The following is a 144,179-nucleotide window of genomic DNA, read 5'->3' on the forward strand; positions in this document are numbered from 1 at the left end:
TCCTTGTTTCTACCAAGGCTATGTAGGGGCTCCTTGTTTCTACCAAGGCTATGTAGGGGCTCCTTGTTTCTACCAAGGCTATGTAGGGGCTCCTTGTTTCTACCAAGGCTATGTAGGGGCTCCTTGTTTCTACCAAGGCTATGTAGGGGCTCCTTGTTTCTACCAAGGCTATGTAGGGGCTCCTTGTTTCTACCAAGGCTATGTAGGGGATCCCTTGTTTCTACCAAGGCTACGTGGGGGCTCCTTGTTTCTACCAAGGCTATGTGGGGGCTCCTTGTTTCTACCAAGGCTATGTGGGGGCTCCTTGTTTCTACCAAGGCTACTTGGGGGGGTACTCTGTCAAACATACGGCCATCAAAGGAGAACCAGAACGTTCACTCTCTCCTCACTGACAGACACACACTGTCAAACACTGTACACTACTATTAATAACGTTGAAAAGTTTAATTTAACTGTACACACTACTGGGTTTAAGATTCCACCATTACTGAATGAGCCCACTAGAGGGGGCCAGATAATTTAACCTTGCAGCTTGATTGGTTCATTTCAGACCGGGGACCTTAATGCCACAATCCTTAATTCGTTTTTCAGCTAAATGGTAGCCCCGTCACACGGTTTGCTATAAAGCTAAAGGATGGTGCAGGAGAATTGTTACCACTCTTCAATCATAGATGGAGAAACTGTATAGTAAAGTAACACATGGTTTGATTACATACACTGAGTGTACAAAATAGTAGGAACACCTGCTCTTTCCATGACATATACTGACCAGGTGAAAGCTATTATCCCTTATTGATGTTAAATCCACTTCAATCAGTGTAGATGAAGGGTAGGAGAGAGGCTAAAGAATAATTTTTAAGCCTTGAGCAAATTGAGACATGGATTGTGTGTGTGTGCCATGGAGGGTGAATGGGAAAGACATAATATTTAAGTGCCTTTGAACAGGGTATGGTAGTAGGTGCACCGGTTTGTGTCAAGAACTGCAACACTACAGGGTTTTTCACACTCAACAGTTTCCCATGAGTATCAAGACATCCAGCCAACTTGAAAACTGTGGGAAACATTGGATTCAACATGGGCCAGCATCCCTGTGGAAAGCTTTCGACACCTTGTAGAGTCCATGCCCCGACGAATTGAGGCGGTTCTGAGGGAAAAATGGGGGGTGCAACTCAATATTAGGGAGGTGTTCTTAATGTTTTGTACCTGTATGTTGAAGCTATCTATACATAGTTTGATTACGAAGACGTTGTTTACTAATACTGGTGTGAAACATCTTTATTCTATAGTTTTGGTTATGATGTACTGTAGATAAGACAGTAGCATTAAGCTAATGAAGCATTGTAGAAGTGATTTTCCTCAAGAATCAATACATCATTATTTTTACATGACAAAAAATAGCTGTTAATATCACAGATTGTACCTTCAAGGGTCGATGTCTGATATACAGTGGCTGAATGAGGGTTATTCTGTCAGATTTAGATTTCTTCATATAAACCAATCGTGGAGTTTGCAATCCTTTTAGCTAGCCTTTAGGCAGCATAAGCAACATGTTGTCAGTACATGCATCATACATGATGGACTAGATAAGTGCATGTACATGTAACTGACAAAATAAAGGAAACACTTGAGTAAATTAGGGATACAAAGTATATTGAAAGCAGATGCTTCCACACAAGTGTGGTTCCTAAACATCCCATCATGCTTAGGATCATGCATAAAAATGCTGGGCAGGCCATTATTTTGGCCATTATTTTAGCTACCATGGCTTTTCCCACATAGGATGGCAATACCCCCATCCACAGTGGTCATTTAATGGTTTGATGAGCATGAAAAATATGTAAACCAAATGCTATGGCTGTCTGCCACCAGATTTCAAACCATTTGAACACTAATGGGATATTCTGGAGCGGCACCTGATACGCCGTTTGCCACCACCATCAACAAAACACCAAATAATGGAATTTCTCATGGAAGAATGGTGTCACATCCCTCCAATAGAGTTCCAGACACTTGTACAATCTATGCCAAGGTGCATTGAAGCTGTTCTGGCTTGTGGTGGCCCAATGCCCTATTAAGACAATTTATGTTGGTGTTTCCTTTAATTTGGCAGTTACCTGCATGCAATGGTAGAATTCCCTCCTCTCAAGAACTTAACATGTTAATGGTATTACTACGTTATGATATCAAAGGTCTTGCGTTGGACAATTTGCATAATTTAATTGAGATTTTTGTCAGAACCACCCCTTAGCTTTCAGGCTTATTAAATCTGTGACTGGGTGTCTTTGCATCAGTAATGAGGTAGCCACACACACAAACACACACACACGCACTTTCAAATATACAGGGCTTCAAACATCTGAGACTGCCCATCTCCTTCTCTAACTATCAGCTCTGATTCAGCCAGATAGAGGGCTTTGTTTGATTTCACAGAAGTGTGATTGACTTGGAGTTACATTGTGTTGTTTAAGTGTTCCCTTTATTTTTTTGAGCAGTGTATATTCGGCATGCAACACATTTCCCAATGTACTAATTTGGTACATACACTACCATTCAAAAGTTTGGGGTCACTTAGAAATGTCCTTGTTTTTGAAAGAAAAGCAAAAAAAAGGCCAGTTTTATTGCTTCTTTAATCAGAACAACAGTTTTCAGCTGTGCTAACATCATTGCAAAGGGGTTTTCTAATGATCAATTAGCCTTTTAAAATGATAAACTTGGATTAGCTAACACAACGTGCCATTGGAACACAGGAGTGATGGTTGCTGATAATGGGCCTCTGTACGCCTATGTAGATATTCCATTAAAAATCAGCCGTTTCCAGCTACAATAGTCATTTACAACATTAACAATGTCTACACTGTATTTCTGATCAATTTGATATTATTGTAATGGACAAAAAACATCCTTTTCTTTCAAAAACAAGGACATTTCTAAGTGACCCCAAACTTTTGAACGGTAGTGTATATCATAACAGCTTTTCAGATGAATAATCCAATTATCTGTCTCCATCTCCCAAACATAATTACAAATAAGATTGGTGTACTTAGAAGTTATCTGGAGGTCAAAACCACATGCAGCCAATAGGTTTTTACCAATGGCCATTTTTTTATAAAACTCAGCTAGCTACAAGACAACTGGAGAAATCTAATTCCAGCTACAGAGTCAGGTCACGCCTCACTCTCTCCAGTCCCGTATGTGTAACACATCTCAGAGTAGGAAAGTGCTGAGCGCTGAGAAAATGTATTCCTACTTTTATGGGTAAGAATAAAAGTTATGCCTAAAACTTCTTAAGACCTTTAGTCCTTTCAATAAACCATAAGGAAGACCTTATTAAGAGCTGTCCTAACCTGTTTGAAGCTGCCTGGTGCAAGCAGATGGCTTTCGTGAATCTGCCTGGGCCATGCCATAGATTGGATAATGATTTGGAAATGATCAAGTTGTATCAACCAATCACATCGCCTGTCTGTGTAACAGAGGTGGTTGTGAGCCAAAATACAAATTAGCCTTCTCTGCAAGATAATGGACAGTATTCTTCTTCTTGTTTTTCTTCTTCTTTAGTGAACCAGGCTTGTTTGATGATTGACCTTGCTTGAGACCTGAAGACTTGCATTAGCTAACCAAACTAATATTTAGGCTTTAGCTCAGCCGGCTAACATAGTCTTATGGTATAAAGGAGACCAGGGTTAGACACCCGGTGCGTCACACTGGCAGTATAAACTCTCATCAAGCCAATGGTGACTCATCTGAACGGAGGGAGTTGACACTTGATTTAGGATTTGTCAGTCTCATTCAAGCTCATTTTGACATCACTCGCCACCTTTGAACTTTCTGCTACAAATTTGGCTCCTGCTTTGCACCAGTCTCTACAGTTCACCTGTTCTCCATGAGAACTTCTTTTGAGGCCATCAAAACTCCACCAACTCTGTCATATCGAGCACGAGTCTTCAATGGTTGAAGACCAAGCACTCCCACCACGTTGTGGAGCCCCAAATACAGATTGTTCTTTCTGACCGAGATATTTTCCGCACTTCAAGCACAGATGCACAGATGCACAGAGCTTCTTGTGCCATGTGGGCCACACACAGCGATGGGTATTGATGGAGTAGCTGTACCATTCAATTGCCTCAGGTCATCACTCAATAGAGGTCTGGTTATGCTGCAGGCGGTCTCTCTGTGTATTGGCTAACAGCCCCTATTGCTAGAGTGAGCACAGAGGGATATGTGCTAATCATGTTAATGGTAACTAAAACCCAAAGGACAGCCTGGTAATTGGTTGGTTGGCAACATCAGTTTTCTAGATTTCACATGGTCTGAACAAACCTTGAGTTATCACACACACTGGGGACCTAAGGAGCATACACGACTGTACATGTGAGAAGTGATATTTTGATTTAGGCTACTATAGCACATATCATTGATAGATAATTATTGCTGGTGCATTTTTACCAGCCGCCCCACAGGAAATGAAAGCTGAGGGTAGACAGAAAATGCTTTCAACAAACTGCAGTACAACATCATCATCTGTCTGAACCTATAGCTAGTCTCCAGTCTTCCGGTACCCAAAGCACCATCTGATACGTCCATTCATATTGTCCACAAACTTCAATCCAGTTGGCAGCATGGGTTGAAAGATTTGAATGAGAATGCCAACTTGGCATTGTGCCAAATGTGTGCCCACAGTGAGTCCTCTGCTTGTGCTAATGTACGAGATGCCAGGAATACCCTAAATCATTGTATAACTCTGTGTTGTTACTTTTGTTGCACTGCTTTGCTTTATCTTGGCCAGGTCGCAGTTGTAAATGAGAACTTGTTCTCAACTGGCCTACCTGGTTAAATAAAGTTGATATAAAATAAAATAAAAATCCTCTCTGCCAGGGAGGACAGGATGTCGATCTTCCTATTCCTGCCATGCAACTCCCTGGATTCCTCCGGTGCCCCGTTGAGTTCTTTGTCCTCATCAGAAGACACAACATAGAGGTTGATCTGGGAGTTGGAGCTCTCCAACTGATTACCTGGCATTGGTATATCAATGGGGCATGCGGTTGCATATTAATTCAAACCCAGTACATTGATTTGAATCCCCGACATCTTTTAGCAGTGATACCATCTGCACTATGCTGCAAAACTGGAAAAGTTGATGTTTCCCAATGTGGTGAGCAGAGCTGTCCAGGGTTCTGAAATAGTCAAATGTGGTGAACAGAGCTGTACATGGTGCTGAAATGGGCCAATCTGACATTTATTGGGGCTGTACCCGGATCTGAACAGACCGGCACTGTCATTTAACCCAATAATTTCACACATCCCTGTCATGTTCAGTTTTACAGTGCCATATAAAGACTTTTCTTTCACCCTTAATTGTTTAATATACACTGGGTGTACATAACATTAGAAACACCTGCTCTTTCCATGACATAGACTGACCAGGTGAATCCAGGTGAAAGCTATGATCCCTTATTGATGTCACTTGTTAAATCCACTTCAATCAGTGTAGATGAAGGGGAGGAGACTAGTTAAAGAAGGATTTTTAGGCCTTGAGACAATTGAGACATGGATTGTGTAGGTGTGCCGTTCAGAGGGTGAATGGGCAAGACAAAAGATTTAAGTGCCTTTGAACGGGGTATGGTAGTAGGTGCCAGGCACACCGGTTTGAGTCAAGAACTGCAACGCTGCTGGGTTTTTCACGCTCAACAGTTTCTGTGTGTTTCTAATGTTTTGTACAGTCAATGTATACCGTTGGTGTAAAGTTATGGTCTGATATTCACATAAAAACCTCTCCTATACACACACAAGCACACATACACACACATACACACACACTTGAGATCATTGTGAGTACAGGTTGGGGCTGGTTGAGAGAGAGATACAAAAGTGGCCAGTAATTGGGTCTTACATCTAGTGTTTACTTTGTGCATATTTCATGTACAGTATGCCAAATGGTTAATTCATGTAACGTACCTTGGGGGATATATGGTGTCACCTCATTTTTAGGAATTCTGTATTCACAACTGCATGGACATTTTGATGTGTTGTAGCACATCTTGGCCATTATACAGTATGTAGCTAGCAATAGCCTAATAGGTTTAAATGCATTCATACTTTCATAAGCAATTCAAACCACTCTAGAAGTTATTCAAGCAGATAAGATCGCTGTAAGAGTGCTGCACTAGTATTCACTCAGCTGGCTCTGTGGTTTATTATCCAAATAAAGCAATAATGGAAAGCAAGCAAACATCTTTCAGTTCCAAGGTTTCGGTGATTTCCTCAAGGCAAGCACTTCCTCTCTTATGTAGTCTAGTGGTGGTGGTGGCAGTGGTAATTATGAAGACAGTTCTTGATGAGCTTTCATTTGACGGGAATGGGCGGGCCACTACAACATCCCTTTCAGTTCACTTATGCAAACTAGCCCACTGTTGTACACCGGCCCGGGGAAATAGCCAACGGTAGGCTTCCTGCGGAGAACGCAAGCGTGCGTCCGGCTCCATTCCTAAACCCAAACGGACGTGCTGACTTCGAAGCTTTGCCGCAAAAAAGGAGACAGCAGAAAGAGTGTGCAGAAAGAGTGACTACTGGCCATATGTCAACGAAGGGCAGAAAGTATCACGAGAGAGTATCGTTCTCCGAAGAGGAGGATGAACAGTGTTGGAAAGAGGAAAACGGCTGTGTGGATGTACATTACCTAAAACCCGTCCAAACAATTCGGGATTCGTCTGGATATTATGCATATAATATGTGAGTAGACAAACCTATTATCGGCGCCACTTAGGCTGTAGAACTCATTGGAGGCTAAATAAAGTGGGCAGGTGAATTTAGATATGCTACTGAATATTTGTGTGGTTTAAAAACTTTCCATAAAACTGTTGATATTGAATGAATCATTATTTTAACACACATTCTACTTTAAATGGACTGTTTTCTTTCTGCCTTTGGTCCGATTAATAATCCTAATTTCTCATGTATTTTTTGAAAATTAAGTTTATTCATATATGTTGCACTGATATGTCATATAAAGTCATCCAATACGAAGCCTTCAACTGGTAGCCTAGTGCAATGATGTTGTTTTGGGCCATACCAAAATTAGAATTTTATTCATATAAAATGTAGCTGCATCTTTGGACATTGGCAGTGTTTGTGACAATACTTGCGCCACCTTGTGGATAATTCAGTCAGTGGTCATAGAGAGAGAGTACAGAAAAGAGACCATGATGCTGCTGTTCAGCATGGATAATGCATAAACCAACAGGTAGCCTACATGTCTCCTACTTTTTGTATCATGTTGAGACTCACTCAGCGATGTAAAAATGCTGAAACAGCAGACATTCTAATTAATCTCATGTTCATATGCAGGCTACTACATAACTCGCATGATTCAGGTTGTATTATGTGCCTTTCCTGTTTTCAAATCCCATTTACTTAAGAATACCCATTTACTTAATCCATTCCACACACACAGATCACATTTGAGAAGGTACAATGAATCTGAGACAGCATGATTTCTTAGGCCTCATCTATCTATTGTCAACATTGATGATATCAATGTTTCGCTCATTTGCAGGCATCGCTCATTTGCAGGCACTAGCTCTCTACTCTATTTTGTTATGGCCATACATCAGAGATGATCATCTAGACAGGATGTCAATCTAATACACTCTGCTGTGTGTATAAATCCACTCCAGTCTTCAGAGGTTCTCCATATGGTACCCATTAATTAACATGTTATCATGTGTCACACATGGTGACATAAAGTGGGCTAATATGGGTGATTGCTCTGCTTTATACTATCTTATCCTGGTGATACTTGCTTTGGGCTAATACAATAAATGTAGCACAGGGCTTATGGTAAGTAGTGCAGTGTTTAACATCATCCTAACTATGGAACAACATTGTCAGACGAAGCTGAGATGTATATTTAACATTTGAAAAGTCAGTCGAAATACTTTAAAATTAACCTGTCAAACAGTAGGCAGTCCCACATCCCTGCTGTGTTGGGTAAAGTAATAGCTCAGGTCTTGTGTGATGCCATTTTAATATTTACTTAGATATTCCTTAGGTGTATGTTGAGTTTGTGAATATGAGAAAAGTGGATATCTTGCATTTAAAATACCAATGCCATTTTATGCCTTGCCAATGGTATGCCTTGCCAACATGTGATTTTCTCCCTAGGTGTAGAGACCCTGGACTGGTCCCAGATTTGTGTGTGCTCTTTCCAACTCCATTGCTCATTGTCAAAGCAAACATGTTTGTATGATAATGAGTGACAATGAATGTGCATGATAGCACAAACAGACTGGCACTCAGGCTATGGAGACTCCATAGAATTCGAATGAGTAGAATAGATATATATTTCTTCAGTCCATGGGATCGTTTTAGTGGTCCACCCATTATGGCAACTCAGTAGTGCCTTGCATGTGTAGAATAGTTGGAGAGGCACAGTATTTTCAGCAAAAGATTCCAACTGACAGAGCATAAGAAAGTCTTGTTCCACCTTGACCACCCAGGAAGTAAAGGTCATGAATTCCTCCAGGCAGTGAAATTCATCCTCTGATTCGTCCTATTGCCCTTCTAAGAGCTACCTTTATCGTATGTTCTTTAAGAAAGACAAAAACAAAACCTGAAGACCATGTCCTACTGCAAATGTTTTTACACATTGGATTGGGGTTCTAATTACGGTGCAACGCAACTGTATTGTCAAACCAAATTGTTTTGGTAGTTTGTTCCAGTGCCCTTTCCTGACAAAATTGTCAAAATTCTGACCTGTCATACTCTTTCTTTTGAAGGCATGTCAGACAAGCTACAGCATCAGTGATTTGCTAATGAATGTAATTAACAGACGTGAGCGAAATGAGTTCCTTGAGTCCTGATCATGTGACCGAATGTCACTCGAAGTCCAATTGCAGATTATCACAATATCCTCTGCACTGTTAATTGTTATTATGACACTTGTACCTGTTTTACCTGTACCAACATCCTCTGGAGTGGCATGGAAATAGTGTATGGCAGGCATACAATAGTAATCAGTACAATCATAAAGCCCTGCAATAGACTTTTGTCCTGTCCAGGGGGTGTACATGTCTTCTACATTAAGCTGCCTCACGCTACAGAATCAGGAGACAGGCTCCTGCTCTATGGACCATTCTGGCTTGGACAACAGTACTTCATAGTAATTGAAGCTTTTGTATTGTATAATTATCAGGGGCTGAAGCTGTGACTCAATGGCTTTTTTCGGGTCCAGGCACTTTCTAAGGCAGTGTGTTCGGCTCTGCCCAGTCAGTGTCTTCACCGGCTGTGGCCAAATCCCTAACTTGACAAAAGTAACATGGTGTATGATGCTCTTCCTCTTTCCTGTAAGTGTACGGCTCGGGTTCAAATGTACTAGATCGCTTGTTCTGTTTAAGCTGCTGTACCAGCAGGAGCCAGGACATTTTCATGTTGTTGGATGGTGCTTTCTCTTGCTGTCCTGGATCAGTTGAAATGGCCCGCCATCCTGTCGTCTTGGCAGTATCAGAAGCGGAATGGGTAGAATCCTGACTTTTACCTTTTGACTGTGTGACTGCCCGCTCTGGCAGTTTGCTTCTGATTTGATGGTCAACAACTGTTCACCTGGAGTGCAGCCTGTAACCGAGTGTGGGGGAACTCCAGAAAGTCATGAAAAATGTCTGCAGCCACAGTTAGGGCTAAGGTGGAGGAGGAGGATGATGTATGATGGTGGATGAGGATGATGTATGGTGGTGGATGAGGAGGAGGATGATGTATGGTGGTGGATGAGGATGATGCATGGTGGTGGATGAGGAGGAGGATGATGTATGGTGGTGGATGAGGAGGAGGATGATGTATGGTGGTGGATGAGGAGGAGGATGCATGGTAGTGGATGAGGAGGATGATGTGTGGTGGTGAATGAAAAGGATGATGTATGATGGTGGATGAGTGAGGCTCAGCTATGGTACATAATGGTGTTTCTATTAATATAAGTGGGAATTTTGTATTTTTTGTGGTTTTATTAATCAGATAGGACAGTGAAGGGGAAAAGGGAGACATAGAGGCTCCCTTAATCGACATCCACGTCTTCGGCGCCCGGGGAACAGTGGGTTAACTGCCTTGCTCAGGGGCAGAACGACAGATTTTTACCTTGTCAGCTCGGGGAAGGGCAAGAAGGATAAATATTGCTGAGGAGGAGTATGCATAGCTTATAAAGATCAATGCCTGTATTCACTACGCATCTCAGAGTATGAGTGCTGTATCTAGGATGAAGTCCTCCCTGTCCATCCATATCATCTTATTCATTAAGATCTAAATGGCAACACTGATCCTACAGTAGATCAGCACACCTACTCTGAGACTCTTTGTGTGTACAGGCCCATCTATAGTATAGAATAGTTATGAGAAGGAGAAGAGGTATTTGTATTATCCCCACAGTGCTGTTCCTAACAGCTTAGGTTACTCACAGTCACAGCCCACAGATGTGGTTGTTTTGTATAGGCTGTCATTAACCTGCTGAATGGGAACGTGTTGCCCTGGGATGAGTGGGCGGAGAGTTTGGGAGGAAGAGGCTTTGGTTGGACAGAGTTAAAAGTATCATCCATCATTAGACCAAGGTTCCAATTCCACATTGGGAGAGTCTATTGATTCAACCAGGATAAAAGGGGTTCCTGTCCGTTCATGGTTGTTTTGTGTGGCCTCTCTAATCTAGCATGTGTATCTGAGAAGATAAAGTGCGTAGGTTCCAGCACATTTGATTGTAACGTTGTCTAGTCGATACTTTCTATGGAGACGGTGGCATGTTTTGAAGTAGTGAATCGGATAAGAGGTTCAGTGTCTAGCTTCTTTCCTTTCTGAGGACATTAAACATTGAGCAGTTCTCAGTAACTAGCTAAATGAGGAGTGAACAGTATTGACTGGTGCTCAGGGGCTATTGATAATTAGAAATTTTATTTAAGGCCCATTGCAGTCCAAATTCAGTTTTAATGGAACTATTACAGTAAGGTACTTAATTATTACCCAGAAAGGATTTGATATTGAATAACAATGGCTGAATTGGGCTTTTTAAGCATTATTTTTTCCAGTTTGGGCTTGAAATTCATTTTGGAAACTATATTTTGTGCAGCTAACCAGGCAGGCCAGGAGTCTTTGTGTTGAGAAAATGGATTTCATTTAGATAGCATCTGACTGGCTTCTCGCTAGCTTGTGATGAATAGAGCTGGTCAGTACTTCCCCAGACCCATACTACAGCTTGGAGTAGGATAAAGGGGAATGTGTTTGCTTGCATTATAGCACTACCATCAGACCAAACTGGCATATACCTCTTGGTTGAGCTACTGTCTGCCTTACCCCTTGCATGCCTGCCAAATTTCGGGTCAAGGGTTGTGAACATGTGTCTACAATTGCACCACCATTATTGCTAATGGGCCAATAACCACCATTAGGACCCAATATGGACCCTATTTGCATAGGACTTTTGGACATACACCCTCAAGTCAATTTTTGCTGCCACTTTGCCTCTGCCTCAAATGGATACACTGGGAATGCATTCCACACTATTATGTCCTGTCTATTACTAGATTATTCTCCTCCTCTATTTTGTTAACCTAAAGTCTGGTGTGCTACATGAATACAGTACATTGCTAGGGTAATGTCTATAAGAATGAGCCATAAGGGGAATATCTATAAGATTTAGCCATAAGGGGAATATCTATAAGAATGAGCCATAAGGGGAATATCTATAAGATTTAGCCATAAGGGTAATGTCTATAAGAGTTAGCCATAAGGGTAATGTCTATAATAGTTAGCCATAAGGGGAATGTCTATAATAATTAGCCATAGGGCTAATGTTTATAAGAGTTAGCCATACGGGTAATGTTTATAAGCATTAGCCATAAGGGTAATGCTTATAAGAGTTAGCCATGAGGGTAATTAAGTATAAAATTTTAACACAATTCACCTTAATGTTGTATTCTCCGGAAATGTATTCAAATTTAAGAGATGTCCCTTTGGAGTAAAGAACTTTATTATAATATTTGAATGCGTAAGTAAGCCTTGTCCTAGTCTTCTGCCCTATGGGCCGTTCTGACTCCTGTTTCTCCTGTTTCTGTAGCGTGAGGCAGCTTGATGTACAAGACAAATAGGGGTGCCTATATTTGTCCTGTTTCACTGCATGTACAAGTGGGTAATCTGTACAAGTGTGAGGTGTGAAATGAAAATGTGTTTTTTGCATATCCCACTTCCCAGGAGACACCCGTGGAGAGTTGGGTCACAGCCAGGTGATCAGACATTATTGACGGTGACTCGGAGCAATTAGGGTTAAGTGCCTTGCTCAAGGGCAGAAGTGACAGATTCTTCTGGGATTCAAACTAGCAACCTTCTGGTTACTGACCCAACACTCTAACCGCTAGGCTACCTGCCGCCCAAGTACAACCCCTGGATACGCTGCTTGTCTATCGCAGGGCATTATTTGAATGCATGATTCTCCAATATTCTGCAATGTGGAAGAAATCTAATGTCAGAGTGGAAATCTAACCCTATTCTTACTCTAATTAAGATGCTAAGTTAGCCTATTAACCCAATCAATTTCTGGCAGCGTTGTTCTATCGAGGCAAAGGGGAAATAGTCATTTTAATTCTAGGTGATCCCCTGGGTGTCTGAAACATTTGGCTATATATGGAGGATGCAGTGTCCCCTCAAGCCTGCCAGCAAGTCATTGGGGTAGCAAGTCCTAAGGGTCTTCAGCTGTTCATGCCTGTAAAATGAATTTCCTGCTCAAGGGCAAATCTCAAGGACCATTATGGGAGGAGAAATGTTGCTCCGAGTGACGTCCCTAAGTGATGTTATTTAATTAACCCGTTTTATTTTATTTTTGGAATAGAAAAGTTAACCAAGGAATACATTTTTGTTCACAGTACATTCTCATTGGTAGCCTATTTCATAAGCTGAGTCCATTTTTCTCTTTAATTTATTCAAATAAAAATGTTTCTCCTTTGATGAATTTTCCTTGCCTGGCATTACTCATCAAACAAATATGAACAAATGAGCTTGTGTGGTTTGATATGGGAAGCGAGGCATTGCACTGATTGCTTTTTCAGGCTATTGACAAAGGTCACCAATGCAGGGTTAACCGAATTCCCATCACTTGTTTCTCTCTATTGATTTACGCTTTGTTTGCTCATGTATTGTACAGTATGCTGGCACTTCATTTGTTTTTTCTCTAACTTAATTTGATACTGGTTTGATTATAACGGATAGTCACCCAAATTACAAATTAACTTCCTTTCATGGATAATTATCAAGCCGGACAAGCTCCTGCGTGTCAGCAAACCCACAGTTTGACTTTATTTACTTACCCACAGCAAAACAATGGGTGTTGAGGGACTAAACGTGGCATACTGCAAAGTAGCATGCCCCCCCCCCCCCCCCCCCCCCTTACCCTCAGAAAAGCCTCAATTCGTCGGGGCATGGACTCTACTAGGTGTCGAAAGCGTTCCACAGGGATGCTGGCCCATGTTGACTCCAATGCTTCCCACAGTTGTATCAATTTGGCTGGATATCCTTTGGGTGGTGGACCATTCTTGATACACACGGGAAACTGTTGAGCGTGAAAAACCCAGCAGCTGTGCAGTTCTTGACACAAACCGGTGCGCCTGACACCTACCATACCCCGTTCAAAGGCACAAAAATATTTTGTTTTGCCTATTTAACCCTCTGAATCGCACACACACAATCCATGTCTCAATTGTTTCAAGGCTTAAAAATCCTTATTTAACCTGTCTCCTCCCCTTCATCTATACTGATTGAAGTGTATTTAACAAGTGTCAGCAATAAGGAATCATAGCTTTCACCTGGATTCACCTGGTCAGTCTATTGTTTGTATTTCCTTCTACTTCCTTCCTTAGAACATTCATAACAGACCACTGAATAATGCAGGTATATGTCATATCTCATTGCATGTTAATCAACTTTACGATTACAGACTTTACTTTAAGGTGACGCACTAACTTTAAGGTGACATACTTTACCTTAATTAAGGTGACACACTAACTTTAAGGTGACATACTTTACCTTAATTAAGGTGACACACTAACTTTAAGGTGACATACTTTACCTTAATTAAGGTGACACACTAACTTTAAGGTGACATACTTTACCTTAATTAAGGTGAAACACTAACTTTAAGGTGACATACTTTACCTTAATTAAGGTGAAACACTAACTTTAAGGTGACATACTTTACCTTAATTAAGGTGAAACACTAACTTTAAGGTGACATACTTTACCTTAATTAAGGTGAAACACTAACTTTAAGGTGACATACTTTACCTTAATTAAGGTGACACACTAACTTTAAGGTGACATACTTTACCTTAATTAAGGTGAAACACTAACTTTAAGGTGACATACTTTACCTTAATTAAGGTGACACACTAACTTTAAGGTGACATACTTTACCTTCAGGTGACACACTTCTTCAAGGAAAATAAAATAAAAGTGTAACAGGTCTCTTGTGGAGACCACGCTCAAATAAGATGCCCTGCTTGAGGAGGATTCTGATGAAGATGAAATAGTTTATACAATGTTTGACATTTCCTTTCTGTGTTTAGAGGGGAAATGGTGGAAATGAGTTTCAGTATTATTCCTTCAGTAGAGGTATGGAGAGGGGGAGATAGGGAGCCTACCTTGTGTGCCAAACTGACTAGCATTACCCCATCTGTCAACCAAGGACAGTGGAATGACAGTGCTCTTATCTATAGAGAAGTAGTAATAGCAGCTGTAATTGACTTGAAATTGGGTTTGATGTTTTTAATCAAAACTGGACTTGAGTTGAATTGGTCGGCTATAAAGGGAGAGGGAATGGAACCGAATTGAATCAGTGGAATTGTCTATTAATTTAATTTGATAAATGTGTATTTTCATATCAATCATTATTTGGTCAGTTGAGGTGGGCTGGTTAAATAATAAATGTCAAGTTCATTCCAATTTTATGGACCAACTACTATTACTCAATTACCAATTGTTGTCAAATACTTCCCAAATACCCTGGGTATTATTAATCCACTATCAAAAACAAGTATTCCAACATGTGCTTTATGACTATGGCTCTCATCTCTGGCAGGAGCAGTTGCTTGGTTTGAAACCTGGCACAGAAACCCCTGATATGTTAGTGCAACCTGTAGTTGTATCACCCAGGCATCTGTTGTGTTTCATTAAAATGCTATTAACGCCAGAAGGATTTCTTCCACAGTCTGTGGGGCACTCTGTCACTGCACTTTTCACTGAGACTGCTGGGGTGGCTTGGTGCTGGGCTCTAATGAATACACTGCTGCCACTCTCCACTCTGTTGTGAACGTAGGGATGGCATGGGGTGGTGGGATGACGTGGCTATGGGTCAAGGAACAACAAATGGTGCAGACACCAAACATGATGCCCTAGATAAGCCCTTATGCCAGAACGCAACATAATTCAAAATGCAAGCATGCTTTGCAATCTCTGCTCTTATAGCACTAGTCTCTTTGAATGGTGAAGGGTGGTTTTGTAGACTTTGTAAAACAGGCCTACAACGGAAGTTGAGTCCATTTATAGTTGACTGGTTTTGACTGGTAGAGTAGGTCATCTTTATTATCCTGGATGGGTAATGTTCTTTATAGCTGGTAGTCAATACAACTTGGTGGTCAGTATGTTTGCAAAAGTCAGAGCTCTTCACAGAGGAAGTAACCATGATGTCGTTTTCTCCATCTCTGCAAGGAAAGCGGCGGCGGAACTTGAGCTCCCCGCCCACCGGCGGATGACAGCGGCGCGGGAGAAGGGTCGTCGACCGCAGATGCGCGGGCCGGCCTTCATGTTCAACGACCGCACCACCAGCATGACCGCCGAGGAAGAGCGCTTTCTGGACGCGGCAGAGTATGGCAACATCCCTGTGGTCCGCAAGATGCTGGAGGACTCTACCACGCTCAATGTCAACTGCGTGGACTACATGGGCCAGAACGCATTGCAGCTGGCGGTGGGCAACGAGCACCTGGAGGTGACGGAACTGCTCCTGCGGAGGGATAACCTGGCACGCATCGGTGACGCCCTGCTCCTGGCTATCTCAAAAGGCTACGTCAGGATAGTGGAAACCATCTTGGCCCATCCATCCTTCCAGGCTAGCGAGCGACTGACACGGAGTCCGTGCGAGCTGCAGGACGACGACTTCTACTCGTACGATGAGGATGGCACGCGCTTCTCGCCCGACATCACCCCCATCATTCTGTCTGCGCACTGCCAGAAGTACGAGGTGGTGCACATGCTGCTGCTGAAGGGCGCGCGCATCGAGCGGCCGCACGACTACTTCTGCAAGTGTGTAGAATGTGCCGAGAAACAGGCCAAAGACGCTTTCAGCCACTCACGCTCACGCATCAATGCCTACCGGGGCCTGGCCAGCCCGGCTTACCTGTCACTGTCTAGCGAGGACCCAGTGCTCACCGCGTTGGAGCTCAGCAACGAACTGACCAAGTTGGCCAACATCGAGAAGGAGTTCAAGGTAGGACACTACTGCACTCAGGGTTGCAAACTTTCTGAAACTTTCCCAAATGCGTAGGTTTTTCAGAAATCTATTTCTGAATTCTTAGGGTTTACAGAAATCCTAGGAATTTGGGGAAATTTCACAGAATTTTGCTAACCTTCTCCTACTCAGAAGCTAACTGCTTGCTGACTGTTGTTTTTTCTGCATTTAGTTTGAAGGTGTAACCATGTTTGTTTTTCTTTATTTAGCTTGAAGGCTTAATCATGTTTGTCTTTCTTTATTTAGCTTGAAGCTGTAATCCTCTTTGTTTTTCTGCATTTAGTTTGAAGGTGTAATATTTGATCGTTTTGAATGCTTTGGAATTCTGACATGGAATAGTACTAACTAAATTGAGGATTGTTATCAGGAAAAGTCGTATACAATAGCGATGTGTTGATTCTGCTTAATTAACAACTCCATTAATTTCAGCCTCATGTTTTTATTTAAAACCGATGTTGTGTAATGTAATGAATCTTCAACCTGTATGTGTGTTATGCTGATGTCGCCACCAGGATAAAAAGAGCCATAAAAAAGAGACCACGCAGCACAATTGCTTCTCCCTGGTAAATATGTTTAACTACATAAATTCATTGAGATTGATTAAAAAGTGCCTAGCCTCACACTGGCTAATTACTTGCTGTTACTTCAAGGGTAATCTGTCTTTTAGCATATCTGGCTGACTGTCAGATTGTGCATTATTATATTTTTTTATTTAACCAGGCAAGTCAGTTAAGAACAAATTCTTATTTACATAAGTGACCTACCCCGGTCAAACCTGGACGACGCTGGGCCAATTGTGCACCGCCCTATGGGACTCCCAATCACAGCCGGCTGTGATACAGCCTGGATTCAAACCAGGGATTGTAGTGACAGCTCTTGCACTGAGATGCAGTGCCTTAGACCGCTGCGCCACTTGGGACTACAGTTGCAGTTTAGCCACAGCCTACAGATAAACATTGTGACAGATGTGAATTCCAGAGCTGTTAATGGGAGAGAGGGAAACCAGTGGTGTTTCAAAAAACAAACCTGCCCTCTCCTTTAAGAATAGATTTTTGAATTATTTGTCTCATTTGAATTGATTGTAAAAATGAGTTCACTGAACTATATTGCCACAAAAGCTTGTTATTAAGTTACCCACATTTACTAGAGTGTTTCATGCTGTTAAACATATTAGACACATTAACAACCATTTCGAGCTTGGTATGATGCAACAAGCTACACTGAATGTGTTTGTAAATGAACATTTTAGAAGAGGACGCTTGTTTGACCCTGTCTCATAAATCAAAACTTTCCCCTATTGGGATTTTCAGGTTTGTCTGATACAACATTTAACGCAGAAGAAACTGAAAAGCTATTTCTGTAGAGAACACATCACATAGCTCTCGATATGGGCCCTCATACAGGGCTTATTGTGTTTTGTCCTTATACCTGTTTTCTTCAATCTGTTCTCTGAGTTGTCCTTTTGCCTCCCTCTGAGAGATGCAGTGAGATGATAGAAGTATATCGGAACATGTTCTAGTGAATGAAAGGCAGTAAATTGCTCACACGGTGCAATGCTTCACTTGAGAGTTGGATCACAATGTTCAGTTATGAGTGACTGAAAATGTAGGGTTTGGGCTTGTCAAACACAGTATTTAAATGTATCTTTGAACAGATGGTTTATGACAATCCATCACAATTAGAAAAAATAAAGCACTAGACATGAACAAATTGACAGATGCATGCTGAGCAAAGTCTAGTTGTTCCTTGGAAATTAAATCCAGACTAAATACTCTCAGTGTAAGGACAAACAGCACATTTAAAAGCAAAAGATAAGCCTTTAGCTTAATGCGTCTTTAATTGTGTTCTTAGAGCAAGGTTTAAACAACAATGTGAGTAAAAGTGGTGACTGGAGTTATTCAATATGTAAGTATGACCATAGGTAAAAGGGACAGGCTACAGCTTGGCAGTGTGCTATAAGGACAAAGTCAGCTGTACCAAGAGAAGTTTCAGACTACTGTTTCATCATGAGACTGCATGCATTTCAAATGCATTGTCAATATGTATAACTGTTTATGTATCATTTGTGTAAAAGTATCATTTGTGTCCCCTAATTTGCAAAACTGCTTCTTCTTGATATTTGAATTATACCAATGAAACATGCATGGACCCTTCCTCCCTTGTAGACAAAGTATATATTACATTAATGTTGGCTTTCTTTCCAACAAGTAGAGTGATCTAAGCTAGGGATGGTTGACCAGAAGTTCAATTAACAGCTTAAATATGATACCAAGTAATACTGAGGCCAGTATCGTCAATATCGACTGTATACTTTCTATAAATAGGGAGAAAATGATATTAAATACTTTTATAATACTGTGCTGAATACAGTCAATCTTGTCACCTGGCAAGCACGGTCATTTTATCAAAACACTGAGATGTCTTTTCGCAAAGGACTAGACTAGTATTATGTAGGCCTATTTAAGGAATGCTGAAATTACCAATATAACTGCTTCCACGAGAATAAAATTGCGGATGCACTCAGATAACAATTCCATTACCTTACCTCCTCCTATAGTGACAGTAATCCTGTGAAAATAGGGCTTGGGTTAAAATACATTTCACATTGTAGCATTAACACCACATTTCTATGAACGTTTTATTTTTTGGAGATTCATTTCCGAGCTATTGTAATCCTTATTATTCATTGTATTATCCTGCGCAGTATTAAGATGTAAATGTATTTCCGATGTTTTACTTAATAATACAATTGTATGTCATGTGGATATACAACCCTTTCTTGAGTTCAGCTAATGTCGAGATCATTACACACAGATATCCCCATTGGGTCACCACTAGTGGATCCATTACTTATTCAGAAATGCTAAAAGTGTTTTCAGAGAAACATAAGTATTTTGTTTCACTATTACTGTATATCTTCTATAACATAATGTTTGCTGAAAAAATATCACTAAGTTTATATTCTGTTCGTGTCACGTTACCTTTGTAATTGAGATTTAAGCCAACGAGTTTGCCTTTCCCTGTCTCCAGTAGCTGACTTGACTCTAACCTGTTTTTCTCTCTGTCCAGAATGACTATCGCAAGCTGTCTATGCAGTGTAAGGACTTTGTAGTGGGAGTGCTGGACCTCTGTCGGGACACAGAGGAAGTGGAAGCCATTTTGAATGGAGATGTTACTGCTGAGAAGGAGTCGGGGCAGGGCCTTCGCTCTCTCCTGAGCAGGGTCAAACTGGCCATCAAGTACGAGGTGAAAAAGGTAAGTAGCTAACAGTTTCCTTTATCTATCCTCAGGCCTAGACCTGTAGTTGACTTCTCAATACTTCAACAGGCATTAACTCTTCCCATGTAAAATCTCTCTGACTGGTGATCTCTTATTGGTTGAATGCTGAACATATCCAGGGTGTCCTGTAGAAGTGAAGCTAACAAAAACTATCCACTTGGTTGGACTCACATCACACCTTATTTTCTAGCTGCAAAACAGCACTGCAACGCTCTCTTATCTCTCGATCTTGTAAGTTATTTCTAGAATTTAGAATATACTGTAGTTCATTCAAAATGATTCCCAGGACACGCCACTTTACATCAAAGTGCCTCCATTGCTACTTGCCTGTGTACCAGACCTGCATCCATACCTCTTCTACCCGTCTTCACTGGCCCTGCCTACAGTATTCACCTGCGATCACCCCTTCCAACTCAACAGGGCTTCTTTTGTGACACTATCTACAGTATCCGTCCATTTAGCATCAACATTTTGGCACTACACCTTTTGCAACAGTCAGACATTTTCATTGATACAATGCTGCTTGCTTTAGTTTTTTTGCCAGAACGACTTTATGTTGTAGTGGAAACCACTGTGCTGTACCTCAAAGTTCAACTGTAAACATAACCTTCCTGTTCAGAGTGTCTACAAGTAACACAGCAATATGTCAACCAAGTCAAAATCAACGTATTGAATGTATATGATTATAGTTACAAGTAAATCCAGTGTCACATGTATGGTATGTGCCAGTTAGCCAGCCAGCCAGTCACATGTATGTTATGTGCCAACCAGCCAGCCAGCCAAGCCAGTCACATGTATGTTACGTGCCAGTCAGCCAGCCAGCCAATCACGTGTAGGTTATATGCCAGCCAGCTGAGCCAGTCACATGTATGTTATGTGCCAGCCAGCCAGTCAGTTAGTCAGTCAGCTTTTTAGCGCAGCAAAATTACCCTGAATTGGAGGCAGCCAGCAAACTTCTTAGTACAGTATTATTAATCATAGGACTGGGTGAGCTTTGCCTACTCTGTGGGATTTCCTGCGCTCAAGGTCGTCCGGTGATGTGATGTTAATCAAGCTGACAGTTAAATGGCATGGATAAAAGTGCTGCACTCCCTGCATAAAGGGGCCATCATACACTGCAATTTTAAAAGATTAGATTTTGACAATAACTAATACCTCACTAAGGCCTTCTTCTTGCCATAATGTGTGAGGTTCATTGAGGTATAAATGCATGATGGAATTGAAACCGACATTAACGTGATTGATTAATTAGCAGCCGTGGCCACAATGGTAAAGGGTGTTGTCTCCTCTTCCACGGTAAAGGATGTTGTCTCCTCCTCCACCATGGTAAAGGATGTTGTCTCCTCCTCCACCATGGTGAAGGATGTTGTCTCCTCTTCCACCATGGTAAAGGATGTTGTCTCCTCCACCTTGATAAAGGATGTTGTCTCCTCCACCATGTTAAAGGACGTTGTCTCCTCCTCCACCATGGTAAAGGACGTTGTCTCCTCCTCCACCATGGTAAAGGACGTTGTCTCCTCCTCCACCATGGTAAAGGACGTTGTCTCCTCCTCCACCATGGTAAAGGATGGTCTCCTCCTCCACCATGGTAAAGGATGGTCTCCTCCTCCACCATGGTAAAGGACGTTGTCTCCTCCTCCACCATGGTAAAGGACGTTGTCTCCTCCTCCACCATGGTAAAGGACGTTGTCTCCTCCTCCACCATGGTAAAGGACGTTGTCTCCTCCTCCACCATGGTTAAGGATGGTCTCCTCCTCCACCATGGTTAAGGATGGTCTCCTCCTCCACCATGGTTAAGGATGGTTTCCTCCTCCACCATGGTAAAGGACGTTGTCTCCTCCTCCACCATGGTAAAGGACGTTGTCTCCTCCTCCACCATGATAAAGGATGGTCTCCTCCTCCACCATGGTAAAGGACGTTGTCTCCTCCTCCACCATGGTAAAGGACGTTGTCTCCTCCTCCACCATGGTAAAGGACGTTGTCTCCTCCTCCACCATGGTAAAGGACGTTGTCTCCTCCTCCACCATGGTAAAGGATGGTCTCCTCCTCCACCATGGTAAAGGATGTTGTCTCCTCCACCTTGATAAAGGATGTTGTCTCCTCCACCATGTTAAAGGACGTTGTCTCCTCCTCCACCATGGTAAAGGACGTTGTCTCCTCCTCCACCATGGTAAAGGACGTTGTCTCCTCCTCCACCATGGTAAAGGACGTTGTCTCCTCCTCCACCATGGTAAAGGATGGTCTCCTCCTCCACCATGGTAAAGGATGGTCTCCTCCTCCACCATGGTAAAGGACGTTGTCTCCTCCTCCACCATGGTAAAGGACGTTGTCTCCTCCTCCACCATGGTAAAGGACGTTGTCTCCTCCTCCACCATGGTAAAGGACGTTGTCTCCTCCTCCACCATGGTTAAGGATGGTCTCCTCCTCCACCATGGTTAAGGATGGTCTCCTCCTCCACCATGGTTAAGGATGGTTTCCTCCTCCACCATGGTAAAGGACGTTGTCTCCTCCTCCACCATGGTAAAGGACGTTGTCTCCTCCTCCACCATGATAAAGGATGGTCTCCTCCTCCACCATGGTAAAGGACGTTGTCTCCTCCTCCACCATGGTAAAGGACGTTGTCTCCTCCTCCACCATGGTAAAGGACGTTGTCTCCTCCTCCACCATGGTAAAGGATGGTCTCCTCCTCCACCATGGTAAAGGACGTTGTCTCCTCCTCCACCACCATGGTAAAGGATGGTCTCCTCCTCCACCACCATGGTAAAGGATGGTCTCCTCCTCCACCACCATGGTAAAGGATGGTCTCCTCCACCATGGTAAAGGACGTTGTCTCCTCCTCCACCATGGTAAAGGACGTTGTCTCCTCCTCCACCATGGTAAAGGATGGTCTCCTCCTCCACCTAGGGCCATATGGTTCAAGTGTCTCAGAGTAAGAGTGCTGATCTAGGATCAGGCCCCCCTGTCCATGTGTCTACTCCTGCTCCTCCCCTCCGACATTGACGTTGCCGGAGTACTAACCACCGGTCCTGTGATTCATCATTACGCGCACCTGCAGATCATTATGATTCACACCTGGACTCCATTACCTTCATCATTACCTCCCCTTTATCTGTCCCTCCCTTACGTTCATTCCTCAGTCGGTATCATTCCTGTGTTCATGCTATATCGACACTGTTACGCTGTCTCGTTTCATGTTTGTTGATTTATTAAACGTTGCACCTGCTTCTCGACTCACAGCGTCATCGTTACACCATGTAATCTTATTCAAAACTGACCGTGAATCAGCACTCCTACTCTGAAAGGCTTGGTACTTAAGGGCCCTGGCCAAGAAAGCACCATTTATTAAAGACTTGCTCCAGAACTTTGGCGACTACAAAGTATTTTTAAACCTCACACTTTGAGCTGGATGTGTCAATGTGTAGTTCATACATGCATAATATATGAGCAGAATTAATGTCTTCCCTAAATTAGCCACAAAATCCCTAGTTTGAAAGTGACTATTTTTCTGGAAGCTGTGCTAAGCCATTTTCCCTACATTTTCCCCCACGTGGGCCAGCCCCGTAGCAATTTGAGTTCTAGCCAATGAGCTTCAGCCCTTGCCATTTGAGTGACAGCTAGCAAGATGCACACACAGCGGAGCGAGTGAGCGCAATCACATGGTGCACATATCTGCACATACTCTACATGACCAAAAGTATGTAGACACCTGCTCGTCGAACATCTCATTCCAAAATCATGGGCATTACTATGGAGGTGGTCCCCCCTTTGCTGCTAGAACAGCCTCCACTCTTCTGGGAAGGCTTTCCACTAGATGTTGGAACATTGCTGTGGGGACTTGCATCTATTCAGCCACCAGCATTAGCGAGGTCGAGCACTGATGTTGGGTGATTAGGCCTGGCTCACAGTCGGCGTTCCAATTCATCCCAATTCATCCCAAAGGTGTTCGATGGGGTCGAGGTCAGGGCTCTCTGCAGGCCAGTCAAGTTCTTCCACACCGATCTCAACAAACCATTTCTGTATGGACCTCGCTTTGTGCAAGGGTCATTGTCATGCTGAAACAGGAAAGGGCCTTTCCCAACTGTTGCCACAAAGTTGGAAGCACAGAATCGTCTAAAATGTCATTCTATGCTGGAGCGTTAATATTTCTCTTTACTGGAACTAAGGGGCCTATCCCGAACCATGAAAAACAGCCCCAGACCATTAACTTTACAGTTAACTTAACTTTAACATTAACTTTACAGGCACTATGCATTGGGGCAGGTAGGGTTTTCCCGGGATCCGCCAAACCCAGATTCGTCCGTTGGACTGCTAGTTGGTGAAGCATGATTCATCACTCTAGAGAATGCGTTTCCACTGCTCTAGAGTCCAATGGTGGTGAGCTTTACACCACTCTAGCCGATCCTTGGCATTGCGCATGTTGGTCCTAGACTTGTGTGCAGCTGCTCGGCAATGGAAACCCATTTCATGAAGCTCCCGACGCACACTTTTTGTGTTGACGTTGCTTCCAGAGGCAGTTTGGAACTTGGTAGTGAGTGTTTCAACTGAGGACAGAGGATTTTTATGGGGCACACACATCAGCAGTCGACGGGTCCCATTCTGTGAGTTTGTGTGGCCTACAACTTCGCGACTGAGCCGTTGTTGCTCCTAGACGTTTCCACTTAACAATAACAGCACTTACAGTTGACCAGGGCAGCTCTAGCAGTGCATACATTTGATGAACTGACTTGTTGGAATGGTGGCAACCTATGACGGTGCCACATTGAAAGTTATTGAGCTCTCCAGTAAGGCCATTCTACTGCCAATGTTTGTCTGGATATTGGATGGCTGTGTGCTCGATTTTATACACATGGCAGCAACGGGTGTGGCTGAAATAGCCGAATCCACTAATTTGAAGGGGTGTCTACATACTTTGTGTACATGGTGTATGTGACATAGTATGCTACTTTAAGAACTACTGGCTAAAAAGCATACAAAAGTACCAGAGAATCTCTTTAAGCAACCAGGTGGAATTCTTAACACCACATCAGAATGATAAGGAGGCATTTGAGGTAGTGCCAAATCCCATAAGCAGTGTAGTGCATTTACAGTGTATCTCAGCCTCAGGCTGCCACTTGAGAAATATATTTGCAAGCAACATCCTCTCTCCCTATTGTCAATGGATCCAGCCTGAGGGAGTGCTTTGCTATTTCGCAAGCCCCCAAATTACATTTTCCTAATCTGCAGCAGAGATGCAAACTGGAGCTGGCGCTCTTCACACTCTAAGGGGTAACACATGGAGGGGAATCCTGATTGTGTGCGCCGCGTTTCCCCTCAGGAACATTGAGTCATCTGGATCCAGCTCCCCAGAATGTGACTTAGCTGTGCCATGACCACAGATAGAATGCCATGCTTGACCTCCCAGGATGTGACCTAGCTGTGCCATGACCATAGGTAGAATACCATGATTGACCTCCCCGGGATATGACCTAGCTGTGCCAGGATCACAGATAGAATGCCATGATTGACATCCCCAAGATGTGACCTAGCTGTGCCATGAACACAGATAGAATGCCCTGATTGACTGAACACATAAAGATCTATTTTGTCCAGCAAAATGTTGTTGCAGACTACAGATGATGTATTACAAATCTCTGTGACAGATGCCTTTGCACCGCCACTGTGATTTTGGGCTTAATCAAATGAAATTGTATTTGTATTTGTCACATATTTGTCACACCGAATACAACAGTTTTACAGCAATCTTTTGTGTCAGTGTATTGTGTGTGAGTGAGTGTATATACAGTCTTGTGAGTGTGCATAGTCAGTGTAACATAGTGTCAATGCAGATAGTCCGGGTAACCATTTATTTAACTATTTAGCTGTCTTATGGCTTAGAGGTAGAAGCTATCCCTGAGCCTGTTGGTCCGAGAGCCGATGCCGTACCGTTTGCTGGACAGTAGCAAAGTGAACAGTCTATTGCTTGGGTGGTTGAAGTCTTTGGCAATTCTTTGGGCCTTCCTCTGACGCCTGATATAGAGGTCCTGGATGGCAGGGAGCTCGGCCCTAGTGATGTTCTGGGCCGTCCGCACCCCCCTCTGTAGCGCTTTGCGGTTGAGGGCAGTGCAATTTGCCATAGCAAGCAGTGATGCAGCCAGTAGAGATGCTCTCGAAGGCGCTGCTGTAGAACTTTTTGAGGGTCCGAGGGGCCATGACAAATTTTTCAGCCTCTTGGGAGGGAAGGGACGCTGCTTTCTTCACGACTGTGTGGGTGTGTGTGGACCATGTTAAGTCCTTAGTGATGTAGACGCAAATGAACTTGAAGCTCTCGACCCGCTCCACAACAACCCTGTCGATGTGGATGGGGGCTTGCTCTCCTCTCTTTCTCCTATAGTCCACAATCACCTCCTTACTGATGTTAAGGTGAAGCTGTTTTTTGACTAGTCAGTCTATTTATTTACCAAATGACCATTTGCTCCTTTTGTTAAAAGCCCATAAGCGGAAATTCACTGTTTTGCAACTTAAAGACGATGCACAGAGCTTACCCATGAGGGTGCACAACAATTGAAGTCAATAAGTTATTGTTTTAGTCAAAGTATGATCAGTGGTGTATAGTATTTACAGTGCCTTCGGGAAGTATTAAGAACGTTGACTTTTTCCACATTTTGTTACAGCCTTATTCTAAAATGGATTAAAAAAATAAAAATCCTGAGCAGTCTACACACAATACCCCATAATGACAAAGCAAAACACGTTTTTAGAGATTTTTGCAGATTTATTGAAAATAAAAACAGAAATGTACATAAGTATTCATACCTTTTGCTATGAGAGTCGAAATTGAGCTCAGGTGCATCCTGTTTCCATTGATCATACTTGATGTTTCTACAACTTAATTGGAGTCCACCTGTGGTAAATTCAATTGATTGGACAAGATTTGGAAAAGCACAAACCTGTCTATATAAGGTCCCACAATTGACAGTGCATGTCAGAGCAAAAACCAAGCCATGATGTTGAAGGAATTGTCCGTAAAGCTCCGAGACAGGATTGCGTCGAGGCACAGATCTGGGGAAAGTTACCAAAACATTTCTGCAGCATTGAAGGTCCCCAAGAACACAGTGGCCTCCATCATTCTTAACTTGAAGAAGTTTGGAAACACCTAGACTCTTCCTAGAACTGGCCGCCCGGACAATCGGGGGAGAAGGGTCTTGGTCAGGGAGGTGGGCGTATCTGTAATTTACTTTTACTCCACTACATTCCTATAGAAAATAATGTTATTTTTACTCCATTCATTTTCCCTGACACCCAAAAGGACTCGGAACATTTCAAATGCTTAGCAGGATAATTTTTTTGGTCCAATTCACACACTTTTCAAGAGAACATCCCTGGTCATCTCTACTAACTCTGATCTGGCGGACTCACTAAACACAAATGCTTTGTTTGTAAATTGTGTCAGAGTGTTGCAGTGTGCCCTGGCTATCCGTAAATTTAAATAACAAGAAAATCTTGCCATCTAGTCAGCGTAATATAATGAATTGTAACATATGCACTTCAAGTCAGGAAGCAGGTGCAGAAGGTGAGTTTAATAAACATGAACAAGGCAGATAAACAAAACAAGAGAAATATACTGAACGTGAACAAAACCAATACTGCCTGATAACTGAGGCTACTGAGGGCTAAATAAAGGGAGCGTAATCAAGGTGATAATAAAGTCCAGGTGTGCGTAATGATGTGGAGCAGGTGTGCGTAATGATGGTGCCTGGACCGGTGGTTAGTAGACCGCCGACACCGAGCGCCGGAGAGAGGGAGCGGGAGTGGGAGTAGGCGTGACAGTCCCCCCCACCAACGCAAAGGCTCCAGCCGCAGGACGATGCTGGCCAGGAGTACGGCCCCGAGGGCGAGTAGAGGGCCGGTCCGGATGGCGGAGATGGAAATCCCGGACGATGTTGGGGTCCAGGATGTTGGGGTCCAGGACACAACAGCGCCCTTTGGACCTACAGCTTCTAGCAAGGCAGGCGGAGCGGGAGGTTCCTGGTGGAGAACCAAACGCGATCACCATGATGGAACACTGGAGCCTCACTTCGGTGATGGTCCACCTGCTCCTTCTGGCGGCTGACGGCATGCTTTAGCCTCACGTGGGCAGTGTTCCAAACTTCCTCTGCGGAACCACTCATCCACCACAGGGGCTTCGGTCTGGCTCAGGGTCCATGAGGCCAGGGCCGGCTGATATCCCAGGACGCACTAGAAGGGAGTCTACCCAGTGGAGGAGTGACAAAGTGAGTTCTGGGCGTTCCCAGCCCAGGGAAGGAACCAGGCCCACTCCCCCTGCCGGTCCTGGCAGTGACTCCTAAGGAACCTCCCCTTCCTCTGGTTGGTCCTCTCCACCTACCCGTTGGACTGAGGCTGGTACCTGGATGTGAGGCTGGCCACGGCACCCATCTTCTCCAAGAAAGTTCTTCATAACCGCGACGTGAATTGGGGGCCACGGTCAGAGACGATGTCCTCTGGAAGGCCATAGTGCCTGAAGACCTGCTGGAAGAGTGCCTCAGCAACCTGGAGGGTGGGTAGGGAGACCAGAGAGAGGGATAAAATGGTAGGATTTAGAGAATCTGTCCACAGCAACCATAATAGTGGTGAAACCATCAGACGGAGGGAGATCAGTCAAAAAATCTATGGACAGATGGGACCAAAGCCGCTGAGGCATGGGAAGGTGTTTCCCTGCTGGAGCGTGTCCCGGGGATATTTGGTTTGGGCACATACGAAGCAGGAGTTGACAAAGCGGGTGACATCCTGCGCAAAGGTGGACCATCAGTACTTTGCAGAGATAATGGTGCAGGTGTTACCTGGGTGTCCAGCGGTGAGGGATGTGTGCACCCAGGTCAACAGTCGGTCTCTTACCCCTGTGGGGACATAGATGTGCTCAAGAGGGTAGGTAGCAGGAGAGGGTTCCCTCTCCAGAGCCTGGCGGATATCCACATATACGTCCCAAAACACGGGCCAATGACACGGCTGAAGCTGGTGCCCCTCCTGGCCGCAATCTGGACACAGCCCCAGCTGTCTCCGGAGACGCTGCTCTGCCACGGAGAGGTGTGTGGCAACTACCTCCATCGGTTCAGGATCTGCCTCAAAACGAACAAAGGAGGAGGGCGAGGAGAGTGAGGTGCCGGCGCTCCCGAAGAAGGTTGTCCAGATGGATGGCCATCGCGATGAGCATGTCTAAGGAAAGGTTGTTGTCCCGGCACGCCAAATGCATCTGGACCTCCTCGCGCAGTCATCTACTGAATAGGGTGCAGTGGACCGGCAACGTCGAGCGCCAGAGAGAGGGAGTGGGAGTAGGCGTGACAGGAATGTGAAATGATATATACTTTTATACTTTTACTTTTGATACTTAAGTATATTTTAGCAATTACATTTACTTTTGATACCTCAGTATATTTAAAACCTAATATTTTTTTTACATTTACTCAAGTAGAATTTTACTGGTGACTTTCACTTTTACTTCAGTCATTTTCAATTAAGGTATTTTTATTTTTAATGAAGTATGACAATTGGGTACTTTTTCCACCACTGAGTATGATATATTTGGGCTTGAAGTGGGGACTTTTTTCCTGTGGCAATGATATGACGGCTAATACTTTTCAGTCTACGTTTCTTTCCAGTTTTATTTTAACGTTACCACCCACCAGCATGGCATTGTTAATTAATCAGAAACACCTGCAAAGTCCTTCCTCTTTGCGAGTCTCAACTGAACCAAACAGCTTTTCGCCGTAGCCAACACTTGGCCGCCTGAGCCGTGGAACAAATTAAAATAGAGGGTGCAAACGTATGTTTTTTTCACCTGTACTTTTTTTTACAGAAATTGAACATGGATCATTTATACATTCAACCTACTTTTTTTAGCTAGTCTGTATTAAAATAAATAAATAATATATATATAAATATATACATTTCATAAATGGTATGATTGCACTTTGCATCCATGCTCCCCCGTCGCCCCAACATGAATGCTTCACTACATGCTTCATTGCTTTGATTGGTGCAGCCAGCGTCTATCCTATATTATAAACTGGATAGTTTGAGCCCTGAATGCTGATTGGCTGACAGACGTGGTATATCCGACCATGTACCACGGGTTTGACAAAACATTTATTTTTACTGCTCTAATTACGTTGATAACCAGTTTATAAAATATCAATAAGGCACGAGGGGGTGTGGTATATGGCCAATATACCACAGCTAGGAGGTGTTCTTCGCACAACGCAACGCGGAGTCCCTGGATACAGCCCTTAGCCATGGTATATTGGTTGTATATTGGCCATATACCACAAACCCCGAGGTGCCTTATTGATATTTTATAAACTGGTTATCAACGTAATTAGAGCAGTAAAAATAAATGTTTTGTCAAACCCGTGGTACATGGTCGGATATACCACGTCTATCAGCTTAAATGAACAGGCACCTGCAAAATAACATTCAAGGAACTTCTTTATCTATTTTGCTGTTCTGTTGTAACATTTGTATTGGTGTTTTGTGTCTGATGCACTCAGGGTGTTGTTACATGTCATTTGCGACATGCATCATGAGCAAAGTAATTGTAGCTTATCATTTCACTTCCCCTGTGAGAACCATGAGCACGGCTGACTTGGCTTTGCTGTACCGCAGCTGAAGCCTGCCAGTTTCACCATGTCCATTATAATGTAGAAAAACACATGTCTCTTATGGAAGATGCCAAAACTTTCGAGATAACAATAGATGGTGAAGTCAAAGATACTGGTTTCAGTCTGTGGTGAAGTCAAAGACACTGGTTTCCGTCTGTGGTGAAGTCAAAGATACTGGTTTCCATCTGTGGTGAAGTCAAAGATTTCCATCTGTGGTGAAGTTTTCCCTATTATGCTAATGACAACTCCAGTAGAACCAGCTTAGCCAGCTGGCTAATCCTTTGAATACAGTGTAGTTTGAAAAAAGACAGCAACAACAGATAACGTTAGCTAGCTAGATAAGGTTAATAAGATGGCTAGCTAAGGTTAGCATGCTACCTAGCTACACTAACAGCTGTCAATTGCCTATTTGTTGATGTTTCTCGATCACTCGAGGTGGAAGTCATTACAACATTATTTCCCTCCCCCAATTCGTGAATATGTATGTGTAGCCTGCATCTTTCTTCGGAGGTGGAACCTAAACAAAAATGACATCGAAATAGGGGCGGCATTGCCCTCTGGTGGGCGCATTTAAAATCAAATGATGTGTATAAACCCTGGTTTGCTTATGCTATGTAATGGCCAGTGATAGGCTTTGAAGCCACCGGTCAGCCATATTGGTACTCCTCAGAACGCGCAGTCCTCCATAGGAATTAATGGAATTCTACAGTCTTTCAATATAATCTTTCAAGGACAAAATTGTATGTATTACAGTAACATTATTACTCTCTAAATATATATATTTTTTAAGGAATATAAGGAAAACAAATGTAGACATTAATAAATGCATTTCTATACCGTCCAAAATATTTTTTTTACACTGGAGTAGGAGTACCAAGATGGCTGCGCGGTGGCTTCAAAACAAATAGTTATCTAGGGTTAATGCATATAATTGGTTAAAGTGGAGAGACCAGTGCCAATTTTTTTTAATTGCAACTTTTCCAAATAGTTCAGATAGTTGAATATAAATGGCTAACTAAAGTCAATATATCTTCCGGCTCTGTGTGCACTTGCTATGTTAATGATGCTGAGTGTTTGGTGTCATCACTGTGACTTGCGGTTTTATGGTTGTTGTTGTCAGGCTTGGGTAGGTTACTTTCTAATTGTAATCCATAACGTAACTTTTGGATTACCCAAACTCAGTAACGTAATCTGATTAAATTCAGTTACTTTTAGATTACTTTCCCCTTAAGAGGCATTAGAAGAAGACAAAATTGTATGTTACCAATTGAAAGACATCTATTGCAGGTTAAATCAATGTTACAATTTACATAACTGGCCATATATGGATGTTCCATTTTACTTTATGGGTTGGTTATGTAGGCTTCTTCTAACCTATCGCTTTCTACTACATATAATAATACGGTTAAATTATGTCTTTACATAAATATATATAATTTATAAGTCCAAAAATGGATGTAGCAACTACAGATAGCCCCTTTAAGTCTATCAGAAGTGTGCGAGTTTGAGCATGTGTCAGTTAGATGTTGCAGGAGCGCATTTTTCACTGGCTGTCCACTGGTTTCAGAAACAATGTTTGATAGGCAGCTTAAACTTCTTGAATTCAACCATTATTGGGTTCAAATACACATTAAGATCTGTGAACAGCCATCCACAACAACCACAATCCGTAAGGCGCAAATAGCTAAGTGAGAGAGCAGCAGTGTATTTCACATCAATGCGCGATGGTAGATACCAATAATAAGTGATATCCGTATCGCTGTAGACACTGCTGTCATCGTAAACCTTAGCGTTTATTCAAGTTGGATAATCTTTGGATGCTGACAGCAGTCGCACCATTGGAAGACATAGTTTGGACTGGAACCTACAAAAGCCTATTCCTGCTCTTTTCACACGATCCATCAAACACATTTGGTGTGTCATCATACTGGTCTCTGACTTGTGGTCAGACTCGCTCAGGTGGAACCACCTTAAACTTGCGCCTTTTTTCAATGCTTATTTGAATGTCATTGAGAAAAGAGACGTGTTAAACATCCTTTCTGTATTTAAAAGTAATCCTCGAAGTAATCATCTAGTTTTTCAAAAGTATCTGTAATCTGATTACAATATTTTTGCTGGTAACGTAACGGATTACATTTACTGTTTTTTTTGGTAATCCCTTACATGTAACTGATTACACGTAATCTATTACTCCCCAACCTGTAACGGCTTTCTTCCTGGGATGAAGGAGAGGACCAAAATGCAGCGCAGTTAGTGTTCAACATGTTTAATTTAACGAACTGTGAACACTTACAACAATACAAAACAACAAACGTGAAAACTGAGACAGTCCTATCTGGTGCAGAACACAAACACAGAGACAGGAAACAACCACCCACAATCCCCAACACAAAACAAGCCACCTATATATGATTCTCAATCAGGGACAACGATTGACAGCTGCCTCTGATTGAGAACCATATTAGGCTGAACACAGAAACAGACAAACTAGACACACAACATTGAATGCCCACCCCAACTCACGCCCTGACCATACTAAACAAATACAAAAACAAGGGAAAACAGGTCAGGAACGTGACAGAACCCCCCCCCCTCAAGGTGCGAACTCCGGGCGCACCCCTAAAACTCAAGGGGAGGGTCTGGGTGGGCATCTGTCCGCGGTGGCGGCTCCGGCGCAGGACGAGGACACCACCATTGTCTTTGTCCCCCTCCTTAGCGTCCTTTGAGTGGCGACCCTCGCCCCCGACCCTGGTCTAGGAACCTTCCCAAAGGTCCCTCCTAAATAGAGGAGATAACTCAGGACAGAGAGGTAGCTCAGGACAGAGAGGTAGCTCAGGACAGAGAGGTAGCTCAGGACAGAGAGGTAGCTCAGGACAGAGAGGTAGCTCAGGACAGAGAGGTAGCTCAGGACAGAGAGGTAGCTCAGGACAGAGAGGTAGCTCAGGACAGAGAGGTAGCTCCGGACAGAGGGGCAGCTCCGGACAGAGGGGCAGCTCCGGACAGAGGGGCAGCTCCGGACAGAGGGGCAGCTCCGGACAGAGGGGCAGCTCTGGACTGAGGGGCAGCTCTGGACTGAGGGGCAGCTCATGACTGGAAGGCAGCTCATGACTGGAAGGCAGCTCATGACTGGAAGGCAGCTCATGACTGGAAGGCAGCTCATGACTGGAGGGCAGCTCATGACTGGAGGGCAGCTCATGACTGGAGGGCAGCTCATGACTGGCTGGCGGCTCCGGCGGCTCCTGACTGGCTGGCGGCTCCGGCGGCTCCTGACTGGCTGGCGGCTCCGGCGGCTCCTGACTGGCTGGCGGCTCCGGCGGCTCCTGACTGGCTGGCGGCTCCGGCGGCTCCTGACTGGCTGGCGGCTCCGGCGGCTCCTGACTGGCTGGCGGCTCCGGCGGCTCCTGACTGGCTGGCGGCTCCTGACTGACGAACGGCTCTGACGGCTCCTGACTGACGAACGGCTCTGACGGCTCGGGGCAGACGGGCGGCTCAGATGGCGCTGGGCAGACGGATGGCTCAGATGGCGCTGGGCAGACGGATGGCTCAGATGGCGCTGGGCAGACGGATGGCTCAGATGGCGCTGGGCAGACGGATGGCTCAGATGGCGCTGGGCAGACGGCCGACTCTGACCTGCTGAGGCGCACAGTAGGCCTGGTGCGTGGTGCCGGAACTGGTGGTACCGGACTGGAGACACGCACCTCAAGGCTAGTGCGGGGAGCAGGAACAGGGCACACTGGAATCTCGAGGCGCACTATTGGCCTGGTGCGTGGTACCGGAACTGGTGGTACCAGGCTGAGGGCACGCACCTCAGGGCGAGTGCGGGGAGAAGGAACAGTGCGTACAGGACTCTGGAGACGCACAGGAGGCTTGGTGCGTGGTGCCGGAACTGGAGGTACTGGGCTGGAGACACGCACCGCAGGGAGAGTGCGTAGAGGAGGAACTGGGCTCTGGAGACGCACTGGAAACCTGGTGCGTAGTGTAGGCACTGGTGGTACTGGACAGACCGGACCGTGAAGGCGCACTGGAGGTCTTGAGAGCAGGGCTGGCACCATCCGCCCTGGCTGGATATTCACCCTAGCCCGGCAGATGTGGGGAGCTGAGATGTTGCGCACCGGGCTAAGCACACGCACCGGGGACACCGTGCGCTCCACCGCATAACACGGTGTCTGCCCGGTACGACGCCCTCTCTCTCCACTGGAAGCACGGCTGGGAGAGCTGTAGCGCCAAGCTGGCAGAGGACGTGCAGGGCTAGGGAGGCGCACAGGAGGCCTGATGCGTGAGGCTGGCACAGTCTTAACCAGACGGCTAGGACACACCTCAGGACGAGTATGGAGAGCTGTTCCCGGTGACATCAACTCCCCGACACGTTCAGTCGGGCGGATGTCGTGCCTCATGCACCAAACCAGCACCTCCCTCATAACTCTCTCCTCCAATTTCCCCATTAACTCCTTCACTGTCTCTGCGTCGCTCACCTCCAATTCCGCCCTGACCGGCTCCTTACGGTAAGCAGGGGGAGTTGGCTCAGGTCTGACTCCTGACTCTGCCACACTCCCCGTGTGCCTCCCCCCAATACATTTTTGGGGCTGCCTCTCGGGCCTCCAGCCGCTTTGCCGTGCTAGCGCCTCATAATAGCGCCTCTCCGCCTTCGCTGCCTCCAGCTCTTCTTTGGGGCGGCGATATTCCCCTGGCTCTGCCCAGGGTCCTTTGCCGTCTAAACCGTCCTCCCATGTCCATTCCTCCAAATAGTGCAGCCTCTCCTGCTGCTGCTGCTGCTGCTGCAGCCTCTCCTGCTGCTGCTGCTTGGTCCGGGTTTGGTGGGTGGTTCTGTAACGGCTTTCTTCCTGGGATGAAGGAGAGGACCAAAATGCAGCGCAGTTAGTGTTCAACATGTTTAATTTAACGAACTGTGAACACTTACAACAATACAAAACAACAAACGTGAAAACCGAGACAGTCCTATCTGGTGCAGACCACAAATACAGAGACAGGAAACAACCACCCACAATCCCCAACACAAAACAAGCCACCTATATATGATTCTCAATCAGGGACAACGATTGCCAGCTGCCTCTGATTGAGAACCATATTAGGCTGAACACAGAAACAGACAAACTAGACACACAACATAGAATGCCCACCCCAACTCACGCCCTGACCATACTAAACAAATAGAAAAACAAGGGAAAACAGGTCAGGAACGTGACACAACCCTGGTTGTTATATTGTCATTATAGTTTATTTGTATGTATGATTATGTTGCTGCCTGTTGCCCAGGGCGCCCTTGAAAAACAGATTTGCATGTCAGTGTGACTCACAAGTTTAAATGAATCATAAAAAAATAAAAGGATTAACCTCTAACGCCTACCAAACCCGGATCCGGGATCCCCCCCAACACAAAAGCTGACTAGCATAGCCTAGCCTAAAGTTACAGGGATATCATTAAAAAAAATGTTCATGAAATCACAAGTCCAAGACACCAAATGAAAGATACAGATCTTGTGATTCAAGCCATCATCTCTGATTTGTAAAATGTTTTACAGGGAAGACACAATATGTAAATCTATTAGCTAACCACTGTTAGCAAAAGACAACAATTTTCTTACTCCACCATTTTCTTACTGCATCAGTAGCTATCACCAATTCGGCCAAATAAAGATATTGATAGCCACTAACCAAGAAAAAACCTCATCAGATGACAGTCTGATAACATATTTATGGTATAGGATAGGTTTTGTTAGAAAAATGTGCATATTTCAGGTATAAATCATAGTTTACAATTGCACCCACCATCACAACTCGACTAGAATAAATACACAGAGCAACGTGTATTACCTAATTACTAATCATAAAACATTTCTTAAAAATACACAGCTCACAGCAATGGAAAGACACAGATCTTGTGAATTCAGACAATATTTCAGATGTTCTAAGTGTTTTACAGCGAAAACACAATAAATCGTTATATTAGCATACCACATGTGCAAACGTTACCAGAGCATTGATTCTAGCCAAAGAGAGCGATAACGTAATCATCGCCAAAATATATTAATTTTTTCACTAACCTTCTCAGAATTCTTCAGATGACACTCCTGTAACATCATATTACAACATACATATAGAGTTTGTTCGAAAATGTGCATATTTAGCCACCAAAATCATGGTTAGACAATGAGAAAAGTAGCCCAGCTGGTCAGAAAATGTCGGGCGCCATATTAGACAGTGATCTAGTCTTATACATAAATACTCATAAACTTGACTAAAAAATACAGGGTGGACAGCGATTGATAGACAATTTAATTCTTAATACAATCGCTGAATTACATTTTTTTAATTATCCTTACTTTTCAATACAGGTTGCGCCAAGCGAAGCTATACCAAACAAAATGGCGGCATAAGCGTTTAACATTTTTCGACAGAAACACGATTTATCATCATAAATTGTTCTTACTATGAGCTGTTCTTCCATCAGAATCTTGGGCAATGAATCCTTTCTCCGGTCTAATGGTCTTTTGGTCGAAAGATCTCCTCTTGTCCGGTCGAAATGGTCACTAACGTTCACCATGCACTCGAAAAGTGCCCAGCGCTTCAAAGTGTATTACACAGAAATGCCATAAAATCGCCCTAAACGGATATAAATTGCTATAAAACGGTTCAAATTAACTACCTTATGATGTTTTTAACACCTATAACGAGTAAAAACATGACCGGAGAAATATTACTGGCTAAACAACCGCTTGGAAGGAGGCAAGTCCGACGTCCTTCGTGCGTCAGGCGCAGGCAGCAAAAGAAAGCTACTTCCGGTATTTGGTGTTTTATACAGGCCCTGATTGCGCAATCGACTCCATTCAAAGCGTCACCACGTACTGACATCCAGAGGAAGACGTAGGCAGTGTCTGTTTCTCCATAGCATTTACAGGGACATTACAACCGACCTGGGAACAGGGGCCAAGATGTCTGAAATCTCACTCCCTGTCATGAAAAGTGCTGTAGAAGGAGTTCTGTTTCACTCAGAGACAAAATTCCAACGGCTATAGAAACTAGAGAGTGTTTTCTATCCAATAATAATAATAATATGCATATTGTACGAGCAAGAATTGAGTAGGAAGCCGTTTAATCTGGAGCCCGATTTATGCTAAGTCGAAACAGCACCCCCTATATTCGCAAGAAGTTAACTGAAAACTGAGTTGTACAGCAAGTTGAATCTTTAGTTGGTACTTCAGACAACTGAAACAAAACACATGCCATTACAGTTAGCTTGTAAAATGGCATTCGAAAGGTTAGATATAAAATGAATTAAATCATAAGGAGTTGCATAGCAAGTTGAATCATTAGTTGGCACCGTATAAAATTGTATAAAATACCATTCCATCATGATAAATAGCTTTTAAAAGCTTTTGAAAAACTGTAAGGCAAAGTGACATCTTTCAGGATGACCCAAACCACCATTAGAGCTTTTGAACACCTACTGTAGCTTGCTACCCCTGACAGATATTGAGTTTTTACCTATTGATTTTTGCCCAGATTTTCTCACATGAAGTGTTTTAAAATGTCCTTATCCTGTTACTGGCAGGTTAATGTTCACCTCAACTCTTCTGCATCTCGTTCTTGTCCCATGATTTTTTTGTACACTGACAAATCATCCCAATGCCACACGGCTCTCCCTCTCCAAAGAATCGATAATAATAGACTCACTGCTCATAATTCATAGCCGTTCTGGCTTTGCCTCGATTCCTCATTCAACAGCATAATTAATTGGCCATATTTTCCAATTCAGTCATTGCTAGCCTTGTAGCAAAAAGGGGGAGCCGATGTAGCTCAACCATGACATTAAAAACCCAAAGGCACAGATGTTTGTTATTCATTAACCTAGTGGGTTCCATTCAGAACGCATTGCACACTTGAGAATGGAGCTTGTTTCTTGCTACAGGTGGCAATGCACCTCTCTCTGACCCAGAATTAATTTAGTCTGTATCTCAAAGTTATTCTCAAAGTACCTGGGAGCAACAGTTTGAGGGTCAATCCCATTTAAATCACAGGAAATGGCCACCATTCCCGTACATGATTTCTTTCTTCAATTGGAATTGCATGTCTGTTTGTTCCCATATTAGAATGAACATGGCAACTCAAACTTTTTACATCCCCTTGATACTGGTTAATGTTCTTATCTTGTAGTATTAGGCCTTTACAAAGCAAATAACCAAACGTTTGCTATTATAAAATGGTTATGGATTGACTGGGCTGGCAGACGGTGTCAAGAAAACCCACAGAGAGAACTGTTCAGTTCATTAATGGCTCAGTAGCTTTTGATTGAAAACTTCCATTACTCAGACAGGGAACACCACCTACCCAAATCTTCCCACAGCAGCCACCGTTGACGAGAGCGTAATGTATTTCCCCAGATTTGATCAAGCCTGTTAATGTGATTACACACACACACGCCCATAGACACACACTATAGGCCCACTTAAAATGCAAATGACCAACCAATGACTGGTGCCTCCACTCCGCAGTCCCCTTTTATCTGGTGTCCACCTGGTGCCTACAGAATAGATTCAGAACTGGGTTTTCATCCTCATTGTCCAGACTAAACGGAGTGGCAGTGTAGAGGATGAACCAGGTCTGCCACTCAGCCTCTTTGCTTCCCTAGACTGCTTTCCCATTTTATTATCTCTATTATAAAGACAGTATATTGCTCATCCCTGCTTCCCCAGGCTGTTTCCCGATTGCATTAACTTAAACATTACATCTCATTTCCTGTTTTCTCTCTTCTCCCCCACAGTTCGTGGCACACCCCAACTGCCAGCAGCAGCTGCTGACGATCTGGTATGAGAACCTGTCGGGCCTGAGGGAGCAGACCATCGCTGTGAAGTGCCTGGTGGTGGTGGCTGTGGCCCTGGGTCTGCCCCTGCTGGCTGTGGGTTACTGGTTTGCCCCTTGCAGTCGGGTAAGAGTACCACGTTCACTGACATACCCCGCTGACTTTCGCTTACCCTTTGTAGTTGTAGTCAGAGAAATGTTGATGGAGTATGTTTGTTTACAAAACTGCCCAAACGCTCGTATGCACGTGCACGCTGAGATGTTGAACTGTTGCACCCTCTTTAACCCCTCTGGTTATTATTTGACCCCGCTGGTCATCTTTGAACGTTTGGACGTCTTGAAGAACAATCTGGCCTTGTAGTTGGAATCCAAAATTGGCAGATTTGTTATTGTTTTTATTTTGAGAAAATGCGCCTCCAGCATCGTGGAGAAAAAACTCACAGTACATACTCTGCTGTTCTATCTTGCGTGAAATTATGTGCAATGATGTCAGAGGTGTTCGTTGTTTGACGTAACGTCTTTGTTGTAATATCGCAAACGGACCTGGCAGTTTCCCCGCTATAATCTCTACCCAACACAGCCAGAAGAGGACTGGCCACCCCTCGGAGCCTGGTTCCACTCTAGGTTTCTTCCTAGGTTCATTCCTTTCTAGGGAGTTTTTCACAGCCACTGTGCCTCTGCACAGTGCTCTTTGGGGTTTTAGGCTGGGAATCTGTATCGCACTTTGTGACAACTGCTGATATAAAAAGGCTTTAGAAAATAAATGTGATTGATTTAATTTGATTGATTGATGATTGTTTTGCAATGTGACATGTAATGTCTGCCAAGAGAGTATAGATAGAAATCTGGCATGCAGGGCCACCCACCGCCATCATTCCTGCCACTCAGAACCTCTCAGGTAGATCAACTGGAGCATAACCAGGCTGTAGAGTTCAAAGTGAAATACGGAGGCAGTGTTGGGACAAAATTCACCAATTGTGTTCCCTTCATTTATCTCAACTCAAACCAGAGTATATGAAGAGTATTGTTTCTAGCCCATAGAATTACATATATATGGTTCCATTACCCAAACTTCCCATTGAAAAGTAAAACAGACGTTTACAGCCACCTGTGATTAAAGTAAATAAGTATAGGAGTGTGAGGGTAAATAAGTCTAGGTGTGTTAGGGTAAGTAGTCTAGTGGTGTGAGGGTAAATAAAACGTCTAGGAATGTGAGGGTAAATAAATAGTCTAGGAGTGTGAAGGTAAATAAATAGTCTAGGAGTGAGGGTAAATAAATAGTCTAGGAGTGTGAGGGTAAATAAATAGTCTAGGAGTGTCACGCCCTGACCATAGAGAGCCTTTTTATTCTCTATTTTGGTTAGGTCGGGGTGTGACTAGGGTGGGTAATCTAGGTTGTTTTATTTCTATGTTGGCCTGGTATGGTTCCCAATCAGAGGCAGCTGTTTAGCGTTGTCTCTGATTGGGAATCATATTTAGGCAGCCATTTCCCACTGTTTTTTTTGTGGGATCTTGTTTATGTGTAGTTGCCTGTGAGCACTCCATAGCGTCACGTATCGTTTGCTTTAAAAAAAATTGTTTTGTGCGTTTCACGAATAAAAAGATGTGGAACCCATATCACGCTGCGCCTTGGTCCGAATGTTATTTCGACGATCGTGACAAGGAGTGTGAGGGTAAATAAATAGTCTAGGAGTGTGGGTAAATAAATAGTCTAGGAGTGTGAGGGTAAATAAATAGTCTTAGTGTGAGGGTAAATAAATAGTATAGGAGTGTGAGGGTAAATAAATAGGGTGTAGTGTGCTTGTTTGTTTATATTCACTTACCCTGCACTACGTTTATGGATAAGTCTTAAGTTTCAGTAGTATAACGAGAGTCTCTCGCAACGCTCCAATTAAATGTAAGTGTTACATTTTCTATCTTTAGGGACGTTGTTTACCCTCTCATAAAGCCAAGACTAACAATGTGTGTTTTAATCATTGAGGGCTATAAGAGGAATGGAGAGAAGCAGAGCAACAGCTGGGCATGTTAATGGGTTAGTGGTGCGGGCACGATGCCAGTTTGGGTTGTTGGCATCATTACTATTGCTGGCATCATGTTTATTTAGAGGTGGCACCTTGAGAACACTTCGATTTGTTTTTCAGGAATGCCTTGGCCAATTGATTGGTTAGGATTAGGACTAGTAGTAGCTTTTCAGTTGTATAGATCATGACCGAAACCAAAAATTTTAAATCAATTGATTCGACCACCTAAACTGAATTGATTTGTGTTTGTTGTGAAGTTTCTCCAGACTTAACAACAAACTAATTTCAAGCAGGTTGAGGTGGCTGTAGCATAGTTTTCTCCATAGTTTTCAACCAACTAATTTCATCTGACAGGTATATTACAACGCAGGTTCAAGGAGTTAGCCAGATAACTTTGATAAACAAACAGAAATAACTGTTGATTGTCTGGTTCATTAAGAAAGCTAAACGTACATATGTGTTTTTTGTTGTTGAGAAAATTAGACCAAGCCCATTTCAAGCTTATCTTTAAAAGAAAAATATACATTATTTTAGGATGTGTAGGCAAATTAGCTGGCTAACTATCCTGATTTGTAGTATAGGTTGAGGTGGTTACAGCATAGTTACTCCAGAGACTTCTTATTGACTGAATTCTCCCTGTGCATCCCACCGATCTCACCTGAAGGTTTTACTTGCTATGATGTGGTTGTTTTACCTACCTAAGTTGAATGCACTGATTGTAAGTCACTATGGATGAGAGCATCTGCTAAATAACTGAGGTGCAAATGTGATCCTTCTTATTTTCTGTAGCTGGGCAATGCTTTGCGCAGCCCCTTTATGAAGTTTGTGGCCCATGCCGCCTCCTTCATCATCTTCCTGTGCCTGCTGTTGTTCAACGCATCGGACCGCTTCGAGGGCATCAGCACCATGCCAAACGTGACAGTCACTGACCACCCCATGCAGATCTACCGGGTCAAGACCACTGAATTCAGCTGGACTGAGATCCTCATCATGGTCTGGGTCACAGGTGAGAGAGGATTTATTTGTTTAACATGTTATTGTACTGTGGAGGATTGACGGCACCAGAAGGGCTTGGAAAGGTGTGGACATGCATCAGAGGCAAGGACATACAACAGAGTCATGTTTCATGTCCTGCTTAGATTCAAGTGTCACTGAGTGGACTGTCCTGGTTAGATTCAAGTGTCACTGAGTGGACTGTCCTGGTTAGATTCAAGTGTCACTGAGTGGACTGTCCTGCTTAGATTCAAGTGTCACTAAGTGGACTGTCCTGCTTAGATTCAAGTGTCACTAAGTGGACTGTCCTGCTTAGATTCAAGTGTCACTAAGTGGACTGTCCTGCTTAGATTCAAGTGTCACTAAGTGGACTGTCCTGCTTAGATTCAAGTGTCACTGAGTGGACTGTCCTGCTTAGATTCAAGTGTCACTGAGTGGACTGTCCTGCTTAGATTCAAGTGTCACTGAGTGGACTGTCCTGGTTAGATTCAAGTGTCACTGAGTGGACTGTCCTGGTTAGATTCACATGAAATGAAACATAACTTGTTTTGTGTATTGTGCTCTATTTAGAACAGTAATCTCTTTTCAATGTGCTCTGAAGAACACAGCATTTAAAACACAGCAGCTGTATGGCACAATAGTCAGGAGACTATTTTGTGCTTTTCACATTTAAAACACTGATGTACAGTATATTGTAGAGTTACAGACAGTAATTCGTTTTTTTTAAATGAAAAGTGAAAGGTTTAAGTTCAATTTCCATAGCTTCACTGGTCAGTTTTACTTAATGTTTAGCATTAAACCTAAACGAGCAGTTGACAGTGTGTACTTGTGAGAGAGAGAGAATAGGGTAACTCTCTGGGGAGGGGGAAATCAGATGAGATTTTAGTGAGGAGCAGTCTTCAGTCCCGCTGCGGCTCCCGCAAGATTGAAATACCAATTACGGTGACACATCTGCAAATGGACCCTCTCCTTCCCCTCCTCTACACAGCAGTCTCCATTCTGTTCTCAGGATGGGGAGGTTTCCAGGGTTGAGTTCATTTGGCATCAAATGAACCCAACCCTGGAATCAAATGGAACAAAATAAACTGAGAGAGGAATGTTTTCTGCTACAAAATGTTTTAAAATTGGTTTCCATTGCGTGCCCTAATGAACATGACCGTCATATCGAGCCTGTTCAAGTTTGACGCCATTGCAGATGCATCCCATTTGGTCGGATAGGGCAGAAACCAAGAAGCGATTATAATGAGTCACTACCGGCCTTTTGACAAGACCCAAGAGGTCCTCTGACCTTCATTCACCAATCATCTAAATGCAGGATCAATGGTCTCAAGAGGGAACATTTCATCCTTTTTCTCTCCCTCTGACAGATTGAGTTAACGAATTGATGCAGAGACTATAACTATGTTCCATCTTCTGAATTAATTTGTAAAAGCTATGTTAGAGGTTTTAATCTGTAGTGATTCAATAAATGGCTTCAAAGGTACAGCTAGATTCAGACAGTTGATTTAATAAACAAACTAACCAATTTTCGGGCCCTGAAGATGGTTTCATTAGGTAGACATTAGAGGGTTACTGAATCAACACACTTCAGTTTCACTATTGCCAGCCGATTCAAAGACACTATGGTCATGTTCATTAGGGCACGACATAGTAAAATGTTTTGCGACAGAAAACAAAAATGTGTGTTTCTTATTGGACAAGTCCCTCTTTGCCTTTAGTTTCGTAACTAACAAACACAACCCATGTCCTCTTGTTGCTGTTTCCTCTGCAGGGATGTTTCGCTCAGTTTCAGAACATTTTAATCTGTTTGGTGCCTAATGAACACATTCCACATCTTTGTTGCCTTCCACAGGGATGATGTGGTCTGAGTGTAAGGAACTGTGGACTGAGGGGCCAAGGGAGTACATCCAGCAGCTGTGGAACGTTCTGGACTTCGGCATGCTCTCAATCTTCATCGCCGCTTTCACTGCCCGGTTCTTCGCCTTCCTTCAGGCCACCAGAGCCCAGCAGTACGTCAACGAAAAGATCCACGCTACCGATCTCTCCCTAGTGACCCTACCCCCAGAGGTCAAATACTTCACCTACGGTGAGAGAAGAGCTTCTGTATCAATTTTGTTCCTCATGTCAGGATGCAGAATGAATACACTCATGATACAGTTAAGACAAGTAGGCATCTTTCACACATCTACAAATACCACCACACACTCATAATACCTAACCACATGCCCTACAAGACATGTAAACTGTGATGTTATAATGTTAGGTGTTATCGATGATTATACTTAAGGCAACACTGCAGGCACACTAATCTCAAGAATAATTTGAGAATTAACGCAGGACTATCACCATTCATACTAAGCTGTAATTGTCTAGTGGTGCATGGTGACACACACGTACAGTACAGAATTACTTTAAGTGCAACATTATCCACCTGGTAAACAAAAGGTCAACAAAAGGGCGGCATTTAAAAATCACAAAAGCCTGTTTTTAATTTGACATTGAGAGCATAAGCGGCCTATGCAAATAGTAGTAGCATTATGATGAGACCCACATGCAGACACGTGAGGCAAGTCTGAAAGATTTATTGAATAGACAGGAGCAGGAAAAAGGCAGGTTGAGGACAGACAGGGGTTCGTAATCCTGTTAATAGTCTGCAGACGTAGATGGCAGGCAGGCTCAGGTCGTAACCGGGGAGACTAGAACAAAAACCAGAACGAGGAAAAAACACGTAAACAGAAGACAAAGGACAGTGAGACACAGGTTTTATCTTGGACACATGAAACGTAGGATGGATACGGGGGGTGCAGGGCAACAGAAGACGAACAACAGAGGGGCCAAGGATTTTAGAGATTGGGAAAGGGCCGATGAAACGGGGAAAGTTTGCGGGACTCAATCCGGAGGGGCAGATCCCGTGTAGACAGCAATATCCTCTGCCCGAGACGATAGCGGGGAGCCGGGGTACGGGGAACCGGGCTCTATTCCAGGCAAGCGGACAGCGGCAGAAGAACATCTGGGCCGAGGGTATGTTGACCTCTTGCTCAGGAAAGAGCGGGGGCTGATCACCCATGGAGCACTCGAAGGGCAAGAGACCAGTGGCCGCGCAGGGAAGGGTGTTCCGGGCGTACTCCACCCACACTAGTTGCTGGCTCCAGGTGGTGGGTTTGGCCGAGACCAGCCACCAAAGAGTCATCTCCAGGTCCTGATTGGCACAATCCGAATGGCCGTTAGATTGAGGATGAAACCCGGAGGACAGGCTGGCCGACGACCCAATGAGGGTGCTGATCGCTTTCCAGAATCAGGATGAGAACCGAAGACCACGATCAGAGACTATGTTGACGGGAAGTCCATGAATTCGGAAGATGTACTGTACTATGAGTTGGGCCGTCTCCTTGGCTGAGGGTAACTTGGGAAAGGGGGATGAAATGGGTGGCTTTGGAAAACCTATCCAAAAAAAAACTATCCCCCACCCCCCCCCCAGACGAGTGTCGCTGCTAGACAGGAGGTAGGGAGGATTGTCTCTGGGTCAGACAGTGTAGCTGCGGAGCTATGCAAGCAAGAGAGGTCGTCAGGCTTCACCTTCTTGGACCCAGGGCGGTAGGAGATGGTGAAATTGAAACGAGTGAACAACAGAGCCCAACGAGCCTGCCTTGAGGTGAGGCGCTTGGCGGTGTGGAGAAATTCCAGATTCGTATGGTCGGTCCAAACTAGGAATGGATGTTCTGCCCCTTCTAGTCAGTGTCTCCGTCACCATTCCTCCTGCGCCATCTTGACCGGTGATCAATGTCATAGTTCCTCTCCGCGGGATTAAGACGATAGGAAAGGAAAGCGCAGGACGGCCCCACTCCAACGTCCAAGTGGGGCCGTCAACCTCCACCACGAACTGATGGGACGGGTCTGGATGGATTAAGATGGGGGCTGTAGTGAACCGATGCTTGAAATCCAAAAACATCCGGTCAGCAGATGCGGACCACGTGAACGAAACCCAGGGTGAGGGGAGTGCAGAGAGGGGGGAAGCCAGGGTGCTGTAGCCCTGGATTAAGCGGCAGTAGAAATGAGCAAATCCCAGGAAATGTTGCAGCTGCACTCTGGATGTGGGTTGGGGCCACTCCACCACCGCTCTCGCCTTGTCTGGATCCATCTGAATGTTCCCGGCAGTGATGACATATCCCAGAAAGGAGATAGTGGAGTGATGAAATTCATACTTCTCAGCCTTGACAAACAACTGGTTCTCCAGGAGGCACTAGAGGACTTGTCGGACATGGAGAACATGCTCCTGACAAGAATGTCGTCAAGATAGACAAACACGAACCGGTTCAAAATGTCACGGAGCACATCATTGACCAGAGCCTGGAACACTGCGGGACCGTTGGTCAGTCCGAATGGCATAACCAGATACTCGTAGTGGCCACTAGCTGTGGTACAGGCTTTCTTCCATTCGTCTCCTTCCCGTATCCGAAAAAAGAAGAACCCTGCGCCGGGCAGGGGAGGAAGAAGGACAAATGATCCCTGCCCCCAGAGAGTCCTCAATGTACACTTCCATGTTCTTCGTCTCTGGACCAGACAGCGAATAAAGCCACCCCGAGGCAGTGTAGTGCCAGAGAGGAGGTCAATGGCGCAGTCATAGGGTCTATGCGAAGGAAGAGATGTGGCTCTGGCCTTGTTGATAACCTCCCGAAGGTACTAATACTTCGCGGGAATGGAGGAGAGTTCCGAGGCTTTACCCAAGCCCACAGGAGGACGTCCAGGGGTGGGCTGCATCGCCTTGAGGTAATGCGCGTGGCATAATGGGCTCCAACCCAGGATTGAACCTGTAGCCCAGTCGATCAGGGGGTTGTGCCTCTGGAGCCATGACAATCCCACTACCATGGGTGCATGAGGAGATTCAATGAGCAGGAACTGCATGGACTCACTGTGATTCCCTGACAAAGGTTGATAGGAATCGTACTGTGAGTGACACTGCCAATGCTCTGGCGTCCATGGGAACGGAGAGAAGTTGTGTGGAGATACCCAGCTCCGACACCAGGGTAGTGTCCATAAAGCTTTCGTCGGCCCCAGAGTCCACGAGCACCCGGAGAGATTTAGACCGGTCACCCCACAACAGGATAGCATGGAGAGGAGTATGAGTAATAGGAGATGGGCGACTCCCTGTATGGCCCACCGGCGTACTCATACCTACTGATGAGCCTGGGCTTTTTACTGGACAGGTGGATATGTAATGTCCTTATGGTCAAGGCTATGAGATTGTCGAGGTCCAAGGGCAGCTCCCGGGCTGCGAGCTCATCCTTAATTCCCTCTGAAAATCCATGAAGGAACGTGTCGAACAGGGATTCCGGGTTCCAGGCACTCTCGGCAGCTCTCGGCAGCTACTGCGTAGTCTGCCACACTACGGGAGTCTTGACACAGTTGAAGTAGCTTCCAAGCCGCCTCTCTACCTGACAGAGAATCGAACACCTTCCTTACTTCCGCCACGAAATCCTCCAGACTAAAGCAAAAATTATCTCAGCGTTATAAGAGACGCTATCTTTGAACGGTCCGACGGAAACAAAGAGGGCTGCAGCTCGAAAATGAGGGAGCATCCCCAGCGTAGCGCTCTGGAGGAGGTAAGTGGGGTTCTCGGGAAGCCAGGGGAGATGCACCCCGGGGAGCGGGGTTACTGAGAGTCTGGGAGGTTTTCGTTGTGGCTTGCTGCCTAATAGATAGTCCGCTGAATTGTTCAAACAATGCACTGATGGCATGGTCATGGTTTTCCATGGTGTGGAATCCTTCCATAAGGTTATGTAGTAACTCCTTGTGTCTTCCAATGGTGGCTCCTTGTGAGGAAACAGTGTTGCAGAGCTGGTCCGAGTCTGGTGGGTCAGTCATGGCCAGTTTGTACTATCATGACTCAGGATGAGACCCAGATGCAGATACGTGAGGTAGATGGTTCAAGTCTCAGGGGCAGGCAAAGGCAGGTCGAGGACAGGCAGGGGTTTGTAATCCTGGTAGCAGTTGGCAGAAGTAGACGGCTGGCAGGGTCAGGACAGGCAAAACAGGTCGTAACTGGAGAAAGACGCTGGCACAACTTGACAAGACGAACTGGCAACAGACAAACAGAAAACGCAGGTATAAATACACAGGGGATCAAGGGGAGAAAATGGGAGACACCTGGTGGGGGTGGAGACAAGCACAAGACAGGTGAAACAGATCAGGGTGTGACAAGCGCTTTATTTTAATAGTCCTGTTTCATTTAGTTTGACCTGATATTTACTGAGAAATTAGGTTTATTGGTGCATCCCAAAGAAACAAAATACACATTTTAGGGGAATTATGTAATTACCATTTGCTGCGTTATTTCAAAGCCTGCAACGACCTAGTGAGTCTGTAAAACAAAGTCTAACCCAACCATTGTGTCGAACAATCCTATTGCGCCATGCATTAAACACATTGTACAAGTTGCTATGAGTGATAAGAAAACAACTGACTGTTACCCCTTCCTCCACGTAGCGAGGGACAAATGGCTGCCGTCAGACCCCCAGCTGATCTCAGAAGGACTATACGCCATCGCCGTGGTGCTGAGCTTCACACGCATCGCTTACATCCTGCCGGCTAACGAGAGCTTCGGACCGCTCCAAATCTCCCTGGGCCGCACTGTCAAAGACATCTTCAAGTTCATGGTCCTGTTCATCATGGTCTTCCTGGCGTTCATGATTGGCATGTTTATCCTCTATTCTTACTACTTGGGTGCCAAGGTCAACCCGGCATTCACCACGTGAGTGATTATAGCAGACACTGTGACCACTTTATGAGGACACTTACTTGAACAGACGTATGGGGAGACACTTATGGGGACAGTCTCGGTCAACTTGTGTAAGAGAACGTTAATTGATGAGCTCTGGAGTCAGTGACAGGAACTGCTTCATACACAGTTAGTAGGGAGGCTTTGTATACATTCAACCTTACTGTTTTGTCCCCAAAGGCCCTGAAATGAATACACTCCTAAAATATGAGACTAGAGAATAAGTTTGATACACATTTATCAAGTAAGAACCTATCTACTGCCATGAACCTTCATAAAACATTTAAACATCGACAAATGCGCTCTCCATTCATGTCGAGAGCTCTTTTCTTCCTTTATTGAGTCCAATCAAGAAGCGCCAGCTCATTCAGTCTATCGACTCAGTCAGTGTAGTGCAGTATGAAGTAGAAAAGGGCCCACCTTGGTCTCCCTTTCTAAGAGTGCCTCAAAACGGAATTGTGGCAGCTCAGAAAAAATAACTAATTTCACACTGGACTGGATTCCCTCCAAGGTTACTCTTTCCAAAGTGAGAAAATGAAATCCTTTCCATTGTTATGGTTTATTGTTTTCCTCAATTGTCTCGGTGTCCATATTGTATTTTATTAGCCAAGCTGGCATGGCATAAATGGATCACACACTTACAAATGGAACACACACTTATGTAACATTGCCAAGAGTCCCAATGGTCATTTCTGCCCTTACCAAGGACATCTGTGGAATTCATATAACACAAAATATCAAATACAGTGACATCACCTGAAAAGAAAAATAATTTCAATGCAACAATTCCCATGAAGCTATCCTTCAATCTTGTTGTTAATTTTCTTCAAAGTCACTTTGACAACCAGAAGACTATATACCAGGATAGTATTAAGCAAAACATGCTAAGATATTTGGTTCATTCCTCATACATCATATAGCTACATGTCTGCCCTTAGAAGTTAGGCTACACAGGAAGTGACTTCTTAATCACATCACTTTTTTAAAAGTAGCACTCTGTTATCGCCTGTCACTTTGGGCCTAAGCCAAATGTAGTTTGTGGTCTCACTAGGGCACAGCCACAAATTAGAAACCGCTACAACTAATCAGCCTGTCCTGTGACAATCCCCTTCCTTCCTTGTCATCACAGGGTGGAGGAGAGCTTCAAGACTCTGTTCTGGTCTATATTTGGGCTGTCAGAGGTGTCCTCCGTGGTGCTCAAATACAACCACAAGTTCATTGAGAACATCGGCTACGTGCTCTACGGAATCTACAACGTGACCATGGTGGTGGTGTTGCTCAACATGCTGATCGCCATGATCAACAGCTCCTATCAAGAGATCGAGGTGAGTTACTTGTGTGGGGTGAAGTTACCCCAGCCTAGACACTGATCTTGGGTCAGTTTAGCATTTCCCCCAATAATGGTTAGGATTGGGGAACGGGAAGCAGATCCTAGATCTATACCCAGGGGAAAACGTCACCCTGGGGAGGAATCAGTGGCATCTGTACACCCCGCCATTTCATTTGGTTATAATTATAGGGATAGTGTATTTTGGGGTAATCTGTTTGTTGTTGCTGTGGTTTTTATATAATGCTGTATGTAGCACAGTATGCCCTAAGCAACGATGCTCTGCTGTCTCTAATTGTGAAACATCAGGGGCTCTGCTATGAATAGCTCTGAAATCAATCATTTCAAGATTATCCTTGTTATGTGTTATGGGAATATTTTTTGCTATTTCCTACTTGCCTCATATGACCGCAGTACAGCCGTGCTAAAGCCACAATGAATCACACCCCCTCATGTATTATTGCTTTAATCAATTATTTGGAGATGATCCATGTTATGTATTGTGGGAATTTCCTTTGGTAATCCGCAACACAAGATACAAGAAGTGACATGAGGCCTCTGCTGTAATTTCCTATCAGAGACAACAATAGCTTGTGACTTTTTGATGGCAGTATTAGGCTAATAGTGTTGTCTCTCATAGATTAGGCCAACAGCAAATGAAGTATTTGGATTTGGATTTATTATGGATCCCCAGCCAGCAGCTACTCTTTCTGGCGTCCGGCAAAATTAAGGCAGTTATACAATTTTAAAAACATTACAATAAATTCATAACATCCCATGAGCGAGACAGAAGTGAACAGGTTATCATTAGTTCAAACAGGTTTCGGATAATGGTGTTTGTAACAGTTACTGAGCTAGTCTCACTATGTCAATCTCTCGACTTCCAGGGGGTGTTTACTCAGAGAATGAAATAACTCTACTTATCTCTCAGGATGACGCGGACGTGGAGTGGAAGTTTGCGCGCTCCAAACTGTGGCTGTCCTACTTTGACAACGGCAAGACGCTGCCTCCTCCCTTCAGCATCGTTCCAACTCCCAAGTCCTTCTACCACCTCATCAGGTGGATAGTTGGCATGCTGCATTGCCGACGACGAAGCCTGAAGAAGGACGTAGAGCTGGGAATGGACAGTTCGAAGTCCAGGGTATGGATAGATAGGTGTATTTATGGGTGGATGGATTCATTCATTCATCAAATCATCTATTGATTCATTTGTCCATTCATTCATCTCTCTCTCTCTCTCTCTCTCTCTCTCTGCATTGTTTTGATTATAAAAATACACAAGTTCGCTCCAGCTGGACACAACATTTTATGCGGAGATCTGTTTATGGGGGTTATGATTTGTACATTATGTAATGTATATTCTTGCATGATTTCTCAGTACTGACTCTGGATGGTCATCATTTGCACTCACCTCTTAATGACCCTGGAGAGGATCAATGGCTTTTGCATTATGCCTGTGGCTCGCTATATTTAAATTGCAAATAAATATGAACGCTATCCACCTAAAGAGAAGCCTCTTGTATGCATTGGAGTCTGGAGTACTAGTCTAGTAAAAGAACATGGAATATTATTCAAGCCCTACATAAAAGATAATAACATCCAATTTATATGTATGGAGTGTTGAAATCCCCTTTAAGACAGGTTTGATGCCTGTCTCTAATATAATCCTTGGAGGATATCATCTGTTCAATCAGCAGGCCCCCCATGGCACACAATAATAGTATCAAGATTCATATGTGGCTGGGGTCTCTCTCTTTCTCAAGCTCTCTCTCGGTCTCTCTCTGTCTCTCTCTCTCAATTCAATGGGCTCTATTGGCCTGGAAATGTATTTACATTGCCAAAGCACGTGAAATAGATCATAAATGAAAGTGAAATAAACTATTTAAAAAATGAACAGTAAACATTACACTCAAAGGTAAAAAAGGAAGAGAAATTTCAAATGTCATATTATGGCTATACTGTATACTGTGTTGTAAGGGTGTGCAAATAATTAAAGTACAAAAGGGAAAATAAATAAACATAAATATGGGTTGTATTTACAATGGTGTTTGTTCTTCACTGGTTGCCCTTATCTTGTGACAACAGGTCACATGTTGCTGCTGTGATGTCACTGTCACGCCCTGACCATAGTTTGCGTTATGTTTCTATGTTTTGTTTGGTCAGGGTGTAATATGAGTGGGCATTCTATGTTGTATGTCTAGTTTGTCTGTTTCTATGTGTTTGGCCTGATATGGTTCTCAATCAGAGGCAGGTGTTAGTCGTTGTCTCTGATTGGGAGCCATATTTAGGTAGCCTGTTTTGTCATTGTGGGTTGTGGGTGATTGTTCCTGTTCCTGTGTTTGTTTTCACTATACGGGACTGTTACGTTTTCGTTCGTTTGTCGGTTTATTGTTTTGTTCGTTCCTCTACTTCATCACCCTCCCGGATCCGGGATCCTCCTCATCAAAAAAGCTGACTAGCATAGCCTAGCCTAACAGGACAGGGATATCATATAATATAATTTTCATGAAATCACAAGTCCAATACAGCAAATGAAAGATAAACATCTTGTGAATCCAGCCATCATTTCTGATTTTTAAAATGTTTTACAGCGATAACACTATGTATTTCTATTAGCTAACCACAATAGCCAAACACACAACCGCATATTTTCACCATGTTTCCACCGCATAGGTAGCTTTCACAAAACTGACAAAATAGAGATAAAATTAGTCACTAACCAAGAAACAACTTCATCAGATGACAGTCTTATAACATGTTATACAATACATTTATGTTTTGTTCGAAAATGTGCATATTTAGAGCTGCAAATCGTGGTTATACATTGTGAATACGTAGCAAAATTTCCCCAGAATGTCCGGAGATATTTTGGACACTCACCTAATCTGACCAAAGAACTCATCATAAACTTTACATAAAAATACTTGTTGTATGGCAAATGAAAGATACACTGGTTCTTAATGCAACCGCTGTGTTAGATTTTTTTAAATAACTTTACCACAACATACATGTTTTTAAGAGAAAATAAAATTGTCCATTAAAATAACATACAATTGATCCGAAATACAGTGTAGACAATGTTAAAGTTATAAATGGCTATTGTAGCTGGAAACGGCAGATTTTTAATGGAATATCTATAGGCGTACAGAGGCCCATTATCAGCAACCATCACTCCTGTGTTCCAATGGTCGTTGTGTTAGCTAATCCAAGTTTATAATTTAAAAGGCTAATTGATGATTAGAAAACCCTTTTGCAATGATAGCACAGCTGAAAACTGTTCTGATTTAAAGAAGCAATAAAACTGGCCTTCTTTCGACTAGTTGAGTATCTGGAGCATCAGCATTTGTGGGTTCGATTACAGGCTCAAAATGGCCAGAAACAAAGTACTTTCTTCTCAAACTCGTCAGTCTATTCTTTTTCTGAGAAATGAAGGCTATTCCATGCGATTAATTGCCTAGAAACTGAAGATCTCATACAAAGCTGTGTACTACTTCCTTCACAGAACAGCGCAAACTGGCTCTAACCAGAATAGAAAGAGGAGTGGGAGGCCTTGTTGCATAACTGAGCAAAAGGACAAGTACATGAGTGTCTAGTTTGAGACAGACGCCTCACAAGTCCTCAACTGGCAGCTTCAATCAATAGCACCCCCAAAACAGTCTCAACGTCAACAGTGAAGAGGTGACTCCGGGATGCTGGCCTTCTAGGCAGAGTTGCAAAGAAAAAGCCATATCTCAGACTGGCCTATAAAAATATAAAGATGGGCAAAAGAACAGACACTGGACAGAGGAACTCTGCCTAGAAGTTCCGCATCCCAGAGTCGCCTCTTCACTGTTGACGTTGAGACTGGTGTTTTGCGGGTACTGCTGCAATAAATGTAAACTCTAAGATGGCAACCTCACTCTCTCCCATGTAAAACAGTGGATACAGTTACTATTTTAAGTTATAGCAGTAGATTTATCAACAGCGAGAATGAATGGTGCTAGTCAAGGAACAATTGAGGCCTTGACAAATATATTGGACCTAGTTATCTGGCTGCCCGCACCTAGGTATCTGGGTGGCTGGCTAGAAAGCTAGTGAGGTTGCAGGCAGGTGGATGGGGTTTGAGTGGGGAATGGGTTGGGGTTCTTTATATGCATTTATTTTATTGTTTTTGTATCTCTAACCCCCCATCTGAAAAATAAAATTGACAAAACTAAATATAAAGTTGATCAAACAAAAAGACTCGTTAATCATTGGTCATTATTTTCATAACGGTTGATTGAGTATGCAGATAAAATATCCAAATGTGTTTGTGCATGTCTGTGTTTGCAGCTCAATCTCTTCACCCAGTCCAACCTGCGCATTGCAGAGTCCCACAGTTTTAACAGCATCCTGAACCAACCCACTCGCTATCAGGTGACCTCTCCGTCAGTCTAAAATATCATGTTTAGCCTAAATGTCACATTAACATAATAGCATATAGGCCTACATTTGACATTTTCCTTTCTTGTTGCAGCAAATCATGAAAAGACTCATAAAACGCTACGTGTTGAAAGCACAAGTGGACAAAGAAAATGATGAGGTCAATGAAGGTAATCTTGCATCTTAACTTTTACTCTGAAGTACCTCATCTGAAATTGTCTTTGAGAATCTGTTGCAGTGTTTACACAATGCCAATAATAAACAATTCAGGGGTAGGAAGAGGTCTGCATACTGGTCAAATTCCACAGGGTTCTCATTGGCGTTTGAAGCCAAATAAACCGTGCTAACTGTATTGTGCACTTAAAAAGATTATGGAGAGTAGATCAGTTCAACATTGTCATGCAGTGAATATTGCATTTGAGAACACTTAAACTGAATTCTTCAATACAAACCACTTGAACAGAAATTACATTATTTCTCTACATATTACTTTGCAGGTGAGCTGAAAGAAATCAAGCAGGACATCTCCAGTCTACGGTATGAACTCCTGGAAGACAAGTCTCGGGCTACAGAGGAGCTGTCCTTTCTTATCCAGAAACTGAGTGAGAAACTGAAGCTAGGCCCTACAACACGCTTCTACGAGTGACCCCACCGCCACCTCACAGTACAACCAAGCAGCCAATGTCCCAGCATTTCTCCACATACCCCCTGGCCAGGTTGTTTTGTAAAAGTCTTCTCTTTGCAAATCAAAGTGTATTTGTCACATGCGCCGAATACAACCTTACAGTGAAATGCTTACTTACAAGCCCTTAAAACTAACTTCATGCAAACCTGTTGGTTAACAGACAAGAACAGCACAAGTAAAGGCAACAGCAAAAAGGATTGTTGCCTCACTATTTTGGTGTTCGGAGAAGTTGCCCTTAGACTGATCTTGGGTCAGTTAAGCATTTCCCCACTAATGGTTAAGATTAGGATTGCGAGAGGGGAAGCTGATCCTAGATCTGTACCCAAATGAAACTTTACCCCAGAGCCACTATTTTACATTAAGACAAAAATGGTGTTACTGTTATAGATATTTATATATCATTACTTATTAACATCTTTTAAGTAAAAAAAATTGTGACATCTTTCATAAGACATACTTTAGACAATGGTTGTTTAGTACTGGTTTTATGTTTCTTTCTCTCGTTATAGATTTATAACCAAACAGTAGGATTATTTGACAATATTTCCTCAAATTCTCTCATAAGATAATCAGTCATTGATTAATGTCATTATTATGTTTGTTCCTGAAATCCACCTAGTTGCAAAGCACCTTTTATTTTCTACGTAAACACTGTTCTTGTTGCTCGAGTGCTATGGCTATTTTGGGGTTCTTACATTGCGTGTTTTAAAGTTGTGTCCAGCCGTGGTCCTGGAAAGTGTACATCAGAATACAGTAAACAGTACAGGGGGATAACCAATGATCTACAGGACATTTGTAAAGTATTCAGACCCCTTGACATTTTCCAAATTTTCTTACGTTACAGCCTTATTCTAAAATTGCTGAAATCGTTTGACAAAACCCGTCATCAATCTACAAACAATACCACATAATGACAAAGTAAAAACAGGTTTTTTGATTTCTGCAAAAAAACTATACATATAAAATATATATTTATTTTTACATACAGTACCAGTTAAAAGTATGGACAAACTTGCTCATTCAAGGGTTTTTCTTCATTTTGACTATGTTCTACATTGTAGAATAATAGTGAAGACATCAAAACTATGAAATAACACATATGGAATCATGTTGTAAACAATATTTTATATTTGAGATTCTTCAAAGTAGCCACCCTTTGCCTTGATGACAGCTTTGCACACTCTTGTCATTCTCTCAACCAGCTTCACCTGGAATGCTTTTCCAACAGTCTTGAAGGAGTTCCCATATGCTGAGCACTTGTCTGCTTTTCCTTCACCCTGCAGTTTAACTCATCCCAAACCATCTCTAATGGGTTGAGGTTGGGTGAATGTGGAGGCCAGGTCATCTGATGCAGGACTCCATCACTCTCCTTCTTGGTCAAATAGCCCTTACACATTCTGGAGGTGTGTTGGGCCATTGTCCTGTTGAAAAACAAATGATAGTCCCACTAAGCGCAAACCAGCTGTTGAGATGTGTCTGTTACTTGAACTCTGAAGCATTTATTTGGGATGCAATCGGAGGTGCAGTTAACTCTAATTAATTTGTCCTCTGCAGCAGAGGTAACTCTGGGTATTCTTTTCCTGGCGGTCCTCGTGAGCCAGTTTCATCATAGTGCTTGATGGTTTTTGCGACTGCACTTGAAGAAACTTTCAAAGTTCTTTAAAGTTTCAGCATTAACTTACCTTCATGTCTTAAAGTAATGATGGACTGCCATTTCTCTTTGTTTATTTGAGCTGTTCTTGCTATAATATGGACTTGGTCTTTTACCAAATAGGGCTATCTTCTGTATACCACCCCTATCTTTTCACAACACAACTGATTGGCTCAAATGCATTAAGAAAGAATTTCCACAAATTAACTTTTTACAAGGTACATCTGTTAATTGAAATGCATTCCAGGTGACTACATCATGAAGCTGGTTGAGAGAATGCCAAGTGTGCAAAGCTGTCATCAAGGCAAAGGGTGGCTACTCAGCTGTCAACAATTTTTTGGTACCTACATGATTGCATATGTGTTATTTGATAGTTTTGATGTCTTCACCATAATTCTACAATGTAGAAAATAGTAACAAAAGAAAAAATGCTGGAATAAGTAGGTGTGTCCAAACTTTTGACTGGTACTGTAAGTATTCACACCCTTTGCTATGAGACTCGACATTGAGCTCAGGTGCATCCTGTTTCCATTGAGCATTCATGGTATGTTTCTACAACTTGATTGGAGGGCCGTCGTGAGGGACATGACCAAGAACTCGATGGGTTCCTCTGGAGATGGGAGAACCTTCTAGAAGAACAACCATTTTTGCAGCACTCCACCAATCAGGCCTTAATGGTAGAGTGGCCAGACGGAATCCACTCCTCAGTAAAAGGCACCTGACAGCCTACTTGTGTTTGCCAAAAGGCACCTAAAGACTCTCAGACCATGAGAAACAAGATTCTCTGGCCTGATGAAACCAAGATTGAGCACTTTGGCCTGACTGCCAAGTGTCACGTCTGGAGGAAACCTGGCACCATCCCTACGGTGAAGCATGGTGGTGGCAGCATCATGCTGTGGGGATGTTTTTCAGCGGCAGGGACTGGGAGACTAGGCAGGCTCGAAGGAAAGATGAATGGAGCAAAGTACAGAGAGATCCTTGATGAAAACCTGCTCCAGAGTGCTCAGGATCTCAGACAATGACAATGACCCTAAGCACACAGCCAAAACAACGCAGGAGTGGCTTCAGGACAGGTCTCTGAATGTCCTTGAGTGGCCCAGCCAGAGCCGGGACTTGAACCCGATCGAACATCTCTAGAGAGACCTGAAAACGGCTGTTCAGCGACGCTCCCCATCCAACCTGACAGAGCTTGAGATGATCTCCAGAGGATAATGGGAGAAACTCCCCAAATATAGGTGTGCCAAGCTTGTAGCGTCGTACCAAACAAGACATGAGGCTGTAATCGCTGCCAAAGGTGCTTCAACAAAGGGTCTGAATACTTACGTAAATGTTATATTTCAGTTTTTTTGCTCAAATTTCTAAAAACATGTTTTTGCTTTGTCATTATTGTGTGTAGATTGATGAGGGGAACTGTTTCATCCATTTTAGAATAAGGCTGTAACGTAACAAAATTAGGAAAAAGTCGAGATCTGAAAACTTTCCGAATACACAGTATATAAACTCTGGATTGCTGATAAAAGACTTTGAAGCCACCGTTCAGTCATATTGGTACTCCCCAGTAGAAGCAGTCCTCCATAGGAATGAATGGAATGCTACAGTATTTCAAATAAGTGTTTCAAGGACAAAATTACATGTATTTAAGTCTTGTTTTGTTGTAGTGGGGACAGTAACATTTAAAACTTTCAAAAAATTATATTTATTTGTATATTTATTTTTAGCTCACATATAATTTGAAAGCATGCATTAAGAATAAACGTGGCAAAAACAAATGTAGACATTAATAAATACATTTCTATACCTTCCAAAATATTTGTTACAATGGTGGGGGAGTGCCAAGATGGAGGCATTGGACATAACATAAAGCCTGCAACACTTTCATAAGCTGTACATTAAGATTCAGAAATGCTTATGGCAACAACCACAGTGTTGTCATTGCATACTATCCCTACTAGGTACTGTTTTAGGTGTGTAATGAGAGCATACCCTTTCAAAAAAGTACAACAATGTACCTGAACTCAATGTAAGCATTTGTAATAGATCGTTAAGAACTAAGTAAATCTAACATTATCAAAGATCATGTAATAGCCATCTGACATTATCAAAGATCATGTAACGTTATCAAAGAGTTATGATATACAGTAGTTGTCATTCCATCCTAGATGGGACTTGGTTAAGCATTCCTCTCAGGTCAAATGTGATGAATTCTATATAACACATTCTTATATTCTATGATATAACACATACTTTTGTGGTTCATCATTCCTTTTAAGTGACTCATACTGCATTTATGCCAAATGCACCATACAAGGCTATGTCCAATACATTGCCAACTCATTGATAGAGGTGCTTGTGTGGGTAAACCTATTTTCTCTGTGTAGCCCTGATGTGAAATTGTGGATAGAAAGTGGAAAATTGCCTCTTCGGGACCAGATTTGGTTTACACTTAAGCATTTATTGGTATAATAAAGAGCTTTAGATTTCCTTAATGATCTATGCAGGATATACCATTCCTTTCGTCTGATATCTATATTGTAATTATACTAGGGAACAGAAACATGCATTTGATTATATATTGTATTTCATAGGAAGTCTTTCCATAGGATGTTCTTAGACACTGTAAATAAAGTTTATTCTAGCTCAATAACTGTAACATTTCAGTCATGGTGGAATTTTCTCTTTTTAATGATCTATTTTTGAGTAGAACAGAAATAGTTGAAAGCGAATGTTTGTAAACATGAAAATCGATAGCTGCTGTGTTATAAAAAAGGCTTGAGATAAGCAATGGAAAACCTCATATAATATATCTCATAACACATGTAATATTATCAGAGACCTCTCCACTAATTTTGGATAGATGTACCAACTATTTCTTGGGGACAAGCTTACATAAATTTTTTTGTTACAGTAGGATATTCTTCACATTTAAGCTATGTATTTTCATATACCCATATATATGATTTTATTTTGATGGCTATAATTACATAATTGTACAATGAGATGATCTAGAAACTATATGGTGATGCATATTTTTAACCTGTTTTCTATATAAAATGCCTTTGGAAAAATGCAGAGTTGGATTGATTTTGTTGTATAACAATCATGTTTTGAGTAAATGTAAGACCAAGGTATTAAGTAGCAAACCCCAGATTTGGGACCAGACAAGTACTCCATAGAGAGTCTCGGGAACATTAGCACTATATAAAAGGACAACCTTAGGAGTGAAAATACACTCTCCTCCTCTTTGGGCACATAATGCAAGTTATTATGAGAAAATAAACATTGTGTAATATAAATCCAACATAATACATGTATTACGATCATGTTTTGTCATGAGTAAATGTAATACTAAGATATCAGGCAGCAAAGCCATTATATAGAGTATATACCTGGTAGTACAGCATCACCATGAGGGGAAAGTAAAGACACTTACTTTACATACGGTATGTTCCTGGCAACCAGTCAGATCCAGTAGCAGCTGGTTTTTCTCAGCTAGAGGGCAGTAGTGCGCTATAGAAGATTAGGATTTCTGACATACGCTGCATTTGTCAGCAAGTGAGAAGTAGGATATTACCACATAAGACTGGGAAAAATCCAGTTGAACGGCCCTCCAATTGGTAATTACTAGTGGGAAACTCGTCCTCATCCTGAGCGCCCACTTCTCCCACATGCTGACCTCTGACGTCACCTAGAAAGTGACCCCGATAACAGCATTTTCAGCAGTTAAATGCAACTATAAAACATTACTTATAAAAAGCTATGTATTAAATTGTTTTTGAACACTATCATTTCTTTACAAGCATGATATCTGTAGTTTTAGTTTACGCAGCCAATCTGCGTTTCTTAACAAGTTCAAAGCATGTCAATGCATTCAACTGGTAATAATGATTTAACTGGTAAATTCCCACCTCCCACTTGGTTATGAACGCAGCATTAGGTCACAATTGCAGATAAAGCAAACACTGATGCTTCCCTCTAACTGTTTAGGCTGTATTTTCAGGATATTTGTACATTTATGTTTTTACATTTTAGTCATTAGCAGACGCTCTTATCCAGAGCGACTTACAGTTAGTGCATTAATCTTAAAATGGCTAGGTAGGACAGCCACATATCACAATCATACTGTAGTAAGTACAGTTATCCTCAATAAAGTAGCTATCAGCAAAGTCAGAGCTAGGAAGGGGTGAAGTGCAATTATTTATTCACCAAAATCTTTAAACAAAATAAATTGGTCGGGGTGAGGAGGGAGTGCGAGGGGGACGTTTTGGGATTATTTAAGATACTCTTTGAAGAGGTAGGGTTTCAGATGTTTTCGGAAGATGGGCAGGGACTCTGCTGTCCTAGCTTCAGGGGGAATCTGGTTCCACCATTGGGGTGCCAGGACAGAGAAGTACTTGGACTGGGCTGACCGGGAGTTGCCCTCCCATAGGGGTGGAAGGGCCAAGAGACCAGAGGTGGCAGAACGGAGTGCTCGGGGTGGTGTGTATTGTTTGAGCAGGACAGTTTCTCTTGATGCTCCGTAGGTAAGCACCATGGTCTTGTAGTGGATGCGAGGTTCGACTGGAAGCCAATGGAGTGTGCGGAGGAACAGAGCGACATGGGAGAACTTGGGAAGGTTGAAAACCAGACGGGCTGAAGCGTTCTGGATAAGTTGCAGGGGTTTGGTGGGGAGCCCAGCCAACAGCGAGTTTCAGTTGTCCAGACTGGATTAGGAACTGCGCCGCTTCCTGTGTGAGGTAGCGTCGTACTCTACAGATGTTGTAGAGCATGAATTTGCAGGAGCGAGTCACTGCTTTGATGTTTGCAGAGAATGACAGGGCATTGTCAAGGTTCATGCCAAGGTTCTTTGCACTCTGGGAGGGGGACACCGTGGAGTTGTCAACTGTGATGGAGAGGTCTCTGAACAGGGTGGCTTTCCCACGGGAGAAAGAGCACCTCCGTCTTGTCAAGAATGAGCTTGAGGTGGTGGGCCCACATCCAAGCTGAGATATCTGCCAGGCACGCAGAGATGCATGTCGCCACCTGGGAGACCATGTGAGGAAATGACAGAGCCAAGTGATTTGGTGTTTAGAGAGAAGAGGAGAGGGCCTAGAACCGAGCCCTGGTGGACACCAGTAGTGGGAGTATGTGGTGCAGACACGTGGTGTAGATTTAACTCTGTGGTTGTAGTTTCACGTCAATATCCAAAGACAATTTATGCAAGGGAAGAAGAGGAAGAAGAGAAACAGTTTCAGGAGTTTAACTTGGTTAACACGTCCAATACAGCATACATATTCTGCAAGATGATAACTCTAAAACACACCTGTCCTGAAATTAAAGTGTAGACATTGAATGAAACATCAGTGCAGTTTTTGCAATTGATTGAATTGTGGCCTAACACTCGCTTATTGTACGTAATTGACATAATTGCTCACCCAGAGTATTACTGTGACCTTTCACCAAAGTATTACTGACCTTTCACCAAAGTAATTGAAAAAGCTGTATGTCAGTAAATGTCACTTGCATTCCAGAATATCATCAGATACTTGTACATACAGTACCAGTCAAAAGTTTGGACACACTTACTCATTCCAGGGTTTTACTTTATTTTTACTATTTTCTACGTTGTAGAATAATAGTGAAGACAAACTGTGAAACATATAATATGGAATCATGTAGTAAGCAAAAAAGTGTTAAACAAATCAAAATGTATTTTATATTTGAGATTCTTCAAAGTAGCCACCCTTCGCCTTGATGACATCTTTGCACACTCTTGGCATTCTCTCAACCAGCTTCATGAGGTAGCCATTCAATTAATGCATTTCAATTAGCAGGTGTGCATTGTTAAGTTAATTTGTGGAATTTCTTTCCTTCTTAATGCGTTTGAGCCAATCAGTTGTGTTGTGACAAGGTAGGGTTGGCATACAGAAGATAGCCCTATTTGGTAAAAGACCAAGTACATATTATGGCAAGAACAGTTCAAATAAGCAAAGACAAACGTCAGTCCATCATTACTTTAAGACATGAAGGTCAGTCAATCCGTAAAATGTCAACTTTTAAAGTTTCTTCAAGCACAGTTGCAAAAATCATCAAGTGCTATGATGAAACTGGCTCTCACGAGGACTGCCACAAGAAATGAAGGCCCAGAGTTAACTCTGACGCAGAGGATAAGTTCATTAGAGTTAGCAGCCTCAGAAATTGCAGCCCAAATAGATGCTTCAGAGTTCAAGTAACAGACACATCTCAACATCAACTGTTCAGAGACTTCATGGTCAATTGATGCAAAGAAACCACTATTAAAGGACACCAATAAGAAGAAGAGACTTACATGGGCCAAGAAAAAAGAGCAATGGACATTACACAGGTGGAAATCTGTCCTTTTGTCTGATGTCCAAATTTGAGATTTTTGCTTCCAACCGCAGTGTCTTTGTGAGACGCAGAGTAGGTGAACGGAGGAGCATGTATGCTTCCCATCGTGAAGCATGGAGGAGGAGGTGTGATGGTGTGGGTGTGATTTATTTAGAATTCAAGGCACACTTAACCAGCATGGCTACCACAGCATTCTGCAGCGATACACCATCCCATCTGGATTGCGCTTAGTGGGACTATCATTTGTTTTTCAACAGGACAGTGACCCAACACACCTCCAGAATGTGTAAGGGTTATTTGACCAAGAAGGAGAGTGATGGAGTCCTGCATCAGATGACCTGGCCTCCACATTCACCCAACCTCAGCCCAATTTAGATGGTTTGGGATAAGTTGGACAGCAGATTGAAGGAAAAGCAGCCAACAAGTGCTCAGCATGTGGGAACTCCTTCAAGACTGTCAGAAAAGCATTCCAGGTGAAGGTGGTTGAGAGAATGCCAAGAGTGAGCAAAGCTGTCATCAAGGAAAGAGTGGCTACTTTGAAGAATGTCAAATATAAAATACATTTTGATTTGTTTTACACTTTTTTGGTTACTACATGATTCCATGTGTTATTTCATAGTTTTGATGTCTTCACTATTATTATACAACATAGAAAATAGTAAAAATAAAGAAAAACCCTTGAATGAGTAGGTGTGTCCAAACTTTTGACTGGTACTGTATATCAGATACAAGATATTCTTAGCCGACCTGTGAATGACTCAGCCAAAATAGTAATACAGTTGACTACTATTACTGCAGTTGCTTTCTGGCAGGCGTAGGCCAGAGGATCCAGTTCAACATCGCGTGCATCCAATGCATGGACCAGTCATGTTTTTGCTTATGCAACTCCCCAGACAATAAAGCATGAGTCATTATGACTCCCTAGCCTGGTCCCAGATCTGTTTGTGCTGTAAAGCCAACTCCTATGGTCCTTGTCAAACCAGTTTGTCAAGACAGCACAAACAGATCTGGCACTAAGCAAAGCACTCTATGAAGTGAAGCGAACATTGCACTGTGGAAAATGACACCGTCTATTGTAATACATAACCAACTCTCCAGCATTTTCACAATCTGAACGTGCAAGTCCAAATAACAAACCAACAAGTTAAAAATCTCACCCTAACTATACTTGACTCTACAAACCACAGCCGATAACAGAGAGTAAGTGAATGCACAGAAACACTTAATCTACTGGTCTTGCCTGTTTAGTTATAGATTGTTGATTTGTATAAAAAGGGTAAAAAAACACACATTCCATAGATTTCTGCAGTTGCTGGATATGCTGTAGGCAACTGACAATAAAGAAAATAGACTTTGCACTGTGGACCACGATATAGAGACTTTTTAAAATCTTTTCTTTCTTCCTAATAATTACTGGGGGGTTTTGTTTTCTTTTTAGTGTCTTTCACGCTCACATATTTTCCAGTTCGAGGTATGTTGACCTGATCAATGTTCCACTATAATTTAATTAACTTTTCAGTTTTGAGAATGGACAGCTATTGAAGTCCAAAATACTGTAGTCAACCTTTAACCTGGTTGCCGGTCTGTTTCTGCTCTCTTGCCAACTCCTTATGGAAGTGTCATGTCAAACTTGGCTATTGAAGTAACTTTAACCTTTTCTTTGAAACACAGAAACAATTATTGATGTGCCTAAACAGAACATTTTATTTTGCCCTAAACTCTGTTTGTAACCTTGTTGTAAGAACTAGACATCCTGATGTGCTGGAAGTAGGCCCTACTATGTTTTAATTTGGTAGAGATTGTTTGTCTGCGCTATAACAGGTTGTGCTGAGGTCATCCGAGTGATGCTCAAAGACCAAGGGGCAGAGTTTGACAAGAATGTTGTCACCATGGAGATGTGAATGGAGGGCACTCAAAGCCAGCTGTGTGAGTCTGACTACTACCAAGGTAACCAGTGTACCTTAGTCAAGTCATGTTATTGCATTTCACCTCACATTTACAGTACATGCAAACAAAAATGTCTTCATTAATGCAGTTTTATCTGGGAAGGGAGTAACCTTCGAAAAAGATTAACCTTCAAGCATTTTATAAATGTGTATCCTGATGATGTATGCTCTTAATATCAATCAATTGAAATTAATGTTGCTGTTTTACACAAGGTCTCTAGGACCAGCTTATAATAAAAACATTTTTTTATTGGAAAACAGTCATTTTGACAGTGAGTTTTATTAGCACTATGGGTTCACTACTCACTGTATAAACTCTGCAAAGCTACTTGCAAAAATGCTGCAACACCCCCGAGGGCTTGTTCAACTTATCCTGATCTGGGCATTGGCTGAATGTTTACTGAAACATCCTTGACAATGTTCTCCAATGTTCTCCTAACAAGGCAGTTTAGATAGCAACTTAGCAAACATGACACTGGCATCCCGGGCTTCTAAGCAATACCCATGTGGGCCTTACTGAGACAGAGAGCCCTTAACAAGCTCCATAGGGGGAAGATGATGGATGCAAGATCAGCCAAACATATCAATACAAAATACAGCTACAACAAATACTGTCTCATAGCTCATGCACATGTTCTCAGAATCATGAATTTGAATCAGGACTTTTAGATGCTAGGTGATTGAGGAAGTGACTCTGATTTTTGAATTAAGATTAGAAGTGAAGTGCCCAATGCAGCCGTTTTTTTAAATATATCAATATCAAATCATTTCTGGGTAACATTTAAAGTACCTTACTGTAGTTTTCCATCAAAAGCTTTTTTTATTAAAAAACTATTTCTCAAGTGAGAATTTTGCTTGGACTGTCTAGGACTGGTCTGTGTGGGGAGGGGAAAACTTAAAACTGTTATTGGCAGAGAGGTTTGGAACTCTTTGTTATTAGTCTATTTACCACCTGGTGTTGTCACCAGGCAAACTGAAACTCCCACCCATGCAAACAGGCTGTTCAGAAATTCCTTTGTAGATTGCATTTTCAACCAGCATCAATCAAATAACCCAATAAATTATCACACTAAGTGTTAGTTTCATCAGCTGTTGTATAATATGATACAAAACACAGGAAACAGAATTGACTGCACAGGGACTTTAAATATTTTCCTTTGAATTTCGTTCACAGTTCTTTGGTCAGCTCCCTAAATTTGAAGACTGTGGCTTCACTCTGTACCAGATCAATGTGGTAAGGAGACATCTCGCACGGAAACTTTGTAGGTGGAGAAATAACATAAAAGCCTGCTTGCAACATAATGACATTCCAATTGACTCACCCATTATGTGTAATATGTTGTCACGGCCGTTGAAAGAACTTGACCAATGCGCAGCGTGGTAAGCGTACATTTTCTTTTTATTTGAAAAGACGACGAACAAAACAATAAACACTACAAAACAAACATTGAAGCTAAATGCTATGTGCCATAAACAAAGTCAACTTCCCACAAAGACAGGTGGGAAAAAGGGATACCTAAGTATGGTTCTCAATCAGAGACAACGATAGACAGCTGTCCCTGATTGAGAACCCTACCCGGCCAAAACATAGAAATAGAAAATATAGAACGAAAGAACATAGAATACCCACCCCAAATCACACCCTGACCAAACCAAATAGAGACATAAAAAGGATCTCTAAGGTCAGGGCGTGACATATGTCTTGCTCAATATCTGTATCATAGTATAGTGAATTAAAGTAGTAGTACAGAAGTAGTACAGTAGGACTAAAGTATTGACTATAGGAAACATAGCTACTTACCTACTGTAACCACAATGCAGATTTGATTGAATTGAGCCCTAAATTGATTAAAAAGGATATTTGGTTCCCTAGGACTCCGGTAAAGAGGGGTACCTTAAGGCACTGCCAACAGATCTCATGCCCTTTGAGAAAACCCTGTCCAGAAATAAAATAAGCTTTCTGGTTGACAACAAAATACATGTATTTCTGTTATCAAATTATCATCAAAGATGTCAACTGGCATAGACTGTACATGGTGGTAGGGGGTAGGGAGGGACTAGGGGTTGTTTCATAGACTTCTGATAGACTGTACATGGTGGTAGTGGGTAGGGAGGGACTAGGGGTTGTTTTGGACTGGGACTTCTCATGTTCTCATGGTCTCTTCCTCTTTCTTGCAGATGTCCTTAGCCGACTACGCCCTCATGCTCATGCTGATCCACCACCAAGTCCCCAGCCCCCCCTGCCTTGATGCCTTCCCCTCCTTCCAGAAGTACATGAGGAGGTTGTGTGCCCGACCCAATCTGCATGCTTACCTCGAAAGTGAGGACTTCAAGAACAGACCTATCATTCCTGGGAAGAGAGCCTAAAGTGGATGTTGCCCTAGTCCTCTTACTGTACCTCAATATTATATCGTATCCAATATGCCTCAATATTATTAAAGCATGTATACATTCAACAAGAATGGATCACCCTGCATTGTCATGTGGCTGTTTATTTAGTACTGTGTGTCTTGGAGTATGTATCTTGCTTAAATATTTTGTATATAATCTCCTTTTCCAATTAGAATAAGTGATGCTGAAACCTATTGGCACTTGTAGAGAAGATTGACTGAAACACTGCCTCAAGTATTGCATTACAAACAGCAGCTCAACTTACATACTGTAAGAGCCAGTTATGGTTGTTGTCAAATGAAAAAAGAGCGTGAGAGACTGTACAGGGAGGAGGATCAGGTGTGGTATTTGCAGTCCTATATAGTGAGCATTTACTTTACTACAATATGAATATACAGTTGAAGTTGGAAGTTTACATACACTTAGGTTGGAGTCAACCACTCCACAAATTTCTTGTTAACAAACTATAGTTTTGGCAAGTCGGTTAGGACATCTACTTTGTGCATGACACAAGTAATTTTTCCAACAATTGTTTACAGACAGATTATTTCACTTAGAATTCACTGTATCACAATTCCAGTAGGTCAGAAGTTCACATACGCTAAATTGACTGTGCCTTTAAACAGCTTGGAAAATTCCATAAAAATAATGTCATGGCTTTAGAAGCTTCTGATAAGCTAATTGACATCATTTGAGTCAATTGGAGGTGTACCTGTGGATGTATTTCAAGGCCTACCTTCAAACTCAGTGCCTCTTTGCTTGACATCATGGGAAACTCAAAAGAAATCAGCCAAGACCTCAGAAGAAAAATTATAGACCTCCAAAAGTCTGGTTCATCCTTGGGAGAAATTTCCAAACGCCTGAAGGTACCACGTTCATATGTACAAGCAATAGTACACAAGTATAAACACCATGGGACCACGCAGCCGTCATACTGCTCAGGAAGGAGACACCTTTTGTCTCCTAGAGATGAACGTACTTTGGTACGAAAGTGCAAATCAATCCCAGAACAACAGCAAAGGACCTTGTGAAGATGCTGGAGGAAACAGGTACAAAAGTATCTATATCCACAGTAAAACGAGTCCTATATCGACATAACCTGAAAGGCCGCTCAGCAAGGAAGAAGCCACAGCTCCAAACTGCCATAAAAAAGCTAGACTAGGGTTTTCATCTGCACGTGGGGACAAATATTGTACTTTTTGGAGAATTATCCTCTGGTCTGATGATTGTGGACTACAGGAAAAGGAGCACCGAGCACGTCCCCATTCTCATCGACGGGGCTGTAGTGGAGCAGGTTGAGAGCTTCAAATTCCTTGGTGTCCACATCAACAACAAACTAGATTGGTCCAAACACACCAAGACAGTTGTGAAGAGGGCACGACAAAGCCTATTCCCCCTCAGGAAACTAAAAAGATTTGGCATGGGTCCTGAGATCCTCAAAAGGTTCTACAGCTGCAACATCGAGAGCACCCTGACCGGTTGCATCACTGCCTGGTACGGCAATTCCTCGGCCTCCGACCGCAAGTCACTTCAGAGGGTAATGCGTACGGCCCAGTACATCACTGGGGCAAAGCTGCATGCCATCCAGGACCTCTACACCAGGCGGTGTCAGAGGAAGGCCCTAAAAATTGTCAAAGACCCCAGCCACCCCAGTCATAGACTGTTCTCTCTACTACCGCATGGCAAGTCTAGGACAAAAAGGCTTCTCAACAGTTTTTACCCCCAAGCCATAAGACTCCTGAACAGGTAACCAAATGGTTACCCGGACTATTTGCATTGTGTGCCCCCCAACCCCTCTTTTACGCTGCTGCTACTCTCTGTTTATCTTATATGCATAGTCACTTTAACTATACATTCATGTACATACTACCTAAATTGGCCCGACCAACCAGTGCTCCCGCACATTGGCTAACCGGGCTATCTGCATTGTGTCCCACCACCCGCCAACCCCTCTTTTTACGCTTCTGCTACTCTCTGTTCATCATATATGCATAGTCACTTTAACGATACCTACATGTACATACTACCTCAATAAGCCTGACTAACAGGTGTCTGTATATAGCCTTGCTACTCTTTTTTCAAATGTCTTTTTACTGTTGTTTTATTTCTTTACTTACCTACACACACACACACACACACACACACACACACACACATACCTTTTTTCCCCGCACCATTGGTTAGAGCCTGTAAGTAAGCATTTCACTGTAAGGTCTACACCTGTTGTATTCGGTGCACGTGACAAATAAACTTTGATTTGATTTTAAACAAAAACAGAACTGTTTGGCCATGATGACCATCGTTATGTTTGGAGGAAAAAGGGGGATACTTGCAAGCCGAAGAACACCATCCCAACCGTGAAGCACAGGGGTGGCAGCACCATGTTGTGGGGGTGCTTCGCTGCAGGAGGGACTGGTGCACTTCACAAAATAGATGGCATCATGAGGCAGGACAATTATGTGGATATATTGAAGCAACATCTCAAGACATCAGTCAGGAAGTTAAAGCTTGGTCGCAAATAGGCAATGACCCCAAGCATACTTCCAAATTTGTGGTAAAATGGCTTAAGGACATGACCTCAATCCCAAAGAAAATTTGTGGGCAGAACTGAAAAAGTGTCTGTGAGCAAGGAGGCCTACAAACCTGACTCAGTTATACCAGCTCTGTCAGGAGGAATGGGCCAAAATTCAACCAACTTATTGTGGGAAGCTTGCGGGCGGCTACCCGAAACGTTTGACCCAAGTTAAACAATTTAAAGGCAATGCTACCAAATACTAATTGCGTGTATGTAAACTTGGAATGTGATGAAAGAAATTAAAGCTGAAATAAATAATTCTCTACTATTATTCTGACATTTCACATTCTTAAAATAAAGTGATGATCCTAACTGACCTAAGACAGGGAATTTTTACTAGTATTAAATGTCAGGAATTGTGAAAAACTGAGTTTAAATGTATTTGGCTAAGGGGTATGTAAACTTCCGACTTCAACTGTTGGTCCAATCTTTGAATATAGACTCAATGCCTTGAGGGAAGGTGTGTGTGTTTTTTCTTTTTGTCTCTGGAAGGTTATTTGTGCAAATACTGTATGGGGTACATGTGAACAGTAGAGGTGTACTGCAGACAACTCATTAAAGGAGACACATTGGGCCTAGGAAATGCCAACTTTATGAAGCTCAATTTTACAACATGCTGTGTGTTGACCTAATGCCAGCATGCATGGAATGTATGGCCAGTTGAACTGAAGCATGGTTCTCATGGACTAGGCCTCGGGGAAGATATTTCTTGAATGCTCACATAAGAATCTTGATATGACTTCAAGATACAGTAGGGAAGAGCAGTGCAGGATGACTCTGGCTGGTTACAAAAGCCTTTAATCCAAACTTTAATTAGGTTTGACCAAAACCTAGAAACAAGTCTGACCATTGCAATTTCAACTATTTTGATAATAAGCACAGTCTTGTATACTATTGTGACATTGGGACTTCTTTGGACTTGAAAGCAACCCTTGAGACTACACGAAATTAGTTTTGCTTTTGTATCAGGTTATCATTATTGATTTAGGCTATAGCACATTGGGATTCTTCAATTCAAGGCAACAGCGTAACTAACTTGTAAGTCAATATGACTTTGCAGAAAGTGACAGATGTGGGCGTGTAGTTGGGAGTTTAGAAAGGGACAACCCCCATTCCATATTCAAACGTGTTCATTTCACTGGTCACTGTCAGAGCCACCTAGAAGTCACTGCAACACAAAAGTAAGTAGCTAGCGTTAGACAACAATTGCAAAATATAGTTACGTTATAATAAATAAAACGATGTGCAATAGATGGCTAGGACTTTAGGATCTATACTGCGCACAGTCAGATGTTTGTCCTATAGTCGGTCGTGCACGCGGGCGAGCTATTTGCATTTGAATTAGGTTAACTTTAACTAGCTTACCTTGCCATTCAATTCATTTTGCAACTAAAACTAATCCTCGACGGTATACGAAAAATAAGACCAATAGCTAGCTATTTGGAAGTTATGCTAATTTCTTGGCTAAACCTGGGTTATGTAGCTAGTAAGCTAACTGAACAACAGATTGCCCTCCCACCCAGTTATGCATGGTGGTTGAGAGTTGGAATGTTTTTACTTTCAGAATTCATTCAAGTTTCATATTCGAGGATATCTATGCTTTAGTTGGTTGAAGTGCTGTCAGACTGACTGGGTGAATTTGAGCGTCCTGGCTAGCTAGACTAGGGGTGTATTCATTAGTATGATTCCGTTGCAAACGTAACGTTTTGCAACGAAAATGAGTTTATATTGGCAAAACTCGGGTATATCCCTCCCTGTTTTGTGACATTCACTCTGGTTGCTTCCGTTTGTTTCCTAGAGTAAATGTTTTGCAACGGAATATGACTAATGAATACACCCCTGACAATCCGGATGCTTGATCTGCTAAAATGCCACAGACGCCAGACTGACCACACTGCGAGATTTGTTTGCTAACAAAAACAATCGTTTATTCAAATATTCCAAGGCGCATGGGATTTTCACATGCAAATTGCACTTACAACTTGTCCTATACTCAAGCAATAAGGCATCTCAGGGGTTTGTGGTATATGGCAGGGCTAATCGCTGTTCTTACGCGCGGCTCAACGCAGAGTGCCTGGATACAGCCCTTACACGGAACCCAAACCGGCTGACCAGACCGGATACGTCGCGTGCGCGAGCGTCGCAAAATAAATGTAGAAATCAATGTTATTCAATTATTGCACCCACACTGCTCGCGCGCGCAAACGAGCGTCTGCGATGCCAAGGGCTAATACGGAACCCAAGCCGGCTGCGCGCATGCGCCATCGTGCATACATTTATTTTGCCCCCCCCACACCAAACGCGATCACGGACATGCAGGTTAAAATATCAAAACAAACTCTGAACCAATGACATTAATTTGGGGACAGGTCGAAAAGCATTAAACATGTATGGCAATTTAGCTAGTTAGTTTGCACTTGCTAGCTAATGTTAATTTGTCCTATTTAGCTAGCTTGCTGTTGTTAGCTAATTTGTCCTGGGCTATAAACATTGAGTTGTTATTTTACCTGAAATGCACAAGGACCTCTACTCCGACAATTAATCCACACATAAAACGGCCAACCGAATTGTTTCTAGTCATCTCTCCTCTTTCCAGGCTTTTTGATCTTTTAACTTATATGGTGATATAGGTTATTTTGCCTCTATACCATCTGATATACCACGGCTGTTAGCCAATCAGCATTCGGGGCTCGAACCTCCCAAGTTTATATTATAAACCACAGGTATGACAACATTTTATTTTTTCAGCTCTAGTTGCGTCTTGCCTAAGAACAGCCCTTAGCCGTGGTATATTGGGCTCCCGGGTGGCGCAGCGGTCTAAGGCACTGCATCTCAGTGAATGAGTAATCACTACAGTCCCTGGTTCGAATTTAGCCTGTATCACATCCGGTCGTGATTGGTCCCAGAGTCCCATAGAGTGGCGGTCAATTGTCCCAGCGTCGTCCGGTTTTGGCCGGGGTAGGCAGTCATTGTAAATTAGAATTTGACTTGCCTAGTTAAATAAAGGTCAAATATATAAAATTTAATTCCACACCCCCTCGGGTGTTATTGCTTAAATATACTATATTTGTAGTATTTAATACTAAAGTCTCTTTTTTGTTTTTAAAAAGTTTAACAGTACTCTCATTAGTGTTTTCTTCCAAAGGCAGCTATTTAATTTAGTTGCAATAGCAATGGGGCACAAAACAGATTAGTTTGTCTGAATCCATGGGATAAAAGTCAGAATAATTTTTGTCTGAATTATTTTCATCAAAGTGTATTTTCTTGTAATGAATTGACACATGTTTTGTATCTCCTCTCTCCAGTGGGTCCCTACACAATCACCTACTTTGGAGTCCGAGGTATGTGGAGCCAGTTAATCCTATTCAACATCACATGACAGAGCCTGGTTATTGTTTTGAAATAATAATAATAGCCTACCATTGGAGAGTGCATGGTTGTTCATGCATTCCCTGTTATAATACGCTTTTTATATTGATAATATAGCTAACTATTACCAAATCTTTCCTGCAATTTGACCGTCTCTTTAAAAAATGGTGAATGTATTGTAAGACAAAAGCCTTGCACCTGTTACTGCTCACATTCATGAAATGTGAACTTATTTAGTGTCATATCCAAAGACCGTATCGCTGTCATTCATTACCAAGTAGCCTACTGCAGCAGCTTGACTCAATACTCAGTATTGTGTTTCTATTGGTTTTCTAACATAAACTGGAGGTGAAGTCATTCCAGGTCATCTTAACACCATGTGTGATCTTTCACACAGATTTTATGACCTGGATTTCACCCACAATGGCTGTTTACCTTGTAGCCTCACCCATCAGTTTTGATTGTTATCACAGAAAATACTTGGACTACTAGGTTGGCTCAGCTGGCCTCCATGATCACCGTTCATACACTTAAAACAGTCTGTGTTCCTTCTGTGTCTGCTGCTTACATTATTCATGGTGCTTTAGCACTGAGAAGGGCTGGCTTTCAGTCAGGAGGAGCATGTGACCCAGGTTAATGTGGGGTGAACAATCATGTCATGGGACTAGGGTTGCACATTTTTGGGAATATTCAGAGGTGGGAATCTATGGGAATTAACAGAAATGTATGCAGATTAATATTAATACCATTTAAATGTAGATGTTTTTTTAATTGGATATATTTACCATATCATATGGAGACAGAAACATAAACCTTTTACCTTATCATAAGTAGACATAATTGCAAATTATTAAATCCTTCCAATAGAAATTTAAAAAACTATTTAGTTACAAATTGAACTTCAATTAAATTAGTTGACTCTTCACATGGGATAATTTCACTGAGCAACAAAAGGAAATATTGAATGATCCCCAATGATACATCGCATCACCCAAAAACGTTTTCAACATGCATTTGTGAAATGATAGTCTAGACACTAAAGCTTTGGTTGTCTTCCTCTCAGGCTTTCATCTCTTCTCCCTGGACTTCCTCAATGTCCACCTCTTGAACAGTAGACTCTGAGGCCTCATCTTCACTGTCACTTTCCAACCTTGTTGAGGATGGCTCGTTGTCAGGCTCAAAAAGCCTCAAATTTTTCAACCCTTGTATTGGTCAGCCTGTTGCGTGCTTTGGTGTGTGTGTTCCCAAACAAGGACCAGTTGCGCACTGAGGCGGCTGATGATGGAGGCAACAGGGAAAGAGCCTCAGATCCACAAAGTCCCTTCCACCAGATGGCTGATGAGATATGTTGGCACAACTGCCATATTGCATCTCCATCCCAAAGCCCTTGCTTGGATGTGTACTTCGCTAGACTGCCAAGAACCTTGCCCTCATCCAGGCCAAGGTGGCGAGACACGGTATCGATGACACCATAGGCCTTGTTGATCTCTGCACCAGACAGGATGTTCTTGCCAACATACTTGGGGTCCTACATGTACGCTGCGGCGTGTATGGGCTTCAGGCAGAAGTCTTCATGCTTTTTGATGTATTTCAGAAATTCAGTTTCCTCTGCTTGGAGCAACAGTGAATAGGTTTCAGGCTGCTTACCACTCTCTCCTAAAATACATAATCCAGGAAGATCCTCTTGATGGGCCTGTCCATATTGACAGACTGTGATATGGCTATTTCTAGGAGAGACTCCTCCCCTCCAGGAGACTATCAGACATGATGACAACACCACCCCAACGGGTGTTGCTGGGCAGCTTCAGTGTGGTGCTCTTATTCTTCTCATTTTGCTTGGTGAGGTAGATTGCTGCTATAACTTGATGACCCTTCACATACCTAACCATTTCCTTGGCTCTCTTGTCAAGTGTATCCATTGTTTTCAGTGCCATGATGTCCTTGAGGAGCAGATTCAATGCATGAGCAGCACAGCCAATGGGTGTGATGTGAGGGTAGGACTCCTCCACTTTAGACCAAGCAGCCTTCATGTGCACAGCATTCTTTCACCAGTGCAAATACCTTCTGTGATCCAAGGTCATTCATGACTGCCTTCAGCTCAACCGGTGTTTCTGTTGTCCCTTGTGTCTGTGATCTTGTAGAATACTGGTTGAGGGGTGGAGACGATGTAGTTAATTATTCCTTGCCCACGAACATTTGACCACACATCAGAGATGATTGCAATTACAGTCTGCTTTCTCTATGATTTGCTTGACCTTCACTTGAACTCTGAACTCTGCATCTAGCAAATGAGTAGATAAAGCATGTCTAGTTGAAGGGGTGGGTGTATGCTGGGCGAAGAACATTCAGAAATCTCTTCCAATACACATTGCCTGTGAGCATCAGAGGTGAACCAGTTGCATACACAGCTTGAGCAAGACATTCATCAACATTTCTCTAACTACGTTCCTCCATTGAGTCCAAAAAAACCTTCTGATTCCAGGAGGACCATGAGCTGTTGATATCGATATGGTGTCTGATTCATCATTTTCACCTTGAATAGAAGTAGAGGAACTTTTGTCCGAGGTTGCTTATTGTGAGCGCTGAGGGAACTTTGTCACTTGGCCAGATGATTCTGCATCTTTGTTGGAATTCTTCACATATGATTTGGCACATTATTTGCAAATGTACACAGCTTTTCCTTCTACATTAGCTGCAGTGAAATGTCTCCACACATCAGATAATGCCTGTGGCATTTTCCTGTAAAGAAATGAAAAAATGAGTTTAAAAAACTCAAATACAATTCCATGTACAGATAAATAGTTAAGCAGTTAGATTAAACAACTCCTTTGTAAGAGAAATGTTTTAAATTTAAACATGTATGGAAACAGTTGAATTAACATTCCTCAGTTAGCAGGCTCAAGCACGCTACAACCCACATGGTAGCAAAAATTAACTAGCAGAAATGGTTAACAAGTTAGAGATTATGTAAACACACTTTGCCATAGGCTGCTAATTACAAGTTAACAAAAAATCATGTATGTCATAAAATATATTCACCCCACCCAGTATTGTAATCAATCTTGAGAATCAGCTGTACATGTGATGGAAGAATGCACTGTGCATGCAGAGGATTGCAATTCCATTGAATTGGGGATAGTTTAACCAAAATATGCCACAAGACATAGAATTGCCTTGTGTGTATCCCACAAAAAAAGGTTTACTGTTATAAGCTAACTTTTTTTGACGAATTTAAGCAAAATTCCCGGGCTTAACTTCCCATTCAAATTTTTATTAAATTTACAGGTAAGTTTCCGACCCTTTGTAACCCTACATGGGACTAAAGGTTCATTGACTTGAACCCGAAAAACATTTTGTACTTGAATAATCAAGAAGGTCGTATAAATAATCCCAGAGATAAAATAGCCTTTTTATTTCTGGATATAAACTGCCTTTTTATAGACCTACTACTATACATCAACAAGAAAGCAAACTTTGCACCCCTTCATATTTTACTTCGGTTTACAGTCTTAACTGTTTATTTTTTATCTAGTCTGGAATGCATATACACTGCTCAAAAAAATAAAGGGAACACTTAAACAACACAATGTAACTCCAAGTCAATCACACTTCTGTGAAATCAAACTGTCCACTTAGGAAGCAACACTGATTGACAATAAATTTCACATGCTGTTGTGCAAATGGAATAGACAAAAGGTGGAAATTATAGGCAATTAGCAAGACACCCCCAATAAAGGAGTGATTCTGCAGGTGGTGACCACAGACCACTTCTCAGTTCCTATGCTTCCTGGCTGATGTTTTGGTCACTTTTGAATGCTGGCGGTGCTCTCACTCTAGTGGTAGCATGAGACGGAGTCTACAACCCACACAAGTGGCTCAGGTAGTGCAGCTCATCCAGGATGGCACATCAATGCGAGCTGTGGCAAGAAGGTTTGCTGTGTCTGTCAGCGTAGTGTCCAGAGCATGTACCAGGAGACAGGCCAGTACATCAGGAGACGTGGAGGAGGCCGTAGGAGGGCAACAACCCAGCAGCAGGACCGCTACCTCCGCCTTTGTGCAAGGAGGAGCACTGCCAGAGCCCTGCAAAATGACCTCCAGCAGGCCACAAATGTGCATGTGTCTGCTCAAACGGTCAGAAACAGACTCCATGAGGGTGGTATGAGGGCCCGACGTCCACAGGTGGGGGTTGTGCTTACAGCTCAACACCGTGCAGGACGTTTGGCATTTGCCAGAGAACACCAAGATTGGCAAATTCGCCACTGGCGCCCTGTGCTCTTCACAGATGAAAGCAGGTTCACACTGAGCACATGAGCACATGTGACAGACGTGACAGAGTCTGGAGACGCCGTGGAGAACGTTCTGCTGCCTGCAACATCCTCCAGCATGACCGGTTTGGCAGTGGGTCAGTCATGGTGTGGGGTGGCATTTCTTTGTGGGGCCGCACAGCCCTCCATGTGCTCGTCATAGGTAGCCTGACTGCCATTAGGTACCGAGATGAGATCCTCAGAGCCCTTGTGAGACCATATGCTGACACATGCACATTTGTGGCCTGCTGGAGGTCATTTTGCAGGGCTCTGGCAGTGCTCCTCCTTGCACAAAGGCGGAGGTAGCGGTCCTGCTGCTGGGTTGTTGCCCTCCTACGGCCTCCTCCACGTCTCCTGATGTACTGGCCTGTCTCCTGGTAGCGTCTCCATGCTCTGGACACTACGCTGACAGACACAGCAAACCTTCTTGCCACAGCTCGCATTGATGTGCCATCCTGGATGAGCTGCACTACCTGAGCCACTTGTGTGGGTTGTAGACTCCGTCTCATGCTACCACTAGAGTGAAAGCACCGCCAGCATTCAGTGACCAAAACATCAGCCAGGAAGCATAGGAACTGAGAAGTGGTCTGTGGTCACCACCTGCAGAATCACTCCTTTATTGGGGGTGTCTTGCTAATTGCCTATAATTTCCACCTTTTGTCTATTCCATTTGCACAACAGCATGTGAAATTTATTGTCAATCAGTGTTGCTTCCTAAGTGGACAGTTTGATTTCACAGAAGTGTGATTGACTTGGAGTTACATTGTGTTGTTTAAGTGTTCCCTTTATTTTTTTGAGCAGTGTATTTACACAACACTAGTGCTATTTATAACGTGTTAGATCAGAGTGTCTTATGATTGAGAGCTGCTTTGTTTTTGTTGACCTGTTCTAACTGTCTCGTGTACCACAGGGCGCTGTGGCGCAATGAGGATCATGATGGCCGACCAGGGCCAGGAGTGGAAGGAGATCCTGATGGACTTTGCTGACTGGATGAAAGGAGATCTGAAAGCCTCTTGTGTGAGTGGGGAATGGATAATTCTTTTGTTACCATCTTTCATTTGTCAACCTGTTCAGTTTAGCCAGGGATGATGGTCTGTTAATAACAGCTGGGATGTGCTTTTAAAGGACAATTGGTTTGTTTAGTGTATACTGTTTGTTTCAACAATCTCTGCCTGTACATTCCATTATTCATATTGAAGTAAAGATATTTTACCTCATTAACTCAGTTGCCATCAATGTAGAGTTTATTCAGCTACAATAAATATGTAAACCCCATGTCCCTATTAGTTGTTACAATCTATAATAAATAAAACAACTTATTCTTTTGGTTTTAGGTATTTGGTCAGTTGCCCAAGTTTGAAGATGGAGGATTGGTCCTGTACCAATCCAATGCCATTCTGAGACACTTGGGCCGCAATCATGGTAATTGATCTCAATTGTAATGTCATATACACAGAGTATACAAAACATTAAGAACACCTTCTCTTTCCATGGTATAGGCTGACCAGGTGAAAGCTATGATCCCTTATTAATGTCACTTGTTAAATGAAGGGGAGGAGACAGGTAGAGGGATTTTTAAGCCTTGAGACATGGATTGTGTATGTGTGTCATTGAGGGTGAATGGGCAAGACAACAGATTTAATTGCCTTTGAATGAGGTATGGTAGTAGGTGCCAGGCACATCGGTTTGTGTCAAGAACTGCAACGTTGCTGAGTTTTTCACGCTCAACAGTTTCCTGTGTGTATCAAGAATGGTCCACCACCCAAAGGACATCCAGCCAACTAGACACAACTGTGGGAAGCATTGGAGTCATCATGGGCCAGCATCCCTGTGGAATGCTTTTGGAGTGGGGGGGGGGGGTTCTAATGTTTGATATTTACATTGTTTTCCTCACTCCATTTATCCTTTATAATCTCTCAAATATTAGACTGAAATGTTATTTCTACTTTCACCTAACTCGAACACACACAGATGCTTATGGGAAAGATGGAAAGGAGGCCGCCCTCATTGACATGATGTGTGATGGCGTTGAGGACCTTCGTCTTAAATATGGAAAAATGATTTACCAGGAATACGTAAGTATTCACCAAGGCTGAAATTCTGACTATGGGTACAGTTCATACAACATTTTACCTTTACTAATGCAGTGCAGTAAAAAAACATTTGGTTCAATGTGTGGCGCCTGACAACGTGACAGGGGAAATAAAAAAACATTTGATATCTGAAATTTACAATACACCTGCAGTGAAGCCGCTCAACAACTACATCCAACAGACTCCCATTCAGAGCGACACACAGGGTCAATGCCCTGCTCAAGGGCACGTTGACAGCTCTCCCACCAGAACAAAAAACGTGGACCCGAACCCTCCAAGACCCCCCCCCCTCCCCCCACAGTTCCCCAATAGCTGTCCCTCAACCATCCGAGACCCTGCCCACGGTCCCACCTCCCCAAGAAGAAAAATAAAAAATACAATTAATTCCATTGCCCACCCCCAAGAACCCCCCAATGCACCAACAACTAATAGAATGAACTAAAGAGAAAAAAGGAAAAGACAGAAGAAAACAGCAACCAACAATGCAAAGTTTAAAAAAAAATAATAGTAAAACAAAGGACAACTAAAATCATAACAGCAATGCCAACTGTATATGTTTATGTGCATGTCTGGCACTATTACATGTGTGTCTTCTAGTATGTGTTTTTTTGAATGAGAGTGTCTGTATATGCATGTGTACAAACACCTGCACAGCATCAGACTCAGGCAAACCGGCATTAGTTGTAAGAACACTGCCCCTCAGTGTCATTCAAACATACGTTTTATTTTGACGTTTTAAAAATGTATCTTTGACCATCATTCTATCTACCGAACAGCAACTCCACTTGTCTCCAATTCCACATCCCAACCCTCAGCTTCCCTCAGCCCATCCCATCTATCTCTGCTGTCCACCCACTTCGGGTTTCTATGCGACACATATCTTTCAACTATGCTGTGATGTTTAACGTACAAATTCAATCTAATTGAATAGAATCCACAGATTGCGAGTTGAAGATAAATACTTTTACTAAGAGTATTAATATAGAAGTAATTGACTGACCCGGTCGTTCCAGAGCTCCTAACAGTACTATTTCTAGGGTCAATTTTATCTCAATGCTATGCATTTTCAGCCATTGCTGAACCTGAGACCAGAAACGGGCTACCTGAGGGCAATACCAAAATAAATGGTCTATTGATTCTGTATCCTCACAACAAAATCTGCAGAGCTTCGATGATTTTATGCCCCAAATATTCAACATTTTGTTGGTGGCAAGAATTCTATATAATAATTTTAGCTGAAAAGCACGAAGTCTTGAATCTTGCGTTGTTTTATATATTAACTCATACACCCTGTACCATGGAATCGGTACATCAAAAATCTCTTCCCAACTATTTTGCAATCTGTATGGCACAGTTGTCAACATCCTGGTCCTCAAATGAAACTGGTATACTTTCCTATTTATGCTATTTTTATTCCTCCGCAAGTTTTGATCCTTTATATTGGACAGAGACCAGTTCCCTACCTCCTCCCGCTGCCACCTGCCTCCTCCATTTTTGGGGTAATGCTGTAATCAATTGGTTGTACTCTTGGATTGAGTAGACCTTCCTGTACAATTCTGATAACTCCATGAAGGACATAACTCTACCATTCAAATTTACAATATAATTTAAGAACAAAATACCCTTTTCAAACATCTTTCCCATAAATACAGGTATTTTATCAACCAGCACATTTGAGTTCAGCCATAATATTTGTTGTAATATTTGTTCTATCTTTTCAGAGGGATGAAATTGAAATTGTAGCCAGCTCTGCAATGCTTGTTTGAAAAGGAGAGATACTCTGAAAAAAGTATAATTTTCAATTAATTGTAAATGAGACATGGCAATCTGCAAAAAGGCCATTTTTAAACAATGGATGAGCTTTTCTTAGTAATCTACTTGAGAACCATTTAGGGTTCAAATAAAACTTTTGAATAAGTGAAGCTTTTAGAGTTTTTGTGCTTTTTATATTTAATCATCTCAACCCACCCTATTCATTATATGGATAGGCGTGTTTTATTTTGTCTGGTTTAGCATCCCAGATGAAGCTAAATATTTTTTGCTCATATAATTTGAAAAATGAATCAGGAGTAGGCAGCGCCATAAGTAAGTGAGACCGGGAAGATTTTAATTTACCCGCCATTTGAGACATTTTTCGGGTAAATTGGGTGCATAATCCAGTAGGGCGTCCACCCATGGTGCTCAGAATGACAGAAATCACATTTTAGATTATGGTAATGCATCTTAACAGAACATGCAACTCATGTAATGAAGCAGCTAATGTCATTTTCAAACATTTGCCAAAATGCAATTTGGGGAAAAACACCATTCTAAACTGCGCACCTGGGAAACACTATTCTAAACAGTGCACCTCAAATCAAATCAAATTTTATTTGTCACATACACATGGTTAGCAGATGTGTAGCGAAATGCTTGTGCTTCTAGTTCCGACAATGCAGTAATAACCAACAAGTAATCTAACCTAACAATTCCACAACTACTACCTTATACACACAAGTGTAAAGGGATAAAGAATATGTACATAAAGATATATGAATGAGTGATGGTACAGAACGGCATAGGCAAGATGCAGTAGATGGTATAGAGTACTGTATATACATATGAGATGAGTAATGTAGGGTATGTAAACATAAAGTGGCATAGTTTTAAAGTGGCTAGTGATACATGTGTTACATAAAGATGGCAAGATGCAGTGGATGATATACAGTACAGTATATACATACATATGAGATGAGTAATGTAGGGTATGTAAACATTATATTAAGTGGCATTGTTTAAAGTGGCTAGTGATACATTTTTACATAATTTCCATCAATTCCCATTATTAAAGTGGCTGGAGTTGAGTCAGTATGTTGGCAGCGGCCACTAAATGTTAGTGGTGGCTGTTTAACAGTCTGATGGCCTTGAGATAGAAGCTGTTTTTCAGTCTCTCGGTCCCTGCTTTGATGCACCTGTACTGACCTCGCCTTCTGGATGATAGCGGGGTGAACAGGCAGTGGCTCGGGTGGTTGTTGTCCTTGATGATCTTTATGGCCTTCCTGTGACATCGGGTGGTGTAGGTGTCCTGGAGGGCAGGTAGTTTGCCCCCGGTGATGCGTTGTGCAGACCTCACTACCCTCTGGAGAGCCTTATGGTTGTGGGCGGAGCAGTTGCCGTACCAGGCGGTGATACAGCCTGACAGGATGCTCTTGATTGTGCATCTGTAGAAGTTTGAGTGCTTTTGGTGACAAGCCGAATTTCTTCAGCCTCCTGAGGTTGAAGAGGCGCTGCTGCGCCTTCTTCACGCTGTCTGTGTGGGTGGACCAATTCAGTTTGTCCGTGATGTGTACACCGAGGAACTTAAAACTTTCCACCTTCTCCACTACTGTCCCGTCGATGTGGATAGGGGGGTGCTCCCTCTGCTGTTTCCTGAAGTCCACGATCATCTCCTTTGTTTTGTTGACGTTGAGTGTGAGATTATTTTCCTGACACCACACTCCGAGGGCCCTCACCTCCTCCCTGTAGGCCGTCTCGTCGTTGTTGGTAATCAAGCCTACCACTGTAGTGTCGTCCGCAAACTTGATGATTGAGTTGGAGGCGTGGATGGCCACGCAGTCGTGGGTGAACGGGGAGTACAGGAGAGGGCTCAGAACGCACCCTTGTGGGGCCCCAGTGTTGAGGATCAGCGGGGTGGAGATGTTACCTACCCTCACCACCTGGGGGCGGCCCGTCAGGAAGTCCAGGACCCAGTTGCACAGGGCGGGGTCGAGACCCAGGGTCTCGAGCTTGATGACGAGTTTGGAGGGTACTACCTGATAGCGGTTCCATATGTGACAGATAAATCTGCTATCTAAAGATGCAACAACTAGGATGGGTTGCTAATATGACTATGATTGTGCATTTGGCTGCGTTAGGCTTTAAACTTTTTATTTTAATGATGATTTTTATGATTAACCACATGACAATGATTTTGAGAAACAAAAACATTGTTATTGAAATGAAGCTGTTCCATAAATATCAAAACTGGCACACAGAACAGTGGGAATGGTAGAATAAATTGTATGCTAACCCCAAACTTGAAATTCATCTGCCACCTATAAAGTCTTTATAAAATAATTGCCTCCACGTTGTCATTGTCAGATTTTGCCTTTAGGCTACTTTGAAGCAAGGTAAGACAAGCCTCATAATATGAAATGAAACATTCAAATTTCAAACAATTAAGTACAATTTGAAGTCAGAAGTTTACATACACCTTATCCAAATACATTTAAACTCTGTTTATCACAATTCCTGACATTCAATCCTAGTAAAAATTCCCCGTCTTAGGTCAGTTAGGATCACCACTTTATTTTAAGAATGTGAAATGTCAGAATAATAGTAGAGAGAATGATTGATTTATTTATTTCATCACATTCCTAGTGGGTCAGAAGTTTACATACACGCAATTAGTATTTGGTAGCATTGCCTTTTAAATTGTTTAACTTGGGTCAAACGTTTCGGGTAGCCTTCCACAAGCTTCCCAAAATAAGTTAGGTGAATTTTGGCCCATTCCTCCTGACAGAGCTGGAGTAACTGAGTCAGGTTTGTAGGCCTCCTTGCTCGCACATGCTTTTTCAGTTCTGTCCACAAATGTTCTATAGGATTATGGTCAGGGCTTTGTGATGGCCACTCCAATACCTTGACTTTGTTGTCCTTAAGCCATTTTGCCACAACTTTGGAAGTATGCTTGGGGTCATTGTCCTTTTGGAAGACCTATTTGCGACCAAGCTTTAACTTCCTGACTGATGTCTTGATGTTGCTTCAATATATCCACATAAGTTTCCTGCCTCATGATGCCATCTATTTTGTGAAGTGCACCAGTCCCTCCTGCAACAAAGCACCTGCTGCCACCCCCGTGCTTCACGGTTGGGATGGTGTTCTTCGGCTTGCAAGCATCCCCTTTTTCCTCCAAATATAACAATGGCCATTATGGCCAAACAGTTCTATTTTTGTTTCATCAGACCAGAGGACATTTCTCCAAAAAGTACGATCTTTGTCCCCATGTTCAGTTGCAAACCGTAGTCTGGCTTTTTTAGGGCGGTTTTGGAGCAGTGGCTTCTTCCTTGCTGAGCGGCCTTTCAGGTTATGTCGATATAGGACTCGTTTTACTGTGGATATAGATACTTTTGTACCTGTTTCCTCCATCTTCACAAGGTCCTTTGCTGCTGTTCTGGGATTGATTTGCACTTTTCACACCAAAGTACGTTCATCTCTAGGAGACAGAAGGCGTCTCCTTCCTGAGCGGTATGAAGGCTGCGTGGTCCCATGGTGTTTATACTTGCGTACTATTGTTTGTACATATGAATGTGGTACCTTCAGGCGTTTGGAAATTGCTCCCAAGGATGAACAAGACTTGTGGAGGTCTACAATTTATATTCTGAGGTCTTGGCTGATTTCTTTTCATTTTCCCATGATGTCAAGCAAAGAGGCACTGAGTTTGAAGGTAGGCCTTGAAATACATCCACAGGTACACCTCCAATTGACTCAAATGGTGTCAATTAGCCTATCAGAAGCTTCTAAAGCCATGACATCATTTTTATGGAATTTTTAGTGTATGTGAACTTCTGACCCACTGGAATTGTGATACAGTGAAATAATCTGTCTGTAAACGATTGTTGGAAAAATTACTTGTCAGGCACAAAGTAGATGTCCTAACCGACTTGCCAAAACTATAGTTTGTTAACAAGACATTTCGGTGTCTCAGTGATTTTGGTGATTTTGTGGTGACGTATTGTCCCCATGAGTGACAGAACACTGAGCCAATCCCGGCACAACGCGAGAACATTACCAACCCATACGCTCCGTATTTTCTGCTGGCCACCCCACCGCAGAAAGCACTGAGCTAGTCTGAAACACCTGCATTTTGAAACCGCCTTACTCAAGGAAGCAAAAAAAGAGACCGTGTTTTGTATGCGGCTTTATTACTCAATTATTGTTTTGTTTTTTACCTTGTTTGCAAACTGATATGTGACATGTATTAATACCAAAATAACATGCAAAAAAAATGCTAATAGCTAAACAGATGGGGCTGAAAACAGGCTCTGCCCTACCTGCTCTGAATGATGGGTTACCACTGAATAAGATACATTATGACTAACAAATACACACAGGACAATTTTTAATTCCCCCAAAAGTATGCAAATGAATCTATAGACCGATAAGCATTATGTTGAAATGTATTTCCATCAATTAATAAAAAGCATTATTTTGAAACTTTTTCTTTTTTTTCTCCCGGTCATTTTGGCAGGTAACAGTTGTATTTATTGGCTTTTCATTTGCAAGCTAACGGAAACCCTGGTAGCTTAATGTGTAAACATTTATGAAGTGTCATTATTAAACACTTTCTCTTTTTTGTAGGATACTGGTAAAGACCCATACATCAAAGACCTTCCTAACCACCTCGACAAGTTTGAAGCTGTGATGGCCAAAAACAAGACTGGTTTTCTCGTTGGTGACAAGGTAACCAATCCTGCAATGCACAAACAAAAAGAGGGCTATTGAGTTATGGAGTAAGTTACCAAAATGTATTCATTAAATGGTTTGGTTCTCAGGTAACAGACAGTACTGTGATTGCAAATCACAGAACTAGAATGAGTAGAACATGCATCGCCATTCAAGTTATATGCCATCATTAGAGTCTGTTTCTCTGTTCCCTATCCTACATAGCCTTCGTTTGCTGACTACAGTCTGTTTGAAGTGCTGCTCAACCACCTGGTGCTCTGCTCCAGTTGCCTGGATACCTCCCCCTCCCTGAAGAGCTTTGTCGAGAAGATGTCAGCCCGTCCCAAAATCAAGGCCTTCCTGGGCTCTGACGCCTACAAAAAACTGCCCATTAATGGCAATGGCAAACAGTGATATTCCTGAACAAAGAAGGCTAGATTCCATCCATTTACCTTCGCTGTAACCTGAACGGTTTTGGATAATAGCAATTTTTTACAAGTCCATCTTACACATTAGCCCACAATAAACGTGTTAACTATATGTACAATTGTTAGCTACTGAGTTGATTCATTGTAATTTCATATGTTAAAAAAAATAAAGGGCTTTTTGAGAGAAGTATCCAGGTCTTTATGGAAAAAGCACTTTTGAACGTTACTTAAATTATTTGTATACAGTTATCACTTTTATTCTCTGCAGTTCTGTGAATATTATGATAACCAGCCATGTAGCAGAATGGTACATACAGTATGGGGATTCCTGGTCAGTTGCACAACTGACTACATTCAACCGAAATGTGTCTTCTGCATTTAACCCAACCCCACAGAATCAGCAAGGAACAAAAATATATAAACGCAACAATTAAAGATGTTGCTTAGTTACAGTTCATAAGGAAATCAGTAAATTTAAATTCATTAGGCCCTAATCTATGGATTTCACATGACTGTGCAGGGGCGCAGCCATGGGTGGGCATAGGGCGACCAATTTGGGAGCCAGGCCAAGGCAATCTGAATTGAGTTTTTCCGCACAAAAGGGTTTTATTACAGATATAAATACTCCTCAGTTTCATCAGGTGGCTGGTCTCAGACAATCCTGCAGGTGAAGAAGCTGGATAGGGAGGTCCTGGGCTGGCGTGGTTACATAATGCTATATTCTCTAAAACAATGTTGGAGGCAGCTTATGGTGGATAAATTAACATTCAATTATCTGGCAACAGCTCTGGTGGACAGTCCTGCAGTCAGCATGCCAAATGCACGCTCCCTCAACTTGAGACATCTGTGGCATTGTTCACATTTTTGAGTGGCTTTTTATTGTCCCTAGCACAAGGTGCATATGTTTAATGATTATGCTGTTTAATCAGCTTCTTGATACGCCACACCAGTCAGATGAATGAATTCTCTTGGCAAAGGAGAAATGCTCACTAGCAGGGATGTAAACAAATTTGAGCACAAATTTGGAGAGCACAACATCTCAGGGATCTTTTATTTCAGCTCATGAAACATTGGACGAAAACTTTACACGTTGGATTCATATGTGTTCAGTATAACAAGGGCCATGTTCGAAATAATCAAAATCATAATGTATCATGGGTAACTTGTGACTGACTGACTGGTCTACAAATAATAATGAGTCGTTTTTTATGATGCAATGTTCTTTGTTGATCAGTCAGTCCGCAGTCGCATGCAATGTCGGAACAAGACCTCTGTCTTTGGTAAACCTGTGTGAGTACGCCACATTCAAAACAACTGGGAACTCCGACTTCAGTGCGTTCGAGACAATAGGGCTCTGATTAAAGCGAGCCCCAGACTGAGAAAAATCGTTTTTAACGGTCATCCAACTCGGAATTCCATGTCGGGAACTCGGGCCTCTTCCGGGAGCTCTGACTTTCCGATCTGAAGATCACTGACGTCCACGGGAGGTTTGTGACCTTAATGTGGAATGGTATCAAGGTGTTTGATGCTATTTAATTTGCTCCGTTCCAGCCATTATTATCAGCCCTTCTCCGCTCAGCCGCCTCGCCTCCTTTGCTGACGTCATGATTTGACCTAGTTTTCTTCCGATTTCCCATGCCGCGTTTAAAGCAACTGGGAACTCGGAAATCTCCGACCTCAGTGCGTTCAAATCAACTCGGAATTCCAGCTCGGGCCTTTTTCTAAATCTCCGACTTTCCGACCTGAAGATCACTGACGTCATGATTAGACCTCATATTTTCCCAGTTTTGAACGCGGTAGCAGTTCAAAACAAACCATTTTGAAAACCATTTATTTGATAATGAGATAACCGATAGCTGACAAACACTCAACGTTTTAAAACTTTCCTCATTGATATTTCTTCCTCTCCTTCTTCTTAACATTAATAAACTATTGCTATCGACCTCTACGCGGATCATACATGCTCCAGTACACTGTACCTTGTAAAACGGTTATCCGAGTTGCACAAAACAGAGGAAATTACATCAATGAGTGCAACACCACAGAGGTCCGACGTTGCAAATAAGGCAGCACTTGTTCAGCCTGCAACCGAAAGACCAGCTTATTACAGAATGTCAGGCATTGAAGAAACTTCACATGTATCCTCAGAATTGCAGGATGAGAGGAGGAGCGAGGAAGGGGTTGAAGAGGAGCCCGAGATTGACTATGAAAACCCGTTCCGTTATATGTTTTACAGGTAGGCTAATTAGCTAGTTAGGCTAAGTAGCTAGCTAACGTTAGCTAGAAAAGTGATTGCATGTTGTGGTTAGTGATGCCAAATTTAGCCATGCATTCATCATAAGTCGAATATGCATAAAGACTGGTTCACATTGCTATCAGAGTGTAACGTTAATTAGCTAGTCAAAGATTGTTCTCTGTGGAGCAATTTGGCTATTTTTTCCAACTCCATGAGCCGGTTTGAATTTGCTGGCTAGCTACGTTAGCTTGCTCGCCGTGAAAGGGAGATTCGATTGATCTGTAATTGATAGTACTCTTACAATTATAGCTATGTATTAGTGTTTTATATTTTGCATTGATTTAAACGGGATACCTGAACATTTGTCGTAGCCGCATTGGCGGAGAGAACAGTTGCCCCATTCACTAATGTCCCTCTAGCTTTACCCTCTCTCTCTCCCTCCCGCCTCTGCTCATATAAAAGAGACAGACAAGAATGGGCTGATTTAGAACCGGTTCCACAAGATGATGGTCCCAATCCTGTTGTGAAGATTGCCTACTCTGACAAGTGTAAGATATTAAACTTGGCATATAATTTAGAACCATACATCTATGTTGGTTTATGCATATCATCTCATGCATTTAGCCTACCAAATGACTCCGAAGTCCCTTTGAGTAGTTACGATTCATGTCAAAATTATTTCACTTTGCATCAGAAACTTTTCATTTCACACGTACCCAATGCAACCAACATTTTTGTCTCCAATAGTCACAGACGTGTATGACTATTTCCGAGCGTTATTGAAGAATGATGAAAAAAGCGACAGGGCATTCACGCTGACGGCTGAAGCTATTGAACTGAATGCTGCAAATTACACTGTATGGTAAGCCAATGTTATTATGATTTATGAACACAACAACAGTAGAATACCAATAGTTTTATTTGGTATAACCCTCTCTTCGAAAATGACAAGTGCAAGACCCTAAAGAAAGGGTGTACTTTTTCTCTTTCTCTGTGTGTGTCTGTGTGTGTGAAGGCACTACCGGCGTGTGTTACTGCAGGCCCTGGAGAAGGACCTGAGAGAGGAGATGAGGTACATTACAGCCATCATTGAGGACCAGCCCAAAAACTACCAAGTCTGGTGAGCTCTTCCAATCTAAATTTGTGTCACTATACCAGTATCACGATCTGACAATACTCAATTTTCCATGGCAAAAAGCAAACACAAAGCAGACTAACACTATAATCCTTTAAGAACCTACTTTATGTAAAATATTGTGTGCTGTACTTTGGAAAATGAACAGATGTGACTGGATGACATCATCAGGCTGTTTGTCTCCAACATTTGCTTTTGAGCATATAGATACATTTTCCTTCTCAACAAGTTGAACAATAAACTTGTTCTTCTGTTTCACAAAGACTTGTGTAGAACCATAGAATGTGTGTCAATAACCGTCTTCTCCTTATCCTAGGCACCATAGACGTATGGTGGTGGAGTGGCTGAACGACCCCTCGGAAGAACTGGAGTTCATTGCAGAGATCCTAAGTCAGGATGCTAAGAACTACCACGCCTGGCAGCACAGACAGTGGGTCCTCAAGGTAGGAGCCTCAACAACCAGGTTGTGTTTGTAACTCATGGTGAATTGTTAGCTGTGTGCTAGTAGCGGTCATCGTGCAAGTGACATCTCTTGCCCTGACACATAGAATTACTGTTGTCCTGGACCAAGTGACGTCTCTTGCCCTGACACATAGAATTACTATTGTCCCGGACCAAGTGACATCTCCTGCCCTGACACATAGAATTACTGTTGTCCCGGACCAAGTGACGTCTCCTGCCCTGAGACATAGAATTACTGTTGTCCCGGACCAAGTGACATCTCCTCACCTTGGCTTTTATGGGTCAGTGGTATTGACGGTGCTTATTGAGTAGGAAGTGTTCCTGTGCAGTGTGTCTCTGGATAAGCCCAGTTTGGGACAGGGACTAAACCTACTCTGTTACACATTCACCATCACATATCTTCTTATGAAATGGAGAGTATATGGCTGCCTATAGAGTATGCAAATAACAATCTATTGCTATCAGAAAGGGTCAAATGACAATCTATTGCTAGTAGAACGGGTGGTGCCAAAGATTTCCTCTCTGTCTCTGATTGGAAGGATAAGCTGACACTTCTGCTAGACGAGCAAAGCGATGAACCCAGTTTCGGTTGTCCCTTTCCTTTCATTCTCTCACTCCACTTATTACAGTAGTGTTGCATGATTTGCGGTCAAACTGCAAAAGCATTGTGAATGTAGCCTACCTAAGACTCAATGGCCCAATTTTGAAAACGTTATCAGCTCCAGATTTGTGGTAATGAAACCAAATGGCCTTGATTTGCATAATTTATTTTCGCATGTCTATGCAAATGAAGTGACATTTGCATTCTGCATCCGAACAGACCTCCTGTGGCTCTCTGAAATGTGCTGCATTGATTATATGACTGTGCAGTTTTGTTTTCCTAGTTGTGTGATTGAATCACTGTATAGTCTTGGAAAGTATCTAGTAGCGGATGGATCAGAAATGTCTCTAGGATATCAGCATGAAGGGAGATTTCTGAACCAGAAGATCCTTTATCTGCAGTGCATATTAATCACTAATCAGTGGTCACATGCCATTGGAATACTGTATAGCAATGACAATGGTGTGTTTGTCTCTGTCATTACTAAATATGTGTATGGAGTGTGTCTGGTCTAAATATTGTGTGTGTATCTGGACTAAATACTGTAAGTGTGTCGACTAAAGTGTATGGCGTGTACTAAATAGGTGTGTATTGTTCTCCAGGAGTACAAGCTGTGGGACAGTGAGCTGGAGTATGTGGAGCAGTTGTTGGAGGAGGATGTGAGGAACAACTCTGCATGGAACCAGAGGCACTACGTCATCTCCCACACGACAGGCTACTCAGACCCAGCCATACTCAACAGAGAAGTACAGTATGTACCTGCTCTCCCTACATACCATATCTCATGTCAGCCCCACACCTTACTACTCTTGAGTAGAAACTGAAAATGGGAAAGAAACAACCTCATACCCACAAGACACTTCATCCTCCTATCCCCTACCCAATAGACACTTAATCCTCCTACCAACTAGACACTTCATCCTCCTAGCCCCTACCCAATAGACACTTAATCCTCCTACCAACTAGACACTTCATCCTCCTAGCTGCTACCAACTAGACACTTCATCCTCCTAGCCCCTACCCAATAGACACTTAATCCTCCTACCAACTAGACACTTCATCCTCCTATCCCCTACCCAATAGACGCTTAATCCTCCTACCAACTAGACACTTCATCCTCCTAGCCCCTACCCAATAGACACTTCATCCTCCTACCAACTAGACACTTCATCCTCCTACCAACTAGACACTTCATCCTCCTAGCCCCTACCCAATAGACACTTAATCCTCCTACCAACTAGACACTTCATCCTCCTAGCCCCTACCCAATAGACACTTCATCCTCCTACCAACTAGACACTTCATCCTCCTAGCCCCTACCCAATAGACACTTCATCCTCCTACCAACTAGACACTTCATCCTCCTAGCCGCTACCAACTAGACACTTCATCCTCCTAGCCGCTACCAACTAGACACTTCATCCTCCTAGCCCCTACCCACCAGACACTTCATCCTCCTATCCCCTACCCAATAGACACTTCATCCCTCTACCAACTAGACACTTCATCCTCCTAGCCCCTACCCACCAGACACTTCATCCTCCTAGCCCCTACCCACCAGACACTTCATCCTCCTAGCCCCTACCCACCAGACACTTCATCCTCCTAGCCCCTACCCACCAGACACTTCATCCTCCTAGCCCCTACCCACTAGACACTTCATCCTCCTAGCCCCTACCCACTAGACACTTCATCCTCCTAGCCCCTACCCACCAGACACTTCATCCTCCTAGCCCCTACCCACCAGACACTTCACCCTAGCCCCTACCCACCAGACACTTCATCATAGACACTTCATAAACTCAGCAAAAAAAGAAATGTCCTCTCACTGTCAACTGTTTATTTTCAGCAAACTTAACATATGTAAATATTTGTATGAACATAACAAGATTCAATAACTGAGACATAAACTGAACAAGTTCCACAGACATGTGACTAACAGAAATTGAATAATGTGTCCCTGAACAAAGGGGAGTCAAAAGTAACATTCAGTATCTGGTGTGGACACCAGCTGCATTAAGTACTGCAATGCATCTCCTCATGAACTGAACCAGATTTGCCAGTTCTTGCTGTGAGATGTTACCCCACTCTTCCACCAAGGCACCTGCAAGTTCCCGGACATTTCTGGGGGGAATGGCCCTAGCCCTCACCCTCCGATCCAACAGGTCCCAGACGTGCTCAATGGGATTGAGATCCGGGCTCTTCGCTGGCCATGGCAGAACACTGGCATTCCTGTCTTGCAGAAAATCACGCACAGAACGAGGAGTATGGCTGGTGGCATTGTCATGCTGGAGGGTTATGTCAGGATGAGCCTGCAGGAAGGGTACCACATGAGGGAGGAGAATGTCTTCCCTGTAATGCACAGCGGTGAGATTGCCTGCAATGACAACAAGCTCAGTACGGTGATGCTGTAACACACCGCCCCAGACCATGACGGACCCTCCACCTCCAAATCGATCCTGCTCCAGAGTACAGGCCTCGGTGTAACGCTCATTCCTTCGACGAAAAAACGCGAATCCGACCATCACCCCTGGTGAGACAAAACTGCGACTCATCAGTGAAGAGCACTTTTTGCCAGTCCCGTCTTGTCCAGCGACGGTATGTTTGTGCCCATAGGTGATGTTGTTGCCGGTGATGTCTGGTGAGGACCTGCCTTACAACAGGCCTACAAGCCCTCAGTCCAGCCTCTCTCAGGCTATTGCAGACAGTCTGAGCACTGATGGAGGGATTGTGCATTCGTGGTGCAACTTGGGCAGTTGTTGTTGCCATCCTGTACCTGTCCCGCAGGTGTGATGTTCGGATGTACCGATCCTGTGCAGGTGTTGTTACACGTGGTCTGCCACTGCGAGGACGATCAGCTGTCCGTCCTGTCTCCCTGTAGTGCCATCTTAGGCGTCTCACAGTACGGACATTGCAGTTTATTGCTCTGGCCACATCTGCAGTCCTCATGCCTCCTTGCAGCATGCCTAAGGCACGTTCACGCAGATGAGCAGGGACCCTGGGCATCTTTCTTCTGGTGTTTTTCAGAGTCAGTAGAAAGGCCTCTTTAGTGTCCTAAGTTTTCATAACTGTGACCTTAATTGTCTACCGTCTGAAAGCTGTAGGTGTCTTAACGACCGTTCCACAGGTGCATGTTCATTAATTGTTAATGGTTCATTGAACAAGCATGGTAAACAGTGTTTAAACCCTTTACAATGAAGATCTGTAAAGTTTTTTGGATTTTTACGAATTATCTTTGAAAGACAGGGTCCTGAAAAAGGGACATTTATTTTTTTGCTGAGTTTATATCTGAAAGGATGTGATCAGTATGAGCATCATAATAGTAGCTCCACCTTGCCCTCTGATAGGTGTAATGCTGGAAGACCCATCTAGCCTATCAAATTGTTTTGGGTCTCCTTGGGTAAGGGATTTTTTCTGGACTGGACAGAGATTTCCAGTGTGCTACATCAGACACATATCTGATAAATGTATTCTCCTTTGTCTTTTTTAAGGTACAGTCTCAAACAGATCAAGAAGGCTCCCCACAATGAAAGTGTGTGGAACTATTTGAAAGGGTAGGTGTCATACAGGATTCATTCAGTAGGGAATTAAATAATACTTAAAGGGATATATAGGGATTTAGGACATTTGTATGTCTCTGCATTAAGTATGGAGGTAGTTTCGTGAGCCAATGCTAACTAGTGTTAGCGCAATGATGAAGTCTATGGCATCTACTAGCATGCTAGCAGTTACCATAGACTTCCAGTCACTGTGCTAACGCTAGTTAGCAACTTCCTTCAAACTGCACACATGGACATAAAAATGATATCCACGAGTTCATCTACACTCTGCGAAGTACTGTAGATAAAGTGCCTCATTGTAAAAATTCTTAAGTATTCATATTTAAGGTCCAATGCAGCTGTTTTTATCTCAATATCAAATCATTTCTGGGTAACAATTAAGTACCTTACTGTGATTATTTTCCATTAAAATGGTCAAAAAGAAACAAAAATAGAATCTTATCAAAGAGTAATTTTTCAAGCAAGAATTTTGCTAGGACTGGTCTGAGTGGGGAGGGGAAAACTGAAAACTAGCTGTTATTGGCAGAGAGGTTTGGAACTCTTTCTTATTGGTCTATTAATTAATTTACCACCTGGTGATGTAACTAGGCAGGACAAAACTCCATCCCACCAAAACAGGCTAACATTTCAGGCAGTCTTTTTAAACCACTCTTACACTAACAAGGACATTATCATAATTTTCACAATTTCACAGTATTATTTCAACCTCGTAGTGTGGAAATATGTATAAAACACTGGTAAATCAAGTTTTTTACTGCACTGGGCCTTTAATTTGTGAGTCTACAACATAATGGCTAATAATAATAATGCACTTATCTTGCAGTTTCTATCCTCCACCAGCAGATGTCAGAAGTCACCATGTTTAGTGTAGGAGCTCAGAATTGGGATACTGCTTCTGTAGAGTTGGCTGAAGCTTTTCACACCCCTTTCCTCCTCCTTTTCCCCCAGGATTCTGCAGGACCGGGGCCTGTCGTCCCACCCGGGTCTCCTGGAGCAGATCCTGGAGCTCAAGGAGACCCACTGCTCGCCCTACCTGCTGGGCTTCCTGGTGGACATCTACGAGGACTCCCTGGAGAACACCTTAGGAGACCAGGAGGAGGTCCTTAGCAAGGCCCTGGAGGTGAGCAGCACTGGGACCTATCGGACTTAAAGGGATAGTTCAGCCCAAATGTATGGGAAATGTATGTATGGGAAAATAGGCATAATCTAATTTCACATTTGGGATTACTTTATAGTAGTGATATGCATATAAAATCAAATACAATTTTATTCGCCGAATACAACAGGTGTAGACCTTACCGTGAAATGCTTACGTACAAGCCCTTAACCACCAATGCAGTTTTAAGACAAATAAGAGTTAAGAAAAGATTGACTAAATAAACGAAAGTAAAACATACACAAAATAATAATGAGGCTATATATACAGGGGATACTGGTACCGAGTCAATGTGCGGGGGTACAGGTACAGTTGAAGTCAGAAGTTTACATACACTTAGGTTGGAGTCATTAAAACTAGTTTTTCAAACACTCCACAAATTTCTTGTTAACAAACTATTGTTTTGGCAAGTCGGTTTGGACATCTACTTTGCATGACAGAGTGCATGACATTTTTCCAACAATTGTTTACGGACAGATTATTTCACTTATAATTCACTGTATCACAATTCCAGTGGGTCAGAAGTTTACATACACAACTTGACTGTGCCTTTATACAGCTTGGAAAATTCCAGAAAATGATGTCATGGCTTTAGAAGCTTCTGATAGGCTAATTGACATCATTTGAGTCAATTGGAGGTGTACCTGTGGATGTATTTCAAGGCCTACCTTCAAACTCAGTGCCTCTTTGCTTGACATCATGGGAAAATGAAAAGAAATCAGCCAAGACCTCAGCATATAAATTGTAGACCTCCACAAGTCTTGTTCATCCTTGGGAGCAATTTCCAAACGCCTGAAGGTACCACGTTCATATGTACAAACAATAGTACGCAAGTATAAACACCATGGGACCACGCAGCCTTCATACCGCTCAGGAAGGAGACGCCTTCTGTCTCCTAGAGATGAACGTACTTGTGTGAAAAGTGCAAATCAATCCCAGAACAGCAGCAAAGGACCTTGTGAAGATGTTGGAGGAAACAGGTACAAAAGTATCTATATCCACAGTAAAACGAGTCCTATATCGACGTAACCTTAAAGGCCGCTCAGCAAGGAAGAAGCCACTGCTCCAAAACCGCCCTAAAAAAGCCAGACTACGGTTTGCAACTGAACATGGGGACAAAGATCGTACTTTTTGGAGAAATGTCCTCTGGTCTGATGAAACAAAAATAGAACTGTTTGGCCATAATGGCCATTGTTATATTTGGAGGAAAAAGGGGGATGCTTGCAAGCCGAAGAACACCATCCCAACCGTGAAGCACGGGGGTGGCAGCAGGTGCTTTGTTGCAGGAGGGATTGGTGCACTTCACAAAATAGATGGCATCATGAGGCAGGAAACTTATGTGGATATATTGAAGCAACATCTCAAGACATCAGTCAGGAAGTTAAAGCTTGGTCGCAAATGGGTCTTCCAAATGGACAATGACCCCAAGCATACTTCCAAAGTTGTGGCAAAATGGCTTCAGGACAACAAAGTCAAGGTATTGGAGTGGCCATCTCAAAGCCCTGACCTCAACCCTATAGAAAATTTGTGGGCAGAACTGAAAAAGCCTGACTGTTACACCAGCTCTGTCAGGAGGAATGGTCCAAAATTCACCCAACTTATTGTGGAAGGATATCTGAAACGTGTCACCCAAGTTAAACAATTTAAAGGCAATGCTACCAAATACTAATTGAGTGTATGTAAACTTCTGACCCACTGGGAATGTGATGAAAGAGGGGGGGGGAAATAAATATTTCTCTCTACTAATTATTCTGACATTTCACATTCTTAAAATAAAGTGGTGATCCTAACTGACCTAAGACAGGGAATTTTTACTTGGATTAAATGTCAGGAATTGTCAAAAACTGAGTTTAAATGTATTTGGCTTCTAACTTCAACTGTATAAACGACTATAAACTAATTTAGAGACAGATGGTGGCAGAAGTAGGATTTAGTTGTGCACTCAGCTGAAAAGAGTCTTTAGATCACTGTTTCTCAATCCATTTCCTGGAGGACCCGAAGGGAGTGCACATTTTTAGTCTAGCCCAGCAGTAGCACACTTGATTCAACTAAACACCAAGCTTTGATGAGTTGAAATGTGCTAGTGCTCTGCCTGAACAGAAATTGTGAAACTGGTGTAGACGCTGAAGAACTTGGCAACAATGTGCAGAGAATGAAAATGGAGTGTTCTACCATAGCTGGGACATCTCCTTTCTTAGTACATTTCCAGTATAAAACATTGACTTTGAGTCAATCAGTGTATAACAGCCCTCGCACCAACAGTTCAAGGCTGAGGAAAAAGGGTAAATCAGTAGGAATTATTCAACGAGTCCACGTGTTGGATTTGAAAACTCTTTCGCCTATCGCACCGGATGTCTTGCGTGCTTTTCCAAGCCTCCAATGTCTACCTGGCAGTTTGAATGACAGCTGGTATGCTGCCTCTGTATTGGGGAACTCAATGTTCGGCTGTGTGTGTGTGTCGGAGTTAATTAGGTTTCTTGGGAGTTTTTTCTTTCTTCTGCTGCTGTTTTCAATAGGCATTGGCTCATTCAGAAAAAGTCACTGCAGGAGCTCTTATACTTATTTTAGTTCCGTCTACTCGGAAATGCATGGACGGGAATGCTTTCAGTTGGTTGTTGAGAATATGATTTGTATTTTTCCTCTATTTACTTTTTTTTTTAAATTGATGTTTCTCGATGCTAGTGCCACCTCGAGAGATGTCAATGTACAGGTAACTGCTAAAATAATGGAAACGCTTGAGTAAATGAGGGATACAAAGTATATTGAAAGCAGGTGCCTCCACACAGGTGTGGTTTCTTTAGCATCCCATCATGACCCTAAGCATGTATAAAAATGCTGGGCAGGCCATTTATTTTTTACATATAGGATGACAGTGCTCCCATCCACAGGGCATGGGTGGTCACCTGAATGGTTTGATGAGCATGAAAATGAAATGCCATCTCAGTCACCAGATCTCAACCCAATTGAACACTTGTGGGAAATTCTGGAGCGGTGCCTAAACCCATTTGTCACCACCACCAACAAAACACCAAATTATGGAATTTCTCGTGGAAGAATGGTGTTGCATCCCTCCAGACTTCCAGACATCTATGCCAAGGTGCATTGAAGCTATTAAGATACGTTATGTTGGTGTTTCCTTAGTTTTGGCAGTTTACCTGTATGTTGAGTAGCCATTAGCCAACTTAATTCACTACCAGTACTCCTACCATGGCTGTGTTAGCTGTGGTAATGGATATAATATAAATAATGACCAGGTAATTTGATTTGCACATAATCAAACGAGCAAGTTTTTTTGTTACTGTTTTTATAGGGGGTAGATCAGCTTTAATGTTGCAGATACTGTAGATTGTAGCTTCTATCAATGTAATTGTCTGCATCATTTAAAATCCCCCATATATATTTTTTTGTAGATACATAGTGCATTCGGAAAGTATTCAGAACCCTTGACTTTTTCCACATTTTGTTACGTTACAGCCTTAATCTAAAATGGATTAAATAATTTTTCCCCCATCAATCTGCACACAATACCACATAATGACAAAGCTAAAACAGGTTTTTGTTTTTTTGTGCAAATGTATACAAAATAAAAACAATAAAAAACTGAAATCACAGTTACATAAGTACTCGCATTTTACTCAGTACTTTGAAGCACCTTTGGCATCAATTACAGCCTTGAGTCTTCTTGGGTATGACGCTACAAGCTTGGCACACCTGTATTTGGGGAGTTTCTCCCATTCTTCTCTGCAGAGCCTCTCAAGCTCTGACAGGTTGGATGGGAGCGTCGCTGCACAGCTATTTTCAGGTCTCTCCAGAGATGTTCAATCTGGTTCAAGTACGGGCTCAGGCTGGGCCACTCAAGGACATTCAGAGACTTTTCCCGAAGCCAATTCTGCATTGTCTTGGCTGTGTGCTAAGGATCGTTGTCCTGTTGGAAGGTGAACCTTCTCCCCAATCTGACGTCCTGAGCGCTCGGAGCAGGTTTTCATCAAGGATCTCTGTACTTTGCTCCATTCATCTTTGCCTCGTGCCTGCCTAGTCTCCCAGTCCCTGCCGCTGAAAAACATCCCCACAGCATGATGCTGCCACCACCATGCTTCACCGTAGAGATGGTGCTAGGTTTCCTCCAGACTTGACACTTGGCATTCAGGCCAAAGAGTTCAATCTTTGTTGTTTCATCAGACCAGAGAATCTTGTTTGTCATGGCCTTTTGGCAAACTCCAAGCGTGCTGTTGTGCCTTTTACTGAGGAGTGGCTTCAGTCTGCCCACTCTACAATAAAGGCCTGCTTGGTGGAGTGCTGCAGAGATAGTTGTCCTTCTGGAAGGTTCCCCCATCTCCACAGAAGAACTTGCAGACCGTTTCATTTTTAATAAATTTGCAAAGATTTCTAAACCTGTTTTTGCTTTGTCATCATGGGGTTTTGTGTTTAGATGGATGAGGTGAAAAAATCTAATCAATTTTTGAATAAGTCTGTGATGTAACAAAATGTGGAAAAAGTCAAAGGGTCTGAATACTTCCCGAATTCACTGTTTGACATTCTATTGGTTGCAAGAATTTGGTGTCGTTTTTTTATTGAAAAATGCAACGGTTTTTTGAATCCGGCATTGTTTTGTGTATCAGTTTATAAACCATGTACCATGGAATCTGTATATCGTAAATCGCTTCACAGCTATTTTGCAATCTATATGGCACAGCTGTCAATTTTTTGGTCCTTAAATGAAACTGATATACTTTTTTTATTTATGACCATTTTCTTTAACCAATTTTGGTCTTTAATGCAGGGCGGACAGACAAGTTCCTTACTTTTCACCCCTTCCACTTGCCTCTTCCATTTTTGCGGTAATGCTGCAATTGTTGTAATTTTGGGTAGAGCAGACATTTCCATATGTTTTCATTAGCTGCACGTGTGACAACTCCACCAGTCCTATTTATGACGTAATTTAAAAGGATTATACTCATGCTAGTTTTTATTCCAAAAATGCTTTTTTAAATAATTTAGTATATTTGCATTTTAACCATAATATTAGTCTTTTTTTGTTCTGTCTTTTCTGGTGGATTAAACTGAAATTGCAAACTTTAACAAACTTTATGGTTTGTTAAAAAATATATATATATCTGAGATGATTTTCATTTTCAAATAACAGAGTGAGAGGTTGTAATCAGAATGAAGCGAAAAAGTCCATTCTTGTTCAAGGGGTGAGACTTTTTTACTAATCTGCTATAGAATCAGTTCGGATTTAAGTATAACTTTTGTATGACTGAAGCCTTTAGTGAGAGGTCTGTTTTAATATTTAATCATTTCTGCCCTCTGAATTCATATTCATTATATAAATAGGCTCCTTTGCATTTTGTCTGGCTTGCCGTTCCAAATAAAATATCGTTTTTTTGCTAGGTGTAGTTGCTAGGTGTAAGTCGCAAGGTGTAGGCAAGGCCATAAGCAAATAGGTAAACTGCTGGCACATTGTAGAACCGATGTGAACAATGTAGCCCAAAGATATTGCTTTTGTTGTGTTGCATTTGACAGTAACACTTGTGTGAGTGAGAGGGGATTATTAATTTTTTTTACTCCGTGAATGTTATTTTTGCACACATGTAGCCTTGTGCACTAGATCGATGTCTACTATAGTGACCACTATAATAGAGCAAAAATAGAATGCCTGTTCCCCAAGTGCAATATTTAGATGTGTGTGTGGTCACAAGCATTCTATTATAAAGGCTGTCATGGCTTACTGCAATATTAGTATTGTTTTGTTTTCTCAAGACTTGAGTGTCATTTGCAGTAAAGTCTAGGCAACGAATAACATTGGATTGCTTTCCTTACACTTTTTTAGCTGTGAGTTAGGTTCACATGAACCACTTTATCTTACACACAGACTGATCATGTAGCTCATTATTCTTTGTTGTTTTAATTAGTTAACCTGCATCCCACCTAGCAGGGATTTGTTTTGCACGTTTCAGTGAGAAAAAAGAACGTTACCTTTTTGGGCCCTCACCAGTTTGCATCCCTGTTTTAAGCCCTGGATTTCTAACCCCTTGATATAATTGTTGGATCTTGATTTTAATAGCTAACATTTCGATGGCCGTAATAAATAGATCTGCCGATAGTTGACAGTTTAATACTTTCTGAGAAGCAGCCATTATTTAATATTTTACACCTAGGGTTACTATACATAACTTTAACCCATTGTATAAGAAATTGAAATATTCCAGGCATTTATAAATACATTTCAGTCGTACTTTATCGAAAGATTTAACAAGCAAGTATTAGCAAATCAGCGCAAAGTTCAAAACACATGGGTTGCAAGAGTGCAAAAAAACCCAGAGAATTGGCATTAATCAGCAACAAAGTGAACATTCTGATTACACCCGACACAGCATTATCTTACCACATCAGTTCTTTCTGCTGTGTTGTGTAAATGGATCTCGTGTCCACTCGGTCCGTCTCTCGTGTCTTGCCCCTTCAACCCTTTAATCCTGCTATAACTCTAACCCTCTCCGTTTCTCTCCCTCTCCTCCTGTTCTCCCCCAAGCTCTGTGAGCTCCTGGCCCAGGAGAAGGACACCATCCGGAGGGAGTACTGGAGCTACGTAGGCCGCTCCCTGCAGACAAAATACTGCTCTAGTGACCCCTCTACCACCAGCAGCGCCCCAGAAACTGACCGAGGATCAGCCTCAGTCTCCGTTCACCAGGAGACCACCTGCAATAGCTAAAAGAAGAAGACATAGAACCCAATGGGAGTCGAGGGAGCAACCGCTTTTATTCAGCCTGCGTTTGTTTGGCAATAGCGCAGCATTACCACATTGGTTAAATAAAATGCAAAGAGAAATAACAAAAGAAACACTCTAAGCTTACTGTAAAAGAGAACTCACTGCAGATAAGTATTATGACTTAGGGTAGAAGATATGAATGCCTGCTGTCATTGTCATGTATTAAGGTTTATAGCCATAGGTGAGCTAGTTTGGATGTTGATGACTTGAGTGTGTGCTAACCAAGTGTCTTATTGCTGTGGATGTTGGCTTTCAGATCATACTGTATCTCGAAAAATTATGCTTGTTTTGGATTTCTTCTGCTGTGCAGTACACAGGGATATTTGTATGTGACACTGTAGTTAAGAAGATGTTGCTTCTTGCCTAAAAGCCCTTAAAAAATCTCTGTGTAGATAGATATATATATATTGCTGTCGTTGCCAAAACACTGTATAACCAAACTCGGCATTGCTGTAGGCTACAGAGTCTTTTGTACGCTAGAACTAATTATATGGTTATTCTAAACTGGAAGTTCTGCCCTTGTCTGTTTTCTCTCTCGATTACGTGCCTCTCATTCTAACATGTACCCACTTTTCCCCTAGTGAGACATTTCTGTCGGCACTACTGGGAATAATGGGCCTGTGTGTTTGAGTTCATACAATAATTGTCTCATCTGGATTCGGTCCCACTAACGAGCGAGCGAAATGAATATAACACATCCGCTCATTGAACAAGCATTTCACCGTATTAGCAGTTGGCTGCTGAGCTAAACTACATTTACCAGGGATTTTTGGGGGTTCATGTAGAAATTATACATTGAAAGCACGACCCAATCGCAATGGCTTTCCCCTTATGTTGAAACTAGAAAATCTTGACTGTAATTTATATCTGAGGTCAGGAGGGGAAAAGGCATATCTTAAATCATGGGACTAAAAGAGTAATTACAATGAAAAGGAGCAGCGTGAAAGTCCCATACTAGGAATGAAACCATAACGATGTGTGCTGTAAGTGCAACATTAACTTTCCAGTATACCTGCATTGCAAATTAGTATTTCAATGCAGACATTTCTCAAGACTGAAACAAGCTGTTTTTTAGTCAGGATCATGTATGACAAATCTTCCAGAACAATACATTATAGCCATATAATAATGCATTACACCAGTTGGGTTCAAAATGCTACCCACATCAGTTGTCAATTCTCTGTAATTCCTCCCAGTCACATCAGTATTTAAGGGCATTAACAAATTGGGCAGAATGTAATCAGACCTCATAGATGCTGGACTGTCCAGAGAGAGGCCAGCCAGACGGCCTAGAGTCCGTTAGCACACGCAACGCTCATTAGCAGCATTATGGGCCTAGCGTCAGTCAGGACACGCCACGCTCATGAGCAGGATTATAGGCCTAGCTATGTTAGCACAAGCCATGCTCATTAGCAGGATTATAGGCCTAGCGTCCGTTAGCACACGCCACGCTCATTAGCAGGATTATAGGCTATGTGTGATTACTGCACCGATCGCTCCCACGAGCGCCCTGATTGCATCATCATAATCACAATGTAATGGCTGCCTGCCAGGGGGCATTGGTAGGCTGGGCACGCAGGCAGGGGGGTGCAGCAGTTGGGGGGAGGTGGAAGTTAAATCTGTGTGTGTGTTTAAGGGCCCGATTCCGACCCAAGTTAAGCGAGCGTATATTGAACATAATTCCCTTTTCTCTCTATGCGTATTTTGACATTTAAACATGAGAAAAGCATACTATTCACCCGCTATTCGTTCGGGTGGACATCTAAGAAATGAAGGTGCGGCAGAGATGTCTACAGATAAGCCGTGTTCTTTTTATAACTTTTTTTTACCCCCTTTTCTCCCCAATTTTGTGATATCCATTTGGTAGTTAGTCTTGTCCAATCGCTGCAGCTGCCTTACGGCCTCGGGAGAGGCGAAGGTTGAGAGCCATGCGTCCTCTGAAATACGACCCTGCCAAGCCGCACTGCTTCTTGACACACTGCTCGCTTAACCTGTAAGCCAGCTGCACCAATGTGTCGGAGAAAACACCATACAACTGGCGACCAAAGTCAGCTTGCAGGAGATAAGTGGTGTTCTGACCTTGACTTAATTCCCTTATAATTCCACCAACTTTATGTGTGAGGAAACCTGGAATAAGGTCGAGCGAACCTACCGATTCCAAATGGAAAAAGCAAATACTGCATTTTTTCATATAAAAATAACACCCTTCTCCATGCACTGTAATTTACAACTTGATACGAGCTATTGATAATAGCTAGGTAAATGAGTAATTCATTTGGATAAGGGAATTGTAAATATAAGTGACACCAGTTTTGGATCTATTTTACCTTATAATCGCTGGAGACAAATGTGAAACCAGTCATATGGCAGTAATCTGAAGCATATCAACTTTCCACCAGTAAAATATATGAAATGCTGTGCCATTATTCAGAATTCTTATTGTGTAGTCTTTTAACTTGCAGGGATGGGCAGTCTTGAATGACTTATTTATAGGCTACCCTATTTCTAGCATGTTAAATAAAAGCCACTATCAGTATCGACCGTCAGTTGGCCTAATAACACATTTTCAACTGGCAATTTTCTGTTAGTTCCCTTCAGTTGGTATAGCCTACATTATCATTCCATTTAATTACATTGTTTCGCTCACCTTCATTTGCTTCCTCTGTAAACTCCGTAATGGCCGTGTGGTTGTTGCTGAGGATCATTAGTAACAGGTGATAATATTAAAAAAAAGAAATGTAGGCAAATTAAATCATTATGGAGCGGAGTGTCAGATCAAGTGCTAACAGTTTGAAACTGACGCATGGCACAGTACTTGGTCGTGTCATCACACAGTTCCCTGGTTAGTGCAGGCAATAGACCAGGGTATAGGCTACTATTGTACACTGTTCTCCCTATTATAATTATATGTACGCTAATCTTCCAACATTACCATGTGTTGAAGAACAGAATGTGGCAATTTTCTGAATTAATCAAACCACTTTTGTTTTTTTATGATTCATGAATACTTTCCTAAATCTAAATAATCTACAAGAAAATAGTATTTTTAAATCTACCAATTGGTGCTGAGACAGAGACAAATATGCATATAAACTGAGTATACAAAACATTAAGACTCCATGACATAGACTGACCAGGTGAATCCAGGTGAAAGCTATGATCCCTTATTGACGTCACTTGTTAAATCCACTTCAATCTGTGTAGATGAAGGGGAGGAGACAAGGATCGGACCCTTTAAAAAAAAAAATTGCCTACAAATGACATACCCAAATCTAACTGTCTGTAGCTCAGGCCGTGAAGCAAGGATATGCATATTCTTGATTCCATTTGAAAGGAAACACTTTAACGTTTGTGGAAATATGAAATTAATGTAGGACAATATAACACATTCAATCTGGTAAAATATAATACAAAGGGAAAAAACATGCATCTTTGAAATGCAAGAGAAAGGTCAAAATGTATTATTCCAGGTTAGGCGCAATTTGATTTTGGCCCCTAGATGGCAGCAGTGTATATGCAAAGTTTTAGACTGATCCAATGAACCATTGTATTTCTGTTCAAAATGTTGTATCAAGTCTGCCCAAATGTGCCTAATTGGTTTATTGATACATTTTCAAGTTCATAACTGTGCACTCGCCTCAAACAATAGCATGCTATTATTTCACTGTAATAGCTACTGTAAATTGGACATTGCAGTTAGATTAACAATAATTTAAGCGTTCTGCCCATATCAGATATGTCTATGTCTTGTTACTTACAACCTCATACTAATCACATTAGCCTATGTTAGCTCGGCCGTCCCAGGGGGGCTGCTGAGCGAAATCATGTTCAACAGTTTTCCGTGTGTATCACATGGACCAGCATCATTGTGGAACGCTTTTGACACCTTGTAGAGTCCATGCCTGAAAAATTGAGGCTGTTCTGAGGGCAAAAGCGGGTGCAACTCAATATTAGGAAGGTGTTCTTTGATCCCTAATTTTCTGAACCCATTCTCTCAATATATTCTAGTGAGTCTGTGGACAAAATTCTAACTAGAAGGTACAGCATATTTAAAGGGATGGCTTAAGATAAATGTACTGAAATCCCTATTGAATGAAAACTCCACCAAACAATCTGTTGGCCAATAAGTGGGACGGTTTCCAGCGGTTGAATTAAATTTATTCAGAGCGTGTAAAGAAGCCACACCTGCAGAGCGTGTTACACGACTGAATAAGGTAAGCCTAAATACTGAGAAGTGCGTAGGAAAGACGTGTGAAGGAAAGGTGTAAATTCCTAAGTCGGAATCAGCCCCAAATAAAACTTTGTGGTGGGGGGGGACTCACCAGCGGGGAGTAAACATGTCATCAATCAATGCTTCTATCTATCGGTGGGGCCTGTGCCACATGCCTAATGGCTGAACCGGAGGATTGGAGTCTTAACGTTCTTAAAAATCCAATTTGTTTTGCACAGTGCATTTTGCGTTTGGTCGGTCGCATGCGGTGAAAGCTATTTTAGAACTGGTCTCTCTTTGTGAATGGAGATAGTTAGGTTTGTGTTGTGTTTGTGTTAATGTCGGAGAGGACATTTGAACTGAGACACGTGGAATCATCCAAATACCTAAAGCGAACATTGCCATTGGCTGCACGGAGTGACATTGACATAAATCCCATGCAGCCTTGTTTACAAGTTTGAACACTAGAATGTGAGATGTAATCTACACCTTGATAAGGCTGATAGAAATCCTAATTATTTTCATTTATTTTCAATTTGAGCATCATTATTTCTATATAGCCTATACCAGGGGTACTCAACTACTATTTGAGAAAGTCCAGTGACACAAATTTCCTAGGTGGCAAAGGTCCAGATGGATATCGTCCTTGATCGGCGCTGTAGCACAGTGTAGTAACAAACATAGTCGTCTACGATTTAGGAAACATGTTATATAAAATGTACATTAAATACATTAAATGAGACTAAGAACTTTAATTAATTACAATGTCTTTCGAATGTAAACATGTGCAACATTGCTGAAGAACAAAAGTGGTTGCATAATTGTCTATGCAAAATAGATAAAGTGTTTAAATAAAGTGTTTGTTTTATGGAGAACAAAGGAGAGTTGAACAAAAATAATAATCTGAATGCACAGAAGGTCACTGTGGGCCATGCAATGTTCATGTATAAGTCACTCTGGGCCTTGCTCTGCATTAATGAGAGAAATTACACTTTCTGTCTCCTGCCAATGCTTTGAACTTTGGCACAAAGTGTGAGAGAAACTCTGAGACACTGGTGCAGATGTTCATTGGTGAGCCTGGTGTGGTATTTGTTTTTAATAAAGTTAATTGTGGAGAAGGCTGATTCACAGCTGTATGTGGAGCCAAACATGGTAAGGATGTATAGTGCCAGTCTCTTGAGAACAGGGACATCAGCTGCAGGCACCATCTTTCCCCAGAAAGTAACAGGGTCACAATCACCAGCCTGCTCCTTCAAAGACACATTTTATTGCAGCTCAATCAACTCCATTTCAGTGAAGCAACATCTACCCATTTGAAGATCTGTTTAGCATCTTCTGACAACTTTGTCACATTTGTGACCAAGAAGTGGTTCTGGATGGGCAACAGCCGTTCTCTTCCAACAGTGAAGTCATCAAAGCGTGCCTTGAAGTTATCCATCAGCTTCTGGGTGAAATATATATGGTTGGGAACATCTTTGTCTCTCTGCGTTTGCACCAGAAGATTGGGGAAGTGGACAATTTCTCCCAGGAGATCATTCTTGAAAAGCTCCAATTTCTTCTGGAAAGTCCGGTCTGCTATTATCATATCACACACTGTGTTGTCCCGTCACTGCAGCTTAACATTCAGTTGATTAAGGTGTGATGTAATGTCTGCCAAAATGTCTTCCATCTTCTCCTCATTTTCCAAAAACTCTGAAAAATGAGTTGCCTTGTCACTCTTTTGCTTTGATAAGAAAGCTTTGATTTCCTCCTGAAAGGCACAAAAGCTTTCCGAAATCCTGCTTTTTCTGAGCCATCTGGCATTGTTGTGCAGTAGGAAGTCATCAAAACTGGCATTGGCCTCTATCAGAATCCCTCGTAGCAGGCGGTGTTTTAGGGATGATGTTGCTCACAAAAAGTTGATCTGTTTCCTCATTGTTGTCATGACCTCAGAATACTATTTTCCCAGACTGGTACACAGGACAGATTGATGGATGATGCAGTGATATGATGTCAGGTCAGGGTAGTCCTCTTTCAAAACGTGCAACCAGTCCCCTCCCTCTTCCTATCATGGCTGGAGCTCCATCTGTGGTGATGGAGACCACTGACTTCAGATCTATCCCCCTTCTTGTCACCATCCCTTTGATGGCCTCATAAATATCCTCTCCCTGTGTGTGTGCTTCTAGATTTGTTAAGCCCAACAGCTCCTCACAGAATTCCTTATTTGTTTCGTTATAAAATCTGACAAACACCAGAAGCTGGGCATTATCAGTGTTATCTGTTGATTCATCCACCGCTAATGAAATGCATGGTGCATTCTGAATGACCTCGTCAAGTTGTGAAGTTAAATCTTCAGCTAATATTTCAGTTCTCCTCATTGCTGTGAATCTGACAGTGGGATCTGTTTGATCTTTTCTCTGAGCTCATCTTTTTGTTTACCTTCAAGGAAGGTGTCAGCAACTTCACACATGCATCATTTTACCATCTCACCATCTGAATTTTTTTTTGTTGTGTTTTCCCAAAACCCAACATATCCTCAGTGAACATTCCATTGCACGTTGTTGGGCTGTCAGGGAATTGACAAGGACTTTGGTGGACCTCTCATATTGGGATTTGAGTTGGTTAATCTTCTTTGTTCTCACCTCTGTGTTCAGAGGATACATCTGATCGAATTTACTATGCCTGGTGTCCAGTGGAAATTTTAGCATGTCAATCTTGGTGGGGCAAATGTCGGATGCATGCATGCAAAGCCACTACACAACACTAAACAATACATGAATTGCACTATAACGGTGACAAACGGTGCCCACAAACTGTTAGGGCTAATATAAAGCTGTCCCAACAGCAGTCCCAACACCTTACCACCTGGCTATCAGCAGTCCCAACACCTTTACAGTGCCTTGCAAAAGTATTCATCCCCCTTGGCATTTTTCCTCTTTTGTTGCATTACAACCTGTAATTTAAATGGATTTTCATTTGGATGTCATGTAATGGACATACACAAAATAGTCCAAATTGGTGAAGTGAAATTTAAAAAATAACTTGCTTAAAAAGAATTCAAAAAAAAAAAACGTAAAAGTGGTGCATGCATATGTATTCACCTGCTTTGCTATGAAGCCCCTAAGTAAGATCTGGTGCAACCAATTACCTTCAGAAGTCACATAATTAGTTAAATATAGTCCACCTGTGAGAAATCTAAGTGTCACATGATCTGTCACATGATCTCAGTATAAATACACCTGTTCTGAAAGGCCCCAGAGTCTGCAACACCACTAAGCAAGGGGCACCACCAAGCAAGCGGCACCATGAAGACCAAGGAGCTCTCCAAACAGGTCAGGGACAAAGTTGTGGAGAAGTACAGATCAGGGTTGGGTTCTAAAAAAATATCAGAAACTTTGAACATCCCACGGTGCACCATTAAATTCATTATTAAAAAATGGAAAGAATATGGCACCACAACAAACCTGCCAAGAGAGGGCCACCCACCAAAACTCACGGACCAGGCAAGGAGGGAATTAATCAGAGAGGCAAAAAAGAGACCAAAGTTAACCCTGTAGGAGCTGTAAAGTTCCACAGTGGAGATTGGAGAATCTGTCTGTAGGACCACTTTAAGACGTACACTCCACAGAGCTGGGCTTTACAGAAGAGTGGCCAGAAAAAAAGCCATTGCTTAAAGTGTTTTCCAAAAGGCATGTGGGAGACTCCCCAAATATATGGAAGAAGGTACTCTGGTCAGATGAGACTAAAATTTAGCTTTTTGGCCATCAAGGAATATTCTATGTCTGGCGTGAACTCAACACCTCTTATCACCCCGAGAACACCATCCCCACAGTAAAGCATGGTGGTGGCAGCATCATGCTGTGGGGATGTTTTTCCATCAGCAGGGACTGGGAAACTGGTCAGAATTGAAGGAATGATGTATGGTGCGAAATACAGGGAAATTCTTGAGGGAAACCTGTTTGTCTTCCAGAGATTTGAGACTGGGACAGAGGTTCACCTTTCCAGCAGGACAATGATCCTAAGCATAGTGCTAAAGCAACACTGAGGGGTTCATGGGTAAACATGTAATTGTCTTGGAATGACCTAGTCAAAGCCCAGACCTCAATCCAATTGAGAATCTGTGGTATGACTTAAAGATTGCTGTACACCAGCGGAACCCATCCAACTTGAAAGAGCTGGCGCAGTTTTGTCTTGAAGAATGGGCAAAAATCCCAGTGACTAGATTTGCCAAGCTTATAGAGACATACCCCAAGAAGACTTGCAGCTGTAATTGCTGCAGAAGATGGCTCTACAAAGTATTGACTTTGGGGGAGTGAATAGTTATGCATGCTCAAGTTTTCTGTTTTTTGTCTTATTTCTTGCTTGTTTCACAATAAAAAATATTTTGCATCTTCAAAGTGGTAGGCATGTTGTGTAAATGAAATAATACAAACCCCCCAAAAATCTATTTTAATTCCTAGTTGTAATGCAACAAAATAGGAAAAATGCCAAGGGGGGTGAATAGTTTCGCAAGCCACTGTACACCTGGCTATCAGCGGAGCCTTGTCTGGCAGCGAAACAGTTCATTCAGCTTCATTTTCTGCCTTTTAAAAAACATATCTGATATGGCTGAATTGCTTAAACAAATGTGGTTTCTACTGTCAATTGAGACGTACAAACTATGGCATAAGGGGACGACAAGCAGATAAGAGGCCATGCGTAATTTTGATTAAAACATTAATGAGGGAGCTAGGACAGACGTAGTCAATATAACTATTTGATCAACACTTTTGAAATGTACAGTGACAGAATTTAGAACATTGGCCATTCTTGCAGTGTTCTCCCTGTACACCAAGTCAGAACCGTAGGATAAATGAAGGAGGCATATAAGCAGACAATGAAACCTCTTAAAATATTTGACAATTACATTTCTCAAAAACAGGTTTTAGGCTACATATGCACCACCAAGTCAGAACAGTATGTGAAGTTAAGAGGTGAAAATAGTCCAAATTATTAGGGTGAGGCGGATTGGCTGCTAACAGCTTACTACACAACATACACTTAGTATTACTTTGTTAGCTACAGTATACATATCTCCCTGGAATATTACATAATTTATGCAGCAGCATACAAGACATTTTTGGACTCACCTTGTTGTGCTGTGCTCACTTGAACAGGAAGGTAGCGCGTCTAGTTCGTGGGCAAATTTTCTCATCAAACTTTGTCATCAAAGTCTGGCATTCTCTGGATTTATGGTGCTTTCAAGACAACTGGGAATTCAAAGAAAAAAAGGTAGAATCAGAATGACGTCAGTGATCTGTTGTAGCTCTGGAAAGAGGCCTGAGTACCCGATTTACAATTCCGAGTTGGATGAAAGTTCAAAACTTATTTTCCCAGTCGTAACTTGTTTTTCACGAGTTCCCAGTTGTCTTGAACTCACAGTTAGCCACTGATTCCTTCCAAACCACTCATTGTTGAATTTGCGATTTCTAACTTTTTGTGTAATGTTTATGTCCAATAATTTCTCTTAATTATTTATCTTCATATGACAAGGATTAAAAAGGATTTGCCAGTAGATTGTCAACTTGACACGACGATGACTGGTAGCTAAGATTTTAAAAGTATGATGTTGACATGATCAGTCCAATCAAAGCTACTGTAGATATAACATGATTTGACGTCATTTTATCTGTGGCCAATAACCTTGAGCCTTCTTGTGTAACTCTATGGCAGCACGCAAGGGGCTAGATTTTTTAAAGTCTACCCTTAGACTTTGAGGTGACGTAGTTTCCCCATGAGTGACAGAAAACTGAGCCAATCACAGCGCAATGCTCCATATTTTCTGCTGGCTTACCCCACCACCACAAAAAGCGCGGAGCTAGGCTGAAACACCTGCATTTTGGAGCACCCTTACTCAAGAAAACAAAAAAGAGACCATGTTTGTATGCGGCTTTATTATCTCAATGATATATATATATTTTTTACATTGTTTGCAAACTGATATATGACTCGTATTAACGCCAAAATAACATGCAAAACAGGCAAGCCCCCCAAAAATGTATATTATTTTTGCTAAAAATGTGGGGCTGCCCTGAATGACGGTTCACCACTGCTGGTGTCATAATGGCGCTTAACATTGGCACTTGTCACGAGAGCTACAGACTCGCTGCATATCAGGCACATTGGTTTTGTGTTAGTTGCGGGGAGAATTAATAAATACTGTTCCGTCCACACGCCTTTGAATATATGGTTTTCAGAGTCAACTTTTTAAAAATGTTTTAACAAGCTATATTAACAAAGATACTGGTAACTAAGCTCCTTCTATCTATGATATTAACAGTTGAACCGTGGTCAAATCGTACTGTTCTTTCTGCCTGCTTGTCCCAAGGTTCCGCGGAGGATATTTGGATTGATGTCATTGGATAAATCTTGTATTTGTATATAACCACGCAATTGGATTAGACAGGGCACTAGTAGAGGTGGGCGTTGCTTCCTGAGAGAGTGAGAAAGAGAGGTTGCTGAGTTAGAGGCCGTTGCGCCCGGTAGATTTTTTTTTAAGCTGTCAAAAAATAATGTAACTTTTATATAACAAAATGTGATGTTGTCCGGTTCGGATTGACCCTTCTCTGGGTCCGGACCCAGACCGCGATCCACCAATTGAGTTTAGCTGGCCTATACTTTCTCGTTCTGAACTTCTAATATGAGTGGGATGGGTGTGGCTTCATGACAATGATAAAGAGCAGCTGCTCACCGATTTGACAACTCCAAAGTAGTTACACCTCCAAAACATCTGCTAGGCGGGTGTAGGCTATCGCCGGTTAACGCTTGATCTGATTGAATCTAGGCCTCAGTTTTAGTTATCGAAAAGCTTTATATAAAAACGAAGGGCTCTATTCAATCTGTAAAGCTAAAGCATTACAGATTCTGCGATAGAATGTAAAATGTATGCAGCGGTTTACCGTGGATGCAGTCTACGCTAAAGCGGGAACATTGCCTTTAAATTTCAATCATGCTGTAAAGATCTACTTCCGCCATGCCCCCTAAGGGCTCGTTTCAATCCGTAGCGTTGAAGGCCTGCGATATACTTCAAGCCTTTTCAGTATTTCTGTAGCCATCAATTGAGCAATTGCGGTGGTTAGAACACCAATATCAAATTGACATTGAAAACAATGCGGATCATTAATTAAAAAGTATACTGTTATTAAAGTATAGGATTGTTTTTATTAGACAGTGTTGCTGCTTTTGGATACCTGAGTTTACAACTCATAATTTATCAGCAAGCTCAGTCCTGTGACTGTGATCTTCATAAGTTATTGAGGGAAATGCCAAGCACATGAAAAGAAATGGAGTAGAAAGGCATTCGAGGAGGTGTGTGGGAAAATACTGTCAGATATTTCCTTCCCCTACAGCTATCCAGAACTAATCAGAGGCTATGCTGAGCCCCTGTCAGGAACAGAGGTTGGTTTCACACCTACGCACCCACACATATTTCCAAGGTTGTGTGATATGATAAGATGGTTGTGTACTGTACAGATAAAGGAAGCAGTGATTCTGGACTCCAACCAAACACACCGTCCACTATGACCCTGTCCACCATCACCCAATCAGTTAGCAGCAGCAATGGGCCCAGTTCCATTTCACACAAAAATGCTACACTATCATTTGACAGTAGCTAGGTTTCCATCCAATTGGCGACAGATTTTCATGCAAATATTCAAAAATCCGCATTAAGAAAATATGCACATTTTCCCACTAGAGGTGTGTTTCCACCAAACAGACTTGTTGCGGATAAAAATCAGTGCGTGATGACAACTTTCACATAAGTTTTTGTGTACCGAATAAAAATCTAAAGTTCTATGAGTTTTCATCGCATTTTCAACACTACCGATAGTTTTGTCACAAACACTTGTGTTAAATAGCAAATGTGCCTACTATGGTCTTGGCACGTGCTCTCTAGCCAACAGCTCGAAGACACATGCCACCAGAATAAGAACCTCAATATTTATTGGAAAGGAGCATCAAGATCATCGTGCACTTTCACCACCCTGTAAAGTCCATCATCGTTTATTTCATCTGTAGCCTAATAAACTGCATGGTTTCCCGAGTTGTAGTGGGAGGATCACACACCTTAACTTCGCGTGAATCCAAGTTCACTTCGATATGATGGTTATATCAATATTTATGCATGAAGGCATTTCCAACACCATTTCTCACATAATTCATTTTATCAACGCAAAAAGATCCCACCATGTCGAACGAACAAATGATTTATAACATTTAACCAAAAGTTCCAGTTTCCAAAACAGCTGTCATGTTTTTTTTATATGGTATGACTTTACTCACATACAAACTGTGGATAAAAATGTGTTTAGAGACACATTGTCTTTCTGTGATTCCTCCCCTCAGACCCTCTTCTCCAATGCGTTTTAGGAAGGAGGGGAGGACATAGGATGCAAGGAATGGAGGAAAGATGAATTAAGAAAGAGACAACATATCCAATATTGGGAAGCAAAGTTCAAACAAAGGCTTTTAGTATGTGACAGCTACCTGTTAGCAGTGGGCTTGGTTTGTTGTAAAGTTTGTTGGCTTTTGACCTAATTACCTCTGACCTAATTACCTCCTACTGCAATGAACTCCTACTGAGATGAATCAAGACGTTCCAATAACAGATTTAAAAAATTAAGCTGTGTGTGTGTGTGTGTGTGTGTGTGTGTGTGTGTGTGTGTGTGTGTGTGTGTGTGTGTGTGTGTGCGTGTGCGTGTGCGTGTGTGTGTGCGTGCATGCGCGTACACGCTCAAGAGTGAGGTATTTGTATTCTTTTTCACAGGTACGATATTTGCCTGATTCCTTCTGAAGTGTCCAACATAAATCTTTGGAACATATAATCCCACAAATATAACATTTATTGTAGTGCCAAGTCCCAACATCCATGACTTTGCTTATATAACCTACTGTACATTTCCATTGATGTCCACAGCTCCTTGTTCGCATTCACCATCAAGCCTTCAAGCTCTACACTGCATTTTTTCCTCGTTTAGGGAAGAACTTGAAATAGGGAGAGAGACGCATACAAAAAATATTGCCGTTTTGAAAGTGCAGTAAAAGTGCAGTAACTGCAGTCAACTGTGTTATTTTGGACGCAATGATTGCAGCATACTGCAGATATACTGCACTCTGACAAAAATATTTTTTAGTAAGGAGTGAGAGCGACCAAGAATATGGTTGCTTAGCGACAACAGGTAAAACTTGGTTCACTCAGCCTTCATTATTTCTGTATGAGTGAAAAGAGGAATGAGTTTGGAGGTGAGGAATGGAAAACCCCTCCTCCCTCACCTTGTCACGGCGCAGGTAAACCTTAATTTTATGGCCCGGCTGGGGACGAGAATACTGATGAAAGAGGGAGGGAGGGCTGTCTCGCCTAAATGTCTCAAGTAGGCCTGTGTCTGTCTGGATTCGTCTGGCACTTATTTTTTGAAGCGTGAGAGCATCTAGATTTTCAATGTACTGTATGTGTTTACATGGCATTATACTGCATTTTGGCCTTTTCTCCTGTTAAATCTGTTGTGATTCCATTGTCTGAGTAGTTTATCAAGAAAGCTGTCAAACTCCATCCAATGTACTGAGACCTGTAGTGAGTCATTTGACCTTTGGCTTTGTAAGTGGCAGTGTCTAAGGGACTGGACTTCTAGGGTCGCATACATCGCACTGAATGTGGTTCTCCCATTCCTTTACCGATCGTTCAGCGCGATTCTACATGTAAAATCGTTTTGAACTCGCTATTCGTGTGTTCGAGCCCTACACCAGCAGCTTTGCACCATAGCAACCACAGCAACGACGGGATCGAAGTAAAAACATGAAGGCAGAAAATAGCAATCTCATCATCTGTCATCTGTCCTCATTGTGACTTTTTTTTTTTTTTTTTTTTACCTGGCAAGCATGAACAAACAAGCTGGCGACACAGTCTTAACAGGACACAGGTACAGACGTCTCACACCAACACAGTCTAACTGGACACATGTACAGACGTCTCACACCAACACAGTCACCAACACTTGCACAAGTAAAAAATAAATACATAAGCATATGTTGCTCATGCCTATGTTTGCTGGATGACATGCAGACACACAAGTAAGCATGTGTCTAATATCAAAGATGGCTATAAGAGAGCAGTGTGTATGGATTAATAACCTTATGGTATGATTAATTGATCCCCTTTGGTAACACTTTTTATGCCTCCTGGTTTGTAATGCATCATACATACATAGGCATTTAAACATATAGTGAGCTTTCATTTAGTGCTTAATGGGCAATTCTACCACTGGTCAACCTCCTTTTCATTATCTCCAGCACAATACCAGTGTCTACATATGTGAAAACGATGCATTTCTACGTTTTGTTAGATTTTTTTTACAAAGTTCTACCTGATGACGTCATCAAAAGTTACATTTTTAAAATAAAAACAGTGACACAGAGATTTGCTGGGAGTGTTAGAAACTCGTTGCAGGTTTTGAAAACCACAGTTTTTCATAGGGTTCTATTCAATATGTATAGCGGAAATTCAGGGTTACAGCATGATTGTAATTTAAAGGCAATGTCCCTGCGTTAGTGGAGACTGAATTCACGGTAAACGCTGTATAGGCTATGTCAGCTCAATCGGAAATGACCTTAAAATTTCTATCACAGAATCTGTAATGCTTCAGTTTTACAGATTGAATAGAGCCTTTACTTTTAATCCTACCCTGTGATGCCACAGAGAAGCATTTTTTAGGACCTTTCTTCTTATCTTTTTAACCACAGATCATAGAAACGCGATGTTTTCACATATGTAGACACTGGTATGGTGCTGGAGATAATGAATATGAGGTTGAAAAGTGGCTTAATTGCCCTTTTACATGTTGGTTTATGTCATGTTGTATAATGCATACAGCCATATTTCGAGCCAGTAAATTTTATGAACGCTTATGTTTTATATTGTATATGTCAATGTGTGTATTCCTTCAGGAATGCATATGTAGCATTTAGACATTTATAAAGGGTGTTAAAATGCAATAGTTATGAATGCTTATAGCAAGTCTTATACGTGCACTATGTGGTGATATTAGGCACTACAATTGCATCCATAATGTATTCTAAACAGGTGGCTTTTAGAAACGGCTATTATTATGCCTTCTTCAAATACAAGTTTATGAAAGATGTTTAGTTTAAAACCGCTGATTTGTTATTTTGCTTGTCTAGTTTCAGTTTCACTTTCTCTGGAGTTAGTACATTCACATGCGTTAATACAATAACGCCATTGATCTATTTGGAGCGCGGAGGCCAAAACGGTATGACCTGAGCTGTCCATGGTGCTGAAACGCGCGCACACACACACACACACACACACACACACAGTTTGGACCAGTGTTCAGGGGTATTCTCTTTTAAGATAGCAAGTCAATCAGACATCGGGATCAGCAGTTAATTGCAGTGATTACTTGCTTAGCGGGATAATGGAGGATTTCACTGGAGGGTTTCATTAGTGCCTTGGATGTCTATGGATTATGTGAAAGGAAACACTTGGATTTGTCAAAATGAATCTGTGGATTTTGGAAAATACATCGTCTACCTCCACAGTGTTTTAGTTCCAGTGAATAGATAAGGTGTGTGTGCTCTCTAGTGTGAATTCTAGATAGAGTCAGGGTTACAGGTGCAGAGAAAGTTCTCTCCTACATCCGTTTAGTCACCTGCCAGTCAGACTGTTGACATTCGCGTTCTTCTACAAGGAGATCTAATACACAGAACATAATCTCAGTCTCTTAAACCCTATTTTATTCAATAGCTAGGCGATTAATTTCATTATCAAGTTCCACAGCTGGATATTTAAACAGCATATTGAAGGCCTACAACATAGAATATATAATGTCGACATGGTGCATTGATAAAAAGTGTTCTTATGTTCAAAGAATGGATCCAAGGTTAGCCGTACAATGGTTGGATTTAATTATTCTCCCCACCAAGTTGCAGCTATGTCCCCACCACCCTAAAGTTGCTCAAAACAATTTATCACCATATGACCCTGGGTGCTTGCTTACAAATGGGGACTAATATGGCACCAATTCCTGTCACTAACAAAAACAAATTCCATCAGTCCAGAAATTGATTACGATTGGATACCTGCGCCTCCCTGAACGAAAGACAGGTAGGCTAATCAAATGATGTGGACTGTAATGCTTTAAATCACAGACATGATGTTACGTTCCTAGGTTGCCTAGCCCTAGAATTTCCTCAAATTACTTTTCCAACTTTACCAACTAGGCCTACATCCTCGTTAAACTCTGTATGTCCTCACTACCAGTCCCCTCTCGGTTGAGGCTGAGGTTAACGCAATTTCTGCACAACGCACAGCTCGTGCAATACTGAACAGCAACAACCAGGCGTTTATCCTCTTAAAGCCGTGATGCCCCCGCCAACCCCTTCTCCCCTTCGTTTGGCCGAGGTTTCAGCACAATGGACAGCGCATGTAATACTGGTTAGGGACAACGCTTGTTAAAATGGACACAGACTAAAAAGCATGGGGCTATTTGTTTTCTTTTCAAAGCAAAACCACATAGCAATTTTTCACGATTCTGTTTGTACATGAGTGATGGGTCAAAAGGTGTAACAGGCTAGATAGCGGCAGCCAGTATGGCCATTTGCTAGGAGCTGCAAGCCGTCTGGATTCTGAACAATTTAATAGCCGCCTTCTCTCCTCCCTCCTCCCGGAAAGAGTTGTTCTGCGCTCGCAGCGGCACTCCACTGCCGCATGCCGTTTAGCACTCACTGTATGATCGCAATCACGCGGGTTTGAGCTAATGGTCCTACCTTAACAATTTGCACTCGCGTTTGGAGATGTGGCTGCTTGCATAACGGTGTGGATGGGGGGCGAGCAGGGTCATGAGGGTGATCATTACCTTTGAGTTGGATTTTGGGGGTCGCTACCGTAGAAGGAACGTGCTCTTCCTATCAATAATTCATCCATCCCTGAAGCAGCGGGAAAGGGGGGGAGAGCACACAGCTCCGGAGAAACAGGTTTTGAACTGCAGTCACCGGCGTATTATGTCACAATCTGACAGTGCTTCGAGACGGGCTGACGAGGAGGACAAAGGAGGATGAAGGAGGGAGAGGGACCGGGAGAGGCAGAGGAGGAATATAATGAAGTTGAGTGGGAAAGGACTGTGTACCATCGTCTCCAGCGCCCTCCTCTTCGTCTGCGCGGTGAGCGAAGTTGTTGTCGGATTCAAATGCATCTCGCTGGGCACCAAAGTAAAAGTGCATTTTCACCTGTCGACCGCGGCCGGGGCTTTCTACTCGGGGATACTGGTCGGACTCGGGCAGGCGCTGCTGGGCTTTGCGCTGCTTTGTTGCAAAGGGACGCCCGGGTGCCGGAATTTCTTTCTTCTGGGTATCCTGGTGTTTTTGTTGGGAGTTCTCACCGCCTTCTCCGGCGCCGTGGTGGACGGGGACATGGTGTCTCTGGTGGAGCGCAAATATTCCCATTATTGCCTAGACATAGACTCAGTGGAATTAACCGCCATCTGCAACCAACTGAAGGAATATCAGAGAAGTCTAGTCATCTCAACCATTCTTAGCACTTTGGAATGCCTTCTCGGGCTTATGAACTTGGTGATCATCAAAAGGTACAAAACAGCGCAGTTTTACAGACGGAGGCAATCACAGAGGCAGAGCGTGGGGACTATTATTTTCAGTGAGGAGCAGGACTTTACCGTGTCCGAATTCCAACCGGTTTCCTACATTAACTTGGGGGTATTTCAAGTGTTCGACGAAGCAGGTGTTGAAGTACAATGCGGGGGCCACCCGTCTATAGATCTCCCGGGTTACTCACCCACGGATCCCGAGCTCAACCATTCCTACCCCTTTTCTTACCCGCTACCGAACGAGTTACCGCCCGCGTACGAAGACATTTTCCCTGGAGATGAAAGTAACAAATAGCAACTCACTCTGAACAAACAAAAAAGTTGGAACATGGGCTCTAAATTCTGCAGTGACAATCACTGGCTTTCTCCCTTCGGTCTATCCAGTGCTGGAACAAATCATGGCGAGATTCTTACCTAAACCTTTTCCATTTCCTTCATGCTTATTTTTCTCAGCAAAGGTAGCCTTCTGGTCCACTTTATGCTCATCTACCATTATGTTGCCAATTAACTAGTCTATTGCCATCCATCGATATAGTCGAAATTCCATGGTAATAAATACCAGATCCATAGACCATAAGATGCTACCATACCAGTCCAAATGTCAAAGCAGCAGTTGTTTTGAGTTCAGATTGGATACACATCAAATGCCCATATAGTTTGCTGTTGTTATTGTTTTCTTTAACATATGAATAAAAGTGTATTTACTCTCACCTGATGTTAGAAGTTCTATTCAAAAACCAACCTGCATTTTACCTGCCTAATACTCTAACATCCACAATGGGCTTGTAATGTGTCTTGTACACCCAACAGGTGTAGCCCATTAAATTAGGCTAGTGCTTGATTAACAAGACCACAGAAAGGCCCACATCATTCCGAATCGGAAATTAATTCCCGTAGCCATATAAATACAATACATTAGTAATGAAAAAGGTAGATGTATTCCCCTTCCACCTTTTTGCACACTTTGCGGAGCCAATTGCTCTTGTTCTCACTGCAGTATAACCTAATGGGTAGCCTGCATTTGTTTCACATGCTTAACTAAATAGCCACTAAACCATTGAGTATTATGTCTGCATCCCATATAGCACACTATTCCCATAGTGCTCTGGTCAAAAGTAATGCACTGTAAAGGCAATTGGATACCATTTGGGATGCATCCATTCACTAGTATGAGTCACCAGAGCACCACGCCTCCCATTCACCCCCTAAGTGGCAGATAAAAACTCTCATTGATGACTTCTTTGCTGAATTTCACCCACTGTTGAGTGGATATGATGCTCTCACTCTCACCTGATAAGATTACTCAAGTTGGGTGTGAAATCACTTCCTCAGCCGTTGCTAGGAACTTTGATATTACCTCTGCTTCGTGTGTGCGACTAGCGAGTATAATTGGATATAAATGGGGTTAGATATTCATGTGATCTTGGAGTACAGGAGTTCAACATATTTAGAAAGACATGTACCGTACTGTATGGGACAGTGGAACTGTAGGGCTGTATGCCTCTGAACTGTAGTGAATCATCTGATATATACACTGTATGCTCATTTCAAAGCAAACTGTGACAATTGTTCAGTTCAAACTGCTGTCTTTACATGGTCATAGTGTTGTCATTTTATTAGGGATAAAATATATTGTGAATTGAGATAAACAACTCATTTGTTTGTTTCAGGGGGAGAAATGGATTGAATGGGTCTACATGCCCATATTGGGGGTCTTTTGAAAATCGGGCACAGTCATTTGAGCATAAAGACACACAAAACTGCAGGGCCTGCTAGTTGTTGCAGTTCATTATAGTCTATCTGAGATCTCAATGAGAAAGTGATTTCTGGAATTGCTTAGGGACCACGGATATTTTGTTGTTGTTAGTTCTCAGTTTTACCTTGGATATTCTACAGAACAGTTTGCATAATAGGATACCTGTATGATTATGCTTGCATATAGTTATTCCATGAGATATACCATAAAACTCTTTATTTTACAGTGGTACTAATGGAATTATGTCATTACCAAGCAACAACATATGTAGAATATGTACTTGCAGTTACAGTATATAGTGCTCAGTGGGGATATATCAGTATCCAACCTGGCATGTATTGCTGCAAAGCTGCAAGTCGTTTAGAAGATATTTGACATAATTTGGGTCATATGTTACATTAACACTGTGATGTCAGTCATGTTTAGAATGTTACATTGATGGCATCTTGGCATCCTGTCTTTCTGAATGGTCTATTGTACATCAAAACATTTAAAGCTGACTGAAGTTATCCTTGATTTATAAAATCACTGCTGGTTAATTTGCTTAATGTAATGTATTGCAATGCAATCTTCTTACTTCCTTCCTGCTCACCTCATCCAGTTAATGATTATTCAAATGACCAGGATAAGAACATACAGGGCTGTTTATTAATTCATTTTCAGAGGGCAGGGCTGTTAATTAGGCTAATTAATAATATTTCCAAGTTGTAAATTCTAACTACATCGCTTATTTGTCAGACAGATAAATGGGGTAAGGGTTATGATTTACATGTATATGGACACGCATTGACTAATGTGACTTTCCTGTGATGTAATCAGGTACAGTAGGGTTCTTTGAAAGCAGTGTAACTTTAATACGAGAGGGCAATTTAGGCTCACGGTTTCATAGGCAGTTTAACTAAACTGATTTACATCATTTGGGCCTTTATGTTATTACTACTAATGCACTTTAGTTTGTAATGAAGTTCTCTAAGACTGCCAGCCAGGAGATAATGGTGGATGTCATGGTGCGTATTCTTTCTGACTCTCCAATAGATATTCATATGGAACTGTAGTACTATCACAGTGGGTTATAGTATTCATGTTAAGTCAAGGTACTGTAGTACTATCACAGTGGGTTATAGTATCCATGTTAAGTCAAGGTACTGTAGTACTATCACAGTGGGTTATAGTATCCATGTTAAGTCAAGGTACTGTAGTACTATCACAGTGGGTTATAGTATCCATGTTAAGTCAAGGTACTGTAGTACTATCACAGTGGGTTATAGTATCCATGTTAAGTCAAGGTACTGTAGTACTATCACAGTGGGTTATAGTATCCATGTTAAGTCAAGGTACTGTAGTACTATCACAGTGGGTTATAGTATCCATGTTAAGTCAAGGTACTGTAGTACTATCACAGTGGGTTATAGTATCCATGTTAAGTCAAGGTACTGTAGTACTATCACAGTGGGTTATAGTATCCATGTTAAGTCAAGGTACTGTAGTACTATCACAGTGGGTTATACTATTCATGTTAAGTCAAGGTACTGTAGTACTATCACAGTGGGTCATAGTATCCATGTTAAGTCAATGTACTGTAGTACTATCACAGTGGGTTATACTATTCATGTTAAGTCAATGTACTGTAGTACTATCACAGTGGGTTATAGTATCCATGTTAAGTCAAGGTACTGTAATACTATCACAGTGGGTTATACTATTCAGGTTATGTCAATGTACTGTAGTACTATCACAGTGGGCTGGGAGAGGATGGTATAGATATAATGATGTTGTAGGTAGGCAATCTTACTCTGCAAAGTTCCAGCCAAGCAGTAACACATCTAATTAAACTAATCAGCTAACCACAATCTTCTATGTATACTTTAGAGTTGTTGAATCATATGTAGCCTAGCCCTTGGCTGGAAGAAAAGCCTGCACCCCCACTGCCCATCCCTTTCTCGAGGATACTGGGCACCTTCTAATGTGGAGAGGAAACGTTGGCATCAGAGCCCCTCCATCTTGGACGGTGTTACGTGTAGCTCTCGGTATTGTAATGCAAAGTAGATATCTGAGGCCAGTGTTTTTTCTGCAGTGTTTCTGTTTGTTTCTCTGTCAGCACTGGCCTCCAGCCAAGGTCCTGACACCCGCACTGTGGTTACTGCACTCAGTCAATTGACAGAGAGGAGGAGGAAAGGAGGAATGGTGGAAGGGAGGGAGGGAGGGTGAGTGGGATGGCGGGGTGAAAAAGAGGCCTACTTCATCTTTCTGCTCAGCAAAAAAAGAGCTGGCAAAGTGAAAATCACAGCCCTGGGAAAGGTGGGAGCAAAACAAGCATCCTGGCTAGTGGCTAACATCATATTTTATCATCTGAAGACTGGATTTTTCTTGCACTATTTTTCTCTCAATTTTGTCTCTCTTCAAAAGTTGTTTGATATAGCTACAATCTGGTATTTGTGTGTCAGCCCAACAGCAGCCCCACAACTTAAATTGAGGGATTAGGCTGGAGAACTGTAACCACTCTTACATTCATAGGCACATTTCATGATATCAACATCTGCAAATATTCCAGACTGCACCTTTAAGACAATTTTTTTCAGCCTGAGCAATCGCAGATGGAACCTTTAAACCCAATGAGACACGTTGCATTAAAGCATCCCATTAATTTGACTCCTATCCAGTGTTTAATAAAACCTGTTTATTCAGTTTGTCTTTATTGCTTGGCCTTTCTGGGCAATTCCACTGAAATCAAGATGATTTACTGCACTGGCTCTCACCGACTAACAGGTGGATCATTTAAAATAGAGGACTGTGATTCCCTATATAGTGCACTACTTTTGACTAAGTTATTATTGTCTTGTTTTTTAAATTCTGTGCTTGAAGGGCTCTTGAACCATTTGTAATGAAAGACAACAGCTGGTCTTTGGGGAGAACTTTCAGCTGTCTTTCTACTGCCTGGTACAAGGCTCTTATGGGGCCTGATTCAGACTTAGGAAATGTACATCTTTTCTACGAACGCCTTTCCTACGCACTTCTCAGTAGTTGGTATTCAGACTTACCTTATGAAGGTGCACAACAGACTTTGCAGGCGTGGTTCCCTTGCGCGCACTGAATACATTTAATTCAACCGCTGAAAACCCTCCAGCTTGCTTGCCAACATATTTTCTTGTGGAGTTTTCATTCAATAGGGTTTTCAGTATCTAAAGCCATCCCTTTTATCTGAAGCCATCCCTTTAAATTTGGTGTACCTTTAATTAGAATTTTCTCGACAAACTCAAATATATGGAGAGAATGGATCAGAATATTAGGGATCAATGAAAGAAAGCCATATATGCATATTCGTCTACTTTTCAGCACCAATTGGTAGATTTAAAAATACTCTGATGTTGTATATTATTTAGGTTTGGAGAGCCTTTGCGCATTAAATATAGATGAATAAAAAATACAGTGGTTGGACGCATCCTGAAAGTTGCCATATTCAAATGTTCAATCCATTAAATATTAGAAAGTTATGAAAAGTGTATAATAGGTGTTGAACTGTAATCCTATAAATCTACCCTAATAATCCTCACTAATCATGGAACTGTATGACAACAGTCCAGTCGTCGTGAACCGTGTGCCAGGCACAGGTTTAAACTGCTACATATGGTCTGTGTTACATAATGATTCAAATATGCTACATGTCTTATTGCACAACTTGTAATATGTTAGCCTAATATGATCAACTATTGCTAGCGATCCTCAGGAACAACCACACGAATGTGACAGAGGAAAGAAAGGTAAACTAACAATGGATAACTTGGTAGGTTTGGCACTATACTGTCATTTGCGCTTGGCTACAGAAGCCAATAGCTTGGGTCTCCAAATTTTAACCCAGGTTATAAGCCAGCATTTCATAAACTTCACCATGGAAGAGGTGATATGTTGATATGCTTCAGTTTGCCTGCATATGACTGGTTTCACATTTGTCTCCAGCGATCACAAGGTAAAATAAATCTAAAACAATTGTCATTAATATTTACAATCAACTATCCAAATTACTAATTTACCTAGCTCGTATCAATAGCTCTTATCAAGTTGTAAATTACAGTGCATGGAGAATGGTGTTATTTCCATCGGAAAAAATAAAGTAGATGTTGTTCCACTTGGAACTGACAGGTTGCGCCACCTTATTCATTGTTTCATTGCATGTAAAGGTGGTGGAATTAGGAGGGAATTAAGGTCAGAATACACACACCTCCACCACACCTTCATGTATTAGATCTCCACCCAAAAGGAATAGCAGGTAAATAGCATGCTATTCTCATGCTTAAGTTCAAGGTCAGAATACATATAGAGAGAAAAGTGCATAAAAAGGGAATTACCTTCCATTTACGCATGCTTAACTTGGGTCGGAACCCCCCCCCCCCCCCACCCCCCATGGTGCCTATATTGCCTATGGTTTGTGTTGCTGTCCATGGTTCTGAATCTATACATGATGGTGACATTGAGTCTTAGCCACCAATAGCACCCTATTCCCTATATAGTGTACTACTTCAAATCAAATTAAATCACATTTTATTTGTCACATACACATGGTTAGCAGATGTTAATGCGAGTGTAGCGAAATGCTTGTGCTTCTAGTTCCGACAATGCATTAATATCTAACAAGTAATCTAACAAATTCACAACAAATACCTTATACACACAATCTAAAGGGGTGAATGAGAATATGTACATGGATGAGCGATTGACGTGCGGCATAGGCAAGATGCAATAGATGGTATGAAATACAGTATATACATATGAGATGAGTAATGTAGGATATGTAAACATTATTAAAGTGGCATTATTTAAAGGGACTAGTTATACCTTTATTAAATATATTTATTAAAGTGGCCAGTGATTTGGGTCTGTATGTTGGCAGCAGCCTCTCTATGTTAGTGATGGCTGTTTAACAGTCTGATGGCCTTGAGATAGAAGCTGTTTTTCAGTCTCTCGGTCCCAGCTTTGATGCACCTGTACTGACTTCGCCTTTTGGATGATAGCGGGGTGAACAGGCAGTTGCTCGGATGGTTGTTGTCCTTGATGATCTTTTTGGCCTTCCTGTGACATCGGTGCTGTAGGTGTCCTGGAGGGCAGGTAGTTTGCCCCTGGTGATGTGTTGTGCAGACCGCATTACCCTCTGGAGAGCCTTGTGGTTGACGGCAGTGCAGTTGCCGTACCAGGCGGTGATACAGCCCGACAGGATGCTCTCGATTGTGCATCTGTAAAAGTTTGTGAGGGTTTTAGGTGACAAGCCAAATTTCTTCAGCCTCTTGAGGTTGAAGAGCCGCTGTTGCGCCTTCTTCACCACGCTGACTGTGTGGGTGGACCATTTCAGTTTGTCCGTGATGTGTACGCAGAGGAACTTTCCACCTTCTCCTCTACTGTCCCGTCGATGTGGATAGGGGGTGCTTCCTTTTGCCTGGGTCTATAGGGTTATAGTGCACTGTAGGGAATATGGTGCAATTTTGGACACAGTTATACCTGGAAGCTATATCACTCCATATTCATCTCTCTGACTGGTGCATTCATTTAAATACAGTACATGTATTCTTCCCTATCAACTTGTAGGCCTTATTAAGATGTTCAAGATGGGGTTTTGGATTGTATCTAACACAACTCTTGATAATGTACTTGGCCACTCAGTGAGAATTAATGTGCTGTCAAGTGATGTGCTGTCAAGAGCCAACCTTTACAGACTGGAGTGTGAAAAAGTAATTTCCTTGTTATTTCCTTTCACGTGAAAAAACAGTATTATATGGAGGTTTAACAACTCGAAAATGAACACCTGTTTTTTGGAAGACATCATTGAAAGTAACCATTTTGCCAAAAATGATTCTGTCTGTTTGAGGACTTGAAGACAAAAAATATCAGGAGGATAACTACATATGATTTTACAATTGAACCTCTACTGTGCCAATATAAAGGTGAAGTTTGACAGGAAATGTTGTTGATACAGAAACACTTATGTATAAACATAATGACAAACATAATATACTGTAAGAATGTGTCTCAAATCATGTTTGGGGTTTATCTGCAAACCTCCCTGGAAATATGGCATCAGAGCAATTTTCTCTCCAAAAAAGCAACAATTATAAATCCACAGATGATGTTTATCTTTCAAATTGCCTCCACTGCTCCATTGCCCCCACAATTGTATTTATTTGATAAATAATGACTGGCTGATAGAAGACGGACAGAAATATCAGCCAAAGACAACAGGCCTCATTTATTGGCCCTAAGACAACAGGCCTCATTTATTGGCCCTTTCCATGATTGAATTTACCCTGAGCAAATTTCTATACGTTCTGTAGACAGAGAAATGCTTCTTTGAATAAATTGCTCTTCTTTTAGGATGAGGAAGATAAGCACCTCACAGCCTCACACAGCCTCTAGAAGCCTCCCAATTCCCATCTTGACAGGGGAGTATTCTGTGGGCTGCATCAAACACTGATTGTAAGCCTTTCCACGGAACAAAAACTGGTTGAATCAACATTGTTTCTACGTCATTTCAACCTCAAAAATGCAAAGTGATGATGTTGAATCAACCTGGAAAACTGATTGGATTTGCAAAAAGTCATCAACATAAGGGGATTTCATCACTTTTTCACCCAAACTTCAACCTAAATCCAATGTCATGGTGACATTTTTTGTCGTTTTCAATTTGAATTCCCATTAGTTGAACTGACGTCTGTGCCAAGTGGGTTTTTTCCTTTCTTCGATCAGTTGAGTAGAAAATACAATACCACAAGTTAGTTGTCAGCTTATCCCCCTGACCTTGTGTTGCTGACTCCCCGAGCTGTTGTCATGAAATGTCCTCTGCTAAGTTCATCAATCACAGAGACAAGACTGCTGAGAAACGATGCTCGTTTTGAGAAATGGCCTCCTGCCATCCCCCAATTGCTCTTCTCTTTGCCTGTGAAGATATAACGGTTGAGAGCTGTGCCAAGAACCCTGTCTATGATTTCTCAGCCCCCAAGTCTCAGACATACAGGGAAAGCCTGTTGGTACAGTCACCCTCTCCCTCCAACTCGTTTCACATTTCAAATACAGCTCGAGCAACACCCAGGGAATGCCAACATCTCTGGTAGCCATTGTTTTTTTCTTGTGCTGCCTAGCATACTTTCTCCCAGCTTTTAGTTTTGTTATTGAAGCTTGGTTTGGTTAAGAAATCAAGATGAGTCGTATTTTGCCTCTACTTTTCTCTTACCTCCTTGTAGTTCTCAGAATGTCTAAGCCTAATGGCAGCCGGTTCAAATCATATGTCACCGTGACAGTGACGTTATCCTTTAGGAGATGTGGACAATGTCACTGGATACAATAGTTAGTACAATTTCTTAATTGTTTGGCGCTGTCAAACTGTTTGTTCATGCAAACTGTACTATCATGTCCCACTTTACAAATCAGTAGTTAGAGTGCATTTAGAGTGAGATTAGACGAGGCTTCCAGTGCCCAGGCATCATCAGGGAACAGGGGCAGACTGGCCATAGGGCAATTCTGGCAAATGCCAGAAGGGCTGGTTCCTTATTCAGAGAAGTAGGCCTGTCTACATTTATTTATCTTTTTGTTGCGCAGAATTACCATTATTTTACTAATAATGGGGGCTTCAATTTAAACATATCAGTGTGGGTCTTTGAGTGAATAAATGTGCTGTTAGAAATGCTCAGTCCGATTTCTGGTCCCATACCGTCCCTGGAAACCACTCTTATATTCTCCATTACTGATGATAATGGGATAATAACATCATTAGAGGTGAGACTGCTGAGCAGTGATCCCTGGTGATTGTCTTCTCAGTTGCTGTTCAAACAGCCAGTTGATGACTTAATCCCTTTGTTGGGGCTCCTGGGTTAGGCTGCTCACTGGTGGCAGCAGTGGGATCCATATCACTTTTCCTGTAACTGCTGTTATCTCTAACTATTGATTGGGCGCTGTCGCCTGAGTGGTTCGCTGAGGGACTAATTGAGGGTGTGGCCTGACTGGGATCAACTGGGGGTGAATGATGTAATGTCTCTGAAAAGCCAGCTCTCTCTCTGGGCTGCATGTGTGTGTGTGTGTGTGTGTGTGTGTGTGTGTGTGTGTGCGTGTGTGCGTGCGTGCGTGCGTGCGTGCGTGCGTGCGTGCGTGCGTGCGTGCGTGCGTGCGTGCGTGCGAGAGTGGGTGTGTCTACCACGGTGACGTGACTATCATTAATGTGATGACATGCTATTTATCGAATAATTAACTATGTTTAATTATTACATGATTAATTTAATCATTTACAATTAGTAAATTAGTAACTTGGGGCACCACGGGAAAAGTTTGTTTAATAACTGTATGGACGAAATACTGTAATGTGGGAAGGATACACCCTTAATTTGTCAAAATGGCGCCGGAAGAGATGGCCGCCGTTTTACGGTCTCCTAACCAATTGTGCTATTATGTTTTTTTTTTCGCGATATTTGTAAATTATTTTGTACATAATGTTTCTGCAACCGTATCTTACGGAAGAAAAGAGCTTCTGGATATCAGGACAGCGATCACTCTTCTCGGATTAGACGAAGATTTCTTCAACAACAACAACAACAAGCAGGACTCACAGGATATTCTCCAAACACCCCACAGGGCAGACATCCCAATTATTCTCCAAACACCCCACAGGGCAGACATCCCAATTATTCGCAAAAGGAAGCGACGCAGTGGACGAAGAGCCGGATGCCTCGCCCGGACCCGCAGAAGGCAACTAGGAAAGCTGCCGTTACCGTCAATATTACTCGCCAACGTGCAATCATTGGACAATAAACTAGACGAGGTACGATCACGAATATCCTACCAACGGGACATCAAAAACTGTAATATCCTATGCTTCACGGAATCGTGGGTGAATGACGACATGGATATTCAGCTAGCGGGATACACGCTGCACCGGCAGGATAGAACAGCACACTCCGGTAAGACGAGGGGGGGGCGGTCTGTTCATATTTGTAAACAACAGCTGGTGCACAAAATCTAAGGAAGTCTCTAGATTTTGCTCGCCTGAAGTAGAGTATATTGTGATAAATTGCAGGCCACTACTTGGCTAGAGAGTTCTCAGCTATACTTTTCGTGGCTGTTTATTTACCACCACAGACAGATGCTGGCACTAAGACCACACTCAGTCAGCTGTATAAGGAAATAAGCAAACAGGAAACCACTCACCCGGAGGCGGCGCTCCTAGTGGCCGGAGACTTTAATGCAGGGAAACTTAAATCAGTTCTACCAAATCTCTATCAACATGTTAAATGTGCAACCAGAGGGAAAAAAATTCTAGATCACCTGTACTCCTCACACAGAGGCGCGTACAAAGCTCTCCCTCACCCTCCATTTGGTAAACCCGACCACAACTCTATCCTCCTGATTCCTGCTTACAAGCAAAAATTAAAGCATGAAGCACCAGTGACTCGGTCTATAAAAAAATGGTCAGATGAAGCAGATGCTAAACTACAGGACTGCTTTGCTATCACAGACTGGAACATGTTCCGGGATTCTTCCGATGACATTGAGGAATACAGCACATCAGTCACTGGCTTTATCAATAAGTGCATTGAGGACGTTGTCCCCACAGTGACTGTACGTACATACCCAAACCAGAAGCCATGGATTACAGGAAACATTCCCACTGAGCTAAAGGGTAAAGCTGCCGCTTTCAAGGTGCGGGACTCAAACCCGGAAGCTTACAAGAAATTCCGCTATGCCGTGCGACGAACAGGCAAAGCGTCAATACAGGGCTAAGATTGAATCATACTACACCGGCTCCGACGCTCGTCGGATGTGGCAGGGCTTGCAAACTATTACAGTCTACAAAGGGAAGCACAGCCGCGAGCTGCCCAGTGACACGAGCCTACCAGACGAGCTAAATCACTTCTATGTTCGCTTCGACGCAAGCAACACTGAGGCATGCATGAGAGCGTCAGCTGTTCCGGACGGCTGTGTGATCACGCTCTCCGTAGCCGACGTGAGTAAGACCTTGAAACAGGTCAACATACACAAGGCTGCGGGGCCAGACGGATTACCAGGACGTGTGCTCCGGGCATGTGCTGGCAGGTGTCTTCACTGACATTTTCAACATGTCCCTGATTGAGTCTGTAATACCAACATGCTTCAAGCAGACCACCATAGTCCCTGTGCCCAAGAACACAAAGGCAACCTGCCTAAATGACTACAGACCCGTAGCACTCACGTCCGTAGCCATGAAGTGCTTTGAAAGTCTGGTAATGGCTCACATCAACACAATTATCCCAGAAATCCTAGACCCACTCCAATTTGCATACCGCCCAAACAGATCCACAGATGATGCAATCTCTATTGCACTCCACACTGCCCTTTCCCACCTGGACAAAAGGAACACCTATGTGAGAATGCTGTTCATTGACTACAGCTCAGCGTTCAACACCATAGTACCAAGCTCACCAAGCTCATCACCAAGCTAAGGAACCTGGGACTAAACACCTCCCTCTGCAACTGGATCCTGGACTTCCTGACAGGCTGCCCCCAGATGGTGAGGGTAAGTAGCAACACATCTGCCACGCTGATCCTCAACACTGGAGCTCCCCAGGGGTGTGTGCTCAGTCCCCTCCTGTACGCCCTGTTCACCCACGACTGCATGGCCAGGCACTACTCCAACACCATCATTAAATTTGCTGACGACACAACAGTGGTAGGCCTGATCACCGACAACGACGAGACAGCCTATAGGGAGGAGGTCAGAGACTTGGCCGGGTGGTGCCAGAATAACAACCTATCCCTCAACGTAACCAATACTAAGGAGATGATTGTGGACTACAGGAAAAGGAGCACCGAGCACGTCCCCATTCTCATCGACTGGGCTGTAGTGGAGCAGGTTGAGAGCTTCAAATTCCTTGGTGTCCACATCAACAACAAACTAGATTGGTCCAAACACACCAACACAGTCGTGAAGAGGGCACGACAAAGCCTATTCCCTCTCAGGAAACTAAAAAGATTTGGCATGGGTCCTGAGATCCTCAAAAGGTTCTACAGCTGCAACATCGAGAGCATTCTGACCGGTTGCATCACTGCCTGGTACGGCAATTGCTCGGCCTCCGACCGCAAGGCACTTCAGAGGGTAGTGCGTATGGCCCAGTACATCACTGGGGCAAAGCTGCCTGCCATCCAGGACCTCTACACCAGGCGGTGTCAGAGGAAGGCCCTAAAAAGTGTCAAAGACCCCAGCCACCCCAGTCATAGACTGTTCTCTCTACTACCGCATGGCAAGTGGTACCGGAGTGCCAAGTCTAGGACAAAAAGGCTTCTCAACAGTTTTTACCCCCAAGCCATAAGACTCCTGAAGAGGTAACCAAATGGTTACCCGGACTATTTGCATTGTGTGCCCCTCCAACCCCTCTTTTACGCTGCTGCTACTCTCTGTTTATCTTATATGCATAGTCACTTTAACTATACATTCATGTACATACTATCTAAATTGGCCCGACCAAACAGTGCTCCCGCACATTGGCTAACCGGGCTATCTGCATTGTGTCCCACCACCCGCCAACCCCTCTTTTTACGCTTCTGCTACTCTCTGTTCATCATATATGCATAGTCACTTTAACGATACCTACATGTACATACTACCTCAATAAGCCTGACTAACAGGTGTCTGTATATAGCCTTGCTACTCTTTTTTCAAATGTCTTTTTACTGTTGTTTTATTTCTTTACTTACCTACACACACACACCTTTTTTTCCCGCACCATTGGTTAGAGCCTGTAAGTAAGCATTTCACTGTAAGGTCTACACCTGTTGTATTCGGCGCACATGACAAATAAACTTTGATTTGATTTGATTTGAAGTTTCCATCCAATACGTTGTCTATGTGATATGGAAATTGATGAAAGTATTTAGGTTAAGATAGGAATGTGATTTTAGGAGTCATAAGAGATAACTTCTAATCATATCCTTTGCACTTTAAGTAGCCACGCCCGAGTGAGGTCAGAAGAGCGTGTCAGTTTGATGGAACCGTCCTTTTCGGCCAGTGCTTAAAAGGACTGGCTATGAATTAACATACGAGACCATAACATTCCATGTTGCTGCTGTGCATGTAAAGTTGTCTGGATCCTGAACCCTGAATAATCAACATGAGGTGTAGGCAAGAAGCTCACTTCCCAGACAATCACTGGTACAGCTCATTAGCTGCCCTAAGTCAGATATCAAGAAAAGCAAATCGAAGTGGGACCATCATACTATGCTGGAAACCATCCCATCCTACCAAGAGTCTCAAATAACTATATGCTCCTAATCTCATCACCGAGGGGAACCGTCGACACGGCTGTCTAACCATCACCATAGGAGCATTGTCCAGAGTGAAAAGATGTAAGAAGAGGGAAAAGGGGGGACCCTCACTTTTGGACACCAGAGCCTTACAAGCGTGCTGCTGAAAGGCCAAACCAACATTCTTCCGAAGGATGGCTCATTCCAACAGAGAAACGGTGAACCGCATTAACACATAAATACATGAATGATTTCCGATTCCAAACGGACAGCGGTTTGTGTGCACAATATATGATTAATGTGAGGACAGTCCTAGAATGTATCCACGATAAGTGTCACTTTTCTCTCTCTCTCTCCTCTGCCATATCTTGTCAGTCTACTAGGGACCTTTCTTCTCATGTATTATGTGTGTATTTTATCCCGTTTTCTCATTTTACTTAGCTAGTAAATAAATAATCAAACCAATTGGTGTTTTACTGAATCATGAGTAAGGTTGGGTTTTTTGCAGATGCATGAGGTTACGACATTCAGAATTAGGATATGATTAGAGGTAATAATTAATAAGGTGACTGTTTATTGATGAAATAGATACACAGCTCTGGAAAAAATTAAGAGCTCACTGCTAAATCAGTTTCTCTGGTTTTACTATTTATAGGAATGTGTTTGGGTAAAATGAACATTTTTGTTTTATTCTATAAACTACTGACAACATTTCTCCCAAATTCCCCCCCAAAAGATTGTCATTTAGAGCATTTATTTGCATTTATTTTCTAGTTTTATCTCCATCAATATATTCGGAATCAAACATGGCCACTCTTGCTGACACTTGTGGCTGCTTCGTGTGATGTATTGTTGTCTCTACCTTTTTGCCCTTTGTGCTGTTTCCATGCCTAACAATGTTTGTAACATGTTTGTGCTGCTACCATGTTGTTTTAGTTTCATGTTTTGTTACTGCCATGTTGTTGTGATGGTGTGTTGCTGCTATGTTGGGTTGTTGTCATGTTGTGTTGCTGCCATGTTGTGCTGCTAGCATGTTGTGCTGCTGCCATGTTGTGTTGTCATGTGTAACTGCCATGTTGTGTTGCTACCATGTTGTTGTCACGTGTTGCTGCCATGTTGTGCTGCTACCATGTTGTGTTTTCATGTGTTGTTGCCATGTTGTTGTCATGTTGTGCTGCTGCCATGTTGTGTTGCTACCATGTTGTATTGTCATTTGTTGCTACCATGCTGTGTTGTCTTCGGTCTCTTTTTATGTAGTGTTGTGGTGTCTCTCTTTATGAGTGTTGTGGTGTCTCTCTTTATGAGTGTTGTGGTGTCTCTCTTTATGAGTGTTGTGGTGTCTCTCTTTATGTAGTGTAGTGGTGTCTCTCTTTATGAGTGTTGTGGTGTCTCTCTTTATGAGTGTTGTGGTGTCTCTCTTTATGTAGTGTAGTGGTGTCTCTCTTTATGTAGTGTTGTGGTGTCTCTCTTTATGAGTGTTGTGGTGTCTCTCTTTATGTAGTGTAGTGGTGTCTCTCTTTATGTAGTGTTGTGGTGTCTCTCTTTATGTAGTGTTGTGGTGTCTCTCTTTATGTTGTGGTGTCTCTCTTTATGTAGTGTAGTGGCAGGTCTCTCTTTATGTAGTGTTGTGTTGTCTCTCTTTATGTAGTGTAGTGTTGTCTCTCTTTATGTAGTGTTGTGGCGTCTCTCTTTATGTAGTGTTGTGGTGTCTCTCTTTATGTAGTGTAGTGGTGTCTCTCTTTATGTAGTGTTGTGGTGTCTCTCTTTATGTAGTGTTGTGGTGTTGCTCTTGTCGTGACGTGTGTTTTGTCCCACCAAGAGGTCTTTTGCCTTTCATTGTAAATAAGACGTTTTTCTTAATTGACTTGCCTAGTTAAATAAAGGTACAATATATACAGTATATATCAAATAAAAAGACAGAATAAATGTGAGTGAAAGAAAAGCAGAAGAACAGTATTCAGTCATGAGGGTCAAGATAAAAAGAAACAACACTAACCTATATATTCCCAGTTACAGTACATGGCTCTGATTTCAGACAGAAGGCCAGAGCGTGTCAGCACCTGTCTGCTTAAGTTCTTTTTGAGCCTATTTAAAGTCTAATGTGGCCCTGCTGTTCTGTTCCATAAGCCTGATGCCAAACAGTTTGCACAACTCAAGATCATAGTCTGATATAGCTAAGACATGTCAAGGTTTGAGGTAGTCAGATATGGAGGCTAGGCCATTAGTCATGTGATAGCCTACAGCACTGTCTGTATCAAGCCAAAGTCGCTGACTTGCAAATCAAACTAGCTACTGTAATTCATTCTCAGTGATACATGGGAGGGATTCTTACGCACCTGATTACACAGAGGAGAATTGAGATGAATGATAACATATCAACAGCGGTACATGTTTGGGAGGAGTTGGCTGAGGTAGCCCTGAAGGTAAAGTGCTGGGAGCGCGTGTAGGAAGAGGGGGAGGATAGATCAGCAACACAGACATGATTAATCGATTTGATCCACACAACAGTGAATAATGACCTTTATTAAAGTCATCGGTGCTGACTAAGGAATAATCACCTAACCTTAGGGGAACAATTAGTTTATATCTTGATTGAACATAGGGTGGTTAATTTCCTTATTCCTCCTCCTCCCTCCTCCCATATCCCTCAAACTCAACTCTGGACCTCCACTCCATTTTTTTTATTGTTGCCCTCTAATCAGGAACTGATTTAGACCTGGGACACCAGGTGGGTGCAATTAATTATCAGGTAGAACAGAAAACCAGCAGGCTCCAACCCTCGTAGGTTAAGAGTTGAATACCCCAGCTGTATATCACTGGACTGGCGCCACGACCAAGTTTGTAATGGAATCGGAAAATATATCTAATTACCACATTTTTTACATTGACGTCATGTTGGTCCTTTGTAGCTCAGTTGATCGAGCACATCGCTTGTAGTGGGTTTGATAAGTAAGCATTTCACGGTAAGGTTGTTGTATTCGGCGCATGTGACAAATAACATTTGATTTGATTCCCAGGACTACCCATACGTAAAATGTAGGCACGCGTGACGAAGTCGCTTTGGATAAAAGCGTCTGCTAAATGGTATATATTAGATAGCTGAAAGTAAATAGGGCTATAAAGCAACTAAGAGGCAGCTTTGACATCACATTTTTCAAAATGGCCAAATAATGGCAGACAATCTCGATATTAGAAGACAGAGACAAACCAAAAGGGACTTCAAAGCCAATTATGTGTTTAAGTGTTTTCAGGCGGCAATACTTAGGCCCAGTAGTTTTTCCCAGCCATCTCCATCCAGGGTCCAAATATATTTCCAGGGTAAAATATCCAGCAACACCGGTGGGAAAAAAAAGTCAATACCCCCCTAAAAGCCTTTCATTAAATGCATATCCATTTGTCTATGCAGGGCTGCCAGGGTGAAGTCAATGCTGGAGGGACTCCAGTCCAGTGGGTTTTAAAAGCCAACTGTGGGCCTTCATTTCCTGTGACCAAACCTGCTTCATTATCTCTGTGTGAGATTCCAAGCCATTAGCCTTGTTTCGATTCTCTCCGGCTGCTCACACGGTTAACAGCACCTGACACGCTTTAATCTTTCTCAGTAAAGCAGAGACAGAGAATGAATCATGAACCCTCTTTTGACAGACAAAAGAAAGCATGACATGATGTTTTCCTTACAGACAGATAATAGCCAAGGTCATATCGGACAACATGGCATGTTACTTTCAGTCTGACAGAAGAAACATTGGGTGCAACAGCTCTTTGTGTCAAGGCAGCATTGGTAAAACCATGTTACAAGAAAGGGCTGCCAGTTGAACCTCATTTTTAAGCACTTTCTTTCAGATACAGTCAGGTCCAAAATGATTGGCACCCATGATAAAGATGAGCAAAAAAGACTGTATAAAATTAATAATTCAAATACTGAGCTATATTGTATGCTCAAAAAAGTGAACAATTATATTATTTCATACTAATACAATTGCTCAGAGAAATAGATTTAGTTTAACAAGTATTAATTTTTCCTTTCAATACTTCACCTTGCGAGGATAACGGCACAGCCTTTTTCTAAAATGTTTTATGAGATTGGAGAACACAGAACACATTAGGATGGATCTTAGACCATTCCTCCACACCAAAGGTTTTCAATGGGGTTCAAGTCTGGAGACTGAACAAAATGTTGATCTTTGTGGTCAATTAACCATTTCTTTGTGGATTTTGATGTGCGCTTGGGGTTATTGTCTCGCTGGAAGATCCACTTGCAGCCAACTTTCAGCCTCCTGGCAGAGTCAATCAGGTTTTTGGCTAAAATGTCCTGGTACTTGTTTAAGTTCATGATGCCGATGCCCCAGGACCAGTGGAAGCAGAATAGCCCCATAACAACAAAGATCCACCACCATATTTTACAGTAGACCTGGGGATCTTTTCGGCATATACATCTTTCGACACCAAACCCTGCACTGGTGTCCATGACCAAAGAGCTATATTGTCATGACATCCAACAAATGTAAACGCCTGGAGTTTGCTAAACGTCATTGGCACTTGGATTGGAACTCGGTGCTATGGTCAGATGAAACGAAAATATCACTCTTTGGCCACGCACACCAGCGGTGGGTTTGTTCTCGAAAGAAGGATGCATATGCAGAAAAGAAGGCCGTACCTGCTGTCAATGGCAAGACGGGCAAATAAATCAGGCTTTGTTGAATGAGATGTCTTGCTGCCAGAATCCAGCTGACACTTGGGCCCTAGCAGTTTATGATCAGTACTTTATAGGCTTTCTTGAGGTCTGCAAACTGACGTAAACCAGCATGAGCCAGATCTAAAAACTAGGGAGTAGAATTTCTATAATCACAAAGCATGTTATGAATGTCAGGTTTTTCCAATGTGAAGGAAGTATCCATTGTGGTACAGCATTTTGGGATTCATATACTGTTATGGTTATGTTATGGCTATATAGCCTACTGTTATTATTATGTTATGGCCATTTAGCCTACTGTTATGATTATGTTATGGCCATTTAGCCTACTGTTATGATTATGTTATGGCCATTTAGCCTACTGTTATGGCTATATAGCTGACTGTTATGGTTATGTTATGGCCATGTAGCCTACTGTTATGGTTATGTTATGGCCATATAGCATACTGGTATGGTTATGTTATGTTATATTCAATTACATTTCTTATGAGGTTGTTTTTTCAACTGCAACACACACTCCTGTGACTCAATCTTATTTACCATTCCTTAAAAAAAGAAAAAAATATTGCCTATCCTGAAGTCAGCTACTTCTCTGTGACATCAGTTAATTAAAGGGGCAATCTGGGATTACAAAAAGTTATATTTTTCAAGAATCAATGGTTCACAAATCGATGTACCAATTGCAACTACTGACTAGCAAAGACACCAAACATATCACGCCTTTCTGGCATTTCTGAAAGAAAACAAATTAATAAACAGAAACTCAGAAAATATTCAGGTAGACCTACATAACTTCACATATTTTTAGACATGACAAGGTGGTTTACACATCATCAAACAAGTAGATGAGTAGTCAAATCAAATCAAATTTTATTGGTCACATTCACATTCACATACAGTACCAGTCAAAAGTTTGGACACACCCACTCATTCAAGGGTTTTTCTTTATTTTGACTATTTTCTACATTGTGGAATAATAATGCAGACATCAAAATTATGAAATAACCCATTTGGAATCATGTATTAACCAAAAAAGTGTTAAACAAATCAAAATATATTCCATATTTGAAATTCTTCAAAGTAGCCAAAGTTGCCTTGATGACAGCTTTGCACACTCTTGGCATTCTCTCAAACAGCCTCACGAGGTAGTGTCACGATCGTTATAAGGAGTGGACCAAGATGCAGCGTGGTATGTTTCCATCCTCTTTATTTTGAAGAGAAACTCAAAGAAAAAAAACAATAAATCCAAAACAAACCGTGAAGCTGCTATAGTGCTCACAGGCAACTATACATAGTCAAGATCCCACAAAGCACTATGGGGAAATGGCTGCCTAAATACGATCCCCAATCAGAGACAACGATAAACAACTGCCTCTGATTGGGAACCATACCAGGCCAACATAGATATATAAATCACCTAGATAACCCACCCTAGTCACACCCCGACCTAACCAACATAGAGAATAAAAAGCTCTCTATGGGCAGGGCGTGACAGGTAGTCAGCTGGAATGCATTTCAATTAACAGGTGCGCCTTGTTAAAAGTTAATTTATGGAATTTCTTTCCTTCCTAATGCATTTGAGCCAATCAGTTGTGCTGTGACAAGGTAAGGGTGGTATACAGAAGATAGCCCTATTTGGTAAGAGACCAAGTCCATATTATGGCAAGAACAGCTCAAATAAGCAAAGAGAAATGACAGTCCATCATTACTTTAAGACATGAACGTCAGTCAATGCGGAACATTTCAAGAACTTTTAAAGTTTTTCTAAAGTGCAGTCTCAAAAACCATGAAGTGCTATGATGAAACTGGCTCTCATAAGGTCTGCCACAGGAAAGGAAGACCCAGAGTTACCTCTCCTGCAGAGGATAAGTTCATTAGAGTTAACTGCACCTCAGATTGCAGCCCAAATAAATGCATCACAGAGATCAAGTAACAGACACATCTCAACATCAACTGTTCAGAGGAGACTGCATGAATCAGGCCTTCATGGTCGAATTGCTGCAAAGAAACCACTACTAAAGGACACCAATAAGAAGAAGGGACTTGCTTGGGCCAAGAAACACGATGAATGGACATTAGACCGGTGGAAATCTGTCTTTTGATCTGATGAGTCAAAATTTTAGATTTTTGGTTCCAACCACCGTGGCATTGTGAGACAGAGTAGGTGAACGGATGATCTCCGAATGTGTGGTTCCCACCGTGAAGCATGGAGGAGGAGGTGTGATGGTGTGGAGGTGTTTTGCTGGTGACACCGTCAGTGATTTAGAATTCAAGGCACACTTAACCAGCATGACTACAACAGCATTCTGCAGCGATACACCATCCCATCTGGTTTGCGCTCAGTGGGACTATCATTTGTTTTTCAACAGGACAATGACCCAAAACACACCTCCATCCTGTGTAAGGGCTATTTGCCCAAGGAGAGTGATGGAGTGGTGCGTCAGATGACCTGGCCTCCACAATCACCCGACCTCAACCCAATTGAGATTGTTTCAGATGAGTTGGACCGCAGAGTGAAGGAAAAGCAACCAACAAGTGCTCAGCATATGTGAGAACTCCTTTAAGACTGTTGGAAAAGCATTCCTCATGAAGCTGGTTGAGAGAATGCTAAAAGTGTGCAAAGCTGTCATCAAGGCAAAGGTTGGCTACTTTGAACAATCTAAGATATATTTTGATTTGTTTAACACTTTTTTGCTTACTACGTGATTCCGTATGTGTTATTTCATAGTTTTGATGTCTTCACTATTATTCTACAATGTAGAAAATAGTCAAAATAAAGAAGAACCATTGAATGAGTAGGTGTGTCCATACTTTTGACTGGTACTGTATATAGAAGATGTTATTGTGGTTGTAGCGATATGCTTGTCACATATCAAAGAGGGGGACAGATGTTGACATTGTATCTGTAGTTGTAGTTGCAAATAACAATAACAGAGCTCTTGCTCACCAGCGAAACAGAAGAGACATTGATCTATTTTTCATTAAACTCAGGATGTCGATTCAACAGTGCTCCACTGAGAATAATAATAAATACATTTGTCAGAGGTGAGCAATTTGTTGATGGATTTTGTTTCTCCGTAATACACAATGACCGAGTCTAAGCGAACAGTAATACTGATGCGAGGCCGACAGGCCCACAGAGTGAATCACTGCAACCCAGCTTCTGTGAGTGAGAGCTCAACGATAGCAAATGCAGAGCTTCTGCTGCGAGTGTGGGTGTATACTGCCTTGATATTGAGAGACATTACTTACATGGATTTGAGTTGGAGGAGAAAAGACTCCATTATCTTATCCCACTCACTACATTGTTTGCACACCTTTCCAGCTCAATAGATTTTTGCTTAGCCATTCTACCCTTCACTTAGTCTGGCAGAGATTTTTCCTCTTCCTCCTCTTTAAGACCCGTTTTTCCTCCCTACAGGCATCTTTGAAGCACTCGCCCGAGGGTTTCTCAACGTCTGTCCACAACACGCTCTGTTTCAGTTGGACGCCGTTTGCAAATGTTTAACTGTGTTGGGGAAATTTTCAAACTTTTTAAAGGGACATTAACACAAAAAAATACACATTTTGTCAGATGTTTCCAGACCTCAAAAGTAGTCCAATGTCTAGATGAGTCCACGTCCCACACCATCGATAATGTAGATTCAGCTACTGTATATACCTCAACCCCAAATGAATGGAAAAGGTATGTACTGGTATGTACTTCTATCATGAACATAATATCACTTGAGGTCTAAAAATATTGGACAAACTTTGATTTTGAAGTGTAATGTCGCTTTAAGCTTTAAACACACACGCAACATTTCTGAAATGGCAGAGTTGCAAAACTATCGACTCTGTGAGACACACCAGGGGTCCTCCTTGCAGACAGGGGGATAGAAGGGACGTGATTTGCAGATATGGAATACATGTCTCTTTACATCAGTGGCTATCAAATGTTAAAGGAGCTTGAAATATGGTCAGGATGTTGTCTAGGCACCACCGGTTCACAGAGAGTGCCCATAGAAGCTTTCACAATGTGTGGACCCCAGGAAGAGTAGCAGCTGATGGGGATCCTAATAAACAATACATGGTTAGTCTTGGGGCTACATTTCCTCACTGCAAAACACTGCTGAACTCTGCCAAAATACCTTTTCACTGTTGCATGAATGATCTTCTTTTATAATGTCCCTGGAAAGGTGGCAATTATTTATGCAAATATTAAAGTAAACAGCAAACAGACAGCTGCCCTATTCTAAACTAGTTATTGATTAAGTGCCATCTATTTTAAATGTTCTAGTTATTGTAGGAAACTGTGAGGGCTGATGTATCTTTTGAGCCTTTTAGTTTCAGAAGGTTCCAAACCACTCCAAAAGGCTTGATGTATTGCTCATACACAACTTAGACCTGTGGAGGTGAGTGGAAAAGTTGCTTTTGAGATGTATCAGAATGAGTGACATGCATCAGAGGGACTGTCCTCAGAGAGAGACCATCCCCGTGTGTTGTGACGGCCACCACACCGGAAACGGGCTGCTGTGCTCATCTCAGCTGCAAACTGCTTAGTGACTCTATTTGATGATGCCAGCAGAAACAAGTTGCCCATCAGCTGGAGTGTGGAGGAATATCAAGGCATACTGGACCATGCCCACATGAACAACATATGCTGTGGCAGTCATAACCTTATTTTTTGATCATAGTTCACTCTACTGGGACATCTAAATTGAATACAACCAGGTTGGATTTAA

General features: G+C 42.3%; 4 protein-coding genes across 6 annotated transcripts; all 4 read left to right on the forward strand.

The window, feature by feature from the left end:
- The first annotated feature begins 6,586 nt into the window (after nucleotides 1-6,586).
- LOC120046953 (short transient receptor potential channel 3) lies at nucleotides 6,587-55,406 on the forward strand. Its single transcript, XM_038992504.1, has 12 exons — nucleotides 6,587-6,726; nucleotides 15,721-16,495; nucleotides 19,586-19,771; nucleotides 39,206-39,370; nucleotides 42,054-42,270; nucleotides 44,110-44,343; nucleotides 48,741-49,005; nucleotides 50,162-50,357; nucleotides 51,291-51,500; nucleotides 54,671-54,754; nucleotides 54,855-54,930; nucleotides 55,258-55,406. Coding segments are annotated over exons 1-12 (2,559 nt in total). The 5' UTR covers nucleotides 6,587-6,724.
- A 6,699-nt stretch (nucleotides 55,407-62,105) lies between these two features.
- LOC120046954 (glutathione S-transferase P-like) lies at nucleotides 62,106-67,754 on the forward strand. Its single transcript, XM_038992506.1, is given in 7 exon segments — nucleotides 62,106-62,127; nucleotides 64,880-64,912; nucleotides 65,263-65,353; nucleotides 65,355-65,367; nucleotides 66,562-66,762; nucleotides 67,261-67,368; nucleotides 67,566-67,754. Coding segments are annotated over 7 exon segments (657 nt in total).
- Nucleotides 67,755-71,444: 3,690 nt separating this feature from the next.
- On the forward strand, nucleotides 71,445-87,193 carry LOC120047410 (glutathione S-transferase P-like). Its single transcript, XM_038992928.1, has 7 exons — nucleotides 71,445-71,534; nucleotides 73,659-73,694; nucleotides 78,937-79,043; nucleotides 79,361-79,448; nucleotides 79,998-80,101; nucleotides 86,495-86,596; nucleotides 86,804-87,193. Coding segments are annotated over exons 1-7 (627 nt in total). The 5' UTR covers nucleotides 71,445-71,533; the 3' UTR covers nucleotides 86,993-87,193.
- Nucleotides 87,194-88,242: 1,049 nt separating this feature from the next.
- LOC120048018 (protein farnesyltransferase/geranylgeranyltransferase type-1 subunit alpha-like) lies at nucleotides 88,243-103,432 on the forward strand. 3 transcript variants are annotated; one of them, XM_038993688.1, is made up of 10 exons: nucleotides 88,243-88,493; nucleotides 89,155-89,242; nucleotides 89,662-89,790; nucleotides 89,990-90,104; nucleotides 90,258-90,362; nucleotides 90,694-90,820; nucleotides 92,043-92,191; nucleotides 94,932-94,994; nucleotides 95,949-96,120; nucleotides 102,686-103,432. In XM_038993688.1, the coding sequence occupies exons 2-10, from the start codon at nucleotides 89,164-89,166 to the stop codon at nucleotides 102,863-102,865; spliced, it is 1,119 nt and encodes a 372-aa protein (XP_038849616.1). In that variant the 5' UTR covers nucleotides 88,243-88,493; nucleotides 89,155-89,163; the 3' UTR covers nucleotides 102,866-103,432. The 3 variants fall into 3 exon arrangements, with proteins under 3 accessions (XP_038849616.1, XP_038849615.1, XP_038849614.1); XM_038993687.1 differs by lacking the exon at nucleotides 88,243-88,493 and having other exon boundaries at nucleotides 88,534-89,242; XM_038993686.1 differs by lacking the exon at nucleotides 88,243-88,493 and having other exon boundaries at nucleotides 88,536-89,242; nucleotides 89,705-89,790.
- Nucleotides 103,433-144,179: the final 40,747 nt, after the last annotated feature.

Source organism: Salvelinus namaycush, chromosome 5, assembly GCF_016432855.1.
Source record: "Salvelinus namaycush isolate Seneca chromosome 5, SaNama_1.0, whole genome shotgun sequence".
Classification (NCBI taxonomy): domain Eukaryota; kingdom Metazoa; phylum Chordata; class Actinopteri; order Salmoniformes; family Salmonidae; genus Salvelinus; species Salvelinus namaycush.

What these genes read in the sequence shown, in the direction of transcription:
- LOC120046953 (XM_038992504.1), top strand. An exon ending in GGTTTGCCCCTTGCAGTCGG is followed by an intron (nt 39,371 to 42,053) that starts GTAAGAGTACCA and finishes TATTTTCTGTAG; the next exon opens with CTGGGCAATGCTTTGCGCAG. An exon ending in GGTCAAATACTTCACCTACG is followed by an intron (nt 44,344 to 48,740) that starts GTGAGAGAAGAG and finishes TCCTCCACGTAG; the next exon opens with CGAGGGACAAATGGCTGCCG.
- LOC120047410 (XM_038992928.1), top strand. An exon ending in GAGATCTGAAAGCCTCTTGT is followed by an intron (nt 79,044 to 79,360) that starts GTGAGTGGGGAA and finishes TTTTGGTTTTAG; the next exon opens with GTATTTGGTCAGTTGCCCAA. An exon ending in ACACTTGGGCCGCAATCATG is followed by an intron (nt 79,449 to 79,997) that starts GTAATTGATCTC and finishes GAACACACACAG; the next exon opens with ATGCTTATGGGAAAGATGGA.
- LOC120048018 (XM_038993686.1), top strand. Translation starts at nt 89,034, where the DNA reads ATGAGTGCAACACCACAGAGGTCCGACGTTGCAAATAAGGCAGCACTT. An exon ending in TTCCGTTATATGTTTTACAG is followed by an intron (nt 89,243 to 89,704) that starts GTAGGCTAATTA and finishes CTCATATAAAAG; the next exon opens with AGACAGACAAGAATGGGCTG. An exon ending in GCTGCAAATTACACTGTATG is followed by an intron (nt 90,105 to 90,257) that starts GTAAGCCAATGT and finishes GTGTGTGTGAAG; the next exon opens with GCACTACCGGCGTGTGTTAC.